General features: G+C 41.3%; 6 protein-coding genes and 3 pseudogenes across 7 annotated transcripts; 8 read left to right on the top strand and 1 right to left on the bottom strand.

The window, feature by feature from the left end:
- Nucleotides 1-27,960: 27,960 nt before the first annotated feature.
- On the top strand, nt 27,961-35,147 carry LOC138609947 (protein NLRC3-like). Of its 2 annotated transcripts, XM_069682634.1 has the most exons (6): nt 27,961-28,032; nt 28,927-29,060; nt 31,352-31,584; nt 31,710-33,489; nt 34,215-34,388; nt 34,836-35,147. In XM_069682634.1, exons 2-6 carry the CDS (start codon nt 28,930-28,932, stop codon nt 35,038-35,040), a joined length of 2,523 nt encoding a protein of 840 aa, XP_069538735.1. In that variant the 5' UTR covers nt 27,961-28,032; nt 28,927-28,929; the 3' UTR covers nt 35,041-35,147. The 2 variants fall into 2 exon arrangements, with proteins under 2 accessions (XP_069538735.1, XP_069538736.1); XM_069682635.1 differs by lacking the exons at nt 34,215-34,388; nt 34,836-35,147 and having other exon boundaries at nt 31,710-33,493.
- Nucleotides 35,148-36,479: 1,332 nt separating this feature from the next.
- Nucleotides 36,480-39,310, top strand: LOC138610031 (ribonuclease inhibitor-like; the record flags this gene model as incomplete). Its single annotated transcript, XM_069682728.1, has 3 exons — nt 36,480-36,649; nt 38,219-38,392; nt 39,124-39,310. Coding segments are annotated over 3 exons (531 nt in total), but the record flags the coding sequence as incomplete, so codon positions are not given.
- Nucleotides 39,311-40,989: 1,679 nt separating this feature from the next.
- Nucleotides 40,990-47,270, top strand: LOC138610029 (ribonuclease inhibitor-like). Its single transcript, XM_069682727.1, has 5 exons — nt 40,990-40,996; nt 42,445-42,592; nt 43,334-43,507; nt 43,931-44,104; nt 46,321-47,270. The coding sequence occupies exons 1-5, from the start codon at nt 40,990-40,992 to the stop codon at nt 46,331-46,333; spliced, it is 516 nt and encodes a 171-aa protein (XP_069538828.1). The 3' UTR covers nt 46,334-47,270.
- Nucleotides 47,271-53,859: 6,589 nt separating this feature from the next.
- Nucleotides 53,860-59,079, top strand: LOC138609949 (protein NLRC3-like; annotated as a pseudogene).
- Nucleotides 59,080-64,217: 5,138 nt separating this feature from the next.
- LOC138610028 (ribonuclease inhibitor-like) lies at nt 64,218-79,243 on the top strand (annotated as a pseudogene).
- Nucleotides 79,244-86,680: 7,437 nt separating this feature from the next.
- Nucleotides 86,681-91,709, top strand: LOC138609953 (NLR family CARD domain-containing protein 3-like). Its single transcript, XM_069682639.1, has 4 exons — nt 86,681-86,734; nt 87,624-87,757; nt 89,568-89,800; nt 89,926-91,709. Exons 2-4 carry the CDS (start codon nt 87,627-87,629, stop codon nt 91,707-91,709), a joined length of 2,148 nt encoding a protein of 715 aa, XP_069538740.1. The 5' UTR covers nt 86,681-86,734; nt 87,624-87,626.
- Nucleotides 91,710-96,407: 4,698 nt separating this feature from the next.
- LOC138610027 (ribonuclease inhibitor-like) lies at nt 96,408-107,659 on the top strand (the record flags this gene model as incomplete). The annotated part of the gene is made up of 8 exons (XM_069682726.1): nt 96,408-96,583; nt 97,032-97,205; nt 98,775-98,948; nt 99,680-99,853; nt 102,975-103,148; nt 103,872-104,045; nt 104,469-104,642; nt 106,839-107,659. Coding segments are annotated over 8 exons (1,233 nt in total), but the record flags the coding sequence as incomplete, so codon positions are not given.
- Nucleotides 107,660-111,351: 3,692 nt separating this feature from the next.
- On the bottom strand, nt 111,352-112,636 carry LOC138610026 (putative nuclease HARBI1; annotated as a pseudogene).
- A 1,743-nt stretch (nt 112,637-114,379) lies between these two features.
- Nucleotides 114,380-121,105, top strand: LOC138609951 (protein NLRC3-like). The gene is made up of 4 exons (XM_069682637.1): nt 114,380-114,442; nt 115,364-115,497; nt 118,964-119,196; nt 119,322-121,105. Exons 2-4 carry the CDS (start codon nt 115,367-115,369, stop codon nt 121,103-121,105), a joined length of 2,148 nt encoding a protein of 715 aa, XP_069538738.1. The 5' UTR covers nt 114,380-114,442; nt 115,364-115,366.
- Nucleotides 121,106-135,433: the final 14,328 nt, after the last annotated feature.

Genomic DNA, 135,433 nt, shown 5'->3' with positions numbered 1-135,433 from the left:
GCTAATGACTTCCCAGCACTAGCTAGAGAGCTACTAAAGGTACCTTTTTTTTTATTTAAACATTTGTGTTGGTGAATATGTGCCAGATACTGTTATCATCTACATATCACAAGCTTTTACTTTTACCATGAGTTGCTTCTTTTTATCTTTATTATTCTCAAAAAGAGAGAAAATAGGGCAAATATGAGCCATAAAAAAATAGTTCCCGAAGCTTTAATTTTATCAGATTAAGAAAAACAAGTAGAAAATCATGATTTTGATCTGTAGTTTATAAAGGTTTAATGCTTGGATGATATTCAATTTGTTTTGAAGATAATAAAGATAATAATATGAAGCTGTTCTAAATTAAAATTGAAAATTGAAATGCTGTGGAGTCAAAAACTAACTTAGATAAATATTTACTGACATTTACATTTTAGGTCCACAACAATAAATTCTCAGAGGCCGAACAAAGCAACAGCTTGTGACAGATTAAGACACAGTGTGCTTGATGATACTGGCATAGAATAAATTATTCATTCAAACAGTAGAACAGATGTACCTGCGGAAGAGGAAATCGTGAGGGGTGAAGGAGTGAAAACTGAGCTTAGTTTGCACCCGAGCAGCTTCCTGAAAATAGTCCCGCTTTGGGCACCTCATCAGCTCTATCTGCTGTCAAACGGACAAAACTTCGTGAAGACTTGGAAACCCACGCTGCTCTCCTGGCTTGGATCACAGCTTCTAACTAGACTCTCGGTATTGACAGCTAACGGCGAGATCAAACACCTCGCAGAGCAGTTTATCTCCGTTTCTCTTTGCCTTTCTCTTTGGGTGCATGGTACAATTTCCTAATCAACAATAATAGCTTGACGCTGTCAATACTGCGAAAGGGGGCGATGGAGATTTCAGACGGTTATGATGTACAAGCTGATGGGATGAGAGAGTGAAGAGAGCGGGTACGTGCTGAACAGCTTGTGGATCTTATAATGAGATCTCCAGAGAAGAGCCGCACTGTAGCTGCAAGACACAATTAGGCCCAGCGTTGGTCTGCCTCCGAGATAGACCCATATAGGCCGCGCAGAGGTGGTATGTCTGCATGGGGAGGTACCTGTGTGTGTATGTGTGTGTGTGTGTGCATATACTAGTATGTTTGAGATTTAAGTAATGCAATAAATAATAGACCATTTTTGAGGGCTACCTACAGCATATGATAAAGATTTTTCTCGTCTGAATGGACCGTATGAGACTTCATTCCCATTTTTCACACCTGATCTATGTTTGGTTATGGCTTCCAAAGCCATGTGACTTCATGGATGTGACTTTATATATTTATATATTGATTGCATTCTGTATGTGAGATCACTCTCTCGCTGCAGACGAAACTCCAGGCGGGTTTGGAAACCAGAAGAGGAACCAGACGCTCAACAAGGTGTTTGGGTCGGTCCCTGATGGCCGTATAAACCCAACCGAGGATGAAAACTGCTCCAGGGTTCAAAATAACGGCTGTACACCACTAAAGTCTGCATTTGCCTTCAGGCCTTTATTTGGCAAATGAATAGAGAAACAGGTTTGATCCGTGTGGTGGGCTTAGACTTAATAAGTTGGAGTACAAGAAGTGGCCTGCAGGGACAGTTATTGAACAAAGTGGAGGCCTCCCTAGCTTGTACAATGAATGTTATTAAAATATGAAGTTACTGCAGCCTTTAATAGGACTTGATATACAGAAAAGGTTAAATTCAGGGGCAACCATCTCCTTGACCTTTACAGGACCAGAAGAAGTTACATCATCATCAATAGAACTTGTCTTCTCCCTTCTGGTCTGATGTGTGGGTAGTTTTTATTCCTAAAACTTGATGCTGAAAAGTTAATGCCGAATTAATGAGTCTCTGTAATGATCAGCAACTCTTCCCTGATGCAAGCATCAACACCAACATACTCACAGCCTCAAATATTTACATTATTCTCACTGTGTGAAACAGCAAAACAAATCACGAGAAAACTCACAGAGCTGAAGTTTCAAACTTACGGCTTTGAGCTTGTAAAATGTGAACTTTAACTGAAGTATGAATCAGCCCAGAGCCTGACGGCAAAGTTAAAGTGAAAGAATTTCAAAGCTGCACTCCTAAATAACTTAACACTGAATAAATTGATAAATTGTCAAGTGTTGGTCATAGAGACAAACGCACAGAGAACTGTCCACTCATTTAGCATCGCTCAGTTCTACAGATGTTTTAGTGTCTTTTACCTCATTGTGTTGGTTTACAGGCCCAAAACTTCACCTCTATTAACTGTTTCCATCTGCAACAGACTGTTGCTGTTGTATCAAAAAAAAGGTGGTAATAAACCACTTTTGCACATATTGCATCAATGTTCACATTTCTACTAGTTCAATATATTTTTCTGGTGCAACACACATAATTTGCTGTGCAATATAAATTATTTACTGGGCAATCAATGTTATTTTATTGGCAATACACATTATGTACCATACAATACATAATATTTACTGTGCGATATACATTATTTACCATGAAATTTACTTATTTACCATGCAATACACATCATTTACTGTGCAATATGCATTGTTTTATCTGAATGCATTATCCATCCACAGCAAAACAAAGTATCAACAAGCTATTTAACATAGAGGAGCATTTAGCTGCTGCAGAGCCACCAAAACTTGGTGGAGCCAAAAAACAAAAAACAAAAATAAAAGTAACTACTGGACTTAAATTTATTGGCTGGACAAAAACATGACTTTAATTTAATGCTAATATGTTTTTTTTCTGCTGGATGTGTGAATAATAATAGGTCATTGATTTACAAGTTGCCCAAAAAAAATCAATAAATGCTGCTTTACATATCAAAATCAGCAGCGTGTTCTCATTAATGCTGGATTACTTTGCCTACAGGTATCCACAGAATATGCAGAGTTACTCCAACAGACATGAAAGCTGACTTTCAATTAATTAGATTGATCTCATTTTATGATAAAAGCGTCCAATGATATTTACATTTAACACTCATTTGTTGTCACGACAATACTTTTATATACGGTATGATGTGTTACTCTGCATTTCAGCAGTAGGTACAGTAAGCAGTGAACTGGAGAATAATACCATCCTCTCTATTCTTTAGTTTTTTATTACACAAGGTTATGGGAGCAGCTTGCAGAACTGACTACATTTCCACACACACACGCTCACACACGCACCAGCACCACCATGCAGAGCCCAAAGGGCTGCTTTATGCTAATGAGCTCCATCAAGGTCAGCCAGTCTTTCTGCAGCTCCCACAGCCCTGTGTTCTTTCCACATGGTAGACAGTGATGACTTTAATGGCACTATTTCCCAAAACAGCACAATGACTTGAGGGGGGTTGAATTACCCACTGCAACATTTGAGGTTATTTGCCACAGCGAGGTTCCCTCCGCCCCTGAACTCTTTCTGCAGCTTAATACCACCAGAGAACTCTCCCTGTGTGTCTCATACAGCACACACTCACACATTAACACAGCGGCCTTGCAAAAAAGACCGACTGTGTAAGGTAATCAGTGTGTCTGTAAACATCAATGAGGTTTCTTGTGGTTGCACCTTGAGAAAGGTAGCTTGTAAATGAGGATAAATTAAGCCGCTCTAAATCTGAAGTTACTTTCAAAGCTCTGAGTAGTTTGAAATCGAGTGCGATATGATATATTCTCGTCGAGTGCAGGGTTTTTGCTGTGAACTCCGCGCTGATGTGGGAGGACAAGCACAGCAGGAGGCAGCGATGATCAAGGAACGGAGTGAGAAATTGGGTGTCAAGGATTATTGGGCCCGGTGTTAATGTCACTTGCCTAAAACCCCGTCAGAGGCACATGGTAGGGAGCAGAGAGGTGCTGCCTGCTAGTTCTGTGGTTGTACCGAGTAATGTGCACATGGTCCCGTTCAAAGCCCCTCCTTCTGGATGTTGACCAATTTGACTTTGAGATAATCCCTCAAGCAGAAAACATTGAAAGCCAACATGTCATTCTAAGAGCACACACATGTGACTGATCCAAAATAGACCCATGGTAGACTTCATGCAGGCAGCGACGTCCTCTGTAGATGTCAAACACGGGCTGGTAGACCGACGACCCCCCCTCAGCCAAACTGTCCCTGCTGCTCACTGTTGACTTGTTTGGCTCTGTGCCTCATGGCTCCTACAGGGGTATCTACTCCCAAGCCCATTTATGCCTGCCATATTCATTTATGTTATTCCTACACCTCCAGGGAATCTACTTGGGCTTTTTTGTAAAATCATCGTCCATTTTTAGAGATCTGTAGGAAATATGCTCCTAATCTATTCCTCTCAGTCTAAACCTCTTTGCAGCTGCACCTGTGGGGATGAGATGTTAAATTCTCTGGGTACTTAAACTCAGTAAAAACTTTCTTAAAGTGAGAAAATAGGGAAACATGCAACCACCTGCAAACTCCTACGGGCAGGGGCGTGTCCCGGCTGTTTACAGTGGGGTGGCCCATACAGGTGTGGCATGAAGTACGTGTGCACACGCACATGTCCAAATGTATTTATTTATTTATTTCTGTCTCCACTAGTATCTCTAAGGCATCATACATTCTGGTTGTTTGTTTGTTTGTTTAAAAAATAGCACAACAGAGTGGCAACATATAAACCTTCAATGCTCTATTATTTAAGGACTCAGTAGCCTCTTTGACACTGCCAGTTCAAGGTAGATTATTACGCCTCTGTGACGCCTCATCTTCTATGTAAAACGCTTGGAGGTGGAATGGTGGAGCGGCGTCGTTCAGCTAAAAAAAAGGGCTAAAAAGAAGATGTATGTGCAAAATCACAGTTTAAAGTACAATAAAAGAAACTGTGTTACATTAAAATGCCGCAGAAGATACCAGCAGCCTGTTGCAGCACTGCCCAGAAAGCTGGTTTGAACATACAGTAAGTCCTGCCTCTGATCGGGCAACGAACTAATCATAGTTCAGGTGGCACCTGCGGTGTCCAATCAGATTTCAGAGGGGGGAGGGGAACAAGGCATTACCCCTGGACAACTCAGTTTAAGAAGTTTACGTGTTTGGTTACTTTTCTTTGAAAGGGTTTTCTTAAATTTTGTGTTAATTCATAATTTTTAGTTGGAATAACTTCAAAGTTTTAAGTTCACTTAAAACAAGTTGAACTAACCACTATAACGTTATATTGTAGAGTGTACGTTACAGAGTATAAAGATGCACTAATTATTACAGTTTCTGCTGTGCTGCTAACACACATAACCAAAGGTAGATTAATCAATCGCAGCTTGTACTCTCGTGAAACATTTGGGGAGCGGTTCAGTTACACGTCTTCATCAGGGCTCTGTTTTAATATAACAGGAGTAGAAACTAGAGTGACTCAGCTCACATACAGTATCATCTGTTTTCATTAAGAAGAAGGCGTCCTGGAGATCGTCCGCCTTAGTTTGATGAATTAAATTAAAAAGCAACTGGACGTTTAGACAACTTGTGCATTGTTTGCCTCCTGAAACGCTTCTGTGTAAGATTAAAGTGGTAATTAAAGTTTGCAAAGGGAAGATGTTAGCTTGGTTTATTTGGACAGCTGAAATGTTGACAGTTTAAGTGTGTTAGTGCAGCCATCTTCTAATCCTGCTTCATGTCAAAGAATACATATTTACAGTGTTTAAAATAGCAGTAATTAAAGTTTGCATCCGTGTTACTCTGTCAGAAATATAAGAGCATGCAGTTGACTATAACTATGAAGCAATAAACAACAACAACCTAACCTCAATACATTTTATTATCAAGTCTTTTTATACAGTTTTTTTTTGGGGTCAATAAGGGATTCAACCAGTTCACAAATAATCACCAGTACATCCTCGGCAGTCACAGGGAGCTAAAAACATTCAACATTTCCAGGCTGAACTTGTTTTTCTATAAATACAGAGAGTGAGAGTAAAAGTAGGTGAGTGTAAACACACACAGCGGAGCCGAGGTCAGTGAGCCACCTGAAAACAGCACACAGCCAGCAGGTTCACAGTGTTCAGCAGAAATGAGCCACCAGCTAATCTGGTTACACACAAACGGAGAAATAAAATTACAGGTTATGAGTGAAGCAGTGCAGCTGTGGACACATGATTACATTCATTGATGGCACACTGGTCGCATTCTGAGAGAAAAGGGGCGAGAGCGGGAATCTAAACAGGCTTTTGTGTATTCAGAACAAAAAAAACACTCTGCGGCAAACATGCTGAAACCAATCTGTGAGCTGGAAATAGCCGGAGAAGCCCCCTACACGCGTCCAATTAACCTGCACTCCTCTCAGCCAATCAGCAAGCAACATGCGTTCAAGGCGCAACCCAAGGATGCCATCACTTTCCTCGGGTTGATCGTCAGCAGAAACTACTGATGCAGGTCGTGTGGTGGTGGCGCAAAGATGGAGGCAGCTAATTGAATTGTCAGCAGCGCCCCTGCTCGGCCATACTGTACTCTCCTCATTGGCCACCCTCCAGGCCTCTAATAACACGGATGAATGGAGACAATCTCCCCGTATGGTGAAGTGGTTAATGGGACATTCAGGCATTCATGCGTCGCCGTGTGCAGAGGCCTGAGAGGAGTTAAACGGCGGCCAATGAAGTGGAAGCAACTGACCATGTGATTTTTGCACTCATGCTCTGTCTTATGAATGAAGAAGTTCTGCTTTTTCCAACCCGACATCTTCACCCCGAGTTTACTGTTTTCTCTGTCGGTCCGTGGCGAAGAAGTCAGAACATCATCCCACACAGGAGAAGATGATGCCAACACATGCAGTATTGCACCTGTCCACGGGGCTTCCATCTATCTACAGAGGCTGTGAAACATGGTGAAAAACATGTTTCCTCACAAAATAAAAGCCCCGTCTCTCAGCAAAAGGTCTCAAAGTATTGCTCTCTGCCTGATTTAACTCGGGGTCATACCTCCTCCACAAGCTCTCTGAGGATTCTCCTGCTGAGGGAGGCATGGTGAGTAGAAAGACGAGTGCAGGAGTTTGATGCAGAACTTTGTGAGTGAAATTTTGCTTCAGCAATAAAAGGTTTTTTACTTTGCACACAGAAATGTCTTCGGTCTTTCTCCAACCTCAACAGGATTTGAATTAACCTCATTTAGGCTTCTACTTTTGCAAATTAGCTCTTTAGCATCTTGCGTCATTACTCTTTAAGCTGCATTTTAAAGCTGCACCAAAGAAAAAGAACACTTAAAGAGAATAAAAGCAGGCAGTCTTCTGGCTAAAAGTAAAAAGTCTTTATTCGGGAGGGCTGAGTTAAAACACATGCAGCACCAAAAACAGCCTTCATCTGTGTGAAGATGCCTTTTTACTTTTTACCAGAGGAGTACCGTAGCTTCTTCGCTCTCTTCTTGAACTTGTGTGTTCCCACCAAAGAGCACCTTCATCACACTTTGTTTGAAGTTCACACTCTACATTCTTTTTCAACAAAAATATGACTTCTTTTTTTTTTTAGTTGAAATGCCTCCCTTATTGTGATGAAACCACAGAGGTGATCACAGAGTCTGTTCAACAGAGATGTTACGTTTCTATCAGCTCATTTTGGTTTTTACTTGACTTTAACTGTGTTCATTAAACTCTCATTAGCACAGATTACAGATGCATTGATTATCCCAGTGCCCAGCACATAACTTCAGACAGATGTAAACAGTGACCAGGTCTGGAGCACAGCGGAGCATTTCGCAGCTAAAGAGTGAACTCATGTTCTGGTGTATAAACCAAGACGATAAAACAACTTTACTAGGTGATAATATGTGGATGCTCAAAGCGGGCTGCACAGCGGTGCAGGGATAGTGCTGTCGCCTCACAGCTAGAAGGTTCCTTTCTGTGTGGAGTTTGCATGTTCTCCACGTGCATGCGTGGGTGCCCTCCGGGTACTCCGGTTTCCTCCCACAGTCCAAAGACATGCTCGTTAGGTTTGTTGGTGACCCTAAATTGCCCGTAGGTGCGAATGTGAGCGTAAATAGTTGTATTTCTCTCCGTGTCAGACCTGTGACTGACTGGCGATCAGTCCAGGGTGTACCACGCCTCTCGCCCAGTGACAGCTGGGATCGGCTCCAGCCCCCCGCGACCTTGAACAGGATAAGCTGTATAGAGAGTGGATGGATGTGATCAAAACTTGTTGCACTGCCTCCTACTGGCTAATCAATGCATGCAGGATTTCCACATTTTTTCTTACCAACTCAGTTCTTTTTATTCCTATTTATAGGCATCTCAATTTTAAATTCTCAACAAAAACTTTTGCAAAGAAATTTGCTTTTCTTTCAGCTCAGCATTTTGTGCAGGATCTAGTCAGATTTCAGAATTAGGTTTTGCTGATCACTCATGAAAACAGTGAATGATTCACCCTGTCATTGACCTCTTTTGTTCCTATACCCACTTCAAACATTAGGTCCTGTCAACAAAATTAGTTCTCATCTGATGTAACCATGCAGGTGTTGTGAGAGGACTTCACTCAGCCTGAGTCGTGCATGTCGGTAGAACTTCACAATTTTCATTTTCACATGCAAGCTAACGGGCGTGAGCCTTACCACTGCCCGGGCGAGCAGCACGACTCAGGCGCTGCTGCAAATTCTAGAGAATAGGAGGGTCGGCTATTTCTATTGCAAGGTGCATGTGGTTCAATGTCTTCATCTGCAGAGTAGGAATTCTACAGACATAGTGAGATGAGCCAAAAACAGACTAAAGAACACAGAGCAAAACACAAGGCAGAACACAAGGCTCACCGAGTCCATGGGGAGCAGGTGAGAAATCAAAAGTCCAAAAATAAGACGGTAATGGCCAGAAAACACGGGAAAAAAACAGGTGATAACCATACACTGTACAAATAATGGACGTAGCCACATTGACGTCACCCATCGATTCCTTGACTGCGTTAATGAAACCTTGAGTTCGAGTTATGGCCGCTGCCATGTTGGTTTTCTGGAGCCAGAAGAGGGTGGTAACATGGCAAACATCAAGTCATCAGTCCACACACGTAGCTGATTTATTAGCTGGTAAATGAGCTAGTTTAAAGTTATAATCTTGAAGATCTCAGTTTTGTTCTCTTTGGCGGCACCTGTGGCGATAAACAGTAATTGAGGGAGCACACTTCCCAGATATCCAGACAGTGTTGCATGTGTGACGTCCACGGTTGGCTCTGGTTGTGACTCTTGATTTTCCTGGCTGACGGTCGCTTTCCTTTTTAGACTGTTTGCCTTCATCTGAGCGTCGAATTTGTTTCTTTTTCTTTGGATTTTCACTTATTTTTTAAGTTGTATCTGTAGTCATCGATCTTGTCTTTGTTTGTTCATTAATATAATCAACATTAGTAGTACCAGTAGTTTGCTGGCATGTTTCTGCAGCAATCGAACCCTGCTGTAAACACAGTAAATAAAACATAGATGATACTAAATAATCCACCAGCTGAGACTCACATTGACACAGCAGGCCGAGCACGTGTCTATAAGAGCATCTATTGTGTCAAATTATTTAAAGAATCAATAGAACAGAAGTCCTATACAGACATTGAAATGTGTTTTCTTACAGGTCTGTTTTCTGTTTTACGGACGGCTGTCACGGTTACGAGTTAAACAAAAAGGTGAGGACCCAGATGCAGACTGAAATAATGGATTTAATAAACAAAAGGCAAAAATGCAAAAACAAAATCTAAAATCCAACAAAAGACAAAAAGGAAAATCAAAAGACAGAGCAAAAAACTTACAACAAAACCAGGAACAGGTAATCCAAGAGACACGAGGGGTCAGGGGAAGCACAAAGAATATCCAGGGAAAGGTCATGGACATAGACTAACACACGTTGGATGACATAGACTCACGTATGATGGATGACAATGAACAGGCAACGAGACAAGGGAGCACAAAGACTAAATAAACTTAGGAGGTGAGGCTAATCAGACACAGGTGAGACAATCAAGGGAGCAGGTGAAAACAATAAGGGCAGGGCACATAATCCAACAGGCGGGAAAACACACAAAGGCAGGAAGTAAAACAAGACAAAACATACATAGGGCAAGAACTACAAAATAAAACAGGAAACACTAAAAACCAAACTCAGGACTGTGATAGTAGAACTCATGCAGAAAATCTCTAGACAATAAAACACAAATGAATTACATAACTAAACAAGACTAAATCAAGACAAGAACACAATATATTAAATACAAAATTGAACAATGAAAACTCATGACAGGGAGACAAAATGACATGGTTAAACAAGAAATAATAACTGAACACCAAAATACAAGAAAACCGGAACTAAACTAGAAACTCATGACAACTACACGCTGTGGAGGTGGTGAGTTCATGGACCACAGGAATGGCGTGTTATTCCAAATTGCGGAGGAGGGAGGAAAAAAAAAATAACAACGCAAATGTCAATCCTCTCCGGGATTCTTCAGCTTTGTTTAAATGCCATTTAGAGATTGGCTGAGGAGAAAATGGAAATGAAAAGCTTAGAGAACAACTTTTAACAGATGTGACACATCTCGGCTTTGGATTCAGAATATCTGTTTAAATATTCAGGCTCCCTTTTGCATTGCTTTGCCTTTAAAACCCACAGAGGAGAATTAGGTAGATAAGTGGCTGTGTTGTGTTTGTGCGCTCTGCAGTTTGGTCATCTGTTGCATTGTTGAGGTAAATGTTATTAAAGATATGAATGGCCTTGGTTTGCCACTTACAGTATTGCCACAGAGACCGTGATTGATTTGACCTGTGGGTTACTTTCATTTGCAAGTAACGGTCAAGCCCGGGCGTGATGCACTAACTTCTCCCTCTTTACTCACCTCTGAATACAAATGAGCCTCTTTTATCTGTCTAAATAATCCGCCGTGTCTCCTCGAACGTGGGCCGCCGCTGATGCCCTTGATGTAGTTCTTAAAGGGGACATTTGCACAACAAACGCAGGTGACAACACCAGTCCTTACCTCTGCAGAGAAGGACACTCAGCCCTCACAAACACTACCTCAGCTGCAGACTTTGCAGGGGGGTTTTAATTGGTAGTATCACAGATTTAGAAGGAGTCTGTCCAAGGTTGTTTCCAGAAGCAAGAAGAGCTTTTATCTGACTCCCAGATAACCTTTGCAATCAGTCAGTGAATCGCTGTAATCTGGAACGGTGGGGTAAAACACATCACTCGCTACCTCTCTGATAGACAATCACCAATTAATCGCTGCTGCTGTGCTCTGCTGCAGATGATTATCATCAATGGGAAGTGTATCGCCATCCAAGCACAGCCGAGGACCGAAACACAACGATTTATTACCTGTGCTCTCTGGAGGAAAATAATCCAAGGACACATTGTACCAGGAAACACACACAGCTCCTCAGCGGGCAGTCGGCTGGCTTCTGAAAAATGAACGCTGTCAAAGCCTATCATTTTGGTGTTTTGGCATCTTTAAATTTCCAACAAATAAATCTATGTGAGACAGTTGTAGCCAGTTTTAACCACAGCTGTGAACCTGTGTGGGTACTGTCTTTTAATTAGGATTTAGAGCTTTGTTAGTCTGTGTTATAAATCAATCATTAACGAGTCTTACAGCAGTCATGGATGATTAACAGGAGTTACAATTACTGACTAATTCATTAAAGCTCCTGAGAGGAGTTTTTAGTTGGTTATCAAACAGACTAAAATTAATACTGATGCTATAAAGCTGCTTATTCCAGACAAAAAAATCCAAACCAGGTGATAATTAATTTAATAGGCATGTAATAGGATTTTCTTGGTGCACTGCAGTGCAAGGCCAGAGATGCAACAACAGACATGGCGACACTCGAGGAGGTTACTGTTGTGTTAATTCTGAGATCACGGCAGAAAAAGCAGCAGCTTTTTGTGTTCGGTGGACAGAATCTCTGTTTCAACATAATTTCCCTCTGTGCGGGGACGTAACGGTCCCTGACTTGTTTCCATAGTTTTGCAGGTTTCCACATCGACTTCTAAAATGGAACTTATCTGTCGCCAGCTATTCTGACAGGGTTGTTTGTCACTGTGCAGTTGTAATGACATCATACAGATATTTCGGACTTGGTTTATCAGCTTGTCTTCAGAGCTTTCTGCCATTGTTGTCCCTGCTGCTGTGTTGACCCCTCCACATCCCTTCTGCCTCTACACTGCCCCTGCTGTTCGTATGCACACTGCATCTCACGTACGCGTAGTGTTAATTTTTGCAGACGCTCCAAACAGTAGCAGAGAGCGTGAAGCACGTTTATCTCCGGCTTAAGGCTAGTACTATGAATGATACAGAATCATAAGATGAACTCTTTCTTGAATACATTTTTCAGACATTATGATTTAACTTTTTACAATATTAAAAGGCTTTGTGTAATATCTTCATTAAAGATGGCTGGTAAATAACGACAGAAGCGCTAACATTAGCCTAACCTCCTCCAGCATTCAGGGCCGTCTTTTACTCATAATAGACCTTTTGGATCCTCCAATATAATCACTTAATGTGTGAACGTAATAAATCAGCTTCACTCTTGACATTTACATTCCAAAGCTATATTTACTTTTAGATTTACCTCACTAATGGAAGTCTTGGTTTCCTTGTAGCGCCTGTGGTGAACCCAGTGCCGTCCACACTGTCCAATCAGCAGTGATTTATGGTTTGTTTGTTGCATGAGACAGAAAAGGGTAGCCTTTGATACCCACAAACAATTGCGGTGCCGGGTGCTCTTGCTTCAAATTGATTCTCTTCTGTATCTGCTTTGGAAAATGCAGTTGCTCAACCTCAAAGATCAATTGCTTTTCAGCCGTACGGTCTACAGACAAAAATGGAGGGCGAAAAGCCTGTGGATAAAAAAACAATTACAGCAGCAGCAGAGTGTCTATTGAATCATATTTCCAGTGTATTTGTCTTTTTTCTTATGTGTGAAAAACTATTTAAGGCATGGCTAACTTTGAGAACAAAAACATCATGACAAGACATGCTGACGTGTGTGTATAGAACTAGAATACCAACACAGAGAGTTCAAACAAACAGCAGAATGGTCACTATATGAATGCAGTGTATGGGCAGGTAATAGCAGGCCGACTACAGTGATGACCCGTGCTGAAGAAAGAAAAGCGTACAGAGCGTACTCACACTAACACATTAACACAGCAACATGGCAGCAAGGCATCGATGCATCAACACTGTCTGACTCACAAAGGTGAAACATCTGTCAGAAGTCAGGGATCACTGACAGGGGACATGCACGCTGACCGCCGATTTAACCATTGTCACAAATCTATATCAAGACTTTATGGAAACCATCCCGACGTGGCAGCACTGACATTTAGAAATGGCTTCAGTCAAGGGTGATTGAACAGAGTCACATCACAATTTAAAGTTCTGAAAGGAGCTGATGTGGTCTGATCAACCAGACAGTTTACTTTAGGGGGAAAGCAACGGATAATGTCAGCATGCAAAGGTTTTCCTCAACTATTAAACATGGGGCTGGATTACTAGTGATATGTGGAGCCATAAGTTGTAGTTGCAACTTGGTGCAAGTCCCCAGGTCGTGTTGCCGACCTCTCCAATTCTAATTTACTGTTCCCACCACCCTTGCCACATGTACACTGAATAATCCTCCATTATTAACATTTTAAACAGAGGAGATAACAATTAAGGGCTGCACAGTGGTGCAGTGGTTAGAAGGTCACTGGTTCAAACCCCGGTTTGGGCAAGGTGGGCCTTTCTGTGTGGAGTTTGCATGTTCTCCTCGTGCATGCGTGGGTTCCCTCTGGGGTCTCCCGCTTCCTCCCACAGTCCAAAGACATGCTCGTTAGGTTAATTGGTGACTCTAAATTGCCCATAGGTGTGGGTGTGAGTGTGAAAGGTTGTCTGTCTCTATGTGTCGGCCCTGTGATTGACTGGCGACCAGTGCAGGGTGTACCCCGCCCTTCGCCCAATGACAGCTGGGATAGGCTCCAGCCCCCGCAACCCTGAACTGGATAAGCGGTATAGATAATGGATGGATGGATGGAGATAACAATTAAGGTTTCACTGCCATTTCTAGAAGAAAGTTTGTAACACACCTTTTAGGGAAGCAAAAATAATATGTTCACTAAAGTGCTTTGAGGGCCACCAGTAGACTCCCACCTTGTTACTCCTGATTCTCTGCCATCATCTGTCACTACTGTCTATTAGTATTGCTACTGTTATAATAATGTCTATCACTGCTGTTATTGTTATTGTTAGTGTTTTATTACCTTATACTATTTCTCCTCTATTCTGTGTCTGTTTCCTTCTTTGCTGTTTTCCTCTGTGTATGCTGTAAAGCACTTTGGAACAATTGTTTTGTGTAAAGTGCTATAGAAATATAAAGTTGATTTGATTTGAAAATTGCTGCTATTTTGAAATATCTTAACAAATAATGGATGTATCATCATGTAAGTCTAGTGCAATCATGAGGTGAAACTTGCTTGTTTATTGACTTAATACCTTCAAAACTAAGCAGCCTCAGCTTTAATGAAAGGCCAACAAGGAGGTCATAAGGAGGTCAAATGCTCTCCTGAAAACTGTGAATCATCTCAAAGACTTTCTCTAATGGTACTTCATACTATACGAAGAACCACAGTTAATATGAAGTTGTTTAAAAGGACAACAATTTATGTTGTTTTTCTGAAGATTTGGCTTTTTAGGTCTTTTATTTCATTCTGAAGCTTTAAATCAACCTCTCCTGAAAGCAGGAAGTTTTTAAAACTCTATTTTTATTTTGGCACACAAGGAGAATCCTAGCTCCTCCAATACAGGCACTGTCCAATCCTCTCTGCTGGCAGCCCTACTTTTTCCTCTTGGATGTTATCGTGGCTGTATTTTTATAAGAAACACTGCCAAGTAGTGAAACAAGATTTAGGATGACGTCAAGCAGCAGGAATCTAACTATGCCTTGATGTCGGCCTACTTTTTGGCTACGTTCCTGCATATGCCTCCCCGTCCCGTTCACCAAAGACCTCTCAATGTTATTCGCCTTCCTGTATCGACAGTCTTTAGATTGCTTTCCATGCTTGATTGATGAGGAGGTGAAACGAGCGCACTCTACCCACTCTCTTAGAAAGCTCTATCTCCTGCGTGAGACACTCTATAATTTATTCAGGTTGCTCTAAAGATACTGCGCGGTTCCATAAGTCCCCGTGACTTAAGCAGCTGCAGTGCTGTCCTTGTTGTTTCTCCCTGTAGGTGCTGTTCTCACTCTTTAAAATGGGATCAGGAGTTCCTGTTTTCTTATGTTCTAGTTTCAGCAGCGAGTAACTGAGGCAGCAGTTCTGTTGATGCTCTCCTGACCTGCTGGCGACCCACCAATGAAGACCTCTGTTTGAAAAGAAGTGGATTTCATTAATGGAAGTCAAGATTTTTTTATGCATGTACAGTAATCACAATGTTTCTGAAACAATAGCGCATGGGCTGGTAATTAATTATCCCCTGTCAGGATGATACGTAAGACGATGCTATTTTAATTTGGGGTCCTCTGGAACGCTCATTAATCTTTCCGAGATGCTGCTCGGCGCCTGAGGCCGTGTTGTTTTCTGTTTGTTCTTCCCTGTATCACTATACGTTGTTTTTGTGCTTGGTTGTTTATACGCTCCACATTTTCATGTTTCTGCTCTTTGATTTCAAGAAGACATATGCAGGACAAGCACTGTGGGCATGTAGGGACGTGGAATATGTTTTCTCTAACAAGCCTCCCGAAGCACTCTATAGCGTTCATGTATGGTCAGTAAGTAGGACACATTTGCTGAGACGCAAGGAAGACACGAGAAACTGCTGAGTGTACATAATGGTCTTTAAAGTAAAGTGCTTTTTGTGTCTTTCTTACCATATCACAGCCTCTCAGTCTGTTCTCCCCTCCATGACGAGATGGATTTTGACAGTCCTGTGCCGAGTGTTTGATCCGCGGGCTCCGAGAGAAGCAGCGAGGGCCCCCGGGTTTGACAGCGGTGGTGCTGCAGAGCCCGAGGGACCGAGCGTCAGCCACCACTCTCAGATGTGAGCCGAGCATTTTCTCCTTCCAACGTCAGCCATTCCCCAGACCTCGGCACGCCGACAAACACAATGCGCAGGGCTGTATGCATGTCAGAGATGAACAAGAGCGTTTCCCCGCTCGTCCCGTGTGGCCCCAATTTACTCTAAACGCTCCAGACAAGGCCACGGAGCTCAGGCTGTGTTGTTTTGCTTCTTCTGCGGTTGTTTCGGTGAAATGTAGAGTTGATTTCAATACTGTGTTTGTGCTTGTTTGTCAGTGGTAGCTGGGGAGGATAATTTACATAAAACAACATCCTGTAAGCATGAAATGTTTTATTGATGCTGACCAAAAGGCTTTTGTTTGGCAGTTAAAAGTTTTAGGATAGCAATATGATCAAGGCTTTTTTAAAGGATCATCCCACCATGATTAGCTTTAATCATCACTTGTGCAAAGTTTGAACAGTAACTATTTGTTTGTCTTTTAAGCTATGAATCAATTGCTAATTTTTAGCTGTAGTGGCAATGTTGTTCTGTTGGTCAACCAGCCGGTCAGCCACTGAAAGCTTAATTTGACCTTAAAATGGATAACCATGAAATATTGCAGACACCAACATTTTAATTCATCCAATATGTAAGTTAACCAAACGCTGACGTCATTCCCATCAGCCTCAGCAGTTGTTTGTTTGGGAGGAAAATTAACAAATGTTATGTATAGAATGTAGAACAACATGCTTCATTATACCTGCTCAACATTAGTGTGTTAGCATAATAATTGTGAGCATGCTGCCATGCTAGCATTAGCATTTAGCTCAAATACCCACTTTGCTAAGTATAGCCCCACAGAGCTGTTAGTATGGAACTAGACCAAAAGTCCTGCTATAAAAAAATGCCCTCTGGCAAAAATATAATACATCTAAATCTAGTGTTGTTAAAGATTGTTAAAGATACTCACTTTGATTAATAATGTATTTTTATAGGGTTAAATTATCATGTTATGTTCTTAAACCTCCAGGTATTTATTTTCCCTTGTTGAAAAAGTCCTGATGTTATAAATATGTTGTTAGTTGTGTGAGGACTCCAATATACTTGTGACCTGACTTACTTGTAGTCAGCAATCTGGGTATTAAAGTAGCAGCATTAAATATACGGAACATACTGTTTGTGTGTACGAGGGCCACATTAAAGACAGAAATATCAGATTACAAGAATAAAGTTGTAATAATATTATTTTATGAGAAAAAGTTGTAATTTTAGGCTATTGTTAGCCTATATGTTATGGGATCAGAAGAGTAGCAGAAGTTATACTTCTAAATGACAGCACAGGAGGCTCAACTTTAGCTGGAGCTGTATTTATCGAACACCACCTGGTAGCATGGAAGCAAAGCATACATGTACTTCTTGAGAACATGGGAAATCTCCTAGGTTTCCCTGCAGACTGTGTTTTAGAGTTTTAGTTTTAGTTTTAGTTTTAGAGTGATGACTCTAAAACGTGACATTGTTTAAAAATGACTCCTGATTTTAGTCATTTAAGCGCAGGCAGCAGGCTGCTCTTCTGAGCTTTCCCTTCAAAATAACATATTGGCTAAAATTAAAATTTCTTGTAAAATTAAAACTTTATCCTCATAATCTCTGATGTTCTTTCCTTTTAATGTGATCCTAATACTGAGAGAGAGGCTGACTCACCCTGCAGATAATAATAGGACAACTTGACATGTATAAATAAGGATGTTAAGAGTAAATAGCTGTGTGGCTGGAAAGAAATGCCACAAGTGACCTGTTGATTGTGTTGCTTATGGTCACCATGGTTACTGGCATTGGCAGTCATTAAAAGGCACCGTGCAGTTTGTCCTTCTTCACCTCAGTGTCAAAGGTCAAATGCAGGTGGCATAAAAAAAAACAAATAATTGCTAAAGAACGACGAGAGAAGACGGCTTCTTCAAATGAGTTATAGACTGATTGAGTTTGCTTTGTTATGTGGAGCAGAGATACATATAAGTCTGCAGATACATGTTATAGGTGATTACATGTTTCATCATTTTGAATCTAAAAATAGTTTCTTCTAATTTCTATCTTTCCCATAATATTTGTATTATTTTAAAGATAAATCTGTCACAGATTTTCTGATGTGATATATTTTTTATCACGTGTCCCCTTCAATGTTGCACCTCCACGCAGCGCGTTATCAGTGTTGATTGTTGACAATTATTCGGAGATGACAAGTGTTGATTGGAGAACTGTTTGATTTGTTTGTGTGGCAGCTGCTCGGGGCTCATTAAAGTGTTAGAATAATGCCAAGGATGTGAATGAAACACGGGCACAGTGCTGATTGGGAAAAAATCAGCGGTAATTGGAAGACCTGCCTTAATGACACTTACCACTTTAAAATCAGCCAACAGAGCAACACTTCATATGTAACAATATGTTTGGTCATGTTCTTTTTTTTCCTTTCTTGTCTCGTGAAATTCTAGAAATGATGGTGAAGCTACAATGAAGACTGATTGCCCCAAATGTTCGTGACAAATGTTTCCCAGAAGTCTTTAACGACCAACATGCAGTGAAGAACGAGATAAATTTGTTTGCAATGTACCATAAAGAAGGACAAAATCTTATCTTCCATACAATGATATTTCAGTGCAGCATCCGGACATGCTATGTGGGACACGACTTTCTAGAACCTACTGAAAGTAACAACCACGGGGTGGTGCAGAGGAAAATAACCAAGAGAATATTTCCTCTGTAGTGGTGACCTTCATTGTGTAGTGTGGTAAAATATCGTCTATTTTCAGTCTGAATGCATCAGGAATGTAATGAACCACATGTGGAATGGCTGCAGCTCCACATGTTATACAGGCTGAAATATGTAAATCACATGTTGACCTCTGTTGTCATTTAGTGTCCAAAAGCTCCTTACAGCGGAGAGGACTTCTGCATAAAGGCGGGGTCTTACTGGCAACAATATTCGGCCCTTGTTAATGTCATCACTGCTGCAGGTAGCAGGATTTAACTTGGCAATGGCACCAATGACCTTTTGCGCTCCACTTTTTTGCATCTCCAGTCCTTATTCATGCATTTTATCTGTACTTCCATTCAACTCCGCTCTCTCTTTCTCTTGATTTGATAAATTCACGCTTGACCTCTCTGGCTTGACCTCTGCTCGGACATTACATGGACTGATCCAGTTAAAGGGAAGGGAGGGGGGTTGACACAGTGGGAAGCATTGCACCTGCCTCACAGTATTGTTTGCCTGTTGGCAATTTGGGACTGTGTTACCCCAAGTCAGACTGGTCATTTCAACATAAAGGGCCATGGCAGGGAGGGCAATTGTTTTTCCTATATCTTTTCCCCCAGCATTGCTGGTGGTGGCCTTGTGACCCAGTAAGCTTGAATGTGCCAGGATGGCCAGATTACCTCATGGAGGTGTGTCTAGTTCAGGCAGGAAGACTATAATTCTTTCAGGGTCATAGTCTACTTCTAATTCATCTCTCTCGTGCATGCTCACTCACATTTCCTGCTTTCGTTGTTTGGGGCTGTCATTCGGAAATCAGCTGTCTCATCAGCTGATCTCATCTATCCAACAGCCCAGTGTCTCACCCTCATCTTTCTGCTCTCCTTTTAAATATGATCTTTATCTGCCTCTAGTTCTTTCATGCTGATGATACGTGCGTCGCTGCACCTCCCCATCACCGTCCCATCTTCGCAGAATCATCAGCCATCGATTCATCATCCATCCAGCCTTTACAAAGTCATCAGCCACCATCACCAGTGTCGGGACTCCATGGGGGTTTATCCTGCTGCCGCTCAGATCAAACATCCTACGATCACAATATCTCCCCATAGAGTCCAAGCGCCAAAGAACTTCTCAATTCACAACATTCGTTGTCATTTGTTGTAACAGATAATCTTTCTTCATGTACTTGTCTCCTGATTGAACTAACACCTCATTGGGATTTCATGCTCAAACCTGGTTCTGTCAGAGTCAGGCTCAGTGCGACCACTACTGCTGTGTTCAGCTCTCTCAAATCTGGTGTAGTCAATGAACTTTAAAATGTAATAACAGAGGTGTCTAATGTTTCAAAGACATTTCTTTTTCTTACTTCACTACTGAAGAAGTTTCTTCCTCAAACAGTAGAAGTCTACGGGCTCAAAGAAGAGACCAGACAGCCTGGACTGCCTGAGAATGTCCTGTTGGCAAGCTGAAAGTCCTGAGAAATATTTCTAAAATACTCAAATATCGTGATTTGTTCTGTATGTTATATATTTCATTCAATTTAGCGTTTAGTTATAATTTTCTGTTTTACATTATCACTTACCCTTCTCTTGTGTATGTACCTTTACTTCCTGCCTTTGTGTCTTTTCCAAATTGGCCCTGGTTTTCAACACATTAAAATAATGATGAAATTATTCTTGTTTTCAGCAAACAGTATACATTTAACATGTTCTGTCTCACTCATAAACCCAGTATAAAACCTAAAGAAAGCACCATGCTTCTGAATTCGTTACCTTTTCAGCGTATCGCAATGAGTGTCACGCTGACAGTTAACTATCACGCCAAGAAGAAAGTCTGTCCTTTCTTTAGATATCCAGGAGGCATACTACTTCCTCCATTAAGTAACAGGTACCAAATACTGTGCAATCATGGCATCCTAACACACCCCATCAAGTTCCATAAGGTTATGTTTTTGTCTCAGTATATTTTTCATTTTGTCACTTTTTTTGAAACGTACCTCCTGTGCTCTGTCTTTCAGACTTCCTGCTCCCCGTGTTGTCAGCTCTGCTCTAACTGGCCTCACCTGTGTCTCGTCTTCCCCTGATCGTCTTTATACCTTGTCTGTCTTCCCTCTGGTTGCCAGTTCGTTGTGAGTTCCTTTGTGTCACCTCGTCCCGGTCTTTTTCCTTAGTGCTTGTGAGTTTTTCTGTGAATTGACCTTTGCCTGCTCCTCTGGATAAGTTTGCTTGTGGATCTGATTTACTGTGTACTGAACCTTGGATTGAATTTAACACTCTGCTTGTAGTGTGTACCCTGCTTAAGGGTCCCAGAGGTTTGTAAAATGTTCTCACCCTTAGACTAATGTGTGTATGTGTGTGTGTGTGTGTGTGTGTGTGTGTGTGTGTGTGTTAGTGTGTTAATTTGTGGCTGAGACTGGCTTGAGTTGATGGAGAGGTCATACATCATGTAAAGCTTAGATTTGTCTTAGTGAGATCTGTGATTTCCTCTGAATTCAGATGAACCAGTTTTTAATCAGGACGCGATCACAGACAAATTTGACAGATAACACTGCAGACGATCATGCGTGTTTTTTCACCCCGCCTGTGTCTGTATGTCTGCCATGGTTGTTGCTATGGTAACGGACCCACAAGCGGGGAAACAGAGCAAAGCCTTTTCACAAGCAGCTCTGTTTTTCTCGTTGAAGTTTCAAGCTTGTAGGTCTGTACAGCTTTTACACAAAATGGATGTTAAAACATAAAATGTGACATTTCTTTCATCTCAGAAGCTTCTTTGTGGATTGATTGGGCTAAATTACTAAGCATGTGGGTTAGATCTGTTTAAAATATGTTTTAGAGTCCAAATGCAGTCTCTGGTATATTCAAGTATAGTTCCAATGCCTCTCTGATTGTTTTGTCTATTGTATTCAGCTGCACATATACTCCATGTGCATAGGCGTAGCCCCGGCACCGGCGCTAGCTGAATTCAAGTTGCTACAGGGTCTTAACTAGCTGCCATCACAAATGGCTTTAACATCACTAGCTACATCAGCTGAACATACTTGGACTGAATTTGCTTATTTGATGCATTTAGCCAGTGAATGTTTATGGTAAATACCATAATTAGTCACACAAACACACCTTTACTTACTATTCTTGGTTATCATCTGTTTTCTTCCTTCTTTTCTTTGCTTTTGAAGGATATGTCCATTTTTGTGACATTACTTTTTTTGCTGCTTTTTCCATGGAAGCAGAGGGGAGGACTAACATGCGCATGAACGTGGCTGTGCACCAGCTCCGACAGAGATAGCAGGGATTGATTAAACTAGTAAAATTATATTGGCCAGCTGCCAGTTCGTTAACATATTATTGCTTTTTATGTATTATTACCAGTAACATAATAACATAATATATCACTAAAAATACATTTCAAGCACTCTTGGGGGGCCCCCTGGTGGCGACAGGGACCCTAAGCAGACGCTTAGTTCGCTTTTGCCTCGGCCAATTCTGTGTCTAATATTGTGAAATTGTAATTCCCTGCACGTGGAACTCCAGGGGTTGGCATAGTCATCATGCTAAAGAGTATAGCTTGTATAGTATAGTAGTATATTTGAGGTGCCTTCAAATGAAATGGCAGTGTAAAATCTGTGGATTCAGAGCAACAAGGGGTGATCTTCTGCAACACAACAGACTACAGTCAAAAAATTGTCACTTTACATTAGGCTATTTAGCAGAACTATGGCCATGGTTTCTTAAAACTGCACTTTTATGTCCATTTAATGGTTTAGTTTAACATACAATACGAACACTGCATGTGTATTTGTTTGAGTTGTTGTAGCTGTACATAAATTTTAAGATCATGTTAGCAACATAAACAATAAAGTGAAGAGTTCTTAATTGACCAGTCACGTATCAGCAGGCTGCTGGGTAAGCAGGAAAAACAGCAGGTGAAGAGCGAAAGCAGGCGAAACGTCAGCGGCTATCTGACGATGATTTAGCTTCTTATTAATCTCTTTAAACAGACATCTGTATGTTAACAGCAAACAATCCGTTCTAGATCGAACATTCAACCGGAAATAAATTCCCTGAAGCGGTGTCACGAAAACCGTTTAGCATTCAGATTTCCCGACTTCCTTAAATGCATCAGAAATGATCGATCCGACCTCCGTTCAACAAACAAGCGTTTTAAAAGTACTGTACTTCTCCTCTAGAGGACAGACCTTACCTTAACTAATCTGCATCATGATGTTGAAATTTCGGCAAAGGTAAGACCCGTTAATTAATGTAAATCACGAGAGAAGCGGTTTGTTTTTCTGTAAATAATGCACCACGCGGAAAAGGAAGTCGTTTATCGTTAACCACCGGCTACATGCTGCGGCATGTTCACTGTTGTGCCCAGAGGCGATATCGTCGTCAGTGTAGTCGATAGGATCCGAGATTGCCCAGTCCCCAACGCTCTTGAACCCCTCACCATACACAGCCTGTGGCAAGCGCGTGCGCCTTTCATCTTCATCTACTCGGTCTGGCAGCTTGTGTGGGAACGACATAAAAAGCGGAAGAATAATGACTCAGCAACTTCACATTTTAAGTTTTCCCGTGAAATAGAGGAAGGAAAAACATGTGAGTAAGCAGGTATTTTATTACAATAATATTTAGTAACTTTTGAGTCATAAGATACAAATGAAGGACTGATTTTATGATAAGCTAGCTCACAGAATGAGGCAAAGCTAATGTTAGCATTAACCGTTTAACCATTAACGGCTGCTGACAAGATGACCGTTTGTGCTTACAGTTTTTCTGCTGTGACAGTTAGCAGGTCTTCTCAGTTGTTAACTGAATAAATTGAAGCTCTAATCAGTTGGTTTAAAATTTTGATGGTTAGATATTAATCAGTTTTCTGACTTTTAGTTGAAAAAATCCATCACCTTAAGTGTAATAAGATAAGATATGACTTTATTAATCCTGAAGGAAATTATAGTGCCAGATAGCTCCAAAAAATACAGTACAATAAGAGAAATACAAAAAACAACGAAAGTATCAGTGAAAATATAAAATCTAAAGTGTATTGGTTAATGCAAAATATACCAAATGAATTTAATGCAACAAATTAAAAATTAATGCAATAAAAATTACATTTATGTTTATGTTCAATTAAAATTTTAATATATCCATCACTGAATGTGGTAATGTGCCATCTTTAGAAACAGTTTTTTGTCACTGATATGAACTTCTATCAATCATCTTATTCTATTGTTTCCTTTTTTATTTTTGTAATGCCTATTCTTTAATCAGACTCTTTACTTTTTCTATTCCTGTCTCTAACACTGTTATTTTTGTTATTACTATTTAACATGCATATTGAAAAAATGCATACTTATGGCATAGCCTAGTATTGTAAAACAAAATAATTAGGGACGTAAGATATTATCGGCACGTAATCGGTATCTGCAAATTATGGCTTTAAAATGACATATCGGCATCGGCAGATATGTCATATTTCTGCCGATAAAACAATGCTTTAATTATACCTATATGCTCGATGATTCCCTAAAAAAGCTTGACGAAATGCGACAACATAAACTCGGCATGAGTGTGCACATGCACTGCCTGCACAACGCCTCTTCCATCAAGGATGAAGAAGGGTGCAAGATATCTGAGGTATGGCAGTTTTCCATAGTCTCTAAAACGGAAAGCAAGGTTGATTTCATATTATGTATTTGTTCCGTGCAAGAGGTAAAATTTGCCCTAGTTGTGGCTATTGTCAGGATTGTCTTAGGGAGAGCATCCTCCAAGCCTGTCTAAGTTGTATGAATATTAATTTTTATCTGAAAGAAAATGTTACATACAAATAAATATGGCATTGTGTACATAACCTAAGTACTCGTAGTGTTTAAGTCTTTTATTGCCCAGTGAATGTGTACATTTTAAAAAGCACTGTATTACTGTATTATGTTATTTCTGCATTTCTGCGAGTAGGCATGATATCAATTCCACTACAGGGGAGACTTGATGTTCTCTGCAATTAGGTGGAAAAAAACATGTGCCTAATATATTGGTATCAGCAAAAATAGTTGGAAAATATCAGCATATCGGCAAAAAATCTATATCGTGCATCCCTAAAAATGATGCATTGGTTGTCAACCATCAGCAGCAGACACCATGAGGCTTTGACTGTGTTGTGATGGCGCAGGAGGACTGTTTTCATGTATGAGTGTGTTTCTTTATTGTAGGTTGTCCGTGAGGTTGACACAGTTTAATGTCAGCTGACTCGTCTGACTGTTGATCATAACCAGATGGGTCTCAGTGCTTTTTGGATGGAGGTGAGTAGAAAACTAAACAAATTTAAAATACACCAGGCCTGCGTGTTATGAGGACAATTTGCAGTGTGTGTTAACAGTATTGCAATAAAGCAGCTGGGGGACAAGTCAGCAGATTAATAAGGACTTCATGATATAATTTGTTACTCATTAGTTGATCTTGAAAGTTCTTCTGGTGTTACAAAGACAATTGCCATAGCAACATGTATTTGAAGACGCTTTTCCAGGACCATGCTGGCAGTGAAAACGTGTGAATGTTTTAACAGACCTACAACCACAGTTGCTAAAGGTAGGGCCACCCAGCTAACTATGTTGAGTTTGCTGACTGGTTTATTTGATGTATTTTCATTTGAGTTGAGTATAGGGAGATGATCATGAAGAGACATGTAACATAAGAAAGGTACACACCTGTGATTTCTAGTTAGCCTAACCCCTAAAACCCTAGCCCATTTTTGGGGTCGCCTGACTCTCCTGTATTTATTTTGTTTTTCTAACCTATTGAAGCACTCAGCATCATGTATCATTTGATTCAGGAGACCCTTAACTTTTACTCTGGCTCATTTAAAGTCGCAGTTTTACATTAGTTTTGTCTGATAATGGATATATACCAGATTCTTTTTTTACTGTGACTAAACATCAGGCATCAATTTTTTTTACTTAAGAAATTTTTACTTACATGTTTTAGACTTCCAAATAATTTTTTGTTCACATCAAACCTTTCCTAAGCCAGTTTCAGCAATTTATTACAGTATTATTTTAGGCATTTTTCAGTGAAAAAACAGGTGTATTCCTAAGTATCATTTACTGACCATGTAGATGTGTCCAAAAAAGGTTCTAAGAGTAAATAGAAATGTTATTATTATCAGAACAAAGGATACTGAAGCTTAAGTGACTTTTTATCAGAGAAATATATTATCAACTGAAAATGAACAAATGCAAACATTGTAACACATGGTGAAACTGTCTTGATGTGGCCCTCTTCCTGTGCTGGCAGCCCGGACCCTCCTGTATACAGGCTGCAGCATCAGTGTCTGCAGGAGGCATGCTGACAGGGACAGTTGCCTGTCCATCCTCTCTCTCATTCTCTGGACTAAAATAAAAAGAGAAGATGTGCATGTATAAATCTCTACAAATGTCTTTTCGTTTATGCTTTTATTTTTTGTCATCCTACCTCATATTCACACACAGACTTCAAAACTTTTGATTTGAAACACACTGTATACCCCTGCTAACATTTCTAGCTAACTTGAAAGCATCAGCAACTGAATTGTGATGCAATGCATCTAAAATAAACAACCTTCTTCTGACAAACTATAAAAAGGGCACATCTGATGACGCAATACATGAAACACTTTGCTGGTCATGTCTTTTACTGAAAACAAATAGTAATGTTACATTGTTGACTCTTGAGGTTTGTTTGTGTGTGAATGGCAATCTATTAAAATGAAACCGAACAATAAATAAGGTTACGTTACTAAATAATTGTCTTTCAAAGGATCGATGCGGCGGCTGGACTCCTCGCTGCACCAGGTGTCGGCATCTCCAATGCTTCATCAGTTGTGTACCGTTGTGTTGACATGTTTAATGTTGTGTTCTTTTGTGCTGTGTAGTGTAAATGTCTTGCAAATCTGTTGTATTTATGTTTGTTTATACCATTTTTTGTTTGCAGATACTCGTCTTGTTTTTCGCTCCGTCTATTCAAATTTCCCAGCAAACACCTTGATTAGTGGAGTAGATGATGGTCATGGGCAAACATTAGCCTGCTCGACTTGCTTTGGTTTAAATGAAGCCGTTATTGACTGAAAAAAGCTTTGACAACCCCCCACAAGGAAGTGATGAGACATTTGTCTTATTCATCATTATTCACTAAACTTCATGAAGTGCCAGACAGACACCAAACAATTTTATCGAAGTACTGCCATTCACAATTGAATGCTTGACACATTCCTCATGAATGCTGTCTTAATAAACATATCTGCAATGGCGTTTATATCGAAATAACTATCAAACCTGCTGAATAAAATACAATGAGAACTTAATTTTAAATCCAACAATTATAATAATAATAATAACAAATTAAGACTTTATTCACATCAATTTACAGTTAGGCGTTAGTATTATAGATACTTGACTAGGCCAGTAGCAAACTTGTCAACAAAGAAGTGTCCGACTTTATGACTCCTCCCCCGACTGCAATCGGCTACTCTCGCCTGTTGTCGAGGCGAGCCGGTGTACCAGATTAACTGGTGCTTGAATTAACTGGTGTCGGTCAACAATGTGACAGTTTATTGTAGCACTGAACAGGTATCGACACAGTCATTTACATTAGACATCGTTTCAAACTGATTTACAGGTTGAAGTTCCCTGGGACTGTGCAGCAAGATACGCAAGCAACGTAGAAACTAAATTCGAGAGTTATTGACAGTTACTTGTGGATAACTTTCATCTTTCATCTGTCATCTGTGCACGTCAGTGCTCTGGCATCATAAAAACGAGCGCTGAGATCGCCTTTGCAACCACAGCCGCACACAGCGAAACGTCACAAGTTAATTCAAACTTCAGCTGACCAGTTAATGTGTTCTTTTACACCACAGATGACTCCTGCTTTAGATGTATTGAGTTTGAGTTATTGTGACCTGCTCACCGATTTGACGATCCTCTCTAGTTACTCGATGTTTCCGTGGCATTACTTTATTTTAAGAAAACAGAAACAGAGACGACACGTTTGTAGCGATCAGCGGTGGCGAGTGTATGGTCCACTATTGTCATGTAATGTTGTCCACAGAAAAATGAGTGTTTCAGCAAACTGTGTGTCTTACAATGTCTCAAAAGACACCGATTAATTAATGAAATACAGCAGCGAAAAAGTAGTAGTGTATTTCCTCGTTTGTGTACAACGGACTCATAAGCCACGCCCACACACATCCTGTGACCGCCACCAGTTAATTCAACACCAGTTAAACTGTGACACCGGCAGTCATCTCAAACGCACCTACAAAAAAACAGAAAGTGAAACAAAGTCAGTTAGCGATCATCCATTTTGAGACGACTGAGCACAAGGAATAAAAGGTGAGACTGAGGCAGGGTGAGAGTAAATTCAATGTTATTATTGTTAAATTGTCAAAGTCTGTGATTAATATGTGAAGGAAGATTGAAAGAACAATACACATTATTAATTTGATGATTTTAGAGACAAATTTCATATCAGTCTCAGAAACGGGAAATGGTCAAGTACAACGCAGATAGTGAGATTATGTCAACAGATCAGACTAGGGGCAAAATCACAGTAAATTAGCGGACAAACAGGCAGAACCAGGCAGATATTCAGGTTAGTAAAATACACTAGACAATCTGGCAAAAACAGTGAACATGGTTTTGACATACTTTAATAGGGACTCGACAACATCGGGACCAGTTTACTCCTCAGGGCCCGACATCGGACGCTCTCTGTCAACACCCAATCAGTTCTGTTACGTAATGTAAACAATCCTATTGTATATCTCCGTATGTCCCTACTGTAAATGCATAGATTGTCGCTGTTTATAAAGCTTTTTTGTTTTGATCGCTACATCATTAATAACGTCCCTCGTGCACACGTGGCTCACGTGCTTAATTAAACTTAATTAAACAGACTGCTGATGCAGACAGGCAACAAAGCAGACACAGACAGAACAAGGGCGGCGGGGCAAGCAGCTGGGCAGAGAGCAGAGGTGAAGTTGTGTTGGGGGGACTGAAGCAAAGCAAAGTGATCAGATTAAAGTAGATTGTGAATTAGAACTTACTAAGGTGAAGAAGAGAGTGCAATTAAAGTGTGAAAGTAAGAAATAACCCTCTAGAAACAGGGTAACCCAGACTGAGTAAGTCTACATGTGATGTGCTTCTCACAGAAATCATTGATATATGTGATTAATTAATGACAAAGCCTGTAATTAATGAGATGATTTTTTTAATCCCCCCCCCCAGAAGATGAGTGATTGTGTGGAGAAAGAGGAGGACAGAGCAAAGTCTCCTATGCCCAGCTGTCTATCTATGAAGAGTGAGCGGTCTAAAGGTATTGGTGCGGACTTCAGTAAGGAACCAGGACCCTCAGAAACAAAGTAAGGGAACTTTTTAACCACGAAACTCTCTAGCAACAGCATTTTGAGTACAGAAAACCAGGGTTGTCATGTTACCTGAATTGCAATCTCAGATCCCATCGGCTATAGTCTGAGATGATATAGCCTCTGGGGACACCAGTGAACATGCAGGGTGGTAAGCAATAAACGACTTCCTTTTCTGCATACTGCATTGTTGCAAATAGAAAAAACGTTTTCTTGTGATTTATTTAAATTAATGGGTCTTACCTTTGCCGAAATTTCAACAGATTTGCAAATTTGTTAGAAGTAAAAATTCAAGCGTTGTCAGGTCTGTCCTCAAGAGGAGAAGAAAACTTTTAAAATGCTTTCGTGACACCGCGTCAAGGGAATTCATCTCAAGTTAAATTTCAGATCTAGAACAGATTGTTAGCTGAACTTGTTGCAGATGTCTGTTTTTAGAGATTAACAAGAAGCTAAATCATCGTCAGATCACGCTGATGGGAGCAGGGATGGCATCACAGCGCATTACGTTCCGCCTGCTTTAGCTCTCCTCGCGGACTGTTTTTTTGTGCATACGCTGCAGCCTGCTGATACGTGATTGGTCAATATTACTCACACTACAAGCGTAGTACACTTGCCTTCCTGGAAATCCACGTCCCTGTCTACAGAGTCTTCTGTGTAGACTGTTCTACTAAGTAGAATCTGTAAATAGAGATTACCTGAATTGTAAATTTCAATATGATATCGATAAAGAACTCCATTCTCGATACCTCTTTTGAAACAATGGCATGACGCTTAAAAAGTCTGCACCTTCATGCAGGATTGTGTGTAGTTGTGTGCATCAGGGTTTCTGTTTAAGAAAATCTGTGGCGGTCCACGTGTCCTGGAAGCTTTAATGTTACGGACAAATGGGTAAAACTACAGCCAAATATTATCTGCATTTATTGAGATGAAAAACAATAGGCAGGCTATATCAAGGGCGTAGAAGAGTGTATGGAAATTACTGAATTGTCCCTACTAATAATTTTGTCCAAAAATGTATATATGATACGTGTAACTGTTGCACTTCGTGTGGTGTATGTGAGACAGCGATCACTTTGTCAACAAACAAGGACTCCCGTCTACAGTTCAGTTCATACACTTCAATAAACTGAAATGTGTGCAGTGGAACAACGTGTCTCATGCTCAAATGACCACCTTTTTGCGCCGCGCCTGCGTTGTCTATATGCATGCGCACTCTCTCTCTCCCTCTCTTTACACGAGTGCATTATACATGGTAATATTAATTAATGTCACTGCCCGAATGTCTTTGGTTACAGTTGGACATTTGAAATGAAAACACCTCATCAAAAAGATGTGCGGTATCAAAAGTTACGTTTATCTGTTATAATTAATGGATAAAATGCTGCTGGCACACTGGAGACGGGGATCAAGCAGGTTACCTTGCCCTTCTTGGCCCCCTCGGGATACATTTCACTGAAATCTCTGATGAGGACTTTACAGGCTGTGGAGAAATTAACGGCTCCATAGCCACGGAGCGCTGTCATCACAGCGCTGGCATCTCTTGCACTTGTGGCATCGATAGAGGGGCTGTGGCTTGTGCTGCTGACGCGTCCTCTCCGGTAATTCCTTTGCCGAAATGACCAATAATGGTTCGGAACCAAGAATAACCTTAAATATGGATAACCTGGGAAAATGGTAAAAATCTGCCAGAAAAAAAAATCATTGTGCCCTCTGCCACTACCCAGCTAGCAGGGAACGTTCCCATAACTTTGTAACATGACCTACAAGTTCTAATTACATTTGAAAAAAAACAACGTTTCTAAACGTTTATATTTTCAGGATGTTATTGAGGCCTGGGATGTCAGAACGCCTTTTAGAAAACATTTGCTTGTTACGTAAAAACAAGGTAGAACATGCTCACTGCAACATTCTGAGGATCTTTTCAGGATGTAAGTATGACTTGAACTGTCAGAACGTGATTTATAAAACGTTCCTGAAATGTGATTTGAACATTCTCACTGCAACTTTCTGAAAATGTTTTCAGAGAACGTTCTCCTGCTATTAAAAGCAACATTCTGGGAACCAAATAAAAACTTCCCGCTCAAAACATTACCAGGACATCGCACATAACATTCTCAGAACAAAAGCTGGGTAGCCTCAATAAAGCATCATGAGAATAACAGTTTGATTTCTTCGGTAACTGCATTTTCAGGCTGCAGATATTTATGATTTTGTAAAAGCCCCACACAGTGTTTTGCATTTAATTTAAGAATGATTCATAATTTAAGGGATTTTCCTTGTTTCCCCAGAAAGCACAAGAGGAGTGTTTGTGAGGAGGGGCTGCTGTCCAGCTGTGTTTTATGTCAGAACGTCCTGAGAGATCCAGTTTCTACCAGCTGTGGACACTGGTTCTGCAGACAGTGCATCACCTCATACAAGGACCAGTCTGGTTCGTCTGGAGATTCCTCCTGTCCCCAGTGTGGAGAAAGATCTATAACAAGACCAGGACTGCAGATAGCCGGACAGACCAGCACTGTACAAAGTAAGATTTTCCATCTGCTGATGTCATTGTGTCTGAAAACAGGACTTTCTAATGTATTACAGGGAAATATGTGAGTATGCAGTGCCTTTAATATATATTAAACACATATTTTTCTTCTCTCTCAGCAGATAGTGGTCTTCAGGAGGTTTTAGATGAGCATAAGATCAGTCTGAGGGCGAGATGTGAACATGTGACTGAAGGAACTGATGAAGCAGGAAGTGGAACCCTCCTCAACAGGATCTACACTGAGCTCTACATTACAGAGGGACAAAGTGAAGAGGTAAATACCCAACATGAGGTGAGGCAGCTCGAGAGAGCTTCCAAGATGGAGACCCTCCATGAGACTTCAATCAAGTGCCATGACATCTTTAAAGCCTTACCTGATGAACAGAGGCACATCAGAGTCGTGCTGACCAACGGTGTTGCTGGTGTTGGAAAAACCTTCTCAGTGCAGAAGTTCACTCTGGACTGGGCAGAGGGCTCGGAAAACCAAGACATCAGTCTGGTTTTTCTGCTTTCATTCAGGGAGCTGAACTTGATCAGAGACGAGCAGTACAGTCTTCTCCAGCTGCTCCATGCTTTCCATCCAACATTACAGAAGCTCACAGCCGAGATGCTCGCTGTCTGTAAACTTTTGTTCATCTTTGACGGCCTGGATGAAAGCAGACTTTTATTAGATTTCCACAACAATCAGGTTGTGTCTGACGTCTCACAGAAGTCATCAGTCCATGTGCTGTTGACAAACCTCATCAAGGGGAATCTGCTTTCCTCAGCTCTCATCTGGATAACTTCGCGGCCTGCAGCAGCCAATCAGATCCCTGGAACATGTGTGGACAGGGTGACAGAAGTACGAGGCTTCACTGAGGACCAGAAGGAGGAGTACTTCAGGAGGAGGTTCAGTGATGAAGAGCTGTCCAACAGAATCATCTCACACATCAAAACAGCCAGGAGCCTCCACATCATGTGTCTAATCCCAGTCTTCTGCTGGATCACTGCTACAGTTCTGGAGCACATGTTGACCACAGACCAGAGAGGAGAGCTGCCCAGGACCCTGACTGACATGTTCTCACACTTCCTGCTGGTTCAGACAAAGAGGAAGAAGCAGAAGTATGATGAGGGACAAGAGACGAGTCCACAGGAGTTGACACAGGCTGACAGGGAAGTCCTTCTGAAGCTGGGGAGGCTGGCGTTCGAACATCTGGAGAAAGGAAACATCATGTTCTACCAAGAAGACCTGGAGCAGTGTGGTCTGGATGTCACAGAGGCCTCGGTGTACTCAGGAGTTTGTACAGAGATCTTCGAAAGAGAGTGTGTGATCTTCCAGAAAAAAGTCTACTGCTTTGTTCATCTGAGTGTTCAGGAGTTTCTGGCTGCAGTCTTCGTTTTCCACTGTTACACAGACAGGAACAGAGATGTAGTGGCGGCTCTCATTGGAAAGACATCCCTGGATGCCTTTCTGAAGAGTGCCATGGAGAAATCCCTTCAGAGTAAGAATGGCCACCTGGACCTGTTTGTTCGCTTCCTTCATGGCCTCTCCCTGAAGTCCAACCGAAGACTCTTAGGAGGCCTGCTGGGTCAGACAGTGGAAAGCCCAGAAAGGATCCAGAGAGTCATCAATAACCTGAAAGAGATGAACCGTGATAAGATCTCTCCTGACAGAAGCATCAACATCTTCCACTGTCTGATGGAGATGAAGGACGACTCGGTACATCAGGAGATCCAAGAGTTCCTGAAATCAGAGAACAGATCAGGAAAGAGATTCTCTGAGATCCACTGCTCTGCTCTGGCCTACATGCTGCAGATGTCAGAGGAGGTTCTGGATGAGTTGGACCTGAAGAAGTACAACACAACTGATCAGGGACGACTGAGACTGATTCCAGCTGTCAGGAACTGCAGAAAGGCTCTGTAAGTCATGATTTAAATAATAATACAGACACGTGTAGATACGTGTTGTAGGTCTTTGGTCTTTTTCTGATTTCCCCCCCGAGGATAAATAAAGTATTCCTGAATCTGATTAAAATCTACACATTATAACATAAAATTCAAAAAAATAGTAATTTATTGGGGGAAAAAAGGTATAATGTTACAGATCCTCTTAAGCCGATTTAAATTCTGAGAACAAACTGTCGATTTTTAGTAGATCTATAGTTGTGTTTATGGCTGTCAATTTAATCAACACAGATTTTATGTTTATTTCTAAAAATCATTACATCTAGTCTTCTATGAACCTTCCCTTGAGTGACAGGGGCGTCATGTTGACCTGGTAATAGAAGATAACAACTGTAGAGGTTGTGGTTTATCACTACATAAGCGTTTGAAAGTTATTATTACCTGAGTTGTCTCTACAAGGTGCTGTATAAAGCCAGACACACATTGTAAGACTCATTTTTTCTGCACTGAAAGCATTTTGTTTTTGAATTGTCTCTCTAGCCTCTAACTTTGTGGAGACATACTGTATATTGAAACAGATTACACTGAGATGTCTGTGCACATTATGTGAACCTGAGTGTTACTTATTTTCAATCTTCAAAAAAAGAAACTGTTTATTTTTCAAATGCATCGATTAAGTAATTTTTTATATTTCCTATTAATTCCTAATAATATATTTCGCAATGTTTACGTCATAACAGATTTTCCAATTGTGGAATATCGAAGACTCACTGTGAAGTTGTGGCCTCAGCTCTGAAGTCCAACCCCTCCCATCTGAGAGAGCTGGACCTGAGTGTCAATGGGCTGCAGGATGCTGGAGTGAAGCTGTTGTGTGTTGGTCTGCAGAGTCCAAACTGCAGACTGGAGACTCTGGAGTGAGTTCACTGACTCTCTGTTTCTATTGTAGTCCTCATGTTTTTAATTAAGAACTGAACCTAACTCATGTTTAGGAATTACTTACATCTATGACCATATATAGATTCTGTGTTGTTCATATTTTCATGTTTCTTTAAACTTAATTTATTCTGCAGTCACTAAAGACTTCTGTTTGTTAAAGAAACCAGAGAAAACGTCCTCTGTCAGTTTTTAGAGTAAATGAATGTTTATGATTTTCAGTAAATGGTCACAACTGTATCCAGAATAACCTCTTAACTAATGTTTGTTTAAATGATAAAGTTTACTGGCTGAAGTAGAAATGTTTCTTTAGTTTCAGTTGGTTACAAAAATCAGGACACACTGATGTTTATTTACACATTTAAAACTTGAACACAACAAAATGATTTTTAATGAATTTTGTCTCCATATCTTTTTTCTTTTTTCAGATTGAGTCGCTGCAGTTTGTCAGAGATCAGCTGTGCTTCTCTGGCCTCAGCTCTGAAGTCCAACCCCTCCCATCTGAGAGAGCTGGACCTGGAAGGAAACAAGCTGCAGGATTCAGGAGTGAAGCTGCTCTCGGATTTTCTGCAGAGTCCAAACTGCAGACTGGAGACTCTGAAGTCAGATAACGTTCTTTTTCTTCTATTCTGAGTTTAATATGATGTGAAAATGATGGTGAAACTAAACTTTAGACATTAGGCTGATATTATCCTGATCCACACCTGACTTTCATTAGTTTTTCTTTCTCATGTTTTTCAGATGTTAAGAAACAAATCTAAATGAAAATGACTAAATAAATGTTATCAATGTCAGCCATCAGATAATGATAGATATATTCAGTATTTGTTTTATCAACATTGTGATGAAGCTGTAAGTCATGATGCTGATACTGACTGAATAGTTCTAATTGTAGATGCTTTGATTTCAGGACTTCTCTATTAGTAACAGAATTAATACAGATTTATTCTGTTCACATTTATCCACCATTTGTCCTGATATATTTGGCATCTCTGGAAGCTTCTGGATCATGAAGTGAAATGTAAATCAGTTTCTCAGAGTTTGTATGTGTTTGGCTGCTCAACATGAGTTTGTATAGTCTGATCCACTGGTGGAGCTGGCAGAGTTGAAGAGGTGAAGTCACTAAAACTTCGTAGAAGTAGCAGCAGGTTGTAGTTAATCTAAATAAGAGCTATTTCTGTTTTTGTAATTTCCAGTATTTAACCTGCATCCTGTTGGGTTCAGGTGTTTGGAGGATCCATTTTAACTTCTTCATTCTAAACCCTCTTCAGCTGTCAACAGATTGTTAGACATTAACTGATGTAATGATGTTACATAATTATTCTTTATTCAGATTATTTCTTCAAAAATCAGGACACATTGATGTTTATTTCCACATTTAAAACTTGAACACAACAAATTGGATTTTTAATGAATTTTATCTCCATATCTTTTTTCTTTATTCAGATTGAGTCGCTGCAGTTTGTCAGTGATCAGCTGTGCTTCTCTGGCCTCAGCTTTGAAGTCCAACCCCTCCCATCTGAGAGAGCTGGACCTGAGTGACAACAAGCTGCAGAATTCTGGAGTGAAGCTGCTCTCTGATTTTCTGCAGAGTCCAAACTGCAGACTGGAGACTCTGAGGTCAGTTCACTGACTCTCTGTTACTATTGTAGACCTCATGTGTTTAATAAACTACTGAACCTAACTCATGTTTAGAAATAACCTACATCTATGACCATATATTGTTTCTGTGTTGTTCATATTTTCATGTTTCTTTAAACTAAATTTACTCTGCAGTCACTAAAGACTTCTGTTTGTTAAAGAAACCAGAGAAAACGTCCTCTGTCTGTTTTTAGAGTAAATGAATGTTTATGATTTTCAGTAAATGGTCACAACTGTATCCAGAATAACCTCTTAACTAATGTTTGTTTAAATGATAAAGTTTGCTGGCTGAAGTAGAAATGTTTCTTTAGTTTCAGTTGGTTACAATAATCAGGATACATTGATGTTTATTTACACATTTAAAACTTGAACACAACAAATTGGATTTTTAATGAATTTTATCTCCATATCTTTTTTCTTTATTCAGATTGAGGAGCTGCAGTTTGTCAGATATCAGCTGTGCTTCTCTGGCCTCAGCTCTGAAGTCCAACCCCTCCCATCTGAGAGAGCTGGACCTGAGTGTCAACAACCTGCAGGATTCAGGATTGAAGCTGCTCTCTGATTTTCTGCAGAGTCCAAACTGCAGACTGGAGACTCTGACGTCAGTTCACTGACTCTCTGTTACTATTGCAGACCTCATGTGTTTAGTTCTGTTTAGGACTAGGGGATACAATCTCTTGCTTGCTTCACGTACTTGATATGATGAGAGTGGGGAAGATAATATGGGGGTTTCCAAACAGGAGCCATGGTGGTGTGTGTGTGTGTGTATGGGGGGTGATAGGCCCACAACACCTCCAGAGGGCTCCAAGAGGTGTCTTTCCTCTCAATCCAGAGCCACCGACTTGCCTGTTCGGCTGCTTTGATGGCTTGGTGTTGGGCTTGGCCTCGGTTTCCCATGTCCTTAAGCAACGTTGTAGCTGACTTGCCCACGAAGCCTCTGCAGCCGACTTTGACCGGGCAGACCTTGGCTTTCCAACCGCGTTGTTCAGCGTCAGCTGCTAGCTCAGCATATTTAAGGCTCTTGCGTTCGTAGGCCTCCTCAACAGCATCCTCCCAGGGCACCGTAAGCTCAATGATGTAAAAGGTGTGGGAGGACCAAAGCATGAGGTCTGGTTTGAGGTTAGTAGTGGCGATCTCAGATGGAAAGCAGAGCCTTTGATTCAGATCCACCAATAATCTCCAGTCTCGTGCCGCTCCCAGCTGGTCAGTGTCGGATTTTGCTGTATAGACCGTGGTTTGCTTCTCTCCCTCGCGGACAAACTCTCCAGATCCAGATGGTCTCCAGAGCAGCTGCTAGGCACTTCAGCACCTGGTTGTGCTGCCAGGTGTTAACGGCCTTGTGTCAGGCTTGTCTTGCAGCCAACCAGAATGTGTTTCAGGTTTGCTGGAGATGGACACACGGGGCATGTAGGGTCTTCTACCACTGATTGAGGTTCCTTGGAGATGGCAGGACATCATAGGTGGCTCGTAGAATGAAGCTGGTTTGAAATGCTTCCATGCCCCACATCTCACTCAAAGAGAACTTTCTCTTCTCAACTCCCTCCCAATTTCATCCATTGTCCTTGCTTTGCCTGAGAGACGGCCTTTGTGCACCTCATTGCTTGTTCTTACCGACGCACCTCCTCGACCGCAAGACATCAGCACTGAGATGGAGTTGCCTTGCGCCAGGTCTGCTCTCTCCAAGGCCAAGGCCTCCTCTCCCTTGTTGTACATGGCCAACGATGTCCTGGTGCTTAAGGGCTGACTTAGCGTATCGTATGGCTGCAGATGGGGTCCACTTCCTTCCAGTTGCAAGGGTGGGAGCTGTTTGGGCTACACATGGGTCACGGGATTCCGTCAGTGTCATTTCCAACCTCACTCTGGAGCACTTGTACTCCTCTGCAAGACTGGACACAGGAAGTTCCAGAATGCTTCTTCCGTACAGCCCTATGTTGCTCAAGCATCTATTCTGTCAGATTTTAGAGTAAATGGTCACAACTGTATCCAGAATAACCTCTTAACTAATGTTTGTTTAAATGATAAAGTTTACTGGCTGAAGTAGAACTGTTTCTTTAGCTTCAGTTGGTTTCAAAAATCAGGACACACTGATGTTTATTTACACATTTAAAACTTGAACACAACAAATTGATTTTTAATGAATTTTATCTCCATATCTTTTTTCTTTATTCAGATTGAGTCGCTGCAGTTTGTCAGATATCAGCTGTGCTTCTCTGGCCTCAGCTCTGAAGTCCAACCCCTCCCATCTGAGAGAGCTGGACCTGAGTTTCAACAACCTGCAGGATTCAGGAGTGAAGCTGCTCTCTGATTTTCTGCAGAGTCCAAACTGCAGACTGGAGACTCTGAAGTCAGATAACGTTCTTTTTCTTCTATTCTGAGTTTAATATGATGTGAAAATGATGGTGAAACTAAACTTTAGACATTAGGCTGATATTATCCTGATCCACACCTGACTTTCATTAGTTTTTCTTTCTCATGTTTTTCAGATGTTAAGAAACAAATCTAAATGAAAATGACTAAATAAATGTTATCAATGTCAGCCATCAGATAATGATAGATATATTCAGTATTTGTTTTATCAACATTGTGATGAAGCTGTAAGTCATGATGCTGATACTGACTGAATAGTTCTAATTGTAGATGCTTTGATTTCAGGACTTCTCTATTAGTAACAGAATTAATACAGATTTATTCTGTTCACATTTATCCACCATTTGTCCTGATATATTTGGCATCTCTGGAAGCTTCTGGATCATGAAGTGGATCTTAAATCAGTTTCTCAGAGTTTTTATGTGTTTGGCTGCTCAACATGAGTTTGTATAGTCTGATCCACTGGTGGAGCTGGCAGAGTTGAAGAAGTGAAGTCACTAAAACTTTATTGAAGTAGCAGCAGGTTGTAGTTAATATAAATAAGAGCTATTTCTGTTTTTGTAATTTCCAGTATTTAACCTGCATCCTGTTGGGTTCAGGTGTTTGGAGGATCCATTTTAACTTCTTCATTCTAAACCCTCTTCAGCTGTCAACAGATTATTAGACATTAACTGATGTAACGATGTAACATTATCATTCTTTATTCAGATTGTGGAGCTGCAGTTTGTCAGCGATCGGCTGTGCTTCTCTGGACTCAGCTCTGGAGTCCAACCCCTCCCACCTGCGCGAGCTGAACCTGAGTCAAAACAAGCTGCAGAATTCAGATGTGAAGCTGCTCTCTGATTTTCTGCAGAGTCCAAACTGCAGACTGGAGACTCTGAGGTCAGTTCACTGACTCTGTTACTATTGTAGACCTCATCTTTGCCACTTATCCCCCTTTGCGGCTTCTCAGCCTAACTTACTCAAATTTGTGTTACTGAATGTGAGATCCCTATCAAACAAGACCTTCATCTGTCAGGATATTGTTAATACCAAAAAGCTTGACTTATTCTTCATCACTGAAACTTAGTTAAATCACGGTGACTCCATCCCACTAATAGAAACAGCACCTCACTTCTTTAACCAGCCTCGGCCTTCTGGTCGAGGTGGTGGCTTAGCAGTGCTCTTCAGGAACATGTCCTGCTCTCTGGTCTCAGTGGGCCAATTTACATCATTTGAATCTCTATCCTTCAAAATTAATGGTAAACCCCCCGTGCTCTGAGTCCTGATTTACAGACACCCAAAACACCTTCATCAGTGAATTCTCTGAACTCATATTTTGCCAAATTATGACAGTGTTTTAATACTCTGTGACTTTAACATTCATGTTTGTTGTCCCTCTCACCCTCTGGTCAAAAATGTTCCACTTCTTATTGAATCATTTCATCTTGGTCAGTCTATATCTGGTCCAACACATGTCAAAAACCGCACCCTGGGCCTAGTTTTATCCTCTGGTCTCTCCCCTAATAACTTTGATATGATTGATGTAAGTGTCTCAGATCATAAATCAATTGTATTCAATTGACTACCGTCTCCTTCTGCCCCTATACAAATTGCTCCTGGTTGCTCTCGTGTCCTCACCAGTACCACAGCTAGCCAGTTATTCACTGTTTTTAGAGCAGCACCATCCACTTGCCAAATTCAAAAAAATTCTTCCTAGACAAAATTGATATCAAACAGAACATCACTCCCTCTGATCGGCTTTTGGTAAATCCACTTAGGAGTCCACCAACATTTGATACCTTTCTGCCCATCTCACTCCCACAGCTTGACAAAGTCATTTCTGGCTCAAAGCCCACCAATTGCTGCCTTGATATCATTCCTACTAAGCTGCTGAAGGAGGTTCTTGGGGAAATTGGTCCGAGTATAGTGAATATTATTAACAGCTCTTTACTATCTGGAAATGTCCCACAAACGCCATAGTTCAACTCTTATTAAAAAAACCATGTCTGGATCCACGAATACCAAACAATTTCAGACCAGTTTCAAAATGTCCTTTTCTGATTAAAGTCCTGGAGAAAGTAGTCCTCCAACAGATAATACCTTTCCTCAACAGCAATAGCATCTTTGAAAAATTTCAGTCAGGTTTTCGTGCACACCACAGCACAGAATGTGCCTTGTTGAGGGTCACTACTGACCTCCTTGTAACAGCTGATAGTGGCCTTTCCTCAGTCTTAGTCCTGTTAGATCTCAGCGGTGGACCACACAATAATAATTGACCGTCTGCATCACTGGTTGGGGTCTCTGGACCAGCCCTCGACTGGCCTCAATCCTACTTAACAGACAGGACTTCTAGGTTGCAGTTAACAACTCCTTCTCCACCCCTGCTAGCTTCTCATGTGGGGTTCCCCAAGGCTTGGTCCTTGGTCCCCTCCTGTTTCCCCTCTATATGCTCCCATTAGGTGAAATTGTTGAGAAACTGAAATCTCATTTCACTGTTATGTAGATGACACCCAGCTTTACCTTCCCATTCAACACATTGACCAAACTGTACCCACCGCTCTTGCCAAATGTCCGGAGGATATTAAGGGATGGATGGCTAGTAACTTTTTACAACTCAATGAAAACAAAACAGAGATGATCGTGTTCAACCCACCAAACTCCACAAGCACCTTTGCCCAATCCCTCGATCATCTATACAATTACATAAAACCCTGCAAAAAAAACCTTGGAATAACATTCAACAATAACCTGAAATATGATAAACAGATTAACACAGTCATCAAATCTAGCTTCTTTCAGCTCAAGATCATGTCCAAAATCAAGACATTCTTATCACGCAAAGATCTAGAAAAAGTCATCCATGCCTTAATTTCCTCCAGACTCGACTACTGCAACTTTCTATATATTGTTATCAGCCAGGCCTCTATTCACCATTAACAACTTGTTCAGAATGCCGCAGCCAGACTCCTTTGCAGATGCAAAAAAAGGGAACACATCACACCCATAGCAGCGTCCCTGCACTGGCTCCCCATTCAGTACAGAATGCTGTACAAGATTCTCCTGTTCGTATTGAAAGCCCTTCATGGCCTCACTCCGAGCTATAATACAGAACTCATATCCCCATACAGTTCAGCTAGGCCCCTCAGATCATCTGATCAAGGGCTATTAACCATCCCGCAATCATGCCGAAAACCTTTTGGGGACAGGGCCTTCTCTGCAGCCGCACCGACTCTAGAATAGCCTCCCATCACGCATAAGAACAGCAGAATCTCTCGACGGCTTTAAAAAATGCCTCAAGACTCATTTTTACTCCTTGGCCTTCCCTAGCTTTTGATTATGAACATGAGTTTGCATTTTACCTTGTTTAACAAAAGCTTCAAGTTGTGTGTGCTTGCATGTGCGTGTGCGTGTGCGAGTGCGTGTTTTGTGTACTTGTGTGCATGTCTGTAAGCATGCTCATGTTTGGGTGTGCTCTCTATGTGTTTGTCCATGTATTTCAAATATTCATGTCATGTAATAATCTTTTTATGGCTCTTTTTCATTTGTTCTATTCTAAAGTTTGTTGTTAAGCTTGCTGTAAAGCACTTTGGTACAAACCCTGTGTGTTTTAAAGCGCTCTATAAATACATTTCACTTTGACCTCATATTTAACTACTGAACCTAACTCATGTTTATAAATAAGTTACAACCATGACTGTATAGATTCTGTGTTGTTCATATTTTCATGTTTCTTTAAACTAAATTTAAATTAAAAATCCAGAGAAAACGTCCTCTGTCAGTTTTTAGAGTAAATGAATGTTTATGATTTTCAGTAAATGGTCACAACTGTATCCAGAATAACCTCTTAACTAATGTTTGTTTAAATGATAAAGTTTACTGGCTGAAGTAGAAATGTTTCTTTAGTTTCAGTTGGTTACAACAATCAGGACACACTGATGTTTATTTACACATTGAAAACTTTAAAATGCATCAAATTGTATTTTTAATGACTTTTATCTCCATATCTTTTTTCTTTATTCAGATTGTGGAGCTGCAGTTTGTCAGAGATCAGCTGTGCTTCTCTGGCCTCAGCTCTGAAGTCCAACCCCTCCCATCTGAGAGAGCTGGACCTGAGTCTCAACAAGCTGCAGGATTCAGGAGTGAAGCTGCTCTCTGATTTTCTGCAGAGTCCAAACTGCAGACTGGAGACTCTGAAGTCAGATAACGTTCTTTTTCTTCTATTCTGAGTTTAATATGATGTGAAAATGACGGTGAAACTAAACTTTAGACATTAGGCTGATATTATCCTGATCCACACCTGACTTTCATTAGTTTTTCTTTCTCATGTTTTTCAGATGTTAAGAAACAAATCTAAATGAAAATGACTAAATAAATGTTATCAATGTCAGCCATCAGATAATGATAGATATATTCAGTATTTGTTTTTCCAACATTGTGATGAAGCTGTAAGTCATGATGCTGATACTGACTGAATAGTTCTAATTGTAGATGCTTTGATTTCAGGACTTCTCTATTAGTAACAGAATTAATACAGATTTATTCTGTTCACATTTATCCACCATTTGTCCTGATATATTTGGCATCTCTGGAAGCTTCTGGATCATGAAGTGGATCTTAAATCAGTTTCTCAGAGTTTTTATGTGTTTGGCTGCTCAACATGAGTTTGTATAGTCTGATCCACTGGTGGAGCTGGCAGAGTTGAAGAGGTGAAGTCACTAAAACTTTATTGAAGTAGCAGCTTGAAGTAGCAGGTTGTAGTTAATCTAAATAAGAGCTATTTCTGTTTTTGTAATTTCCAGTATTTAACCTGCATCCTGTTGGGTTCAGGTGTTTGGAGGATCCATTTTAACTTCTTCATTCTAAACCCTCTTCAGCTGTCAACAGATTCTTAGACATTAACTGATGTAACGATGTAACATTATCATTCTTTATTCAGATTACATGGCTGCAGTTTGTCAGAGATCAGCTGTGCTTCTCTGGACTCAGCCCTGAAGTCCAACCCCTCCCATCTGAGAGAGCTGAACCTGAGTGACAACAAGCTGCAGGATTCAGGAGTGAAGCTGCTCTCTGATATTCTGCAGAGTCCAAACTGCAGACTGGAGACTCTGAGGTCAGTTCATTGACTCCCTGTTACTATTGTAGACCTCACTAACTACTGAACCTAACTCATGTTTATAAAAAACTTACATCTATGACCGTATAGATTCTGTGTTGTTCATATGTTCACGTTTCTTTAAACTAAATTTATTCTGCAGTCACTAAAGACTTCTGTTTGTTAAAGAAACCAGAGAAAACGTCCTCTGTCAGTTTTTAGAGTAAATGAATGTTTATGATTTTCAGTAAATGGTCACAACTGTATCCAGAATAACCTCTTAACTAATGTCTGTTTAAATGATAAAGTTCACTGGCTGAAGTAGAAATGTTTCTTTAGTTTCAGTTGGTTACAAAAATGTTTATTTACACATTTAAAGCTTGAACACAACAAATTGGATTTTAAATTAATTTTATCTCCATATCTTTTTTCTTTATTCAGATTGAGGAGCTGCAGTTTGTCAGAGATCAGCTGTGCTTCTCTGGCCTCAGCTCTGAAGTCCAACCCCTCCCATCTGAGAGAGCTGGAGCTGAGAGGAAACAAGCTGCAGGATTCAGACGTGAAGCTGCTCTCTGATCTTGTGAAGAGTCCAAACTGCAGACTGGCGACTCTAAGGTCAGTAGACAGTTGGAGTCAGTCCATGGTGGTTTGGGCACCATAAAACTAAACAGTATCAAAGCAAAGTTTAAGTGTTTCTGGTAAACCTCCTCAACCCTCCCTCCCAGTGTCTGCATCCCTTAATGAAGCTGTCAGAGAAGAACGGTGATGGGCTTCAGGATTGAGCAGAAAGATAATGAAAGTACTATTGATGAGTACAGAAAATAAAGTTGGATTAGAGCTGACCGCATTACAAGATGTAGTAAAACAGACTGTCAGATCTTACCTATTTTTACCCCCATCTGAACACTAAAGAATTGATCAGATGGTCCACTTTAGTATCAGTCTGACTGAAGCCTGGAAATCAATCACTTTAATGATTTTATGGCCATGTTTCCTGAAAGATCCGTACAAACACAGAAGTTGTATTTTTTTCTTTGTTTTTTTTGCTGACCTTGTTTGATTGATCAGTACACTGGGACATCACTGGTGGGTGTGGTTAAAAGTTCAAGAGAAGTAAAATAGTGAAAAAGACGTGAGAAAGTATTTAAGACACTGCTGCTCAGCCTGGTGAGAAGTTACTCTCAAACACCTGTTAGCTTTGTGCTAATATTCCCAATAGAAGATCAGAAAAGATAAATAAATAAGAAACTACTGCTTTCTAATGTAAAAGCTGTTAAGTCAAAAAAAGTCAAGTTAAAGTTTATTATAGCCCAATATCACAAAGTTTGCCTCAAAGGGCTGTACATATCATAAAAACAAGTCAAAGAGTGAGAAAATATATGTGAGAACAATGGTTATATATTTAGGGTAGAATAAGTGAAGTTATAGGCTGATGCAAAAAGATGTGTATAGTTTACTCTTAGAGGAGTCTACTGAGCTAGCCTCTTGAATTTTGGTAGGAAGGACTACTTGGTATGAGAAGACCCTACCGCCTACTGATTTATTTATTTTTGGAATTTTCAGGAGGCCAGCATTTTCAGCTCGTAGAGCCCTAGCTGGTATAGAAGAAGTGACTAGGGGTGATCATTAGAATGGTTCAGGTCCTTGATATATTTTAGAAGTTAAAAGTAGAATCTTAAAGTCAGATCTTGTATGTACAGGGAGCCAATGAAATGATATAAGAACAGAGGTAACATATCCTGGCAGCAATGTTTTGTACAAGTTGTAGTTTTCCAAGAGTGGAATTAGGTAGGCCAGAGAAAAGTGAATTGCAATAGTCAAGCCTAGATGAGACAAATGCATGAACAAGTGTTTCAGCATCAGCCATTGAGAGGAAGTGGCGAATGTTGGCGAATGTTTCGTAGGTGGAAATATGCATTCTTTGTAATATGGTTGATATGTTCTTCAAATGAAGTTGGGATCAAATAAGACACCAAGATTTGTAACGCAGGAGCTTCGTGAAATTGTGGAACCAGCTATGTTCATGGTGAGATTACAGAATGTGTTTCTTATGTGCTTTGGACTAAGAATTAGCATCTCAGTTTTGTCAGTATTTAAAAGAAGGAAGTTATTGTTTAATGTCCAGTATACAGTCCTTAGATTTCACCAGCTGATGACAGGCGTCAGGCTTAATGGAAATGTCTAGCTGAGTATCGTCAGCATACAAATGAGAACCTAGTTTGTATTCATTGATCAGTGAACTAAGGGGCAACATGTAAATGGAGAAGAGAATAGGACCAAGCACAGATCCCTGAGGTATGCCATATCTGACATTCTCGTGGTCTGATAAATCATTGTTATGTATAACAAAGTGAGATCTGTCGTAAGTATGACCTAAACCAAGAGAGCGCAGTGTCAATGATAGCTACGTAGCTTTCTAGGCTATGTAATAGAATGTGGTGATCAACCGTATCGTCTAAGAGTGACAGTATTGAAGCTGAGTCAGAATCTGAAGCAAGAAGTAAGTCATTTACTCTGTTATTGTTTGCACAGTTTCTGTGCTGTGACATTTTTTGAAGCCAGATTGATGATGATCTTATAGGATGTTGGTCTATGAGTTGCTGAGCCACTGCTTTTTAACATTACAACAGTAAATGCATGACTGAACTGTTTCTGACATAATGATGCTTTCAGGGACTCTCCCTTTTCCTCCAAGCTGCAATTCTCCAGTGTGTTAACATAAACATGCTAGGCTACAAAATCACTCCACTTCTGTCTTCATACTGGATGCTCTACATTACTGGCTAACAGCTGATAGTCTGAGTATAAACACTGTCTTTTCCTCTCATCAGGTGGAAGGAGTGATATCTGTCACTGGTTCTGTCGAGAGAGGATCAGCTGATGATCCAGGGCGGTTTAAGCAGCAGCTTGTGTGTGGAGACTCTGACTGGGCCGTGTTACTGAGAGGAAGAGTGGAGAGGAGAGCTTCATCCTTTTATTTTTATTGTTTTATTACCACTAATTTCTAAATAACAGTAGAGGTTGATATATGTTGAACTATAACTCTCCGATGTTCTGGTTATATTCCCAGTTATTTAGATAAGTAGTCGACTCAAACTGAACAAAGTCTTGATTTAATCAAGGCTTTGCTGAGTTTCTCGATTGACTACAAACAGATTATGATGTCTGGATGTTGCCGGCAAGTCAGCAACTCAATATTTTCTATTTCATGATGAAAAATTAATCACTAGCTTTTAAATGTGTTAGTCATGATCAAAACAATTATTAATAGTCTTAATTTATGCTGACAAACAAATTTAAAAAGTATTAGATTTAGTTTGATCCTGCTAGTTTTCACATTATTATATATATTGTACGTATTATATATTTTTATTTTTATTCTTATTGCCTATTTTCTTTATCTTATTCTATTTTCTTGTTTTTATTCTAGTTCTGTGTTAATTGTTCTAGACCAAAATCACCAAAACAAATTCCTTGTATGTGCAAATCTACTTGGCAATAAACCCCGATTCTGATTCAGTTGGTTCATAAGTCTCAAGCATATCCAAAATGTAATTGGCCGCTTATACCCAAGCAGTGAGACTTTGAAATCAACTCTGAGTAACGGGTAGCCAGTGTAAGGATGTTAAAACTGGAGTCATGTGCTCGTATATCCAAGTGTTGATCGGGACTTTTGAAGCAGCATTTTGAATACGTTGAACAGCTTGTTTTGAAAGCCCTGTGAACAGACCGTCGCAGTAATCTAATCTGCTGGAAATAAAGGCATGTTTAAGTCTCTCAAGGTCTTGTTTTTTCATTATTCCTTTGACTCTAGTTATGTTTTTTAAATGTTAAAAAGCAGAAGAAGTTATGGATTTAATGTGGCTGTGGAAATTTAAATTAGAGTCTGGGATAACACCCAGGTTTCTCGCTTGACTCTTGGATATAAGAGAGAGGGACTGAAGGTGAGAGCTGACGCAGTGTCTTTCTGTCTGTGGCCCGGACAGTTATGTCGGTCTTATCTCTGTTAAGTTGGAGAGAGTATTTCCACATTTACTCAACAACTTTGGTTACAGGTTACATTCAGATAAAAATCAACCCAGTGTGCTAACACAAGCTTGTTTTATATTATTGCACTTGGCGTATACCCACAAAGAATAATAAACTGTATCTGTGATGTTGTAAATGTGTGTTATTATAACTGACCAAAGCAATCAATCTATAATCTACATTTAAAGTGATTTACTTATATCAGGATATTTGTAAAGGAGTCGATATTTCATTTCCACCTGCAAACATGCTGTAAGCTACAAAAAGCGAATTTAATTTCACATGTTCTCGCTCCTAACATTAAAAAAGAAAAAACATTTCACAAAACGAAAAAACATTTCAGTCGCTGCGAACATAGACTGTAGAAGTAATGGACGTAGCCAAAATATGGCTGCTGCCATGCTGGTTTACTGGAGCCTGAAGAGACCAAATTTGGATGAGAGGGTGGAGCTGCAGAAAAGCAGGTGGTTGAAAAATGCCATGTTAGCAGAGCTGTCTGTACCTGTGGCTGACCAATTGGCTTGTGAATGAGCTAGTTTAACTTAGTGTTTCCCACAGAGGATGTTTTATTAGTTGTGGTGACTGACTGTAGTTGTTTAGTTATCAGACTAAAGAAGGAGCGGACTCGCCGCTAGCTTGCCCGGTGGGACAGCGGGAGGTAAACGACACATAATGGGAAACTCTAAACAGGTCTTATCATCACTACTAACAAACCAGGTATGGCAAGCACAGTATACCTGCTACTTAGTGCTAAAATATATCAATACAATATAGAATTTAAGTCACTGAAAAGCTGGAGCTCAGACTTCTTGCATGGCCAGAAAGTTCCATAAATCCCACAGAGAGAGACAGATTATTTGTCCAAACTTTGAATGAAAAAATCCCCAAAAGGCTCCAACAACACAAACAAGCTAAGCTAAGTTCAGTGACTGTGTGTCTGCGTTGATGTCTAGCAGCTCCCACCTGTCACTCAAGTGACTCAGTCCCTATGATTTAAGGCTTAATATAATTAAAACAGGTGTGTTACAAAACAAATTCACCCCCTTGTACAGTCTTCAACTGTAAAATAAGCTATTTATAACAAAACCGTTTTTTGGACCAGGCTGTAAACATGTAAACATTTTCCCATCTGCTGTAATTTTATCTCTTGGTTTCTGGAGCCAGCCTCAAGTGGCCACAAGAGAAACTGCAGTTTTTTTGCATTTCCGCACCGACTTCATTTCTCAATCGGTGGTTGCTGCTTGGCTGCAAAAACGTTTCAGAATACGGAAAGGTTAGGACTATACTACGTGTTTGTGATTGGACGGAACTTGTGTCAAGGCAAACAACGCAAAAGTGACATACTGTTTCTGGGGTCCGTTTCACAAAGCAGGTTCAACAAACTCTGAGTCTAACCCTGAACTCTGAGTTGATCTACTCTGAGATAGGAAACTCTGAGTCTTCGGTTCCAGAACAGCTGATCAGAGTTAGTTCAATCAACTCTGAGTAGGTTCAGCCGGAGTTAAGTGCGTGCACGCTGACTATAAAAAGTCAGCATTAATGGAGCCCTGATACCACGATTCACCATGGCAACGGTACACAATAAGAGGTCCTCCTACTTCACACCAAAGGAGCTCGAAATACTCATGCGGACGTATGGCGAACACAAACGTGTATTTCGCAAGAGAAGTAACACAACTGCAGCTGCAAGAGAGAGAGAAGCGGCGTGGGAAGAAATCGCTGCTCGAGTGAACGCGTAAGTTTGAATTGGTGTATTCATTAAATATTTAATCACGGAATAGAAGCTAAAATTTATATTCATTTAGGTGCAATCCAGCGGGACCAAAACGCACATGGAAGCAGCTAAAAATGAAGTATAAGAACATCATTCAAACAGGTAAGCCTAAGGAAAAATGGGCTCATGTCTGAACCTCACTTCAATCATATTTAAAATATTAAAGTAAATATCATTCAGTGGCAGTTTTTGTGCCGCTTTATCCCTAACATGATGCTGATTTCACATACATTTCATTGATTAGGCCTCAATACATTTAAATTCTGCTCAGCCAACAGAAAGAAGGCAGAGGCCCGCAAAACGGGTGGAGGACCAGCACCACCACCTCTGACTGAGGCAGAGGAGCTGGCCCTGAGCCAGAACACGGGGAGGCCAGTGGCAGAGGGAATCCCTGGGGGGAGCTCATCTGAGCCTCTCACCCCCCAGGACACAAGTGTCTTCATAAGATGTAAGAAATAAAGAGTACGGTCTAAACCTGCAGTGTATGTAAAGTGTTATGACATTATTTTTGTTGTGATTTGTCACTATAGGAATAAAAATTAATTGATTGATGTAATAGCCATGGCCATTTGTCCTAACAGATTCTGATGGGGTTCTCTGCCTTGTTGAGCCCCATCCAACGACAGAACACCTTGCAGCTGTAAGTAGGCTACTCAATACTCCAGAGATGACCAAATAGTGTAAAGTGTTCTAAAACCTAATGCTCATCTAAACAGGAAGAACCTCAGGAAGACGATGAAGAGACCCTCTCTGCTGACACACAGAGGCCTACAGAGGTAACATGTTAAAATGATATGTCACTGATATCTGGCGTTATCTTCCCATTCACTGCTCTTTAAGTTCTTGTGTGGAATATTGTGGCATGTAGCCTACATTAAAGTATGAACATACATTCTTATCCTTTTTAACAGAGCATGGCTGGGCAGCAGGAGGAGGGTCCATCAACAGCACAGTTTAACACAGTGAGTCACCAAATGCCAGAGGTGAATTCTGCATGAACAGCAGGATTTAATGTCATCCTTATGTATTCCCAGTTACCTGTAAAGGAACTGTACAGGAGACGTCTTTAAAAAAAATAATAGAAAAAACCAACAAAGAAATGGTGTTCCTGGACCTCCAGATTAAAAAGTCAGCGCTGGAGATCAAATATTGCAACACAAGTTAGAGGTGGGTGCATAGTCACAGGTGAATTGTGTTATTTTATTTTTTAAATATTGTTCCAGTAATTAACGTCTGCTTTTGTATTTTTAGGAAATAAAGAGGACCAAATAAAATGTGACTCATTTGTCTTATTTGAGTGCTCTCGGCAGTGGTGGTGGAAAATCTACAAAACATGACTTTGACACAGATTTATCTTTTGATTATTTTATTATAACTATAAAAGACTTTTGCAAAGGGTCAGAGCAGAACAGAGAGGCAACCAAAGAGAGCCCAATGATAAAGAAATGAGTGAATACACAGGCATTTTATAGAGATAGGAGTACTCCTTGTCCTCGGGCTTCAGAAAGTAGAAAAATACCCAGGCCTCATCTGAGAAGCACTGTGTAAATGGGTCAAAGGTCAAACATATGAACAATGGCTAAGCCGTTGGACGTTAAGAAGTATAAGAGAGACTTTAAAGTATGTATGATCTAAATAAGGTAAGACATGTTAAAGAACTCAAAGAAAAAAATAAATAAACGTGTCTTAGACAGCGAAATGATTGTGGCAGAGGACATCTCTGACCGCCCTTCCATCCTGCATGTCAGCTGCAGGGATGGGGTCTTCATCAGCCTCTATTTGTAGGGCAGGGTGTTGCTCTTCTCTAATTGTGGCAATATTATGGAGAACAACACATGCCACAATAATGTCGCAGGCCCTCTCAGGGGTTACCCTGAGGTGACGTAGGCACTGGAAATGGGCTTTCAACAGGCCTATGGTCATCTCCACCCGAGCTCTCATCCTGCAGTGGGCCACATTGAAGCGCTGCTGGGGACCTGGCTCAGGGTCAGGGTTAGGGGTCAACAATGTAGGCCGGCATGGGTACCCCCTGTCACCCAGCAGATAGCCGTCAAAGTGTCCTGTAATGTATAGTGGATACTTTGAGTGTGTCAAAGGAGAGAGACAAGTGAATTATATTGAACAAAGCTCTAGGCTACTTACCACGTTCCATTCTGTGGCTTACAGTAGACTCACGGTATACCCGTGAGTCATGCACAAACCCGGGCCACTTGGCCTCCACATTTGTTATGAGGTGTGAAGCATCACATATGATCTTGACAGTGCAGAGAATGACAGATGTTAGTTGCAGGATTGCGATGCAGTCTTTCACATTTTGACACAGTGGTCATATCTACCTGCACATTAATGCTGTGGATGGACTTTCTATTTACATATACCTCATTTTCAGAGGGAGCCCTGATGGGAATATGGGTTCCATCAACACACCCAATCACATTGGGAAATCCTAGAATAAACTGAAATTAGCAATCCTAGTCTGAGGTCACAGCAACATGTCATTAACAGTACACTATACATTATCATTCTTTAAAACAGATTTCTACATCGTTTACCTGCAATCCTGTGGAATTCCTCCTTCATAGCTCTCAGAGGTTTGTGGCCGGGGAGTTTAACAAAAGAGCCAGACGCACTTTCCTCACTGCCCTGCAGACAGTGGCTTTGCTGAGGTGCTCTGCATCCCCAATATTATAAAGTAAACTTCCATTCGCAAAAAAACGTAAGGCAACACAAAGAATTGATCAGATGTGAGTGCTTGTCCACGGTGGGAGATTTTTGTGATGTGCGGCTGCAGAAGAGTGTGCATATAATGCAGTGACTGTAAAGAAAAACGGTAATGCTCAAATAAAAAGTGGTTCGGAAATGAAAAGACATCTAATCGGGGTCTTATCATCCTGTCCCGACGAGGGTTGAACTCCCTGCGGAGAAGTGCAGCCCCCTCGTCAACTATGTTGTCGACAAATGGACATGCCATGGTGGCAAATAATTATCTTCTTTGTCACACAGACGAAGGTTTTTTTTTAATTTTTCGGTAATCACTCTAAGACGCACGTGATACGGGCTGAATGAATGAGGAAGTCGAATGAGGGTTTTACAGCCTAGAGGGAGGAGACAGAGCGAAACTCTGAGTTTCCTGAAGAAAACCTGCTCGCGACCAGGTTAGGTTCACAGACTCAGTTACCATAGTAACCAACTCAGAGTTAAAGTTACCTCTCTTTCTGAATCGGCAAACCCGAGGTTTCCCTCATTTCAGGGTTAACAAACTCGGGGTTTTCACTAAACCCGCTTTCTGAAACGGACCCCTGTTGTGTTTATGTTTGTTTATACCGTTTTTTGTTTGCAGATACTCGTCTTGTTTTCTGCTCCGTCTATTCAAATTTCCCAGCAAACACCTTGATTAGTGGAGTAGATGATGGTCATGGGCAAACATTAGCCTGGTCGACTTGCTTTGGTTTAAATGAAGCCGTTATGAATGCTGTCTTAATGAACATATCTGCAATGGCGTTTATATCGAAATAACTATCAAACCCCCTGAATAAAATATAATGAGAACTTAATTTTAAATCCAACAATTATAATAATAATAATAATAACAAATTAAGACTTTATTCACATCAATTTACAGTTAGGCGTTAGTATTATAGATACGTGACTAGGCGAGTAGCAAACTTGTCAACAAAGAAGTGTCCGACTTTATGACTCCTCCCCCGACTGCAATCGGCTACTCTCGCCTGTTGTCGAGGCGAGCCGGTGTACCAGATTAACTGGTGCTTGAATTAACTGGTGGCGGTCAACAATGTGACAGTTTATTGTAGCACTGAACAGGTATCGACACAGTCATTTACATTGGACATCGTTTCAAACTGATTTATAGGTTGAAGTTCCCTGGGACTGTGCAGCAAGATACGCAAGCAACGTAGAAACTAAATTCAAGAGTTATTGAAAGTTACTTGTGGATAACTTTTTGTCATCTGTGCACGTCAGTGCTCTGGCATGATAAAAACGAGCTCTGAGATCGCCTTTGCAACCACAGCCGCACACAGCGGAACATCACAAGTTAATTCAAACTTCAGCTGACCAGTTAATGTGTTCTTTTACACCACAGATGACTCCTGCTTTAGATGTATTGAGTTTGACTTATTGTGACCCGCTCACCGATTTGACTATCCTCTCTAGTTACTCGATGTTTCCGTGGCATTACTTTATTTTAAGAAAACAAACAGAGACGACACGTTTGTAGCGATCAGCGGTGGCGAGTGTACAGTCCACTATTATCATGTAATGTTGTCCACAGAAAAATGAGTGTTCCAGCAAACTGTATGTCTTACAATGTCTCAAAAGACACCGATTATTAATGAAATACATCAGCGAAAGAGTAGTCATTTATTTCCTCGTTTGTGTACAACGGACTCATAAGCCACGCCCACAAACATCATGTGACCGCCACCAGTTAATTCAACACCAGTTAAACTGTGACACCGGCAGTCATCTCAAACGCACCTACAAAAAAACAGAAAGTGAAGCAAAGTCAGTCAGCACTCATCCATTTTTAGTCGACCGAGCACAAGAAATAAAAGGTGAGACTGAGGCAGGGTGAGAGTAAATTCAATGTTATTATTGTTAAACTGTCAAAGTATCTGATTAATATGTGAAGGAAGATTGAAAGAACAATACACATTATTAATTTGATGATTTTAGAGACAAATTTCATATCAGTATCAGAAACGGGCAATGGTCAAATACAACGCAGATAGTGAGATTATGTCAACAGATCAGACTAGGGGCAAAATCACAGTTAATTAGCGGATAAACAGGCAGAACCAGGCAGATATTAAGGTTAGTAAAATACACTAGACAATCTGGCAAAAACAGAGTGAAAATGGTTTTGACATACTTTAATAGGGACTCGACAACAGCGGGACCAGTTTACTCCTCAGGGCCCGACAACAATCCTATTGTATATCTCCGTACGTCCCTATTGAAAATGCATTGATTGTCGCTGTTAATAAAGCTTTTTGTTTTGATCGCTACACGTGGCTCACGTGCTTAATTAAACTTAATTAAACAGACCGCTGATGCAGACAGTCAACAAAGCAGACAGACACAGACAGAACAAGGGCGGCGGGGCAAGCAGCTGTGCAGAGAGCAGAGGTGAAGTTGTGTTGGGAGGACTGAAGCAAAGCAAAGTGATCAGATTAAAGTAGATTGTGAATTAAAACTTACTAAGGTGAAGAAGAGAGTGCAATTAAAGTGTGAAAGTAAGAAATAACCCTCTAGAAACAGGGTAACCCAGACTGAGTAAGTCTACATGTGATGTGCTTCTCACAGAAATCATTGATATATGTGAGTAATTAATGACAAAGCCTGTAATTAATGAGATGATTTTTTTTAATCCCCCCCCAGAAGATGAGTGATTGTGTGGAGAAAGAGGAGGACAGAGCAAAGTCTCCTACGCCCAGCTGTCTGTCTATGAAGAGTGAGCGGTCTAAAGATGTTGATGTGAACTTCAGTAAGGAACCAGGACCCTCAGAAACACGGTAAGGGAACTTTTTAACCACTAAACTCTCAAGCAACAGCATTTTGAGTACAGAAAACCAGGGTTGTCATGTTACCTGAATTGCAATCTCAGATCCCATCTGCGCTGTCCATATGCATGCGCACTCTCTCTCTCCCTCTCCTCACACGAGTGCATTATACATGGTTATATTAATTAATGTCACTGCCCGAATGTCTTTGGTTACAGTGGGACATTTGAAATGAAAACACCTCATCAAAAAGATGTGCGGTATCAAAAGTTACGTTTATCTATTATAATTAATGGATAAAATGCTGCTGGCACACTGGAGACGGGGATCAAGCAGGTTACCTTGCCCTTCTTGGCCCCCTCGGGATACATTTCACTGAAATCTCTGATGAGGACTTTGCAGGCTGTGGAGAAACGCCTCCATAGCCACGGAGCGCTGTCATCACAGCGCTGGCATCTCTTGAACTTGTGGCATCGATAGAGGGGCTGTGGCTGGTGCTGCTGACGCGTCCTCCCCGGTAATTCCTTTGCCGAAATGACCAGTAATGGTTCGGAACCAAGAATAACCTTAAATATGGATAATCTGGGAAAATTTTGAAAAACTGCAAAATTATTGTGCCCTCTGCCACTACCCAGCTAGCAGGGAACGTTCCCATAACATTGTAACATGTCCTACAAGTTCTAATTATATTTGAAAATAAAACGTTTTAATCAAATATTCAAAGAAGGTTTGAAGGATGTTTATCATTTCAAATAAAGTTCTTTTAACGTTAAAACTTAAACTAAGACAAAACATTTTAACTGAAACATTGTGAAGATATTTTCAGGATGTTATTGAGGCCTGGGATGTCAGAACGCCTTTTAGAAAACATTTGCTCAATGTTACATAAAAACAAGGTAGAACATGCTCACTGCAACATTCTGAGGATCTTTTCAGGATGTAAGTATGACTTGAACTGTCAGAACGTGATTTAAAAAACGTTCCTGAAATGTGATTTGAACATTGTCACACTCTGACCTAGAGTGAGGGTAGTAGGTCGAAAGGCTGACTGAAAAAAGTGTAATTTAACCTCAAAATGTTGAAAAAGGGGAAGCAAGACAAATTCCAATTGATGCAAAAATGAAGTGTTTTATTGCTCTTCAAAGACAGTCCAGGGACATCTGAGCAAATGAAGCAAAATGCAGAAGAAAAATATTTACATACACTGGCCAGACCCTCCATACAGCACCACAGTCCTTCTCTGACTGCTGAGGCAGTGTAGGTTCCCTCCATTTAAAGGCTAAGCCCCTCCCACTGGACCATACCATCTTTAATTGAACTCAATTAAGTAATCAGTTTAACCATACATGTTATTTTCAATATCAGAACCCATTACAATTATTACATTTATTTACCACAAATTAAAGGAGTCATCAAAGCTTTCACATAATATCCAAGCTAAGAATTCAATTACAACTCCATAAAACACTCCCATCAGTTGGTATGGTGCAGTAAGATGGACTGAGCATGCTCCCTACTTTTACTCAGGCACTATAAAAGACAGCCTGAAACAATGCTCAGGTTCTTAGTCACTGCCCAGTACCAGGAAGCACTGTGGTAAGAAAAGAAAAACATAATTAGATACAAACTCATGATATACCAACTTTGAACAATAAAGATTTAACTCAAAACCACCACAATGTGTTTAAATGTGTTTCTGTGAAACTTTATGGGGGGAATAGCACAGGAAACTTACTGAGATGTTAAATGTAGTTCAGTGTGTGCACCCACTGAACTATCAGTAGCATGCTACCTGGCTAACATGTGGCAGGGGAAACTGCCACAAACATTCTCACTGCAACTTTCTGAAAATGTTTTCAGAGAACGTTCTCCTGCTATTAAAAGCAACATTCTGGGAACCAAATAGAAACTTCCCGCTCAAAACATTACCAGAACATCGCACATAACATTCTCAGAACAAAAGCTGGGTAGCCTCAATAAAGCATCATGAGAATAACAGTTTGATTTCTTCGCACTGCATTTTCAGGCTGCAGATATTTATGATTTTGTAAAAGCCCCACACAGTTTTTTTAATTTAATTTAAGAATGATTCATAATTTAAGGGATTTTCCTTGTTTCCCCAGAAAGCGCAAGAGGAGTGATTGTGAGGAGGGGCTGCTGTCCAGCTGTGTTTTATGTCAGAACGTCCTGAGAGATCCAGTTTCTACCAGCTGTGGACACTGGTTCTGCAGACAGTGCATCACCTCATACGAGGACCAGTCTGGTTTGTCTGGAGATTCCTCCTGTCCCCAGTGTGGAGAAAGATCTATAACAAGACCTGGACTGCAGATAGCCGGACAGACCAGCACTGTACAAAGTAAGATTTTCCATCTGCTGATGTCATTGTGTCTGAAAACAGGACTTTCTAATGTATTACAGGGAAATATGTGAGTATGCAGTGCCTTTAATATATATTAGACACATATTTTTCTTCTCTCTCAGCAGATAGTGGTCTTCAGGAGGTTTTAGATGAGCATAAGATCAGTCTGAGGGCGAGATGTGAACATGTGACTGAAGGAACTGATGAAGCAGGAAGTGGAACCCTCCTCAACAGGATCTACACTGAGCTCTACATCACAGAGGGACAAAGTGAAGAGGTAAATACCCAACATGAGGTGAGGCAGCTTGAGAGAGCTTCCAAGATGGAGACCCTCCATGAGACTTCAATCAAGTGCCATGACATCTTTAAAGCCTTGCCTGACGAACAGAGGCACATCAGAGTCGTGCTGACCAACGGTGTTGCTGGTGTTGGAAAAACCTTCTCAGTGCAGAAGTTCACTCTGGACTGGGCAGAGGGCTCGGAAAACCAAGACATCAGTCTGGTTTTTCTGCTTTCATTCAGGGAGCTGAACTTGATCAGAGACGAGCAGTACAGTCTTCTCCAGCTGCTCCATGCTTTCCATCCCACATTACAGAAGCTCACAGCAGAGACGCTCGCTGTCTGTAAACTTTTGTTCATCTTTGACGGCCTGGATGAAAGCAGACTTTTATTAGATTTCCACAACAATCAGGTTGTGTCTGACGTCTCACAGAAGTCATCAGTCCATGTGCTGTTGACAAACCTCATCAAGGGGAATCTGCTTTCCTCAGCTCTCATCTGGATAACTTCTCGGCCTGCAGCAGCCAATCAGATCCCTCGAACATGTGTGGACAGGGTGACGGAAGTATGAGGCTTCACTGACGCCCAGAAGGATGAGTACTTCAGGAAGAGGTTCAGTGATGAAGAGCTGTCCAACAGAATCATCTCACACATCAAAACATCCAGGAGCCTCGACATCATGTGTCAAATCCCAGTCTTCTGCTGGATCACTGCGACAGTTCTGGAGCACATGTTGACCACAGACCAGAGAGGGGAGCTGCCCAGGACCCTGACTGACATGTTCTCACACTTCCTGCTGGTTCAGACAAAGAGGAAGAAGCAGAAGTATGATGAGGGACAAGAGACGAGTCCACAGGAGCTGACAGAGGCTGACAGGGAAGTCCTTCTGAAGCTGGGGAGGCTGGCGTTCGAACATCTGGAGAAAGGAAACATCATGTTCTACCAAGAAGACCTGGAGCAGTGTGGTCTGGATGTCACAGAGGCCTCGGTGTACTCAGGACTTTGTACAGAGATCTTCAAAAGAGAGTGTGTGATCTTCCAGAAAACAGTCTACTGCTTTGTTCATCTTAGTGTTCAGGAGTTTCTGGCTGCAGTCTTCGTTTTCCACTGTTACACCGACAGGAACAGAGATGTAGTTGAGGCTTTCATTGGAAAGACATCCCTGGATGCCTTTCTGAAGAGTGCCATGGAGAAATCCCTTCAAAGTAAGAATGGCCACCTGGACCTGTTTGTTCGCTTCCTTCATGGCCTCTCCCTGAAGTCCAACCAAAGACTCTTAGGAGGCCTGCTGGGTCAGACAGACAAAAGCCCAGAAATTATCCAGAGAGTCATCACTAACCTGAAAGAGATGAACAGTGATAAGATCTCTCCTGACAGAAGCATCAACATCTTGCATTGTCTGATGGAGATGAAGGACCACTCGGTACATCAGGAGATCCAAGAGTTCCTGAAATCAGAGAACATATCAGGAAAGAGATTCTCTGAGATCCACTGCTCTGCTCTGGCCTACATGCTGCAGATGTTAGGGGAGGTTCTGGATGAGTTGGACCTGAAAAAGTACAACACAACTGATCAGGGACGACTGAGACTGATTCCAGCTGTCAGGAACTGCAGAAAGGCTCTGTAAGTCCTGATTTAACTAACATAATATAGACACATGTAGATACGTGTTGTAGGTCTTAGGTCTTTCCCAAATCCTCCCCCAGGGAGTAAGTATTATTTGTAAACATTATAACATTTTAAAATTTCTTAAAATTGTTGTAATTTATTGGAAAAAATACGTCGGTTATAATAAGGGATGCACCGATCGATTGGAGACCAATCAAAATAGAGATATGGGCTCTAATTAGGTGATCGGTGATCGGCCGATCGACATGGGCAACACCGTTTTTTTGCAATAGTTATCCTTATTGTTAGGCTAAGTTTTTCAGAGCTGTCTCTTGTGGACACAGTTGATATAGAGAGTCCCATTTACTTGTTTAATATGATCCTTATTGTCTTCTTCTATGAACCTTCTTCCCTTGAGTGACAGAGGCGTCATGTTGACCTGGTAATAGAAGATAATAACTGTAGAGGTTGTTGTTCTTTTTCCAAGTTCCTTTGGTATTTCACTATGGGAATTGCCTCTGTGTGACCATCTAGGGAAGCTCCAATGACACACCGTCTGTCAGTGATGTACAGGTCGAACTGTGCTCAGGGCCCGCCCCTTCATATCATCACAGTCAACCTCTTCCTCTCAAATCATTCTAGACTGGTTTCTTTCCGTGTCTATGCAGGGAGGGACGTGTTGGTGAAACACCTCACTCTGTTATCAAAGAACTGAGGTTACGTTATGTTTCCACCATTCCACCAATCCACCATCTTAGGTACAAAGGCTGGGTTCGGCCGCAGGCAGACCTTAGTGAGCCCTGGAGCAAACTGTAAGCAAGAAAGGCAGATGGATAAAGCCTGTAAGTCACTCACACACTTCGCTGTGGTCAAGGCTAAGAGTAATACTGTCTTCAGAGAAACAAACTTCATCTCCACTGCTTCTATAGGTTCAAAAGGATGGTTAGGGAGGGTATCCAACACAACCGATAGATCCCAAAGAGGGACCAGGGGCCTGGACACAGTTAGCTTGTGGAAGTGCAACCTTCATAAAATGACAGACTAACCGATGTTGCCCCACAGGCTTATCTCCAAAACCCACATAACAAGTTGAGATGGCTGCTAAGTACACCTTTATGGTGGGAAAAGCTTCCCCTTATCAAATCATTCTTGTCGGAAACGCAGCAGATCCACCACAGAAAAGGGATGGCTCCACTCCTCAAAAATCCGCCACTTACCACTGCACAGAGAGCTGGTGGAGTAGGATCTTGAATTCTGAATGGTGTCAATAACTTGCGCTGGCAGACTCGCAGCATTCAGATTCCACCTCTCATGGGCCAACCCCAGAGCGATATCCGGTCTGGATGAGGGTGGTAGAGGACAGAAGATCTCTGCGTATGGGAAGAGGTCATGGCTTGCCTGTCGGGAGCTGTGTTATTTCCACTACCCAGTGCTTGGATGGTCACCGCGGTGCAATCAGGATTAGTGACAAGCCTTGCTCTCTCAACCTGTCTCATGTGTGGGAGATCAGGCTGAGAGGGAGAAATGCGCAGAGCAGCACGTTTGGCCATGGATGCACCAGAGCATCCACACCCAGAGAATTTTTGTCTGACAGAGAGAAGTGGACAGCGAGCGTTTTCCCGCAAGGCGAAGAGATCTACGACGGCCCAGCCGTATCTTTGCCAAATTTGCTCCACCACCTGTGGGTGGAGGGTCCACTCCCCATACAGCGGGTCTCCCAGGGACAGTAGATCTGCACTCCTGTTCATGACGCCCAGCACGTGTCGCTCGGAGGGACAGGAGTCTAGTGCTGCTCCACAAGATTATCTCCCAAGCGAACTTGTGCAACTGCAGTGAGTGAGTGAGTGAGCAAGTCCTGCCTTGGCGATTGCGCTAACGCTACTACAGTGGAGTTGTCTGTTTTGACCAGGACATGGCGATCTTGAATAAAGTTCAGGAAATGTCTGAGTGCAATAAACACTGTCCAGAGCTCCAAAACGTTTATGTGGGCTTGAGCCAGCTTCGGACTCCAGTTGCCATTCACAGCTCTGCCCAACATGGTCGGCCCCCCACCCTGACAGGGACGCCGTTGTCATGGTAACTCTGGAAGAGACCGACCCCAGCAGGACTCCTTATGCGAGAACTGTCCGGTCCCTCCACTGGCGGAGAGCCGCCACGCACGCCAGTGTTATCTTTACCCTGCGGTTGAGGTGACAGCGTGAGCATAGCCACAAAGCTGCGACCCAGCGTTGAAAATCCCTAATTTTTAGAAGCCCCAGATACACTACAGCTATCACTGACACCATCAGGCCAAGCAGGCTCAGGCGTAGTCGGAACAATACGACTTTTCCCTGCTGGAAAAGGGAGAGACACAATAGGAGAGGGAGTTTATGTTGAGACCCAGGTATTCTGTACATTGAGCTGGTTCCACTCGGCTCATTGCCCAGTTTACGTTGAACCCCAGATCCCTGAGATGATGTATCACTGCAGTGGAATCCCTGACTGCCTGTTCCCGTGAATGGGAGCATATCAGATAATAGTCTATGTAAGAGAATATTCTGATGCCGCTGTTCCTTAAAGGAGTCAGCGCTGCTTCCACACACTTACTGAAGACACTCTGGGCTAATGACAGCCCGAAAGGGATGGCTTGGAACTTGTAGGCTGTGCCCTGATAGGCAAACCTGAGAAACTTCCTGTGTTCAGGATAAATGACGATGTGAAAATAAGCGTCCAAGAGATCGATCATTGTAAACCACTCGTTTGGGCGGATTGTTTGTTAACATCCTGAATGTGTATTTTCTGAGGTGTCTGTTTAATACACGTAGATCTAGAATGGGATGAAGGGATAAGCTCCCTTTCTTCGGAATAAGGACATAACAGGAGTAAGAACCCTGTTGAGCTTCCTCGTTCGGGACAGCTCTGATCGCTTGTTTGATTAATAGGGATTTTATTTAGTCTTCTAGGACTCCTGCTGAATCCCCCCCGGCTACTGACACTAACACACCGTTGAATCTGGGTGGTTTCATAGCGATCTGTAGTCTGTAACTGTGAGGAATAGAGGCAAAATCCACGGGTGACCTGCAAGCATGAAGTAGGCCCATGTCGCACTGCAGCGACGTCACCGCTGCAACGTGAGGAGAGTGCTCTTCCCTTGGAGCGGCGTGAGCTCCCCCTGCTGGGATTAAGGGTGCATGATACTGTTTTGTTTTTTTGTCAAACATTTTGCCCTTGGTCCTTGACCTGTCTGCGAGAATGCAAACTTTATTTTCGTTTCTGAACATGATGTGAGTGCTTGGTGACACTGTGTTCCCTGTGTTTCCTCCTCCTGAATATGAGGGGTTTGAAACTGGAAATAGAGCCCGACCGATTGTGGATTTTTGGGGCCAATTCCGATATTAGGAAGTAAAAATAAATAACATTACAGCAGATGGGAAAATGCCAATTTTTACAGCAAAAATAAACAGGTTTACAGCCTGGTACAAAAAACGGTTTTGTTATAAATAGCTAATTTTATCGTTCAAGATAACTGTACGGTGGGTAAATTTTTTTATAACACACCTGTTTTAATTATATTAAGCCTTAAATTATAGGGGCCGGCTCACTTGATTGACAGGTGGATCCTGCTGGCTGTCTGCTAGATGTCAAAGCAGACACACAGTCACTGAGCTTAACTTCACCTGCTCAACTGGGCTGGGAAAGCAGTGGTTCTGGTGAAGAAAGTTGCAGTTGTTGTGTTGGTGTCCAGTTGGAGGGGTCCTTCCTTGCTCCTTTGTCCTTACTTGAAAAGTTAGCTGGCAGGTTCTTTCAGCTGCTGCTAAACTTCGGTTACTAGATTGTGCTAAGTAAATCGCTAATCTTTTCAGCAGGATCTTGCATCGCTGCTGAGGCCTTGCTCATTTAGCAAGCCATGACAGCTGTTGAATTGAAGGGAACTGCGGCAGCAGCTCCAACCTTCTTGGAGGGCAGTGGAGAGCATCTGAGCTTCAGAACAAAAGAACCTCTGAGCAATGGAGGTCTTCCGGTTTTACAGACCTGGAATGGGGGAGGGGTTTTCACATGAAGGTATGAAAACCTAGAGGCTGCTGGGAGTTTGAGTTTTAAGTTCAGCTGCCATTTTGAAGAGTCAGTTTAAAGTCCATAAATGAACACATTCCAATATTGGAGATGCAGTGAATCCCAACAGTTGTTTTCTGATCAAGGTGGCCTCATTCTAACTTTTTGGAGACAAACAGTGTATTGAAACAGATTACACTGAAATGTCTGTGGACATTATGTGAACTTTAGTGTTACTCATTTTCAATCCCTTTATCTGCAAAATTAAAGCAAAACAAAGGTTGAAAGTCTGCAGATAAATGAGAAGTTAATAGGAATCATTGTTTCATGTCAAACATAGTGAGATACGATTAGCTGAACCACTGATGTGAAAAGCAGATCTTCAAAAAAAAAAGAAACCGTTTATTCCTCAAATGCATCAATTAAATAATGTTTCATATTTCCTATTCATTCCAAATAATATATTTCACAATGTTTACGTCATAACAGATTTTCCAATTGTGGAATATCGAAGACTCACTGTGAAGTTGTGGCCTCAGCTCTGAAGTCCAACCCCTCCCATCTGAGAGAGCTGGACCTCAGTCTCAACCAGCTGCAGGATGCTGGAGTGAAGCGGTTGTGTGATGGTCTGCAGAGTCCAAACTGCAGACTTGAGTCTCTGAGGTCAGTTCACTGACTCTCTGTTACTATTGTAAATCTTGTATGTTTATTTGTTGATTCAACCTCATTTATGTTCATACATAACTTGTAGCTGTACATTTCATTTTATTCATATTTTTGCTCACCCACATTTAGTCTACAGTCCTACAATAGCCTTCTACTTTTTAAAAAACATGTAGAACATGTCCTGTTAGTTGTTAAAATAAATTGTTTATGATTTTTAGTAAATGGTTACAACTGTATCCAGAATAACCTCTTAACTAATGTTTGTTTTAAAATGACAAAGTTTACTGGCTGAAGTAGAAATGTTTCTTTAGTTTCAATTGGTTACAAAGGTCAGGACACATTATTTTTTACGCATTTAAAACTTGAACACATCAAATTGGATTTTTAATTAATTTAATCTCCATATCTTTTTTCTTTATTCAGATTGAGGAGCTGCAGTTTGTCAGAGATCAGCTGTGCTTCTCTGGCCTCAGCTCTGAAGTCCAACCCCTCCCATCTGAGAGAGCTGGACCTGAGTCTCAACAAGCTGCAGGATTCGGGAGTGAAGCTGCTCTCTGATTTTCTGCAGAGTCCAAACTGCAGACTGGAGACTCTGAGGTTTTCTTCTCTTCTGAGATAAATTTTCTTTGTTATGTTTTTTAGATGCATGTTCAGAAAAAAATCTAAATTAAAGTATGTAATGTAGCCTTCCGTTCTTTATCGTGTCAAGACTATCCAGGGCTTAAAGTACTCTGGCGTGGTGCTGGAATTTCAGCGATTTTATAAAAAAAAAAGTCCACATGTGATTTGTATTTGACGTGGTTTAACTAATCATCAACTTTCATCTTATCCACTTGCCTTTGTCCGTTGTTGTATTTCACCGGGAAACCAAAGTGTTCCCAAATGGGAGACCTTAACGATAGGGGAGGGTCTTCAAGCTCTTGCTTCTCATTTACATTGGCCATGACGTTAGCTGGCCAGAGGCTCAGCTGGGCTAAGCGTGCTCTGTGTGTGGTGCACTCACAGTGCGAGGCGGAGGCTACACAAACTCCCGGTCTGCCACTTAATATGTCAGTATGAGAGCTCGGATTTGAAATATGTTCAGCACGCAAAACAAGCCCACTGTTGAAGATTGCATTCGGTACACATCTGCACCGTGCCGCAACTCCTGTCCCTTCAGGGGCCTAGAGGCCTGCCTGCCTTTCTATATGCCTGCTGGATTTTATCCACAACCTAATGAGATAGAAGAGAGCAACCCATCTGGGTACTCTGCCCAAAAGTTGTGGCCCCGCCCCTTTCTGGGTGAAAACATTCCCTCTAATATGAATGGCGGTAAATAGGAATCCTGGGGTCTTTGATGATTAAATAACTTAAAATAAGAATACCGTACAGTTTTAATGCTATTAAGTGCCCAAATCCAAGAGCCAGTCAGGCAAACTTTTCTGATCAACGATCGGCGTTGCAACATTAAAATAATCAAGGTTATAAGGGGACATTTAGTGTCCTTTCATGTCTGCCTTCATCATAAATGATGAATGTCCCCATCTTGTGAGTGGAGGTGTCATAAACTAGCATCACATACTAGAGCCCTACCGATATTGGATTTTTGAGGCCGATGCCGATTCCGATATTAGTGAGTAAAAAAATTCCGATATCGATATATCGGCCGATATATTCACATATGCTCAGAATGTATCTTAAATTAAAATATAAAAATTCCAAGTCGGAAAAGTTATTGTCACATTTGCATGAAATACAAAATTCAAATAAAATAGTGTTTCTGTAGCAACTTAAATAGCACAACAATAAAATAGAAGTGAGTATAACACAAAAACACAAAAAAAAAATGATTTTCTTGTTTTTCCCACCTTCACACAGTGCTGCTGAAGATAAGTCACTAAACACAGACCAACTCATTTGACATACAGATACTGTTAATAATAGTAATAAAAGGTTTAATGAGCAGGATTTTCCATATTAAATATTCCCTATTAATCAACATCATAATCATGGAGAAGTGTGAGATGGTGTTTGTATCTGCAGAGGATCTGCCCTTCGTCTGTGTTTCTATTCTTATTATTCTGCTCTGTTTGGGGCATTTTGGACTATCTATGGACTGTCTATCGCAGGTCGGGACTCAATCAAAACGTAGCATCATGGTGACATGGCTGTCTCTCTGCTCTGCTCTCTGTCTGTCTGTAACACCGTAACATCGTAACTTTAACATCTTTATGAGACGTGAAAGGAACTTCACAAAACGTCTTCATTTGCTGTTCTATGAATGAGAACAGTCTGTGAGTGTGTCTCACTACTGTAAGGAGCTGCAGGTTGACGGAGGGCGGAGTAGACAGACGCACACACCTGGCAGCAGCGCGATGATGGCTTATTAAAACAAACCCTGTATCTTCCTGTGGGGTTGTATGGAGGTGTAGACATGTAAGCTTGTTGTTTAGAGCGTAACCGCTGTGAAACTAGCAGACAATAAAGCTTAAAGCCCCTGTACCTTCGTAACTATCGAACTCCCAAATGTTTCGTTCTTTTTCGGTAATACTTTGGCCAAATTTGACGCTCAAGAGCGTCTGTATCATTTTGTCCTCGTTAATGGGTTCACTTTACATCTCTATAGGTGCATGCAAGGACAGGTTGCACCTGGGATGCTATAAGCAGTGTAAAATGTGTTATTTTCACTTGCTAATGTCTAAGAAATAATCAAAAAAGATGGCGGAAATAATCACGTTTGTCTAACAAAAGAACAACACTAAGCACTGCCCCTGCGGTCTTCTTTGTGCACAGAGCCTAGTCTCTTCATCCCCCAGCATCAATTTCAGAATTTGTATTTGGATAAATAAAATAAGAAATGAAAGCGAAAATAATCCCGTTTTTGTTGGACTATAAAGTTGTGTAATAAGTAAAGTTCATTGTCCCTCGTGGGCGCTCTCTCTCTTTCGCTCTCTCTCTCACACACGCTCATTCTCTCAGTCTCTCTGTCTTTCTCTATCTCTGTGGAGGATCAGATGCAATAAGCAATATCCAAACCAATGACAATAATTACTTTGAGATTGTTTGCTATGCTTATTTACCATGTATAGCTTTTACTAAATAAATAGGCTGCTTACCGCTGTTTTAAGTCTCAGTGAGAACCATGTCAGCATACCTGCACTGTGCACGCTGTGTGCACTGTTGGCACGGTGCCATCTCGCACCCTCCCGTTACCTGTTCTCTTCAAAAGAGAAAAGGGATCTGTGCGTCTTGGTGTTTGTTCAGTCGGCTCAATTCGGGACCTTTTGCGGTGAGGAGCTCGAGGTGTCCCAGCAGGCGCACTGGGTCACACTCAGGCTGAGGTTCTAGCTCCAGTTCTGGCTCAGAATCAGACTCATCATGTCACTTTGTCCGAAGTGTCGACTTGCCATTTTCTCACAGAATAATCTCCATGTCACCTGAGTTGATTCTATAAAGCAATTTTAGCCTTTCCTAAATAAAAGGACTGCCTACAATTATTTACTTCTATTGTGCTAAATCCACGCGAGTAATTGTAAGTGCTTGTGTGCATAATTAGTTTCGATGTCCGAGTCGTTGTCTCGGTGTGCTTATCAGGCCATTATGCAAGCATCTATTCAACTCCCGCGGATGAAAGTATCAACACTCAACAACGTCACTCGGCGGCTATAGGGGGTCATTGAGGGTGAAAAACAACAACAAAAGGCATCTATCTATTTTTCTAAATGTAATTACATCATTGTGACAATGCAGGCATGTGCAGGATTCTTATTTAGGAAAAGTCAGCACAGAAACGTATCACACAATGACAGAACAATTCAAATCTTTCTACCACTGCGCCATATGACGTCGCTGGCGGTTCCAGTGTTAAGGCCCTGACAGGGCACAACTGTGACTGCCCGCTCAACCCTGCTTCACCCTCCTGAGAAGGGTGGAAAGGGTGCAGCTCACTAGACTGGCTGGCGTGGGACTCGGACCAGACCTTGTGGTGGAATGCAGGGTTCGTGCGCAGTACCACCCCAGCATCCACTGACAAGAGGCATCAGCTTTCCTCATGCAGGGAAAGGGCATGGAGCTCTCCAACTCTTTTAGCCAACACCATTGCTAACAGGAACGCCATCTTGAGAGCAAACCATTTTAGCTTGGCTGTTTCCAGGGGCTCGAATGGCTCATGATGCAAGGCTGACAGCACCTCCACCACCTCCAAATCCCATGGAGGGGAACAGCTGGCTCCTGTGGTAGGAAACAACCCTACAAGCACCTTTTAAGGTACTGAGCGACAAGGTCGCAACAACCCTCTGCCAGTTTCTGAGGCCCCACATGGACTGCCTTTATGGCTGCCACCATGCCCCCCAAAGTTGAAGGAGACTTACCCACCTCCAATATTTCCTGAAAGAACTGGAGAAAGTGTCGTGGGCCATGCAGGAGAGGGGATCCACCAGTCTCGAGTTGCACCGTGTTTGAAACTCCCCAAATATAGGAATATAGTGCTTGTGTTGATGGAGCCCAGTCACCTTGTAGAGTGCTCATCACAAACTGGGGCAACCTCATGGCTAGAAATTCAGCCCTCTCAGGGGCCAGGCTCTCGAAGGAGGGGTTCAATTGCCATACCAGATCCTCTGGGGCCAATTGGGGGCCATCAGGATGAGGCTCACCTCTTCCACCTTGGCTCTTTGTAGGAGTGGGTGCATGAGGATTAATGATGGGAGGCATTCAGGAGGCCCTGTGGCCACTGATGTGCCATGCATCTGTGCAATCCAAGGGAGGATTGTCTCTCCCTATGGAGAAGAGGAGGGTTAGTGAGCTGTCTCTCTGAGATTGGCAACGGCTGTGCCAAAGCGGACCCGTGGAGGTGTCCCCCCATGGAGAGCTAATCCGCTGCTAGGTTCACCTGACCCTGCACGTGCACTGGGGCCGGCAGGCTGCTCCCACAACATAGAGCTATTTGTCACCAACACCTTGGCTTGCAGATTTCTCTGTAGGCAAAGTCCAGGGCTCAGGAGGCAGTGCTTCACTGGGCACATGTTCAGGAGAGCCAGGGGCACTGTGGCTGCCATCAACCCCAAGAGGCAGAGGCCCAGTCTCCAGGTTACCCTGGCCCCCAAACAGAACTTGGACAAGCAAGCCCTGATGGCGGCATGTCTTCCCAGAGTTAAGGAAAGACCCCCTGCTCTGGCATCCAAAACCATGCCCAGGAACTCCATGGACTGTGAGGGCTGGAGCCTGCTCTTCCTTGTGTTAAGGCACAGGTCTAGGTCACGGGTCACATTGCTGCGACACAGGTAGTTGAGGAACGGAAGACCTTCCTGATTCAAAGGCCCCAGGACTGCGTCCATGCACCTTATGAATGTCCATGCACCTTGTGGGGACATAGAACTCGAAGGTTCTGCCGTCGAACGCGAACCAGAGGTAGCATCTGTGTCCTTCCCATATTGGGATCTGAAAATATGCATCCTGTAGGTCGATCGTGGCAAACCAGTTGCCTTGAAGAATGGCCTGTGGAATCCTGGGCGAAGTCAACATCCTGCATCGTAGGGGTCTCAAATACTTGTTGAGCCCTCTCACAACCAAAATTGGCCTGTGTTTCTGATCTTTTTTGGGAATGAGGCGGTAGCATGAATAAAACATAGCCTGCTGATCTTTCTGCTTGAGCTCCCCTATGGCCTTCTTTGCCTGGAGAGTGAGGATCTTTGCAGCCTGCAACCCCCTGTGCTGAGAGTCTGCCAACACTGAAAAGGTGGCTGACCTTGTCAGCGGGGCAGGCGCAGAAACTGCAAACCATAACCCTGAGTCATGGTGGAAACCATCCAGGGGTCCTCCCCAAGGATTCCCTGAACTGTCAGGACTGAGGGGCGGGCTTGGAGGGGCCCTGGCCCCGCCCACTCGGCTGACCCTGATTAGCTCTACCACGCCTGTTGGCCTCTAAACAGACCCTTAGGACCAGAAACCAGCTGGGGTGGCATTCCGATCTCCAATGTCTGAGCAGCCTGAGTAATGAGCTGGTGATAGAGGGGAGGTCGCTGCTCCTGCTCCTCTTCTCCCAGCTTTTCTTCCCCATACATCTGACCGAGGGGGAGGTCTGAGCCCTCTGAGACAACCCCCATGATATCAGTTCCCCTTCATCCGATTCATCCGACAGGGGGCAATGTCTAACACACACGCTACTACCAGCAAACTCAGTTGTCAAGAACTGCTTGACTGTGGAAATCAAGGAATCGGAGAAGACACACACGTGGTGCTTATATAACCACGGTTGCCAATCAGTGCGTGGCCACCACAGGTGAAAAGTATCTATGTCAACTGCCCCCTGAGTGGTCAGTCTCCATACAAATGGGATATGTAGGGTGGGGAGATAGTCTTGACTCCGTAGAGAACAATATATTCAGTGTATGTTTTTTCAACATTTTGATGAAGCTGTAAGTCATGATGCTGATACTGACTGATTAGTTCTAATTGTAGATGCTTTGATTTCAGGACTTCTCTATTAGTAACAGAATTAATTCAGATTTATTTTGTTCATATTTATCCACAATTTATCCTGATATATTTGGCATCTTTGGATGCTTCTGGATCATGAAGTGAATCTTAAATCAGTTTCTAATATTTTTTTATTGTGTTTGGCTGCTCACCATGAGTTTGTAATTAATTAAATATAAATAAGAGCTATTTTTCTTTCTGTATTATAACCTTTGTATTTTGAACCTGCATCCTGTTGGGTTCAGGTGTTTGGAGGATACACTTAAACTTCTTAATTCTAAAACCTCTTCAGCTCTCAGATTCAGAACAAATTATTAGAAATGTACTGAAGTAATAATGTTGCATAATTATTCTTCTTTCAGATTGTGGGACTGCAGTTTGTCAGATATCAGCTGTGCTTCTCTGGCCTCAGCTCTGAAGTCTAACCTCTCCCATCTAAGAGAGCTGGACCTGAGTGACAACAAGCTGCAGGATTCAGGAGTGAAGCTGCTCTCTGATTTTCTGCAGAGTCCAAACTGCAGACTGGAGACTCTGAGGTCAGATTACTGACTCTCCGTTACTTTTGTTTACCTCATGTGTTTAATTTAAAACGGAACCTAACTCATGTTCATAAATAACTTGCATCCATGACCGTATAGATTCTGTGTTGTTCATATTTTCATGGTTCTTATACTAAATTTATTCTGCAGTCACTAAAGACTTCTGTTTGTTAAAGAAACCAGAGAAAACGTCCTCTGTCAGTTTTAAGAGTAAATGAATGTTTATGATTTTCAGTAAATGGTCACAACTGTATCCAGAATAACCTCTTAACTAATGTTTGTTTTAAATGATAAAGTTTACTGGCTGAAGTAGAACTTTTTCTATAGTGTCAATTGGTTACAAAAATCAGGACACACTGATGTTTATTTATACATTCAAAACCTGAAAACATAAAATTGTATTTTTAATGAGTTTTATCTCCATTATTTTGCTCTTTCAGATTGTGGAGCTGCAGTTTGTCAGCGATAGGCTGTGCTTCTCTGGCCTCAGCTCTGAAGTCCAACCCCTCCCATCTGAGAGAGCTGGAGCTGAGTCTCAACAAGCTGCAGGATTCAGGAGTGAAGCTGCTCGCTGATTTTCTGCAGAGTCCAAACTGCAGACTGGAGACTCTGAAGTCGGTTAACTTTTTTTCCCTTCTATTCTGAGACAAATAAGATGATATGGTGACACAAAATTTTAGGCATTAGGCTGATATTATCCTGATCCACACCTGATTTCATTAGTTTTTAGATGGATGTTAAGAAAAAAAAAATCTAAATGAAAATGACTAAATAAATGTTATCAATGTCAGCCATCAGATAATGATAGATATATTCAGTATGTTTATCAACATTTTGATGAAGCTGTAAGTCATGATGCTGATACTGACTGAATAGTTCTAATTGTAGATGCTTTGATTTCAGGGCTTCTCTTTTAGTAAAAGAGGGGAACTTTAGTGAAGTAGCAGCAGATTGTAGTTAAAGGTGCTATATGTAACTTTCAGAAAATCCTCATTCCTACCAACACTGTCGGCTGTTGAGGGAACTGCAGTCAACCTTCTTGTACGCGCTCGCGCGGACACTCGCATGCATGAACGAGCATCCAGGGTTTTTGCCGAAGACACACGAAACTGAGCATGCTCAGTCTCGGAACTCATCAGCTCTGTTTACTTTTGTCCACAATCAACACTGTCGTAATACCTAAGTTAATATCATGTTAAGTGGCGAAGTTATTTGTCAAGCTAGACTGACAACACTGACATACACACTTGGATAGTATTTTGGTTGTCATAACGTTAGCAAGCATGCTAAGGTTAGCTAACTAACTCTAACATAACTACACTGCATGGATCAGATCTGGCGTTGTGTTTCATAACCAAACAGCAAATTACTCAATTACCAGCCTGAGCAGCTCCCAGGAGTCTGCGTGAGTTAGCTGATGTTATCTACTCAACGGTGTTGCCTAACTGGCAAATCGTCTGTGATAGCAGACAAGCTAACTGTAGCTTGTTGCCAGCAGCTTACAGCTGGCTGGCTAACCTTAGCAGAGGCAGATAATGCAAGGATACTGGCTAATAGAAAACAATCGGTAGTTGTACAGATTTGCTTTGTTCTGCTACATAATTTACAAAATTAACACAGTTTGTTATGTTAGCTGGCGAAGTTACGTGTCAAGCTAGATAACTGACATACACACTCAGATAGTATTTTGGTAGTCATAACATTAGTGAGCATGCTAAGGTTAGCCAACTAGCTCTAACATAAATACACTGGATGACTCCGGCATTGTGCTTCATAACCAAACGGCAAATTACGCTGGTGAACCAGCAAATCATCACAAGCATTAGCGAACATTAGCCAGGCAGGGCAGAGTGGCTGGAGAGAGCTGGGATGAAGAAAAAAACGGTGCACCCGGTGAGAGAACAACGTGTGGGTCTGTTTTGATCCCCAAAAGCAATCGAAGGTCTCCATGATTCGCATGCCCTGCCGATGTTGACTCTATTTTCCCCCCGCGAAGAATGAAACTCTCGGCAGAGGTACTCACAAACGAGCGGATACGTCACATCCTCTTGTTTCGCGGAAAAACCGACCCGAGTGCTTGACATAAGAGAGGCAATGGAGGAAGTTGGGGAAGGTCTCAATTTATCAGTTCCTCTCACTATCCCTTTACACATTGGCAATAAAAAATGATATTTGATTGATGAATACATGTAAAATCTTACATATAGCCCCTTTAATGTAAATAAGAGCTATTTTTATTTTAGTATTTTACAGTATTTAACCTGCATCCTGTTTGGTTCAGGTGGGTTAACTTATTTATTCTAAACCCTCTTCATCTCTCAGATTCAGAACAGATTATAAGACATTCATTGATGTTATGATATGATGTAATACATTTTTCTAAGCCTAATCCAAAGGCAACTGGACTGGGTTGAAGTTCTTGAAGACGTTTCACCTCTCATCGGAAAAGGCTTCTTCAGTTCTTAACTGAATGGTGGATGGAGCTAGAAATACTAGCCTCTGTAGGTCATTAGTATGCTAACTAGGGATGTAACGATACAATCATCTCACAATTCAATACAAATGCAGATTCTGGGTTCAAGATACGTTTTACTCAAGATAAAATTTTCTCATATTTATAAAGAAATATACATTTAAATAATAATTTTAATTTTGAGTTTGTGTAGTGTATTTATTGTAATGTAAAATAACAGGAAATTATAGCCTATATGATAAATGCAATGTGCCATAATGCTTATATATACAATTAACAAGAAAAGATATGTTCTGTTAGGCTATTTGGGACTTTTATGTCTGTTATCTTCAAACAAAATAAAACCCCCTTTCCTACTTTTACCACTCTTGGGCCACCAACTCAGACACCTGCATAAAAGTAGAGAGAGTTCAGGTGGAGTGACATGTTTCTTTATAAATACAAACAGACCTGTGGGCTGCAGTCGTGTTATTTATACGGCATTTCATCTACTGTTTCTAACGGCATTTAAATGTATGTTTAATCAGTGTGAGGAGCCTGGTGACGGTAACTTTTGGAAAAGAGGGCTCAAGTCTCCAACTTCCGTCAACACACACAGCCTCACGTTGTGTCTTTCTTTAAAATAAGTACCACCCTCTTTACTTTGTATTGTTAGGTTGCTTAGGTGATCAAAGAAATGTGCGTCACTCAAGGAAATTTACTTCGCTAAGCTCAATACGAGAAATGAAAATTTAATTACAACAAAAATAACTCTCTAAATCAGTCCCATATGTATTCAAAACCAACTAAAAGTCCAAATCTCAATTTATCATCTACGTCTGTCTGTCTGTCTGTCTGTCTGTCTGTCTGTCTGACTCACATAAAAGCATGAACGTGCACAATCTTATTGTCGACATTTTTGGAGAAGCTACTTCAGGGTCTTTTTACTCTTACTACTGTATGGAACAATCAGGAGAGACTGTTTATTTCGGCAATGACATGATCGCTGCGGCATCTCTCCTGTCCTCCTGCTGTAACTTGTGTCAGTGTTTAACCTCTCATTTTCTGTTCATTTAAAACCGTATGTTCAGTTAAAAATACACACTCATTAGACCAACAAATGTCTCCCAATTGACGAAGTAACGAGTGACGAAGATGTGTACTTTTACTCCGATAGATTTCCCCGAACAAAGTACACATTTTACTCAGGAAATGTAGTGGAGTAAAATTAGAAGTTGTCAGAAATGTAAAAACTCAAGTAAAGTACAGATACTCGTTACAGTACACCACTGCAAATGACTCAGCAGTAGACCCGGGTAATTATCGCCTGGGCTCCGATCAGCATTGATAGGAACACAAAACTTCTGCGACTCCAAGCAGCGCTTGAACATCATTCCAAATTTGTCAGTGCTGAGTTTGATAAATAGACTGAATGAGTAATTGACACAATAAAGTCCTAACCACGTAACATCTTCACGGTTTACTAACCCTGTCTATTTACTAACCCGTTTGTGAAGTCAGACAGTGACGCAGCCGAAAAGAGGGCTAAAGGAGTATACTTCACTGGCAATGGGAAAACAGACAATTGGCATCTATAAGCGGGTCTTCCCGGGTCTGAATAACCCACGTCAACGTGCTAATTTTGTTGGGAAAGGCGTATCAGTGATACTAGGTCAACAGCTCAGGTTAACGACTCACCTTTGATTACACATTAGCATACAAATGACCTACAGAGGCTTATATTTCTAGCTCCGTTCACCCGTCAGTTTAGAACTGAAGAAGCCGTTCGGATGAGTGGTGAAACATCTTCAAGAACTTCAACCAAGTCCAGTTGGCTTTTGGATTATGCTTAGAATTACCATGACCTGGAAGACTGAGAACCTTCACAGAGATGTTACATTATGATTCTTTTTTCTTTATTCAGATTGAATGGCTGCAGTTTGTCAGAGATCAGCTGTGCTTCTCTGGCCTCAGCTCTGAAGTCCAACCCCTCCCATCTGAGAGAGCTGGACCTGAGTCTCAACAACCTGCAGGATCCAGGAGTGAAGCTGCTCTCTGATTTTATGCAGAGTTCAAACTGCAGACTAAAGACTCTGAGGTCAGTTCACTGACTCTCCATTATTTTTGTTTACCTCATGTGTTAAATTAAAAACTGAACTTAACTCATGTTTAACAAGACTAGGTCAAAACCTAGTATGTGGCTGACGGCTTCAGGTCATTGTGCGCTTTTGTGGGCAACACTGGAAGCGTGGCGCGTGTGTGACGGCTGGGGGACGTGTTCATTTTCATTTTAAATGCATGAAAACAGATGAGTCTTTACAATGCTGGCATTGCATGCGTGCTGAAAATGTAGAGAATATGTAGAATATATATGTAGAATAATAATAATGTAATGTAATATGTAGAATAGGAGGCTCGCCTATTTTTACTGTGAGCCGTGCGTGGTTCTTGGTCAAAATACACGGTCAAAATAAATTTTGATGAGTCTAACATCTCTTCCTGTAGTAAAAGTCACAGGCATGGAGAGTGAAGTAGATCAACCCTTCCGATAAGCTTTTTCATAGTAAAAGCCCGATCTGGACTCCTCTCGTTTGGACACAATGATAAACGCAAATAACTTGCATCCATGACCGTATAGATTCTGTGTTGTTCATATTTTCATGGTTCTTATACTAAATTTACTCTGCAGTCACTAAAGACTTCTGTTTGTTAAAGAAACCATAGAAAACGTCCTCTGTCAGTTTTTAGAGTAAATTCATGTTTATGTTTATTGTGTTTATTGTGTTTATTTTTAGTAAATGGTCACAAGTGTATCAAGAATGACCTCTCAACTAATGTTTGTTTTAAATGATAAAGTTTACTGGCTGAAGTAGAATTTTTTCTTTAGTGTCAATTGGTTACTAAAACATTCATCTTTATTTACACGTTTAAAACTTGAACACATCAAATTGGATTGTTAATTAATTTTATCTCCATATCTTTTTTCCTTATTCAGATTGAGTAACTGCAGTTTGTCAGAGATCAGCTGTGCTTCTCTGGCCTCAGCTTTGAAGTCCAACCCCTCCCATCTAAGAGATCTGGACCTGGGAAGAAACAAGCTGCAGGATCCAGGAGTGAAGCTGCTCTCTGATTTTCTGCAGAGTCCAAACTGCAGACTGGAGACTCTGAGGTCAGATTACTGACTCTCCGTTACTACTTTTTTTCCCCAATTCTGAGTTTAATATGAAAATTATGGTGACACTAAACTTAAGACATTAGGCTGATATTATGTGTTTAGTGTTTTTTAGATGGATGTTAAAAAAAAAAATCTAGTCAAGTAAAATGACTAAATTAATGTTGTATTTCATCCGTCCTGGCCACCAGAGGCGGTGCTTTAAGCCCTGAATGACACCATATTGCGCATGCACAGGTCGAGTAGCTATACCAACAAAGTCACTTCAATCAGGAGAGACTTCATTAAGAATGAACAATTATTTATTTACAAGTTTGGACAGAGTGAAATGTGCAAACTTTGGCGATTAGACTCCATCATGATGTCTTCATGTACTTGAAGATGTCGAGAGACCGAGAGCAGGATAGGATAGCCCCCGATGGAGTCTAGACACTGGTGGTGATGATGGTGGAGACAGGATGAGCTGAGGAGCTGGACTTGGACACTGATGAGATGGACTGGAGGTGAACGGGGTGGAGGAGGGTCGCAATGATCAAGCCGAAACGACAAACTGTCTGCGGAAGAGAGAACAGCTTTAAAATTTGACAGCAGCGAGATGATTGGTCGACAGACGTCGAAGCTGAATCTGGTTGATTTAGTACTTAAATAGTATACGCCCATAATCAGCTGATCACCAGACAGACAATGATGCTCATGAATGAATGAGTATGAACAGTCTTCCTGGTTGAACTTACGCTCAGCTACATGCTTGACCCCTGATGACCCGGAGTAGTCTATATCTTCTGGTGTCATAGGAGGAGGATCTGTTCCTTTTCATCTTCTCGCTTCGCAGGTGTTGGACTTTCATAGTAGCATCTACTTGTAAGCTTGTTGCTGGTAGCCTTGTGACCATTTCGGTCGGACCTGCGTTTGTATAATCGCCCTCCAAGGGCTGTGACGAGCATCACTATCCTTATGGTTGGTTAGTGCCGAACTGTGAGTATTCAGTTTGGGTTTATTTTTGAAAGCTAAGGCAGCATGTTCATCTACCCCTGCATAGCTATCTTTGTTTATCTCGCATTGCAGTTAGCGAAAGTATGTCCGCTTGAGCTAACTTGGTAACACAAGTGTTTTGCTTCAGCTATATATTCATATTGACGAACCTTTGTCGGTGAAGGCAGCGTGTCCGCCCCCACTCCCGACACAGGTGTATCCTGTACTACATTCGCTGTCTGGCAAGACGTTTTTCGCTTAGCCATCTTTATTTTTGCTGTGATAGGGACGTCCTCATTTCCCATCATGCCTGCCGCAAACTGCTGACTGAGTAGTTTAAGTTGTTACGTTTGCTAATTTATGTTCCAAAATGCAAATAAAAATTGTTGTTAGTGTTTGTAATGTGTCTGTTCAGAACATATGTTCTGCATATGTTGTTAATTGTCATCTTTGTGCAGGTTTATAGTTGTAACCACGAGTGAGGAGGCTATTACATTTCTTGACTTCAGCTGTATTTTAGTGGTAAGACAGAGCCTGGCTGTCATCTTGTTAAAGTTGAGTTGAAACGGCATTTCGAGAGTATCTAGCTTCAGTATCATGACGTATTTCCGAGTGAAACAGGACGTGCAGGTGGGACATATCATTAGAGGGATTTAATTTGATCGTTGAGAAGCAGGCGTAGACAGACATTCTCCACAGCGCAGTAGCTAGCTCACTGAACGAGCGTTCTTGGTGCGCTGCGGCTAAATGTTGCAGATTGATTGGTTGAAATTAATTGGTGCTAACTTACGTAAGCATGTGTGAAATGTAGTTTTACCGGAAGAAAAAAATATCGGATTTTGATATAAGAATACGAAGAAATTGATTTTCTGTATTTTTTTGGCCTATATTGTCAAATAGATGCACAATATTATCGAGGATGTGATCTAAAAGGATTAAAATGACATTTTACATTTCACCTCGACTTTAAAATGATCACTGTGCCCTCTGTGGATCACTTGATTTTTGAACTGTGATAAACTGCTCCTGGATCACATCTCTGATCTGTGCTGCCCCCCCCCCCCCCTTACTCTATATGGTATACAGTATTTAACCTGCATCCTGTTGGGTTCAGGTGTTTGGAGGATCCATTTTGACTTCTTCATTCTAAACCCTCTTCAGCTCTCAACAGATTATTAGACATTAACTGATGTAATGATGTTACATTATTATTCTTTATTCAGATTGAGGAGCTGCAGTTTGTCAGAGATCAGCTGTGCTTCTCTGGCCTCAGCTCTGAAGTCCAACCCCTCCCATCTGAGAGAGCTGAACCTGAGTCTCAATAACCTGCAGGATTCAGGAGTAAAGCTGCTCTCTGATCTTGTGAAGAGTCCACACTGCAGACTGGAGACTCTAAGGTCAGTAGACCTGTAAGTGTTTTTGTGATCATGTGTTTGAATGAATGTTGGAGTGACAGTATTAAAGCTGAGTCAGAATCTGAAGCAAGAAGTAAGTTGTACCACTTCTGTCTTCATACTGGATGCTGTTCATTAGCATGCTGTTCATTAGCAGTCTTGTAGTCATGTATGATTTTATGCTTCCTGTTTTACATTAAGTTTTATTGGAGGAGTGTATTTTGTATCCTGTATTGTTTTCTCTGTCTTATTGCTGTTGAGTCTGTTTTGTATTGTCTCTTGTGTATTTGTTGTTGATTTAATGTATTTTAAAGGCCCATCTAGGGACGGGCATTTCAAATTAGCCAAGGCTATAAATGCTGTAGTGTGTGGCATCGGTTTACTTACTTCATACTTGTCCCTATACAAATAAACATTAAAATAAAAATAAATAACAGCTGATGAAGACAGTTTGAGTGTGAACTGAATTTCTGTCTTTTCTTCTCATCAGGTGGAATGAGTGATATCTGTCACTGGTTCTGTCGAGAGGATCAGCTGAGGATCCAGGGCGGTTTAAGCAGCAGCTTGTGTGTGGAGACTCTGACTGGGCCGGAGAAGAGAGCTTCATCCTTTTATTTTTATTGTTTTATTACCACTAATTTCTAAATAACAGTAGAAGTTGAAACATGTTGAACTATTACTCTCTGAAGTTCTGGTTATATTTCCAGTTATTTAGATATGTAGTCGACTCAAACTGAACAAAGTCTTGATTTAATCAAGGCTTTACTGAGTTTCTCGATTGACTACAAACAGATTATGAGGTCTGGATGTTGCTGGCAAGTCAGCAATTCAATATTTTGTATTTCATGATGTTTTATTACAAAAAAAAAAATTAATAAAGTTTTTAAATGTGTTAGTCATCATCAAAACAATCAAAAGTACACATAAGAAAATAATACTGTATTAATTTATGCTGAAAAACAAATTTTAAAAAAGTATTAGATTTTGTTTGATCCTGCTAGTTTTCACATTATTATACATATTGCTTTTTATATTTTTATTCTTATTGCCTATTTTCTTTATCTTATTCTATTTCCTTGTTTTAATTCTAGTTCTGTGTTAGTTGTTGATTGATTGATTGATTGATTCTGATTCTGATAGATGGTTCATAAGTCTCAAGCATATCCGAAATGTAATTGGCCGCTTATACCCAAGCAATAAGACTTTGAAATCAACTCAGAGTAACGGGTAGCCAGGGAAAGGATGTTAAAACTGGAGTCGTGTGCTCATATATCCAAGTGTTGATCGGGACTCTTGAAGCAGCATTTTGAATACGTTGAACAGCTTGTTTTGAAAGCCCTGTGAACAGACCGTCGCAGTAGTCTAATCTGCTGGAAATAAAGGCATGTTTAAGTCTCTCAAGGTCTTGTTTTGTCATTATTCCTCTGACTCTAGTAATGTTTTTTAAATGTTAAAAAGCAGAAGAAGTTATGGATTTAATGTGGCTGTGGAAATTTAAATCAGAGTCTGGGATAACACCCAGGTTTCTCGCTTGACTCTTGGATATAAGAGAGAGGGACTGAAGGTGAGAGCTGACGCAGTGTCTTTCTGTCAGTGGCCCGGACAGTTATGTCGGTCTTATCTCTGTTAAGTTGGAGAGAGTATTTCCACATTTACTCAACAACTTTGGTTACAGGTTACATTCAGATAAAAATCAACCCAGTGTGCTAACACAAGCTTGTTTTATATTATTGCACTTGGCGTATACCCACACAGAATAATAAACTGTATCTGTGATGTTGTAAATGTGTTTTATTATAACTGACCAAAACAATCAATCTATAATCTACATTTAAAGTGATTTACTTATATCAGGATATTTGTACAGGAGTCGATATTTCATTTCCACCTGCAAACATGCTGTAAGCTATAAACAGCAAATTTAATTTCACATGTTCTCGCTCCTAACATTAAAAAAGAAAAAACATTTCACAAAATGAAAAAACATTTCACTCGCTGCGAACATAGACAGTAGAAGTAATGGACGTAGCCGAAATATGGCTGCTGCCATGCTGGTTTACTTGAGCCTGAAGAGACCAAATTTGGATGAGAGGGTGGAGCTGCAGAAAAGCAAGTGGTTGAAAAATGCCATGTTAGCAGAGCTGTCTGTACCTGTGGCTGACCAATTGGCTTGTGAATGAGCTAGTTTAACTTAGTGTTTCCCACAGAGGATGTTTTATTAGTTGTGGTGACTGACTGTAGTTGTTTAGTTATCAGACTAAAGAAGGAGCGGACTCGCCGCTAGCTTGCCCGGTGGGACAGCGGGAGGTAAACGACACATAATGGGAAACTCTAAACAGGTCTTATCATCACTACTAACAAACCAGGTATGGCAAGCACAGTATACCTGCTACTTAGTGCTAAAAATATATCAATACAATATAGAATTTAAGTCACTGAAAAGCTGGAGCTCAGACTTCTTGCATGGCCAGAAAGTTCCATAAATCCCACAGAGAGAGACAGATTATTTGTCCAAACTTTGAATGAAAAAATCCCCAAAAGGCTCCAACAACACAAACAAGCTAAGCTAAGTTCAGTGACTGTGTGTCTGCGTTGATGTCTAGCAGCTCCCACCTGTCACTCAAGTGACTCAGTCCCTATGATTTAAGGCTTAATATAATTAAAACAGGTGTGTTACAAAATAAATTCACCCCCTTGTACAGTCTTGAACTGTAAAATTAGCTATTTATAACAAAACCGTTTTTTGGACCAGGCTGTAAACATGTAAACATTTTCCCATCTGCTGTAATGTTATCTCTTGGTTTCTGGAGCCAGCCTCAAGTGGCCACAAGAGAAACTGCAGTTTTTTTGCATTTCCACACTGACTTCATTTCTCAATCGGTGGTTGCCGCTTGGCTGCAAAAACGTTTCAGAATACGGAAAGGTTAGGACTATACTACGTGTTTGTGATTGGACGGAACTTGTGTCAAGGCAAACGACGCAAAAGTGACATACTGTTTCTGGGGTCCGTTTCACAAAGCAGGTTCAACAAACTCTGAGTCTAACCCTGAACTCTGAGTTGATCTACTCTGAGATAGGAAACTCTGAGTCTTCGGTTCCAGAACAGCTGATCAGAGTTAGTTCAATCAACTCTGAGTAGGTTCAGCCGGAGTTAAGTGCGTGCACGCTGACTATAAAAAGTCAGCATTAATGGAGCCCTGATACCACGATTCACCATGGCAACGGTACACAATAAGAGGTCCTCCTACTTCACACCAAAGGAGCTCGAAATACTCATGCGGACGTATGGCGAACACAAACGTGTATTTCGCAAGAGAAGTAACACGACTACAGCTGCAAGAGAGAGAGAAGCGGCGTGGGAAGAAATCGCTGCTCGAGTGAACGCGTAAGTTTGAATTGGTGTATTCATTAAATATTTAATCACGGAATAGAAGCTAAAATTTATATTCATTTAGGTGCAATCCAGCGGGACCAAAACCCACATGGAAGCAGCTAAAAATGAAGTATAAGAACATCATTCAATCAGGTAAGCCTAAGGAAAAATGGGCTCATGTCTGAACCTCACTTCAATCATATTTAAAATATTAAAGTAAATATCATTCAGTGGCAGTTTTTGTGCCGCTTTATCCCTAACATGATGCTGATTTCACATACATTTCATTGATTAGGCCTCAATACATTTAAATTCTGCTCAGCCAACAGAAAGAAGGCAGAGGCCCGCAAAACGGGTGGAGGACCAGCACCACCACCTCTGACTGAGGCAGAGGAGCTGGCCCTGAGCCAGAACACGGGGAGGCCAGTGGCAGAGGGAATCCCTGGGGGGAGCTCATCTGAGCCTCTCACCCCCCAGGACACAAGTGCCTTCATAAGATGTAAGAAATAAAGAGTACGGTCTAAACCTGCAGTGTATGTAAAGTGTTATGACATTATTTTTGTTGTGATTTGTCACTATAGGAATAAAAATTAATTGATTGATGTAATAGCCATGGCCATTTGTCCTAACAGATTCTGATGGGGTTCTCTGCCTTGTTGAGCCCCATCCAACGACAGAACACCTTGCAGCTGTAAGTAGGCTACTCAATACTCCAGAGATGATCAAATAGTGTAAAGTGTTCTAAAACCTAATGCTCATCTAAACAGGAAGAACCTCAGGAAGATGATGAACAGACCCTCTCTGCTGACACAGAGAGGCCTACAGAGGTAACATGTTAAAATGATATGTCACTGATATCTGGCGTTATCTTCCCTTTCACTGCTCTTTAAGTTATTGTGTGGAATATTGTGGCATGTAGCCTACATTAAAGTATGAACAGACATTCTTATCCTTTTTAACAGAGCATGGCTGGGCAGCAGGAGGAGGGTCCATCAACAGCACAGTTGAACACAGTGAGTCACTAAATGCCAGAGGTGAATTCTGCATGAACTGCAGGATTCAATGTCATCCTTATGTATTCCCAGTTACCTGTAAAGGAACTGTACAGGAGACGTCTTTAAAAACAAACAGAAAAAAACAACAAAGAAATGGTGTTCCTGGACCTCCAGATTAAAAAGTCAGCGCTGGAGATCAAATATTGCAACACAAGTTAGAGGTGGGTGCATAGTCACAGGTGAATTGTGTTATTTTATTTTTTAAATATTGTTCCAGTAATTAACGTCTGCTTTTGTATTTTTAGGAAATAAAGCGGACCAAATAAAATGTGACTCATTTGTCTTATTTGAGTGCTCTCGGCAGTGGTGGTGGAAAATCTACAAAACATGACTTTGACAGAGATTTATCTTTTGATTATTTTATTATAACTATAAAAGACTTTTGCAAAGGGTCAGAGCAGAACAGAGAGGCAACCAAAGAGAGCCCAATGATAAAGAAATGAGTGAATACACAGGCATTTTATAGAGATAGGAGTACTCCTTGTCCTTGGGCTTCAGAAAGTAGAAAACTACCCAGGCCTCATCTGAGAAGCACTGTGTAAATGGGTCAAAGGTCAAACATATGAACAATGGCTAAGCCGTTGGAAGTTAAGAAGTATAAGAGAGACTTTAAAGTATGTATGATCTAAATAAGGTAAGACATGTTAAAGAACTAAAAGAAAAAAATAAATAAACGTGTCTTAGACAGCGAAATGATTGTGGCAGATGACATCTCTGACTGCCCTTCCATCCTGCATGTCAGCTGCAGGGATGGGGTCTTCATCAGCCTCTATTTGTAGGGCAGGGTGTTGCTCTTCTCTAATTGTGGCAATATTATGGAGAACAACACATGCCACAATAATGTCGCAGGCCCTCTCAGGGGTTACCCTGAGGTGACGTAGGCACTGGAAACGAGCTTTCAACAGGCCTATGGTCATCTCCACCCGAGCTCTCATCCTGCAGTGGGCCACAATGAAGCGCTGCTGGGGACCTGGCTCAGGGTCAGGGTAAGGGGTCAACAATGTTGGCCGGCATGGGTACCCCCTGTCACCCAGCAGATAGCCGTCAAAGTGTCCTGTAATGTATAGTGGATACTTTGAGTGTGTCAAAGGAGGGAGACAAGTGAATTATATTGAACAAAGCTCTAGGCTACTTACCACGTTCCATTCTGTGGCTTACAGTAGACTCACGGTATACCCGTGAGTCATGCACAGACCCGGGCCACTTGGCCTCCACATTTGTTATGAGGTGTGAAGCATCACATATGATCTTGACAGTGCAGAGAATGACAGATGTTAGTGGCAGGATTGTGATGCAGTCTTTCACATTTTGACACAGTGGTCATATCTACCTGCACATTAATGCTGTGGATGGACTTTCTATTTACATATACCTCATTTTCAGAGGGAGCCCTGATGGGAATATGGGTTCCATCAACTCACCCAATCACATTGGGAAATCCTAGAATAAACTGAAATTAGTAATCCTAGTCTGAGGTCACAGCAACATGTCATTAACAGTACACTATACATTATCATTCTTTAAAACAGATTTCTACATCGTTTACCTGCAATCCTGTGGAATTCCTCCTTCATAGCTCTCAGAGGTTTGTGGCCAGGGAGTTCAACAAAAGAGCCAGACACACTTTCCTCACTGCCCTGCAGACAGTGGTTTTGCTGAGGTGCTCTGCATCCCCAATATTATAAAGAAAACTTCCATTCGCAAAAAAACGTAAGGCAACACAAAGAATTGATCAGATGTGAGTGCTTGTCCACGGTGGGTGATATTTGTGATGTGCGGCTGCAGAAGAGTGTGCATATAACGCAGTGACTGTAAAGAAAAACGCTCAAATAAAAAGTGGTTCGGAAATGAAAAGACATCTAATCGGGGTCTTATCATCCTGTCCCGACGAGGGTTGAACTCCCTGCGGAGAAGTGCAGCCCCCTCGTCAACTATGTGGTCGACAAATGGACATGCCATGGTGGCAAATAATTATCTTCTTTGTCACACAGACGAACGTTTTTTTTAATTTTTCGGTAATCAGTCTAAGACGCACGTGATACGGGCTGAATGAATGAGGAAGTCGAATGAGGGTTTTACAGCCTAGAGGGAGGAGACAGAGCGAAACTCTGAGTTTCCTGAAGAAAACCTGCTCGCGACCAGGTTAGGTTCACAGACTCAGTTACCATAGTAACCAACTCAGAGATAAAGTTACCTCTCTTTCTGAATCGGCAAAACCGAGGTTTCCCTCATTTCAGGGTTAACAAACTCGGGGTTTTCACTAAACCCGCTTTCTGAAACGGACCCCTGTTGTGTTTATGTTTGTTTATACCGTTTTTTGTTTGCAGATACTCGTCTTGTTTTCTGCTCCGTCTATTCAAATTTCCCAGCAAACACCTTGATTAGTGGAGTAGATGATGGTCATGGGCAAACATTAGCCTGGTCCACTTGCTTTGGTTTAAATGAAGCCGTTATGAATGCTGTCTTAATGAACATATCTGCAATGGCGTTTATATCGAAATAACTATCAAACCCCCTGAATAAAATATAATGACAACTTAATTTTAAATCCAACAATTATAATAATAATAATAATAATAATAACAAATGAAGACTTTATTCACATCAATTTACAGTTAGGCGTTAGTATTATAGATACTTGACTAGGCGAGTAGCAAACTTGTCAACAAAGAAGTGTCCGACTTTATGACTCCTCCCCGACTGCAATCGGCTACTCTCGCCTGTTGTCGAGGCGAGCCGGTGTACCAGATTAACTGGTGCTTGAATTAATTGGTGGCGGTCAACAATGTGACAGTTTATTGTGGCACTGAACAGGTATCGACACAGTCATTTACATTGGACATCGTTTCAAACTGATTTACAGGTTGAAGTTCCCTGGGACTGTGCAGCAAGATACGCAAGCAACGTAGAAACTAAATTCAAGAGTTATTGAAAGTTACTTGTGGATAACTTCTTATCATCTGTGCACGTCAGTGCTCTAGCATCATAAAAACGAGCTCTGAGATCGCCTTTGCAACCACAGCCGCACACAGCGGAACATCACAAGTTAATTCAAACTTCAGCTGACCAGTTAATGTGTTCTTTTACACCACAGATGACTCCCGCTAAAGATGTATTGAGTTTGACTTACTGTGACCCGCTCACCGATTTGACTATCCTCTCTAGTTACTCGAGGTTTCCGTGGCATTACTTTATTTTAAGAAAACAAACAGAGACGACACGTTTGTAGCGATCAGCGGTGGCGAGTGTATGGTCCACTATTGTCATGTAATGTTGTCCACAGAAAAATGATTGTTCCAGCAAACTGTGTGTCTTACAATGTCTCAAAAGACACCGATTATTAATGAAATACATCAGCGAAAGAGTAGTCATTTATTTCCTCGTTTGTGTACAACGGACTCATAAGCCACGCCCACAAACATCCTGTGACCGCCACCAGTTAATTCAACACCAGTTAAACTGTGACACCGGCAGTCATCTCAAACGCACCTACAAAAAACCAGAAAGTGAAACAAAGTCAGTCAGCACTCATCCATTTTGAGACGACCGAGCACAAGGAATAAAAGGTGAGACTGAGGCAGGGTGAGAGTAAATTCAGTGTTATTATTGTTAAACTGTCAAAGTATCTGATTAATATGTGAAGGAAGATTGAAAGAACAATACACATTATTAATTTGATGATTTTAGAGACAAATTTCATATCAGTATCAGAAACGGGAAATGGTCAAATACAACGCAGATAGTGAGATTATGTCAACAGATGAGACTAGGGGCAAAACCACAGTAAATTAGCGGATAAACAGGCAGAACCAGGCAGATATTAAGGTTAGTAAAATACACTAGACAATCTGGCAAAAACAGAGTGAAAATGGTTTTGACATACTTTAATAGGGACTCGACAACAGCGGGACCAGTTTACTCCTCAGGGCCCGACATCGGACGCTCTCTGTCAACACCCAATCAGTTCTGTTACGTAATGTAAACAATCCTATTGTATATCTCCGTATGTCCCTATTGAAAATGCATTGATTGTCGCTGTTTATAAAGCTTTTTGTTTTGATCGCTACGTCATTAATAACGTCCCTCGTGCACACGTGGCTCACGTGCTTAATTAAACTTAATTAAACAGACTGCTGATGCAGACAGTCAACAAAGCAGACAGAACAAGGGCGGCGGGGCAAGCAGCTGTGCAGAGAGCAGAGGTGAAGTTGTGTTGGGGGGACTGAAGCAAAGCAAAGTGATCAGATTAAAGTAGATTGTGAATTAAAACTTACTAAGGTGAAGAAGAGAGTGCAATTAAAGTGTGAAAGTAAGAAATAACCCTCTAGAAACAGGGTAACCCAGACTGAGTAAGTCTACATGTGATGTGCTTCTCACAGAAATCATTGATATATGTGATTAATTAATGACAAAGCCTGTAATTAATGAGATGATTTTTTTTAATCCCCCCCCCAGAAGATGAGTGATTGTGTGGAGAAAGAGGAGGACAGAGCAAAGTCTCCTACGCCCAGCTGTCTGTCTATGAAGAGTGAGCGGTCTAAAACTATTGGTGTGAACTTCAGTAAGGAACCAGGACCCTCAGAAACACAGTAAGGGAACTTTTTAACCACAAAACTCTCAAGTAACAGCATTTTGAGTACAGAAAACCAGGGTTGTCATGTTACCTGAATTGCAATCTCAGATCCCATCGGCTATAGTCTGAGATGCTGAACGGCTTTCATAACACCACATCAAGGGAATTCATCTCAAGTTAAATTTCAGATCTAGAACAGATTGTTAGCTGAACTTGTTGCAGATGTCTGTTTATAGAGATTAATAAGAAGCTTAATCATCGTCAGATCACGCTGATGGGAGCAGGGATGGCATCACAGCGCATTACGTTCCGCCTGTTTTTGCTCTCCTCACGGACTGTTTTTTCGTGCATACGCCGCAGCCTGCTGATACGTGATTGGTCAATATTACTCACACTACAAGCGTAGTACACTTGCCTTCCTGGAAATCCAGGTCCCTATCTATAGAGTCTTCTGTGTAAAATATTCTACTAAGTAGAATCTGTAACGCTGACGCGTCAAAAGTCTGCACCTTCATGCAGGATTGTGTGTAGTTGTGTGCAGCAGGGTTTCTGTTTAAGAAAATCTGTGGCGGTCCACGTGTCCTGGAAGCTTAAATGTTACGGACAAATTGGTAAAATTACAGCCAAATATTATGTCTGCTCTGTCCATATGCATGCGCACTCTCTCTCTCCCTCTCCTTACACGAGTGCATTATACATGGTAATATTAATTAATGTCACTGCCCGAATGTCTTTGGTTACAGTGGGACATTTGAAATGAAAACACCTCATCAAAAAGATGTGCGGTATCAAAAGTTACGTTTATCTATTATAATTAATGGATAAAATGCTGCTGGCACACTGGAGACGGGGATCAAGCAGGTTACCTTGCCCTTCTTGGCCCCCTCGGGATACATTTCACTGAAATCTCTGATGAGGACTTTGCAGGCTGTGGAGAAACGCCTCCATAGCCACGGAGCGCTGTCATCACAGCGCTGGCATCTCTTGCACTTGTGGCATCGATGAGAGGGGCTGTGGCTGGTGCTGCTGACGCGTCCTCCCCGATAAATCCTTTGCCGAAATGACCAATAATTGTTCGGAACCAAGAATAACCTTAAATATGGATAATCTGGGAAAATTTTGAAAAACTGCAAAATCATTGTGCCCTCTGCCACTACCCAGCTAGCAGGGAACGTTCCCATAACTTTGTAACATGACCTACAAGTTCTAATTATATTTGAAAAAAAAAACGTTTTAATCAAATATTCAAAGAAGGTTTGAAGGATGTTTATCATTTCAAATAAAGTTCTTGTAACGTTAAAACTTAAACTAAGACAAAACATTCTAACTGAAACATTGTGAAGATATTTTCAGGATGTTATTGAGGCCTGGGATGTCAGAACGCCTTTTAGAAAACATTTGCTCAATGTTACATAAAAACAAGGTAGAACATGCTCACTGCAACATTCTGAGGATCTTTTCAGGATGTAAGTATGACTTGAACTGTCAGAACGTGATTTATAAAACGTTCCTGAAATGTGATTTGAACATTCTCACTGCAACTTTCTGAAAATGTTTTCAGAGAACGTTCTCCTGCTATTAAAAGCAACATTCTGGGAACCAAATAAAAACTTCCCGCTCAAAACATTACCAGGACATCGCACATAACATTCTCAGAACAAAAGCTGGGTAGCCTCAATAAAGCATCATGAGAATAACAGTTTGATTTCTTCGGTAACTGCATTTTCAGGCTGCAGATATTTATGATTTTGTAAAAGCCCCACACAGTTTTTTGCATTTAATTTAAGAATGATTCATAATTTAAGGGATTTTCCTTGTTTCCCCAGAAAGCACAAGAGGAGTGTTTGTGAGGAGGGGCTGCTGTCCAGCTGTGTTTTATGTCAGAACGTCCTGAGAGATCCAGTTTCTACCAGCTGTGGACACTGGTTCTGCAGACAGTGCATCACCTCATACGAGGACCAGTCTGGTTCGTCTGGAGATTCCTCCTGTCCCCAGTGTGGAGAAAGATCTATAACAAGACCAGGACTGCAGATAGCCGGACAGACCAGCACTGTACAAAGTAAGATTTTCCATCTGCTGATGTCATTGTGTCTGAAAACAGGACTTTCTAATGTATTACAGGGAAATATGTGAGTATGCAGTGCCTTTAATATATATTAAACACATATTTTTCTTCTCTCTCAGCAGATAGTGGTCTTCAGGAGGTTTTAGATGAGCATAAGATCAGTCTGAGGGCGAGATGTGAACATGTGACTGAAGGAACTGATGAAGCAGGAAGTGGAACCCTCCTCAACAGGATCTACACTGAGCTCTACATCACAGAGGGACAAAGTGAAGAGGTAAATACCCAACATGAGGTGAGGCAGCTCGAGAGAGCTTCCAAGATGGAGACCCTCCATGAGACTTCAATCAAGTGCCATGACATCTTTAAAGCCTTACCTGATGAACAGAGGCACATCAGAGTCGTGCTGACCAACGGTGTTGCTGGTGTTGGAAAAACCTTCTCAGTGCAGAAGTTCACTCTGGACTGGGCAGAGGGCTCGGAAAACCAAGACATCAGTCTGGTTTTTCTGCTTTCATTCAGGGAGCTGAACTTGATCAGAGACGAGCAGTACAGTCTTCTCAAGCTGCTCCATGCTTTCCATCCAACATTACAGAAGCTCACAGCAGAGACGCTCGCTGTCTGTAAACTTTTGTTCATCTTTGACGGCCTGGATGAAAGCAGAGTTTTATTAGATTTCCACAACAATCAGGTTGTGTCTGACGTCTCACAGAAGTCATCAGTCCATGTGCTGTTGACAAACCTCATCAAGGGGAATCTGCTTTCCTCAGCTCTCATCTGGATAACTTCGCGGCCTGCAGCAGCCAATCAGATCCCTGGAACATGTGTGGACAGGGTGACAGAAGTACGAGGCTTCACTGAGGACCAGAAGGAGGAGTACTTCAGGAGGAGGTTCAGTGATGAAGAGCTGTCCAACAGAATCATCTCACACATCAAGACATCCAGGAGCCTCCACATCATGTGTCAAATCCCAGTCTTCTGCTGGATCACTGCTACAGTTCTGGAGCACATGTTGACCAGAGACCAGAGAGGAGAGCTGCCCAGGACCCTGACTGACATGTTCTCACACTTCCTGCTGGTTCAGACAAAGGGGAAGAAGCAGAAGTATGATGAGGGACAAGAGACGAGTCCACAGGAGCTGTCAGAGGCTGACAGGGAAGTCCTTCTGAAGCTGGGGAGGCTGGCGTGCGAACATCTGGAGAAAGGAAACATCATATTCTACCAAGAAGACCTGGAGCAGTGTGGTCTGGATGTCACAGAGGCCTCGGTGTACTCAGGACTTTGTACAGAGATCTTCAAAAGAGAGTGTGTGATCTTCCAGAAAACAGTCTACTGCTTTGTTCATCTGAGTGTTCAGGAGTTTCTGGCTGCAGTCTTCGTTTTCCACTGTTACACAGACAGGAACAGAAATGTAGTGGCGGCTCTCATCGGAAAGACATCCCTGGATGCCTTTCTGAAGAGTGCCATGGGGAAATCCCTTCAAAGTAAGAATGGCCACCTGGACCTGTTTATTCGCTTCCTTCATGGCCTCTCCCTGAAGTCCAACCAAAGACTCTTAGGAGGCCTGCTGGGTCAGACAGACAAAAGCCCAGAAATTATCCAGAGAGTCATCACTAACCTGAAAGAGATGAACAGTGATAAGATCTCTCCTGACAGAAGCATCAACATCTTCCACTGTCTGACGGAGATGAAGGACCACTCGGTACATCAGGAGATCCAAGAGTTCCTGAAATCAGAGAACAGATCAGGAAAGAGAGTCTCTGAGATCCACTGCTCTGCTCTGGCCTACATGCTGCAGATGTCAGAGGAGGTTCTGGATGAGTTGGACCTGAAAAAGTACAACACAACTGATCAGGGACGACTGAGACTGATTCCAGCTGTCAGGAACTGCAGAAAGGCTCTGTAAGTCATGATTTAAATAATAATACAGACACGTGTAGATACGTGTTGTAGGTCTTTGGTCTTTTTCTGAATTTCCCCCCGAGGATAAATAAAGTATTCCTGAATCTGATTAAAATCTACACATTATAACATAAAATTCAAAAAATTGTGATTTATTGGGGGAAAAAAGGTATAATGTTACAGATCCTCTTAAGCCAATTTAAATTCTGAGAACAAAATGTTGATTTTTAGTAGATCTATAGTTGTGTTTATGGCTGTCAATTTAATAAACACAGATATTATGTTTATTTCCAAAAATCATTACATCTAGTCTTCTATGAACCTTCCCTTGAGTGACAGGGGCGTCATGTTGACCTGGTAATAGAAGATAACAACTCTAGAGGTTGTGGTTTATCACAACATAAGCGTTTGAAAGTTATTACCTGAGTTGTCTCTACAAGGTGCTGTATAAAGCCAGACACACATTGTAAGACTCATTTTTTCTGCACTGAAAGCATTTTGTTTTTGAATTGTCTCTCTAGCCCCTTTTACACTGCCAGTTCAAGGTGGGACGCCTGTGTTACGCTTCGTCTTCTATTTAAAACACACGGAGGCGCAATGGTGGGGCAAAGTCCACACACTGGGGTGGCTTTACGCCAGCGTTGCTTGGTCCAACGTAAAATGCCAAATGACGGCAGAGCTTCTTATGGCGCTGAGATGGAACCGCAGTGCAGGGCCTTTTGTCCGTTTTCCCATTCTTGTGAATAAGAGCTCTCTGGAACACCATTAAAACAAAAAAGGGCATCAAAAGTCAACTCAGTCTCAAAGTTGGGAATGACATGCACCAAAGGGCCACGAGTTGGGAGTTGAATTTGCAGCGATGTGCGAGGACTTTGCCTCTCTGCATGGGGGGCCTGCTCTACCAACTGAAACCAATTAAACCAGCCTCCCATGGGATGAACTGATTAGATTTTTGTGGTGAAATATTACTGAGCTCTCTCAAAAAACATTTTTGGCTCAAACTCAAGAACTAATAGAAGAATTATTAAAACTTCACGCTAACATCTTACAGGAAAAAATTGTGAAGTAGATGCGATATCTGAGCAACAATGAGGCTGTTCAGACCTGGTATCAACATGTGGTTTTCGTGATCTGATCACAAGTGCACAGCCTTAACTACTGGTCTGAACACACCCACACGGATTGAAGACGCATTCAGATCCGATCACTCAGGCTAAATACGGAGGTGGTCAGGGATGCATTTATCCACATACTTCTCGTAGTGTGAAAGCACATGTGTCCTGGGCCACATTAAGCACCACCCACTCTCTCTGTATCCGCTCTGCTGCTGGCTTATTGGCAGTCATGATCTGTCCCGTATTTTCTCGCACAGTTACCATAAAGCAGGGCTTGACATAAGCACTGGCCCGGTGGCCCGACCGTATGTTTTTCAACCTGTGAATCTCAGGAGGGCTACTATATTGTTTACACTGCGGGCTTGTGGATCTTACTGGCACACTGGGCCAGTTAAATGCTTAATCTACTGGCCCGGTGTGCCAGTAAGATCCACAAGCCCGCAGTGTAAACAATATAGTAGCCCTCCTGAGATTCACAGTCCCGATGGACGGGACTAATTACTTTCTACACAGAATGGCTACTGCTGTCAACAACACGTTACACGCTACTCGCTGCACTCGAGACAGAGCAGCTGTCATTCTAGAAAACGCTAACTGTAGTTAGCAAGCTACCGCGGACTAGTATAAGTACACACGTTTTCGTTTTTCAGATGGGCCGTTATGTGAGGTTGCAAGTGTGTGTATTCCCGTTATCAGCTGCAGCTTGTCCCGGTGCACATTAGCGATGTGGCTGCATAAACAGACCGTTCACCGAGCGGACGTGGTGCGGACTGTTAAAAAACTTTCTTTCATATGATGTTTTATATTATTATATGATAAGTCTAATAAAGGAGATTGAGCCTCCCTGTTTATTTGCATACAGAGCGGGAAAGTCAGATCCGATCATAAGTGGTCACTGAAGACGCATTCTGGGGGCTAGATCTTTTTTTTTTTTTGCGTTTAGCACAGATGGCTATGCCAGTTTTAAACTATAACTAATTCAATTTTGTAATTCTTATTTCAAAGGATGGTGTCATGAGTGATATAATCTCCATCATTAGTTTGCAGTGTACCACACTAAGATCTTATTGTCAAATTTAAATAATTTATTAACAATATCAATGTATCAATAACTTGTTTCACAAAAAACAGTCCGTAGCAGTTGTAACAGCTTTAAAGTCCCCTCTCCCATTAGTGCTAGCTTAACGGCGGAGCGTTCAGCTTCAGTGAAAACGATGCAGCGTTGGCCACAAGGGGGGCTCATTCTAACTTTGTGGAGACATACTGTATATTGAAACAGATTACACTGAGATGTCTGTGCACATTATGTGAACCTGAGTGTTACTAATTTTCAATCTTCAAATAAAGAAACTGTTTATTTCTCAAATACATCAGTTAAGTAATTTCCTATTAATTCCTAATAATATATTTCGCAATGTTTACGTCATAACAGATTTTCCAATTGTGGAATATCGAAGACTCACTGTGAAGTTGTGGCCTCAGCTCTGAAGTCCAACCCCTCCCATCTGAGAGAGCTGGACCTGAGTGTCAATAGGCTGCCGGATGCTGGATTGAAGCTGTTGTGTGTTGGTCTGCAGAGTCCAAACTGCAGACTGGAGACTCTGGAGTGAGTTCACTGACTCTCTGTTACTATTGTACTCCTCATGTTTTTAATTAAGAACTGAACCTAACTCTTGTTTAGAAATAACTTACATCTATGACCATAAATAGATTCTGTGTTGTTCATATTTTCATGTTTCTTTAAACTTAATTTATTCTGCAGTCACTAAAGACTTCTGTTTGTTAAAGAAACCAGAGAAAACGTCCTCTGTCAGTTTTTAAAGTAAATGAATGTTTATGATTTTCAGTAAATGGTCACAACTGTATCCAGAATAACCTCTTAACTAATGTTTGTTTAAATGATAAAATTTACTGGCTGAAGTAGAACTTTTTCTTTCTTCAAAAATCAGGACACATTGATGTTTATTTACACATTTAAAACTTGAACACAACAAATTGATTTTTAATTAATTTTATCTCCATATCTTTTTTCTTTATTCAGATTGAATCGCTGCAATTTGTCAGAGATCAGCTGTGCTTCTCTGGCCTCAGCTCTGAAGTCCAACCCCTCCCATCTGAGAGAGCTGGACCTGGGAGGAAACAACCTGCAGGATTCAGGAGTGAAGCTGCTCTCTGATTTTCTGCAGAGTCCAAACTGCAGACTGGAGACTCTGAAGTCAGATAACGTTCTTTTTCTTCTATTCTTAGTTTAATATGATGTGAAAATGATGGTGAAACTAAACTTTAGACATTAGGCTGATATTATCCTGATCCACACCTGACTTTCATTAGTTTTTCTTTCTCATGTTTTTCAGATGGATGTTAAGAAACAACTCTAAATGAAAATGACTAAATAAATGTTATCAATGTCAGCCATCAGATAATGATAGATATATTCAGTATTTGTTTTATCAACATTGTGATGAAGCTGTAAGTCATGATGCTGATACTGACTGAATAGTTCTAATTGTAGATGCTTTGATTTCAGGACTTCTCTATTAGACTCAGACTTAGACTTAGACTCAACTTTATTGATCCCTTTGGGATGACTCCCTCTGCGAAATTCAGTCTCCAGCAGCTTATACAGTACAATACAATAGGAAAGAATCAGCACACAGAGCGTAAAAAATAAAGATCAAAATATATATATCTATCGATATATATATATATATATATATATATATATATATAAAAAGTACAAAATTAGATAACAAAATATATAAAATATACACTCTTAGAAAATATACAAGTAAACAGTGGGTAATTGACCTGGTATTTAGTTCGATTAAACTAAATTAGGTTATTGCACTGTGGTATTAGGTTATTGCACTGTGGTGAGAGATTATTGCACATTGACAGATTTTTATTGCACATATGACCCTTTGAGAAATAAATAAATATTACTATTGAATAAAAGAAGATAACTACTATTAACTTTGTGAGGTGAATAAGTGGCTACCGCTTGTGAGAGAGTCTGTCCCTGTTACCTCCTCCCCCTAAGTGAGGAGTTGTACAGCCTGATGGCATGAGGGATATTGGTAACAGAATTAATACAGATATATTCTGTTCACATTCATCCACCACCTGATATATTTGGCATCTCTGGAAGCTTCTGGATCATGAAGTGGATCTTAAATCAGTTTCTCAGAGTTTGTATGGGTTTTTGGCTGCTCAACATGAGTTTTTACAGTCTGATCCACTGGTGGAGCTGGCAGAGTTGAAGAGGTGAAGTCTCTAAAACTTCGTAGAAGTAGCAGCAGGTTGTAGTTAATATAAATAAGAGCTATTTTTTTTTGTATTTTCCAGTATTTAACCTGCATCCTGTTGGGTTCAGGTGTTTGGAGGATCCATTTTAACTTCTTCATTCTAAACCCTCTTCAGCTGTCAACAGATTGTTAGACATTAACTAATGTAATGATGTTACATAATTATTCTTTATTCATATTATTTCTTCAAAAATCAGGATACATTGATGTTTATTTACACATTTAAAACTTGAACACAACAAATTGGATTTTTAATGAATTTTATCTCCATATCTTTTTTCTTTATCCAGATTGAGTCGCTGCAGGTTGTCAGAGATCAGCTCTCTGGCCTCAGCTCTGAAGTCCAACCCCTCCCATCTGAGAGAGCTGGACCTGAGTGACAACAAGCTGCAGAATTCTGGAGTGAAGCTGCTCTCTGATTTTCTGCAGAGTCCAAACTGCAGACTGGAGACTCTGAGGTCAGTTCACTGACTCTCTGTTACTATTGTAGACCTCATGTGTTTAATAAACTACTGAACCTAACTCATGTTTAGAAATAACTTACATCTATGACCATATATTGTTTCTGTGTTGTTCATATTTTCATGTTTCTTTAAACTAAATTTACTCTGCAGTCACTAAAGACTTCTGTTTGTTAAAGAAACCAGAGAAAACGTCCTCTGTCTGTTTTTAGAGTAAATGAATGTTTATGATTTTCAGTAAATGGTCACAACTGTATCCAGAATAACCTCTTAACTAATGTTTGTTTAAATGATAAAGTTTGCTGGCTGAAGTAGAAATGTTTCTTTAGTTTCAGTTGGTTACAATAATCAGGATACATTGATGTTTATTTACACATTTAAAACTTGAACACAACAAATTGGATTTTTAATGAATTTTATCTCCATATCTTTTTTCTTTATTCAGATTGAGGAGCTGCAGTTTGTCAGATATCAGCTGTGCTTCTCTGGCCTCAGCTCTGAAGTCCAACCCCTCCCATCTGAGAGAGCTGGACCTGAGTGTCAACAAGCTGCAGGATTCAGGATTGAAGCTGCTCTCTGATTTTCTGCAGAGTCCAAACTGCAGACTGGAGACTCTGACGTCAGTTCACTGACTCTCTGTTACTATTGCAGACCTCATGTGTTTAGTTCTGTTTAGGACTAGGGGATACAATCTCTTGCTTGCTTCACGGACTTGATATGATGAGAGTGGGGAAGATAATATGGGGGTTTCCAAACAGGAGCCATGGTGGTGTGTGTGTGTGTGTATGGGGGGTGATAGGCCCACAACACCTCCAGAGGGCTCCAAGAGGTGTCTTTCCTCTCAATCCAGAGCCACCGACTTGCCTGTTCGGCTGCTTTGATGGCTTGGTGTTGGGCTTGGCCTCGGTTTCCCATGTCCTTAAGCAACGTTGTAGCTGACTTGCCCACGAAGCCTCTGCAGCCGACTTTGACCGGGCAGACCTTGGCTTTCCAACCGCGTTGTTCAGCGTCAGCTGCTAGCTCAGCATATTTAAGGCTCTTGCGTTCGTAGGCCTCCTCAACAGCATCCTCCCAGGGCACCGTAAGCTCAATGATGTAAAAGGTGTGGGAGGACCAAAGCATGAGGTCTGGTTTGAGGTTAGTAGTGGCGATCTCAGATGGAAAGCAGAGCCTTTGATTCAGATCCACCAATAATCTCCAGTCTCGTGCCGCTCCCAGCTGGTCAGTGTCGGATTTTGCTGTATAGACCGTGGTTTGCTTCTCTCCCTCGCGGACAAACTCTCCAGATCCAGATGGTCTCCAGAGCAGCTGCTAGGCACTTCAGCACCTGGTTGTGCTGCCAGGTGTTAACGGCCTTGTGTCAGGCTTGTCTTGCAGCCAACCAGAATGTGTTTCAGGTTTGCTGGAGATGGACACACGGGGCATGTAGGGTCTTCTACCACTGATTGAGGTTCCTTGGAGATGGCAGGACATCATAGGTGGCTCGTAGAATGAAGCTGGTTTGAAATGCTTCCATGCCCCACATCTCACTCAAAGAGAACTTTCTCTTCTCAACTCCCTCCCAATTTCATCCATTGTCCTTGCTTTGCCTGAGAGACGGCCTTTGTGCACCTCATTGCTTGTTCTTACCGACGCACCTCCTCGACCGCAAGACATCAGCACTGAGATGGAGTTGCCTTGCGCCAGGTCTGCTCTCTCCAAGGCCAAGGCCTCCTCTCCCTTGTTGTACATGGCCAACGATGTCCTGGTGCTTAAGGGCTGACTTAGCGTATCGTATGGCTGCAGATGGGGTCCACTTCCTTCCAGTTGCAAGGGTGGGAGCTGTTTGGGCTACACATGGGTCACGGGATTCCGTCAGTGTCATTTCCAACCTCACTCTGGAGCACTTGTACTCCTCTGCAAGACTGGACACAGGAAGTTCCAGAATGCTTCTTCCGTACAGCCCTATGTTGCTCAAGCATCTATTCTGTCAGATTTTAGAGTAAATGGTCACAACTGTATCCAGAATAACCTCTTAACTAATGTTTGTTTAAATGATAAAGTTTACTGGCTGAAGTAGAACTGTTTCTTTAGCTTCAGTTGGTTTCAAAAATCAGGACACACTGATGTTTATTTACACATTTAAAACTTGAACACAACAAATTGATTTTTAATGAATTTTATCTCCATATCTTTTTTCTTTATTCAGATTGAGTCGCTGCAGTTTGTCAGATATCAGCTGTGCTTCTCTGGCCTCAGCTCTGAAGTCCAACCCCTCCCATCTGAGAGAGCTGGACCTGAGTTTCAACAACCTGCAGGATTCAGGAGTGAAGCTGCTCTCTGATTTTCTGCAGAGTCCAAACTGCAGACTGGAGACTCTGAAGTCAGATAACGTTCTTTTTCTTCTATTCTGAGTTTAATATGATGTGAAAATGATGGTGAAACTAAACTTTAGACATTAGGCTGATATTATCCTGATCCACACCTGACTTTCATTAGTTTTTCTTTCTCATGTTTTTCAGATGTTAAGAAACAAATCTAAATGAAAATGACTAAATAAATGTTATCAATGTCAGCCATCAGATAATGATAGATATATTCAGTATTTGTTTTATCAACATTGTGATGAAGCTGTAAGTCATGATGCTGATACTGACTGAATAGTTCTAATTGTAGATGCTTTGATTTCAGGACTTCTCTATTAGTAACAGAATTAATACAGATTTATTCTGTTCACATTTATCCACCATTTGTCCTGATATATTTGGCATCTCTGGAAGCTTCTGGATCATGAAGTGGATCTTAAATCAGTTTCTCAGAGTTTTTATGTGTTTGGCTGCTCAACATGAGTTTGTATAGTCTGATCCACTGGTGGAGCTGGCAGAGTTGAAGAAGTGAAGTCACTAAAACTTTATTGAAGTAGCAGCAGGTTGTAGTTAATATAAATAAGAGCTATTTCTGTTTTTGTAATTTCCAGTATTTAACCTGCATCCTGTTGGGTTCAGGTGTTTGGAGGATCCATTTTAACTTCTTCATTCTAAACCCTCTTCAGCTGTCAACAGATTCTTAGACATTAACTGATGTAACGATGTAACATTATCATTCTTTATTCAGATTGTGGAGCTGCAGTTTGTCAGCGATCGGCTGTGCTTCTCTGGACTCAGCTCTGGAGTCCAACCCCTCCCACCTGCGCGAGCTGAACCTGAGTCAAAACAAGCTGCAGAATTCAGATGTGAAGCTGCTCTCTGATTTTCTGCAGAGTCCAAACTGCAGACTGGAGACTCTGAGGTCAGTTCACTGACTCTGTTACTATTGTAGACCTCATCTTTGCCACTTATCCCCCTTTGCGGCTTCTCAGCCTAACTTACTCAAATTTGTGTTACTGAATGTGAGATCCCTATCAAACAAGACCTTCATCTGTCAGGATATTGTTAATACCAAAAAGCTTGACTTATTCTTCATCACTGAAACTTAGTTAAATCACGGTGACTCCATCCCACTAATAGAAACAGCACCTCACTTCTTTAACCAGCCTCGGCCTTCTGGTCGAGGTGGTGGCTTAGCAGTGCTCTTCAGGAACATGTCCTGCTCTCTGGTCTCAGTGGGCCAATTTACATCATTTGAATCTCTATCCTTCAAAATTAATGGTAAACCCCCCGTGCTCTGAGTCCTGATTTACAGACACCCAAAACACCTTCATCAGTGAATTCTCTGAACTCATATTTTGCCAAATTATGACAGGGTTTTAATACTCTGTGACTTTAACATTCATGTTTGTTGTCCCTCTCACCCTCTGGTCAAAAATGTTCCACTTCTTATTGAATCATTTCATCTTGGTCAGTCTATATCTGGTCCAACACATGTCAAAAACCGCACCCTGGGCCTAGTTTTATCCTCTGGTCTCTCCCCTAATAACTTTGATATGATTGATGTAAGTGTCTCAGATCATAAATCAATTGTATTCAATTGACTACCGTCTCCTTCTGCCCCTATACAAATTGCTCCTGGTTGCTCTCGTGTCCTCACCAGTACCACAGCTAGCCAGTTATTCACTGTTTTTAGAGCAGCACCATCCACTTGCCAAATTCAAAAAAATTCTTCCTAGACAAAATTGATATCAAACAGAACATCACTCCCTCTGATCGGCTTTTGGTAAATCCACTTAGGAGTCCACCAACATTTGATACCTTTCTGCCCATCTCACTCCCACAGCTTGACAAAGTCATTTCTGGCTCAAAGCCCACCAATTGCTGCCTTGATATCATTCCTACTAAGCTGCTGAAGGAGGTTCTTGGGGAAATTGGTCCGAGTATAGTGAATATTATTAACAGCTCTTTACTATCTGGAAATGTCCCACAAACGCCATAGTTCAACTCTTATTAAAAAAACCATGTCTGGATCCACGAATACCAAACAATTTCAGACCAGTTTCAAAATGTCCTTTTCTGATTAAAGTCCTGGAGAAAGTAGTCCTCCAACAGATAATACCTTTCCTCAACAGCAATAGCATCTTTGAAAAATTTCAGTCAGGTTTTCGTGCACACCACAGCACAGAATGTGCCTTGTTGAGGGTCACTACTGACCTCCTTGTAACAGCTGATAGTGGCCTTTCCTCAGTCTTAGTCCTGTTAGATCTCAGCGGTGGACCACACAATAATAATTGACCGTCTGCATCACTGGTTGGGGTCTCTGGACCAGCCCTCGACTGGCCTCAATCCTACTTAACAGACAGGACTTCTAGGTTGCAGTTAACAACTCCTTCTCCACCCCTGCTAGCTTCTCATGTGGGGTTCCCCAAGGCTTGGTCCTTGGTCCCCTCCTGTTTTCCCTCTATATGCTCCCATTAGGTGAAATTGTTGAGAAACTGAAATCTCATTTCACTGTTATGTAGATGACACCCAGCTTTACCTTCCCATTCAACACATTGACCAAACTGTACCCACCGCTCTTGCCAAATGTCCGGAGGATATTAAGGGATGGATGGCTAGTAACTTTTTACAACTCAATGAAAACAAAACAGAGATGATCGTGTTCAACCCACCAAACTCCACAAGCACCATTGCCCAATCCCTCGATCATCTATACAATTACATAAAACCCTGCAAAAAAAACCTTGGAATAACATTCAACAATAACCTGAAATTTGATAAACAGATTAACACAGTCATCAAATCTAGCTTCTTTCAGCTCAAGATCATGTCCAAAATCAAGACATTCTTATCACGCAAAGATCTAGAAAAAGTCATCCATGCCTTAATTTCCTCCAGACTCGACTACTGCAACTTTCTATATATTGTTATCAGCCAGGCCTCTATTCACCATTAACAACTTGTTCAGAATGCCGCAGCCAGACTCCTTTGCAGATGCAAAAAAAGGGAACACATCACACCCATAGCAGCGTCCCTGCACTGGCTCCCCATTCAGTACAGAATGCTGTACAAGATTCTCCTGTTCGTATTGAAAGCCCTTCATGGCCTCACTCCGAGCTATAATACAGAACTCATATCCCCATACAGTTCAGCTAGGCCCCTCAGATCATCTGATCAAGGGCTATTAACCATCCCGCAATCATGCCGAAAACCTTTTGGGGACAGGGCCTTCTCTGCAGCCGCACCGACTCTAGAATAGCCTCCCATCACGCATAAGAACAGCCGAATCTCTCGACGGCTTTAAAAAATGCCTCAAGACTCATTTTTACTCCTTGGCCTTCCCTAGCTTTTGATTATGAACATGAGTTTGCATTTTACCTTGTTTAACAAAAGCTTCAAGTTGTGTGTGCTTGCATGTGCGTGTGCGTGTGCGAGTGCGTGTTTTGTGTACTTGTGTGCATGTCTGTAAGCATGCTCATGTTTGGGTGTGCTCTCTATGTATTTGTCCATGTATTTCAAATATTCATGTCATGTAATAATCTTTTTATGGCTCTTTTTCATTTGTTCTGTTCTAAAGTTTGTTGTTAAGCTTGCTGTAAAGCACTTTGGTACAAACCCTGTGTGTTTTAAAGCGCTCTATAAATACATTTCACATTGACCTCATATTTAACTACTGAACCTAACTCATGTTTATAAATAAGTTACAACCATGACTGTATAGATTCTGTGTTGTTCATATTTTCATGTTTCTTTAAACTAAATTTAAATTAAAAATCCAGAGAAAACGTCCTCTGTCAGTTTTTAGAGTAAATGAATGTTTATGATTTTCAGTAAATGGTCACAACTGTATCCAGAATAACCTCTTAACTAATGTTTGTTTAAATGATAAAGTTTACTGGCTGAAGTAGAAATGTTTCTTTAGTTTCAGTTGGTTACAACAATCAGGACACACTGATGTTTATTTACACATTGAAAACTTTAAAATGCATCAAATTGTATTTTTAATGACTTTTATCTCCATATCTTTTTTCTTTATTCAGATTGTGGAAATGCAGTTTGTCAGAGATCAGCTGTGCTTCTCTGGCCTCAGCTCTGAAGTCCAACCCCTCCCATCTGAGAGAGCTGGACCTGAGTCTCAACAACCTGCAGGATTCAGGAGTGAAGCTGCTCTCTGATTTTCTGCAGAGTCCAAACTGCAGACTGGAGACTCTGAAGTCAGATAACGTTCTTTTTCTTCTATTCTGAGTTTAATATGATGTGAAAATGATGGTGAAACTAAACTTTAGACATTAGGCTGATATTATCCTGATCCACACCTGACTTTCATTAGTTTTTCTTTCTCATGTTTTTCAGATGTTAAGAAACAAATCTAAATGAAAATGACTAAATAAATGTTATCAATGTCAGCCATCAGATAATGATAGATATATTCAGTATTTGTTTTATCAACATTGTGATGAAGCTGTAAGTCATGATGCTGATACTGACTGAATAGTTCTAATTGTAGATGCTTTGATTTCAGGACTTCTCTATTAGTAACAGAATTAATACAGATTTATTCTGTTCACATTTATCCACCATTTGTCCTGATATATTTGGCATCTCTGGAAGCTTCTGGATCATGAAGTGGATCTTAAATCAGTTTCTCAGAGTTTGTATGTGTTTGGCTGCTCAACATGAGTTTGTATAGTCTGATCCACTGGTGGAGCTGGCAGAGTTGAAGAGGTGAAGTCACTAAAACTTTATTGAAGTAGCAGCAGGTTGTAGTTAATATAAATAACAGCTATTTCTGTTTTTGTAATTTCCAGTATTTAACCTGCATCCTGTTGGGTTCAGGTGTTTGGAGGATCCATTTTAACTTCTTCATTCTAAACCCTCTTCAGCTGTCAACAGATTCTTAGACATTAACTGATGTAACATTATCATTCTTTATTCAGATTACATGGCTGCAGTTTGTCAGAGATCAGCTGTGCTTCTCTGGCCTCAGCCCTGAAGTCCAACCCCTCCCACCTGAGAGAGCTGAACCTGAGTGACAACAAGCTGCAGGATTCAGGAGTGAAGCTGCTCTCTGATATTCTGCAGAGTCCAAACTGCAGACTGGAGACTCTGAGGTCAGTTCATTGACTCCCTGTTACTATTGTAGACCTCACTAACTACTGAACCTAACTCATGTTTATAAAAAACTTACATCAATGACTGTATAGATTCTGTGTTGTTCATATGTTCACGTTTCTTTAAACTAAATTTATTCTGCAGTCACTAAAGACTTCAGTTTGTTAAAGAAACCAGAGAAAACGTCCTCTGCCAGTTTTTAGAGTAAATGAATGTTTATGATTTTCAGTAAATGGTCACAACTGTATCCAGAATAACCTCTTAACTAATGTTTGTTTAAATGATAAAGTTTACTGGCTGAAGTAGAAATGTTTCTTTAGTTTCAGTTGGTTACAAAAATGTTTATTTACACATTTAAAGCTTGAACACAACAGATTGGATTTTAAATGAATTTTATCTCCATATCTTTTTTCTTTATTCAGATTGAGGAGCTGCAGTTTGTCAGAGATCAGCTGTGCTTCTCTGGACTCAGCCCTGAAGTCCAACCCCTCCCATCTGAGAGAGCTGGACCTGAGTGACAACAAGCTGCAGGATTCAGGAGTGAAGCTGCTCTCTGATTTTCTGCAGAGTCCAAACTGCAGACTGGCGACTCTAAGGTCAGTAGACAGTTGGAGTCAGTCCATGGTGGTTTGGGCACCATAAAACTAAACAGTATCAAAGCAAAGTTTAAGTGTTTCTGGTAAACCTCCTCAACCCTCCCTCCCAGTGTCTGCATCCCTTAATGAAGCTGTCAGAGAAGAACGGTGATGGGCTTCAGGATTGAGCAGAAAGATAATGAAAGTACTATTGATGAGTACAGAAAATAAAGTTGGATTAGAGCTGACCGCATTACAAGATGTAGTAAAACAGACTGTCAGATCTTACCTATTTTTACCCCCATCTGAACACCAAAGAATTGATCAGATGGTCCACTTTAGTATCAGTCTGACTGAAGCCTGGAAATCAATCACTTTAATAATTTTATGGCCATGTTTCCTGAAAGATCCGTACAAACACAGAAGTTGTATATTTTATTTTTTTTTTTTGCTGACCTTGTTTGATTGATCAGTACACTGGGACATCACTGGTGGGTGTGGTTAAGAGTTAATAGTGAAAAAGACGTGAGAAAGTATTTAAGACACTGCTGCTCAGCCTGGTGAGAAGTTACTCTCAAACATCTGTTAGCTTTGTGCTAATATTCCCAATAGAAGATCAGAAAAGATAAATAAATAAGAAACTACTGCTTTCTAATGTAAAAGCTGTTAAGTCAAAAAAAGTCAAGTTAAAGTTTATTATAGCCCAATATCACAAAGTTTGCCTCAAAGGGCTGTACATATCATAAAAACAAGTCAAAGAGTGAGAAAATATATGTGAGAACAATGGTTATATATTTAGGGTAGAATAAGTGAGGTTATAGGCTGATGCAAAAAGATGTGTATAGTTTACTCTTAGAGGAGTCTACTGAGCTAGCCTCTTGAATTTTGGTATGAAGGAATGCTTGGTATGAGAAGACCCTACCGCCTACTGATTTATTTATTTTTGGAATTTTCAGGAGGCCAGCATTTTCAGCTCGTAGAGCCCTAGCTGGTATAGAAGAAGTGACTAGGGGTGATCGTTAGAATGGTTCAGGTCCTTGATATATTTTAGAAGTTAAAAGTAGAATCTTAAAGTCAGATCTTGTATATAAAGGGAGCCAATGAAATGATATAAGAACAGGGGTAACATATCCTGGCAGCAATGTTTTGTACAAGTTGTAGTTTTCCAATAGTGGAATTAGGTAGGCCAGAGAAAAGTGAATTGCAATAGTCAAGCCTAGATGAGACAAATGCATGAACAAGTGTTTCAGCATCAGCCATTGAGAGGAAGTGGCGAATGTTGGCAGTGTTTGGTAGGTGGAAATATGCATTCTTTGTAATATGGTTGATATGTTCTTCAAATGAAGTTGGGATCAAATAAGACACCAAGATTTGTAACGCAGGAGCTTCGTGAAATTGTGGAACCAGCTATGTTCATGGTGAGATTACAGAATGTGTTTCTTATGTGCTTTGGACTAAGAATTAGCATCTCAGTTTTGTCAGTATTTAAAAGAAGGAAGTTATTGTTTAATGTCCAGTATACAGTCCTTAGATTTCACCAGCTGATGACAGGCGTCAGGCTTAATGGAAATGTCTAGCTGAGTATCGTCAGCATACAAATGAGAACCTAGTTTGTATTCATTGATCAGTGAACTAAGGGGCAACATATAAATGGAGAAGAGAATAGGACCAAGCACAGATCCCTGAGGTACGCCATATTCTCGTGGTCTGATAAATGATTGTTATGTATAACAAAGTGAGATCTGTCGTAAGTATGACCTAAACCAAGAGAGCGCAGTTTCAATGATACCTACGTAGCTTTCTAGGCTATGTAATAGAATGTGGTGATTAACCGTATCGTCTAAGAGTGACAGTATTGAAGCTGAGTCAGAATCTGAAGCAAGAAGTAAGTCGTTTACTCCGTTATTGTTTGCGCAGTTTCTGTGCTGTGAAATGTTTTGAAGCCAGATTGATGATGATCTTATAGGATGTTGGTCTATGAGTTGCTGAGCCACTGCTTTTACAACGTTACAACAGTAAATGCATGACTGAACTGTTTCTGACATAATGATGCTTTCAGGGACTCTCCCTTTTCCTTCTTGCTGCAATTCTCCAGTGTGTTAACATAAACATGCTAGGCTACAAAATCACTCCACTTCTGTCTTCATACTGGATGCTCTACATTACTGGCTAACGGCTGATAGTCTGAGTATAAACACCGTCTTTTCCTCTCATCAGGTGGAAGGAGTGATATCTGTCACTGGTTCTGTCGAGAGAGGATCAGCTGATGATCCAGGGCGGTTTAAGCAGCAGCTTGTGTGTGGAGACTCTGACTGGGCCGTGTTACTGAGAGGAAGAGTGGAGAGGAGAGCTTCATCCTTTTATTTTTATTGTTTTATTACCACTTATTTCTAAATAACAGTAGAGGTTGATATATGTTGAACTATAACTCTCTGAAGTTCTGGTTAGTAGTAGTAGTAGTAAGTAGTCGACACTAGTAATCACTAGCTTTTAAATGTGTTAGTCATGATCAAAACAATTATTAATAGTCTTAATTTATGCTGACAAACAAATTTAAAAAGTATTAGATTTAGTTTGATCCTGCTAGTTTTCACATTATTATATGTATTGTACGTATTATATATTTTTATTTTTATTCTTATTGCCTATTTTCTTTATCTTATTCTATTTTCTTGTTTTTATTCTAGTTCTGTGTTAATTGTTCTGCACCAAAATCACCAAAACAAATTCCTTGTATGTGCAAATCTACTTGGCAATAAACCCAGATTCTGATTCAGTTGGTTCATAAGTCTCAAGCATATCCGAAATGTAATTGGCCGCTTATACACAAGCGGTGAGACTTTGAAATCAACTCTGAGTAACGGGTAGCCAGGGAAAGGATGTTAAAACTGGAGTCATGTGTTCGTATATCCAAGTGTTGATCGGGACTCTTGAAGCAGCATTTTGAATACGTTGAACAGCTTGTTTTGAAAGCCCTGTGAACAGACCGTCGCAGTAATCTAATCTGCTGGAAATAAAGGCATGTTTAAGTCTCTCAAGGTCTTGTTTTGTCATTATTCCTCTGACTCTAGTAATGTTTTTTAAATGTTAAAAAGCAGAAGAAGTTATGGATTTAATGTGGCTGTGGAAATTTAAATCAGAGTCTGGGATAACACCCAGGTTTCTCGCTTGACTCTTGGATATAAGAGAGAGGGACTGAAGGTGAGAGCTGACGCAGTGTCTTTCTGTCTGTGGCCCGGACAGTTATGTCGGTCTTATCTCTGTTAAGTTGGCGAGAGTATTTCCACATTTACTCAACAACTTTGGTTACAGGTTACATTCAGATAAAAATCAACCCAGTGTGCTAACACAAACTTGTTTTATATTATTGCACTTGGCGTATACCCACAAAGAATAATAAACTGTATCTGTGATGTTGTAAATGTGTGTTATTATAACTGACCAAAACAATCAATCTATAATCTACATTTAAAGTGATTTACTTATATCAGGATATTTGTAAAGGAGTCGATATTTCATTTCCACCTGCAAACATGCTGTAAGCTACAAACAGCAAATTTAATTTCACATGTTCTCGCTCCCTGACATTAAAAAAGAGAAAACATTTCACAAAACGAAAAAACATTTCACTCGCTGCAAACAGACTGTAGAAGTAATGGACGCAGCCGAAATATGGCTGCTGCCATGCTGGTTTACTGGAGCCTGAAGAGACCAAATTTGGATGAGAGGGTGGAGCTGCAGAAAAGCAAGTGGTTGAAAAATGCCATGTTAGCAGAGCTGTCTGTACCTGTGGCTGACCAATTGGCTTGTGAATGAGCTAGTTTAACTTAGTGTTTCCCACAGAGGATGTTTTATTAGTTGTGGTGACTGACTGTAGTTGTTTAGTTATCAGACTAAAGAAGGAGCGGACTCGCCGCTAGCTTGCCCGGTGGGACAGCGGGAGGTAAACGACACATAATGGGAAACTCTGAACAGGTCTTATCATCACTACTAACAAACCAGGTATGGCAAGCACAGTATACCTGCTACTTAGTGCTCAAAATAATTCAATACAATATAGAATTTAAGTCACTGAAAAGCTGGAGCTCAGATTTCTTGCATGGCCAGAAAGTTCCATAAGAGACAGATTATTTGTCCAAACTTTGAATGAAAAAATCCCCAAAAGGCTCCAACAACACAAACAAGCTAAGCTAAGTTCAGTGACTGTGTGTCTGCGTTGATGTCTAGCAGCTCCCACCTGTCACTCAAGTGACTCAGTCCCTATGATTTAAGGCTTAATATAATTAAAACAGGTGTGTTACAAAACAAATTCACCCCCTTGTACAGTCTTGAACTGTAAAATTAGCTATTTATAACAAAACCGTTTTTTGGACCAGGCTGTAAACATGTAAACATTTTCCCATCTGCTGTAATGTTATGTCTTGGTTTCTGGAGCCAGCCTCAAGTGGCCACAAGAGAAACTGCAGTTTTTTTGCATTTCCGCACTGACTTCATTTCTCAATCGGTGGTTGCCGCTTGGCTGCAAAAACGTTTCAGAATACGGAAAGGGCAGGACTATACTACGTGTTCGTGATTGGACGGAACTTGTGTCAAGGCAAACGAGGCAAAAGTGACATATTGTTTCTGGGTTCCGTTTCACAAAGCAGGTTCAACAAACTCTGAGTCTAACCCTGAACTCTGAGTTGATCTACTCTGAGATAGGAAACTCTGAGTCTTCGGTTCCAGAACAGCTGATCAGAGTTAGTTCAATCAACTCTGAATAGGATTAGCCGGAGTTAAGTGCGTGCACGCTGACTATAAAAAGCCAGCATTAATGGAGCCCCGATACCACGATTCACCATGGCAACGGTACACAATAAGAGGTCCTCCTACTTCACACCAATGGAGCTCGAAATACTCATGCGGACGTATGGCGTACACGAACATGTATTTCGCAAGAGAAGTAACACGACTGCAGCTGCAAGAGAGAGAGAAGCGGCGTGGGAAGAAATCGCTGCTCGAGTGAACGCATAAGTTTGAATTGGTGTATTAATTAAATATTTAATCACGGAATAGAAGCTAAAATTTATATTCATTTAGGTGCAATCCAGTGGGACCAAAACGCACATGGAAGCAGCTAAAAATGAAGTATAAGAACATCATTCAATCAGGTAAGCCTAAGGAAAAATGGGCTCATGTCTGAACCTCACTTCAATCATATTTAAAATATTAAAGTAAATATCATTCAGTGGCAGTTTTTGTGCCGCTTTATCCCTAACATGATGCTGATTTCACATACATTTCATTGATTAGGCCTCAATACATTTAAGTTCTGCTCAGCCAACAGAAAGAAGGCAGAGGCCCGCAAAACGGGTGGAGGACCAGCACCACCACCTCTGATGGCAGAGGAGCTGGCCCTGAGCCAGAACACGGGGAGGCCAGTGGCAGAGGGAATCCCTGGGGGGAGCTCATCTGAGCCTGTCACCCCCCAGGACACAAGTGCCTTCATAAGATGTAAGAAATAAAGAGTACGGTCTAAACCTGCAGTGTATGTAAAGTGTTATGACATTATTTTTGTTGTGATTTGTCACTATAGGAATACAAATTAATTGATTGATGTAATAGCCATGGCCATTTGTCCTAACAGATTCTGATGGGGTTCTCTGCCTTGTCGAGCCCCATCCAACGACAGAACACCTTGCAGCTGTAAGTAGGCTACTCAATACTCCAGAGATGACCAAATAGTGTAAAGTGTTCTACAACCTAATGCTCATCTAAACAGGAAGAACCTCAGGAAGACGATGAACAGAACCTCTCTGCTGACACACAGAGGCCTACAGAGGTAACATGTTAAAATGATATGTCACTGATATCTGGCGTTATCTTCCCATTCACTGCTCTTTAAGTTATTGTGTGGAATATTGTGGCATGTAGCCTACATTAAAGTATGAACATACATTCTTATCCTTTTTAACAGAGCATGGCTGGGCAGCAGGAGGAGGGTCCATCAACAGCACAGTTGAACACAGTGAGTCACTAAATGCCAGAGGTGAATTCTGCATGAACTGCAGGATTCAATGTCATCCTTATGTATTCCCAGTTACCTGTAAAGGAACTGTACAGGAGACATCTTTAAAAACAAACAGAAAAAACCAACAAAGAATTGGTGTTCCTGGACCTCCAGATTAAAAAGTCAGCGCTGGAGATCTAAATATTGCAACACAAGTTAGAGGTGGGTGCATAGTCACAGGTGAATTGTGTTATTTTATTTTTTAAATATTGTTCCAGTAATTAACGTCTGCTTTTGTATTTTTAGGAAATAAAGAGGACCAAATAAAATGTGACTCATTTGTCTTATTTGAGTGCTCTCGGCAGTGGTGGTGGAAAATCTACAAAACATGACTTTGACACAGATTTATCTTTTGATTATTTTATTATAACTATAAAAGACTTTTGCAAAGGGTCAGAGCAGAACAGAGAGGCAACCAAAGAGAGCCCAATGATAAAGAAATGAGTGAATACACAGGCATTTTATAGAGATAGGAGTACTCCTTGTCCTTGGGCTTCAGAAAGTAGAAAACTACCCAGGCCTCATCTGAGAAGCACTGTGTAAATGGGTCAAAGGTCAAACATATGAACAATGGCTAAGCCGTTGGAAGTTAAGAAGTATAAGAAAGACTTTAAAGTATGTATGATCTAAATAAGGTAAGACATGTTAAAGAACTAAAAGAAAAAAATAAATAAACGTGTCTTAGACAGCGAAATGATTGTGGCAGAGGACATCTCTGACCGCCCTTCCATCCTGCATGTCAGCTGCAGGGATGGGGTCTTCATCAGCCTCTATTTGTAGGGCAGGGTGTTGCTCTTCTCTAATTGTGGCAATATTATGGAGAACAACACATGCCACAATAATGTCGCAGGCCCTCTCAGGGGTTACCCTGAGGTGACGTAGGCACTGGAAACGGGCTTTCAACAGGCCTATGGTCATCTGCACCCGAGCTCTCATCCTGCAGTGGGCCACATTGAAGCGCTGCTGGGGGCCTGGTTCAGGGTCAGGGTTAGGGGTCAACAATGTAGGCCGGCATGGGTACCCCCTGTCACCCAGCAGATAGCCATCAAAGTGTCCTGTAATGTATAGTGGATACTTTGAGTGTGTCAAAGGAGAGAGACAAGTGAATGATATTGAACAAAGCTCTAGGCTACTTACCACGTTCCATTCTGTGGCTTACAGTAGACTCACGGTATACCCGTGAGTCATGCACAGACCCGGGCCACTTGGCCTCCACATTTGTTATGAGGTGTGAAGCATCACATATGATCTTGACAGTGCAGAGAATGACAGATGTTAGTTGCAGGATTGTGATGCAGTCTTTCACATTTTGACACAGTGGTCATATCTACCTGCACATTAATGCTGTGGATGGACTTTCTATTTACATATACCTCATTTTCAGAGGGAGCCCTGATGGGAATATGGGTTCCATCAACACACCCAATCACATTGGGAAATCCTAGAATAAACTGAAGTTAGCAATCCTAGTCTGAGGTCACAGCAACATGTCATTAACAGTACACTATACATTATCATTCTTTAAAACAGATTTCTACATCGTTTACCTGCAATCCTGTGGAATTCCTCCTTCATAGCTCTCAGAGGTTTGTGGCCAGGGAGTTTAACAAAAGAGCCAGACACACTTTCCTCACTGCCCTGCAGACAGTGGCTTTGCTGAGGTGCTCTGCATCCCCAATATTATAAAGAAAACTTCCATTCACAAAAAAACGTAAGGCAACACAAAGAATTGATCAGATGTGAGTGCTTGTCCACGGTGGGTGATATTTGTGATGTGCGGCTGCAGAAGAGTGTGCATATAACGCAGTGAATGTAAAGAAAAACGGTAACGCTCAAATAAAAAGTAGTTCGGAAATGAAAAGACATCTAATCGTGGTCTTATCATCCTGTCCCGACGAGGGTTGAACTCCCTGCGGAGAAGTGCAGCCCCCTCGTCAACTATGTTGTCGACAAATGGACATGCCATGGTGGCAAATAATTATCTTCTTTGTCACACAGACGAACGTTTTTTTTTTATTTTTCGGTAATCACTCTAAGACGCACGTGATACGGGCTGAATGAATGAGGAAGTCGAATGAGGGTTTTACAGCCTAGAGGGAGGAGACAGAGTGAAACTCTGAGTTTCCTGAAGAAAACCTGCTCACGACCAGGTTAGGTTCACAGACTCAGTTACCATAGTAACCAACTCAGAGTTAAAGTTACCGCTCTTTCTGAATCGGCAAACCTGAGGTTTCCCTCATTTCAGGGTTAACAAACTCAGGGTTTTCACTAAACCGGCTTTCTGAAACGGACCCCTGTTGTGTTTATGTTTGTTTATACCGTTTTTTGTTTGCAGATACTCGTCTTGTTTTCTGCTCCGTCTATTCAAATTTCCCAACAAACACCTTGATTAGTGGAGTAGATGATGGTCATGGGCAAACATTAGCCTGGTCGACTTGCTTTGGTTTAAATGAAGCCGTTATTGACTGAAAAAAGCTTTGACAACCCCCCACAAGGAAGTGATGAGACTTCTGTCTTATTCATCATTATTCACTAAACTTCATGAAGTGCCAGACAGACACCAAACAATTTTATCGAAGTACTGCCATTCACAATTGAATGCTTTACACATTCCTCATGAATGCTGTCTTAATAAACATATCTGCAATGTTGTTTATATCGAAATAACTATCAAAACCCCTGAATAAAATATAATGAGAACTTCATTTTAAATCCAACAATTATAATAATAATAATAATAACAAATTAAGACTTTATTCACATCAATTTACAGTTAGGCGTTAGTATTATAGATACTTGACTAGGCGAGTAGCAAACTTGTCAACAAAGTGTCCGACTTTGTGACTCCTCCCCCGACTGCAATCGGCTACTCTCGCCTGTTGTCGAGGCGAGCCGGTGTTCCAGATTAACTGGTGCTTGAATTAACTGGTGGCGGTCAACAATGTGACAGTTTATTGTAGCACTGAACAGGTATCGACACAGTCATTCACATTAGACATCGTTTCAAACTGATTTACAGGTTGAAGTTCCCTGGGACTGTGCAGCAAGATACGCAAGCAACGTAGAAACTAAATTCAAGAGTAATTGAAAGTCACTTGTGGATAACTTCTTATCATCTGTGCACGTCAGTGCTTTGGCATGATAAAAACGAGCTCTGAGATCAACGGACTCATAAGCCACGCCCACACACATCTTGTGACCGCCACCAGTTAATTCAACACCAGTTAAACTGTGACCTGTCACAACTGGTTAACTGATTGAATAAACATCGAGTAACTAGTCAAATCGGTGAGCGGGTCACAATAACTCAAACTCAATACATCTAAAGCAGGAGTCATCTGTGGTGTAAAAGAACACATTAACTGGTCAGCTGAAGTTTGAATTAACTTGTGATGTTCCGCTGTGCACGGCTGTGTTTGCAAAGCGATCTCAGATGACAAAAAGTTATCCACAAGTAACTGTCAATAACTCTTGAATTTAGTTTCTACGTTGCTTGCGTATCTTGCTGCACAGTCCCAGGGACCTTCAAGCTATACATCAGTTTGAAACGATGTCTAGTGTAAATGACTGTGTCGATACCTGTTCAGTGCTACAATTAACTGTCACATAGTTGACCGACACCAGTTAATTCAAGCACCAGTTAATCTGGTACACCGGCAGTCATCTCAAACGCACCTACAAAAACAGAAAGTGAAACAGAAGGGCCGTTCAGCAATCGGACACCATTCTGAGTCGACAGAGCAGAAGGAGAGGAAGATAAGTCTGAGGCAGGGTGAGAATAAATTCAATGTTATTATTGTTAAACTGTCAAAGTCTCCGATTAATATGTGAAGGAAGATTGAAAGAACAATACACATTATTAATTTGATTATTTTAGAGACATACAGGTCAGACAAATTTCATTTCAGTCTCAGAAACGGGCAATGGTCAAATACAACGCAGATAGTGAGATTATATCGACAGATCAGACTAGGGGCAAAACCACAGTAAATTAGCGGATAAACAGGCAGAACCAGGCAGATATTAAGGTTAGTAAAATACACTAGACAATCTGGCAAAAACAGAGTGAAAATGGTTTTGACATACTTTAATAGGGACTCGACAACAGCGGGACCAGTTTACTCCTCACACAGTGTTTTTAACTGCGACAGAGGGCCCGACATCGGACGCTCTCTGTCAACACCCAATCAGTTCTGTTACGTAATGTAAACAATCCTATTGTATATCACCGTATGTCCCTACTGTAAATGCATAGATTGTCGCTGTTTATAAAGCTTTTTGTTTTGATCGCTACGTCATTAATAACGCCCCTCGTGCACACGTGGCTCACGTGCTTAATTAAACTTAGTTAAACAGACTGCTGATGCAGACAGTCAACAAAGCAGACAGAGACACAGACAGAACAAGGGCGGCGGGGCAAGCAGCTGTGCAGAGAGCAGAGGTGAAGATGTGTTGGGAGGACTGAAGCAAAGCAAAGTGATCAGATTAAAGTAGATTGTGAATTAAAACTTACTAAGGTGAAGAAGAGAGTGCAAATAAAGTGTGAAAGTAAGAAATAACCCTCTAGAAACAGGGTAACCCAGACTGAGTAAGTCTACATGTGATGTGCTTCTCACAGAAATCATTGATATATGTGAGTAATTAATGACAAAGCCTGTAATTAATGAGATGATTTTTTTATCCCCCCCCCCAGAAGATGATTGATTGTTTGGAGAAAGAGGAGGACAGAGCAAAGTCTCCTACGCCCAGCTGTCTGTCTATGAAGAGTGAGTGGTCTAAAAGAATTGGTGCGAACTTCAGTAAGGAACCAGGACCCTCAGAAACACGGTAAGGGAACTTTTTAACCACTAAACTCTCAAGCAACAGCATTTTGAGTACAGAAAACCAGGGTTGTCTTGTTACCTGAATTGCAATCTCAGATCCCATCGGCTATAGTCTGAGATGCTGAACGGCTTTCATGACACCACGTCAAGGGAATTCATCTCAAGTTAAATTTTAGATCTAGAACAGATTGTTAGCTGAACTTGTTGCAGATGTCTGTTTATAGAGATTAACAAGAAGCTAAATCATCGTCAGATCACGCTGATGGGAGCAGGGATGGCATCACAGCGCATTACGTTCTGCCTGTTTTTGCTCTCCTCACGGACTGTTTTTTCGTGCATACGCCGCAGCCTGCTGATACGTGATTGGTCAATATTACTCACGCTACAAGCGTAGTACACTTGCCTTCCTGGAAATTCAGAGTCTTCTGTGTAAAATATTCTACTAAGTAGCATCTGTAACGCTGACGCTTCAAAAGTCTGCACCTTCATGCAGGATTGTGTGTAGTTGTGTGCATCAGGGTTTCTGTTTAAGAAAATCTGTGGCGGTCCACGTGTCCTGGAAGCTTTAATGTTACGGACAAATTGGTAAAATTACAGCCAAATATTATCTGCATTTATTGAGATGAAAAACAATTGATAGGCAGGCTATATCAAGGGCGTAGAAGAGTGTATGGAAATTACTGAATTGTCCCTACTAATAATTTTGTCCAAAAATTAATATATGATACGTGTAACTGTTGCACTTCGTGTGGTGTATGTGAGACAGCGATCACTTTGTCAACAAACAAGGACTCCCGTCTACAGTTCAGTTCATACACTTCAATAAACTGAAATGTGTGCAGCGGAACAACGTGTCTCATGCTCAAATGACCACTTTTTGCGCCGCGTCTGCGCTGTCCATATGCATGCGCACTCTCTCTCTCCCTCTCCTCACAGGAGTGCATTATACATGGTTATATTAATTAATGTCACTGCCCGAATGTCTTTGGTTACAGTGGGACATTTGAAATGAAAACACCTCATCAAAAAGATGTGCGCTATCAAAAGTTATGTTTATCTATTATAATTAATGGATAAAATGCTGCTGGCACACTGGAGACGGGGATCAAGCAGGTTACCTTGCCCTTCTTGGCCCCCTCGGGATACATTTCACTGAAATCTCTGATGAGGACTTTGCAGGCTGTGGAGAAACGCCTCCATAGCCACGGAGCGCTGTCATCATAGCGCTGGTATCTCTTGCACTTGTGGCATCGATAGAGGGGCTGTGGCTGGTGCTGCTGACGCATCCTCCCCGGTAATTCCTTTGCCGAAATGACCAATAATGGTTCGGAACCAAGAATAACCTTAAATATGGATAACCTGGAAAAATGTTGAAAAACTGCCAGAAAAAAAATCATTGTGCCCTCTGCCACTACCCAGCTAGCAGGGAACGTTCCCATAACATTGTAACATGTCCTACAAGTTCTAATTACATTTGAAAAAAAACGACGTTTTAATCAAATATTCAAAGAAGGTTTGAAGGATGTTTATCATTTCAAATAAAGTTCTTGTAACGTTAAAACTTAAACTAAGACAAAACATTCTAACTGAAACATTGTGAAGATATTTTCAGGATGTTATTGAGGCCTGGGATGTCAGAACGCCTTTTAGAAAACATTTGCTCAATGTTACATAAAAACAAGGTAGAACATGCTCACTGCAACATTCTGAGGATCTTTTCAGGATGTAAGTTTGACTTGAACTGTCAGAACGTGATTTATAAAACGTTCCTGAAATGTGATTTGAACATTGTCACACTCTGACCTAGAGTGAGGGTAGTAGGTCGAAAGGCTGACTGAAAAAAGTGTAATTTAACCTCAAAATGTTGAAAAAGGGGAAGCAAGACAAAGTCCAATTGATGCAAAAATGAAGTGTTTTATTGCTCTTCAAAGACAGTCAAGGGACATCTGAGCAAATGAAGCAAAATGCAGCAGAAAAATATTTACATACACTGGCCAGAACCTCCATACAGCACCACAGTCCTTCTCTGACTGCTGAGTAGAGATGTTTCGGTCCTGAACGATTCGTTCAAAAAGAACGAATCTTTTCAGTGAACGGAATGATCCGTTCACTTTCATGCATCAAAGTCGTTCCTTTCGTTCACTTGGCTCCGCTCGCGGCTCCCCACTTCTTGTTTTAGGAAACCAGACTGATTGATGTTAGCACGAGCCAATTGCGTTTCAGAGGAGGGCTGTTTGTATCACATCTAATGTATCAAATCACCATCATTGGTTAGGAGAACGACTGAACGTATCGCTTGACCGATCGTCTCTCTCTCTCTCTCTCTGTCTCTCCCTCGCTCTCGTTCACTGAACGAAGCGAGCGACCCGATTAGGTGCATCTGTGTATACAGGTCAATTCACAGATGTGTAAACCACTGACAGATGAACACAAACTAAACTTATTTTTCGTGAACGAGTGAGAGTGAGTGAGTTACGGGTAAACCGGAAATGTCACTGAACGACCTGGTGAACGAATGTAATGAACGAATCGTTCAGCTGAACGAGATCCGAAGATCCGGGTCACTCAAGTGAACGAGAGTTGACATCTCTACTGCTGAGGCAGTGTAGGTTCCCTCCATTTAAAGGCTAAGCCCCTCCCACTGGACCATACCATCTTTAATTGAACTCAATTAAGTAATCAATTTAACCATACATGTTATTTTCAATATCAGAACCCATTACAAAGTCTATTTACATTTATTTACCACAAATTAAAGGAGTCATCAAAGCTTTCACATAATTGAAGAATTCAATTACAACTCCATTAAACACTCCCATCAGTTGGTATGGTGCAGTAAGATGGACTGAGCATGCTCCCTACTTTTACTCAGGCACTATAAAAGACAGCCTGAAACAATGCTCAGGTCCTTAGTCACTGCCCAGCACCAGGAAGCACTGTGGTAAGAAAAGAAAAACATAATTAGATACAAACTCATGATATACCAACTTTGAACAATAAAGATTTAACTCAAAACCACAACAATGTGTTTAAATGTGTTTCTGTGAAACTTTATGGGGGGAATAGCACAGGAAACTTACTGAGATGTTAAATGTAGTTCAGTGTGTGCACCCACTGAACTATCAGTAGCATGCTACCTGGCTAACATGTGGCAGGGGAAACTGCCACAAACATTCTCACTGCAACTTTCTGAAAATGTTTTCAGAGAACGTTCTCCTGTTATTAAAAGCAACATTCTGGGAACCAAATAAAAACTTCCCGCTCAAAACATTACCAGAACATCGCACATAACATTCTCAGAACAAAAGCTGGGTAGCCTCAATAAAGCATCATGAGAATAACAGTTTGATTTCTTCGCACTGCATTTTCAGGCTGCAGATATTTATGATTTTGTAAAAGCCCCACACAGTTTTTTTGCATTTAATTTAAGAATGATTCATAATTTAAGGGATTTTTCCTTGTTTCCCCAGAAAGCACAAGAGGAGTGTTTGTGAGGAGGGGCTGCTGTCCAGCTGTGTTTTATGTCAGAACGTCCTGAGAGATCCAGTTTCTACCAGCTGTGGACACTGGTTCTGCAGACAGTGCATCACCTCATACGAGGACCAGTCTGGTTCGTCTGGAGATTCCTCCTGTCCCCAGTGTGGAGAAAGATCTATAACAAGACCAGGACTGCAGATAGCCGGACAGACCAGCACTGTACAAAGTAAGATTTTCCATCTGCTGATGTCATTGTGTCTGAAAACAGGACTTTCTAATGTATTACAGGGAAATATGTTAGTATGCAGTGCCTTTAATATATATTAAACACATATTTTTCTTCTCTCTCAGCAGATAGTGGTCTTCAGGAGGTTTTAGATGAGCATAAGATCAGTCTGAGGGCGAGATGTGAACATGTGACTGAAGGAACTGATGAAGCAGCAAGTGGAACCCTCCTCAACAGGATCTACACTGAGCTCTACATCACAGAGGGACAAAGTGAAGAGGTAAATACCCAACATGAGGTGAGGCAGCTTGAGAGAGCTTCCAAGATGGAGACCCTCCATGAGACTTCAATCAAGTGCCATGACATCTTTAAAGCCTTACCTGATGAACAGAGGCACATCAGAGTCGTTCTGACCAACGGTGTTGCTGGTGTTGGAAAAACCTTCTCAGTGCAGAAGTTCACTCTGGACTGGGCAGAGGGCTCGGAAAACCAAGACATCAGTCTGGTTTTTCTGCTTTCATTCAGGGAGCTGAACTTGATCAGAGACGAGCAGTACAGTCTTCTCAAGCTGCTCCATGCTTTCCATCCAACATTACAGAAGCTCACAGCAGAGATGCTCGCTGTCTGTAAACTTTTGTTCATCTTTGACGGCCTGGATGAAAGCAGACTTTTATTAGATTTCCACAACAATCAGGTTGTGTCTGACGTCTCACAGAAGTCATCAGTCCATGTGCTGTTGACAAACCTCATCAAGGGGAATCTGCTTTCCTCAGCTCTCATCTGGATAACTTCGCGGCCTGCAGCAGCCAATCAGATCCCTCGAACATGTGTGGACAGGGTGACAGAAGTACGAGGCTTCACTGAGGACCAGAAGGAGGAGTACTTCAGGAGGAGGTTCAGTGATGAAGAGCTGTCCAACAGAATCATCTCACACATCAAAACAGCCAGGAGCCTCCACATCATGTGTCAAATCCCAGTCTTCTGCTGGATCACTGCTACAGTTCTGGAGCACATGTTGACCAGAGACCAGAGAGGAGAGCTGCCCAGGACCCTGACTGACATGTTCTCACACTTCCTGCTGGTTCAGACAAAGGGGAAGAAGCAGAAGTATGATGAGGGACAAGAGACGAGTCCACAGGAGCTGACACAGGCTGACAGGGAAGTCCTTCTGAAGCTGGGGAGGCTGGCGTTCGAACATCTGGAGAAAGGAAACATCATGTTCTACCAAGAAGACCTGGAGCAGTGTGGTCTGGATGTCACAGAGGCCTCGGTGTACTCAGGACTTTGTACAGAGATCTTCAAAAGAGAGTGTGTGATCTTCCAGAAAACAGTCTACTGCTTTGTTCATCTGAGTGTTCAGGAGTTTCTGGCTGCAGTCTTCATTTTCCACTGTTACACCGACAGGAACAGAGATGTAGTGGCGGCTCTCATTGGAAAGACATCCCTGGATGCCTTTCTGAAGAGTGCCATGGAGAAATCCCTTCAAAGTAAGAATGGCCACCTGGACCTGTTTGTTCGCTTCCTTCATGGCCTCTCCCTGAAGTCCAACCAAAGACTCTTAGGAGGCCTGCTGGGTCAGACAGACGAAAGCCCAGAAAGGATCCAGAGAGTCATCAATAACCTGAAAGAGATGAACAGTGATAAGATCTCTCCTGACAGAAGCATCAACATCTTCCACTGTCTGATGGAGATGAAGGACCACTCGGTACATCAGGAGATCCAAGAGTTCCTGAAATCAGAGAACAGATCAGGAAAGAGAGTCTCTGAGATCCACTGCTCTGCTCTGGCCTACATGCTGCAGATGTCAGAGGAGGTTCTGGATGAGTTGGACCTGAAGAAGTACAACACAACTGATCAGGGACGACTGAGACTGATTCCAGCTGTCAGGAACTGCAGAAAGGCTCTGTGAGTCATGATTTAAATAATAATACAGACACGTGTAGATACGTGTTGTAGGTCTTTGGTCTTTTTCTGATTTCCCCCCGAGGATAAATAAAGTATTCTTGAATCTGATTAAAATCTACACATTATAACATAAAATTCAAAAAAATGTAATCTATTGGAAAAAAATAAGTTGTAATGTTACAGATCCTCTTAAGCCGATTTAAATTCTGAGAACAAAATGTCGATTTTTAGTAGATCTATAGTTGTGTTTATGGCTGTCAATTTAATCAACACAGATATTATGTTTATTTCTAAAAATCATTACATCTAGTCTTCTATGAACCTTCCCTTGAGTGACAGGGGCGTCATGTTGACCTGGTAATAGAAGATAACAACTCTAGAGGTTGTGGTTTATCACAACATAAGCGTTTGAAAGTTATTACCTGAGTTGTCTCTACAAGGTGCTGTATAAAGCCAGACACACATTGTAAGACTCATTTTTTCTCCACTGAAAGCATTTTGTTTTTGAATTGTCTCTCTAGCCCCTTTTACACTGCCAGTTCAAGGTGGGACGCCTGTGTTACGCTCCGTCTTCTTTTTAAAACACACGGAGGCACAATGGTGGGGCAAAGTCCACACACTGGGGTGGCTTTACGCCAGCGTTGCTTGGTCCAACGTAAAATGCCAAATGACGGCAGAGCTTCTTATGGCGCTGAGATGGAACCGCAGTGTAAAAAGGCCTTTTGTCCGTTTTCCCATTCTTGTGAATAAGAGCTCTCTGGAACACCATTAAAACAAAAAAGGGCATCAAAAGTCAACTCAGTCTCAAAGTTGGGAATGACATGCACCAAAGGGCCACGAGTTGGGAGTTGAATTTGCAGCGATGTGCGAGGACTTTGCCTCTCTGCATGGGGGGCCTGCTCTACCAACTGAAACCAATTAAACCAGCCTCCCATGGGATGAACTGATTTGATTTTTGTGGTGAAATATTACTGAGCTCTCTCAAAAAACATTTTTGGCTCAAACTCAAGAACTAATAGAAGAATTATGAAACTTCACGCTAACATCTTACAGGAAAAAATTGTGAAGTAAATGCGATATCTGAGCAACAATGAGGCTGTTCAGACCTGGTATCAACATGTGGTTTTCGTGATCTGATCACAAGTGCACAGCCTTAACTACTGGTCTGAACACACCCACACGGATTGAAGACGCATTCAGATCCGATCACTCAGGCTAAATACGGAGGTGGTCAGGGATGCATTTATCCACATACGTCTCGTAGTGTGAAAGCACTTGTGTCCTGGGCCACATTAAGCACCACCCACGCTCTCTGTATCCGCTCTGCTCCTGGCTTATTAGCAGTCACGATCTGTCCCGTATTTTCTCGCACAGTTACCGTAAAGCAGGGCTTGACATAAGCACTGACCCGGTGGCCCGACCGTATGTTTTTCAACCTGTGAATCTCAGGAGGGCTACTATATTGTTTACACTGCGGGCTTGTGGATCTTACTGGCACACTGGGCCAGTTAAATGCTTAATCTACTGGCCCGGTGTGCCAGTAAGATCCACAAGCCCGCAGTGTAAACAATATAGTAGCCCTCCTGAGATTCACAGTCCCGATGGACGGGACTAATTACTTTCTACACAGAATGGCTACTGCTGTCAACAACACGTTACACGCTACTCGCTGCACTCGAGACAGAGCAGCTGTCATTCTAGAAAACGCTAACTGTAGTTAGCAAGCTACCGCAGACTAGTATAAGTACACACGTTTTCGTTTTTCAGATGGGCCGTTATGTGAGGTTGCAAGTGTGTGTATTCCTGTTACCAGCTGCAGCTTGTCCCGGTGCACATTAGCGATGTGGCTGCATAAACAGACCGTTCACCGAGCGGACGTGGTGCGGACTGTTAAAAAACTTTCTTTCATATGATGTTTTATATTATTATATGATAAGTCTAATAAAGGAGACTGAGCCTCCCTGTTTATTTGCATACAGAGCAGGAAAGTGAGATCTGATCACAAGTGGTCACTGAAGACGCATTCTGGGGGCTCGTTAATGCTAGGCTTGAACTGCAGGCTTAGAGCTGTCCACTTGTGTTCGGATCACCCAGGAAAGATGCGCAACACCAAATGTGAACAGGGCCAATGACTGCAGAGAAAATGATGCTATTAGGGGTGTCACTATTCTCCAAATGCCCGATTCGATTCTAGATCTTTTTTTTTTTTTTTTTTGCGTTAAGCACAGCTGGCTATGCCAGTTTTAGACTATAACTCATTTAATTTTGTAATTCTTATTTCAAAGGATGGTGTCATCAGTGATATAATCTCCATCATTAGTTTGCAGTGTACCACACTAAGGTCTCATTGTCAAATTTAAATAATTTATTATCAATATCAATGTATCAATAACTTGTTTCACAAAAAACAGTCCGTAGCAGTTGTAACAGCTTAAAACTTTTCATCAGAAATAAAACGACTTTTATTTTATGAGACATCACAAGAAGTCCCCTCTCCCATTAGCGCTAGCTTAACGGCGGAGCGTTCAGCTTCAGTGAAAACAATGCAGCGTCATTCTAACTTTGTGGAGACATACTGTATATTGAAACAGATTACACTGAGATGTCTGTGCACATTATGTGAACCTGAGTGTTACTAATTTTAAATCTTCAAAAAAAGAAACTGTTTATTCCTCAAATACATCAGTTAATTAATTTTTTATATTTCCTATTAATTCCTAATAATATATTTCGCAATGTTTACGTCACAACAGATTTTCCAATTGTGGAATATCGAAGACTCACTGTGAAGTTGTGGCCTCAGCTCTGAAGTCCAACCCCTCCCATCTGAGAGAGCTGGACCTGAGTGTCAACCAGCTGCCGGATTCTGGAGTGAAGCTGTTGTGTGTTGGTCTGCAGAGTCCAAACTGCAGACTGGAGACTCTGGAGTGAGTTCACTGACTCTCTGTTTCTATTGTAGTCCTCATGTGTTTAATTAAGAACTGAACCTAACTCATGTTTATAAATAAGTTACATCTATGACCATATATAGATTCTGTGTTGTTCATATTTTCATGTTTCTTTAAACTTAATTTACTCTGCAGTCACTAAAGACTTCTGTTTGTTAAAGAAACCAGAGAAAACGTCCTCTGTCAGTTTTTAGAGTAAATGAATGTTTATGATTTTCAGTAAATGGTCACAACTGTATCCAGAATAACCTCTTAACTAATGTTTGTTTAAATGATAAAGTTTACTGGCTGAAGTAGAAATGTTTCTTTAGTTTCAGTTGGTTACAAAAATCAGGACACACTGATGTTTATTTACACATTTAAAACTTGAACACAACAAATTGATTCTTAATGACTTTTATCTCCATATCTTTTTTCTTTATTCAGATTGAGTCGCTGCAGTTTGTCAGAGATCAGCTGTGCTTCTCTGGCCTCAGCTCTGACGTCCAACCCCTCCCATCTGAGAGAGCTGGACCTGAGTGACAACAAGCTGCAGGATTCAGGAGTGAAGCTGCTCTCTGATTTTCTGCAGAGTCCAAACTGCAGACTGGAGACTCTGAAGTCAGATAACGTTCTTTTTCTTCTATTCTGAGTTTAATATGATGTGAAAATGACGGTGAAACTAAACTTAGACATTAGGCTGATATTATCCTGATCCACACCTGACTTTCATTAGTTTTTCTTTCTCATGTTTTTCAGATGTTAAGAAACAAATCTAAATGAAAATGACTAAATAAATGTTATCAATGTCAGCCATCAGATAATGATAGATATATTCAGTATTTGTTTTATCAACATTGTGATGAAGCTGTAAGTCATGATGCTGATACTGACTGAATAGTTCTAATTGTAGATGCTTTGATTTCAGGACTTCTCTATTAGTAACAGAATTAATACAGATTTATTCTGTTCACATTTATCCACCATTTGTCCTGATATATTTGGCATCTCTGGAAGCTTCTGGATCATGAAGTGAAATGTAAATCAGTTTCTCAGAGTTTGTATGTGTTTGGCTGCTCAACATGAGTTTGTATAGTCTGATCCACTGGTGGAGCTGGCAGAGTTGAAGAAGTGAAGTCACTAAAACTTTATTGAAGTAGCAGCAGGTTGTAGTTAATCTAAATAAGAGCTATTTCTGTTTTTGTATTTTCCAGTATTTAACCTGCATCCTGTTGGGTTCAGGTGTTTGGAGGATCCATTTTAACTTCTTCATTCTAAACCCTCTTCAGCTGTCAACAGATTCTTAGACATTAACTGATGTAATGATGTAACATTATCATTCTTTATTCAGATTGAGTGGCTGCAGTTTGTCAGAGATCAGCTCTCTGGCCTCAGCTCTGAAGTCCAACCCCTCCCACCTGATAAAGCTGGACCTGAGTGACAACAAGCTGCAGGATTCAGGAGTGAAGCTGCTCTCTGATTTTCTGCAGAGTCCAAACTGCAGACTGGAGACTCTGAGGTCAGTTCACTGACTCTGTTACTATTGTAGACCTTGTGTTTAATTAACTACTGAACCTGACTCATGTTTATAAATAACTTGCATCATTGACCATATATAGATTCTGTGTTGTTCATATTTTCATGTTTCTTTAAACTAAATTTACTCTGCAGTCACTAAAGACTTCAGTTTGTTAAAGAAACCAGAGAAAACGTCCTCTGTCAGTTTTTAGAGTAAATAAATGTTTATGATTTTCAGTAAATGGTCACAACTGTATCCAGAATAACCTCTTAACTAATGTTTGTTTAAATGATAAAGTTTACTGGCTGAAGTAGAACTTTTTCTTTCTTCAAAAATCAGGACACATTGATGTTTATTTATACATTTAAAACTGGAACACAATACATTAGGTTTTTAATTAATTTTATCTCCATATCTTTTTTCTTTATTCAGATTGAGTCACTGCAATTTGTCAGAGATCAGCTGTGCTTCTCTGGCCTCAGCTCTGAAGTCCAACCCCTCCCATCTGAGAGAGCTGGACCTGAGTGACAACAAGCTGCAGGATCCAGGAGTGAAGCTGCTCTCTGATCTTGTGAAGAGTCCAAACTGCAGACTGGAGACTCTGAGGTCAGTTCACTGACTCTCTGTTACTATTGCAGACCTCATGTGTTTAGTTCTGTTTAGGACTAGGGGATACAATCTCTTGCTTGCTTCACGTACTTGATATGATGAGAGTGGGGACGATAATATGGGGGTTTCCAAACAGGAGCCATGGTGGTGTGTGTGTGTGTGTATGGGGGGTGATAGGCCCACAACACCTCCAGACGGCTCCAAGAGGTGTCTTTCCTCTCAATCCAGAGCCACCGACTTGCCTGTTCGGCTGCTTTGATGGCTTGGTGTTGGGCTTGGCCTCGGATTCCCATGTCCTTAAGCAGCCTTGTAGCTGACTTGCCCACGAAGCCTCTGCAGCCGACTTTGACTGGGCAGACCTTGGCTTTCCAGCTCAATGTTCAGCGTCAGCTGCTAGCTCAGCATATTTAAGGCTCTTGCGTTCGTAGGCCTCCTCAACAGCATCCTCCCAGGGCACCGTAAGCTCAATGATGTAAAAGGTGTGGGAGGACCAAAGCACAAGGTCTGGTTTGAGGTTAGTAGTGGCGATCTCAGATGGAAAGCAGAGCCTTTGATTCAGATCCACCAATAATCTCCAGTCTCGTGCCGCTCCCAGCTGGTCAGTGTCGGATTTTGCTGTATAGACCGTGGTTTGCTTCTCTCCCTCGCGGACAAACTCTCCAGATCCAGATGGTCTCCAGAGCAGCTGCTCGGCACTTCAGCACCTGGTTGTGCTGCCAGGTGTTAACGGCCTTGTGTCAGGCTTGTCTTGCAGCCAACCAGAATGTGTTTCAGGTTTGCTGGAGATGGACAAACGGGGCATGTAGGGTCTTCTACCACTGATTGAGGTTCCTTGGAGATGGCAGGACATCATAGGTGGCTCGTAGAATGAAGCTGGTTTGAAATGCTTCCATGCCCCACATCTCACTCAAAGAGAACTTTCTCTTCTCAACTCCCTCCCAATTTCATCCATTGTCCTTGCTTTGCCTGAGAGACGGCCTTTGCGCACCTCATTGCTTGTTCTTGCAGACGCACCTCCTCGACCACAAGACATCAGCACTGAGATGGAGTTGCCTTGCGCCAGGTCTGCTCTCTCCAAGGCCAAGGCCTCCTCTCCCTTGGTGTACATGGCCAACGATGTCCCGGTGCTTAAGGGCTGACTTAGCGTATCGTATGGCTGCAGATGGGGTCCACTTCCTTCCAGTTGCAAGGGTGGGAGCTGTTTGGGCTACACATGGGTCACGGGATTCCGTCAGTGTCATTTCCAACCTTACTTTGGAGCACTTGTACTCCTCTGCAAGACTGGACACAGGAAGTTCCAGAATGCTTCTTCCGTACAGCCCTATGTTGCTCAAGCATCTACTCTGTCAGTTTTTAGAGTAAATGAATGTTTATGATTTTCAGTAAATGGTCACAACTGTATCCAGAATAACCTCTTAACTAATGTTTGTTTAAATGATAAAGTTTACTGACTGAAGTAGAAATGTTTCTTTAGCTTCAGTTGGTTTCAAAAATCAGGACACACTGATGTTTATTTACACATTTAAAAATTGGACACAACAAATTCGATTTTTAGTGAATTTTATCTCCATATCTTTTTTCTTTATTCAGATTGAGTCGCTGCAATTTGTCAGAGATCAGCTGTGCTTCTCTGGCCTCAGCTCTGAAGTCCAACCCCTCCCATCTGAGAGAGCTGGACCTGAGTGACAACAACCTGCAGGATTCAGGAGTGAAGCTGCTCTCGGATTTTCTGCAGAGTCCAAACTGCAGACTGGAGACTCTGAAGTCAGATAACGTTCTTTTTCTTCTATTCTGAGTTTAATATGATGTGAAAATGATGGTGAAACTAAACTTTAGACATTAGGCTGATATTATCCTGATCCACACCTGACTTTCATTAGTTTTTCTTTCTCATGTTTTTCAGATGTTAAGAAACAAATCTAAATGAAAATGACTAAATAAATGTTATCAATGTCAGCCATCAGATAATGATAGATATATTCAGTATTTGTTTTTCCAACATTGTGATGAAGCTGTAAGTCATGATGCTGATACTGACTGAATAGTTCTAATTGTAGATGCTTTGATTTCAGGACTTCTCTATTAGTAACAGAATTAATACAGATTGATTCTGTTCACATTTATCCACCATTTGTCCTGATATATTTGGCATCTCTGGAAGCTTCTGGATCATGAAGTGGATCTTAAATCAGTTTCTCAGAGTTTGTATGTGTTTGGCTGCTCAACATGAGTTTGTATAGTCTGATCCACTGGTGGAGCTGGCAGAGTTGAAGAGGTGAAGTCACTAAAACTTCGTAGAAGTAGCAGCAGGTTGTAGTTAATATAAATAAGAGCTATTTCTGTTTTTGTATTTTCCAGTATTTAACCTGCATCCTGTTGGGTTCAGGTGTTTGGAGGATCCATTTTAACTTCTTCATTCTAAACCCTCTTCAGCTGTCAACAGATTGTTAGACATTAACTGATGTAATGATGTTACATAATTATTCTTTATTCAGATTGTGGAGCTGCAGTTTGTCAGCGATCGGCTGTGCTTCTCTGGACTCAGCTCTGAAGTCCAACCCCTCCCACCTGCGCGAGCTGAACCTGAGTCTAAACAAGCTGCAGAATTCAGATGTGAAGCTGCTCTCTGATTTTCTGCAGAGTCCAAACTGCAGACTGGAGACTCTGAGGTCAGTTCACTGACTCTGTTACTATTGTAGACCTCATCTTTGCCACTTATCCCCCTCTGCAGCTACTCAGCCTAACTTACTCAAATTTGTGTTACTGAATGTGAGATCCCTATCAAACAAGACCTTCATCTGTCAGGATATTGTTAATACCAAAAAGCTTGACTTATTCTTCATCACTGAAACTTAGTTAAATCACGGTGACTCCATCCCACTGATAGAAACAGCAGCTCACTTCTTTAACCAGCCTCGGCCTTCTGGTCGAGGTGGTGGCTTAGCAGTGCTCTTCAGGAACATGTCCTGCTCTCTGGTCTCAGTGGGCCAATTTACATCATTTGAATCTCTATCCTTCAAAATGAATGGTAAACCCCCCGTGCTCTGAGTCCTGATTTACAGATACCCAAAACACCTTCATCAGTGAATTCTCTGAACTCATATTTTGCCAAATTATGACAGGGTTTTAATACTCTGTGACTTTAACATTCATGTTTGTTGTCCCTCTCACCCTCTGGTCAAAAATGTTTCACTTCTTATTGAATCATTTCATCTTGGTCAGTCTATATCTGGTCCAACACATGTCAAAAACCATACCCTGGGCCTAGTTTTATCCTCTGGTCTCTCCCCTAATAACTTTGATATGATCGATGTTAGTGTCTCAGATCATAAATCAATTGTATTCAATTGACTACCGTCTCCTTCTGCCCCTATACAAATTGCTCCTGGTTGCTCTCGTGTCCTCACCAGTACCACAGCTAGCCAGTTCTCCACTGCATTTAGAGCAGCACCATCCACTTTCCAAATTCAAAAAAATTCTTCCTAGACAAAATTGATATCAAACAGAACATCACTCCCTCTGATCGGCTTTTGGTAAATCCACTTAGGAGTCCACCAACATTTGATACCTTTCTGCCCATCTCACTCCCACAGCTTGACAAAGTCATTTCTGGCTCAAAGCCCACCAATTGCTGCCTTGATGTCATTCCTACTAAGCTGCTGAAGGAGGTTCTTGGGGAAATTGGTCCGAGTACAGTGAATATTATTAACAGCTCTTTACTATCTGGCAATGTCCCACAAACGCCATAGTTCAACTCTTATTAAAAAACCATGTCTGGATCCACGAATACCAAACAATTTCAGTCCAGTTTCAAAATGTCCTTTTCTGATTAAAGTCCTGGAGAAAGTAGTTTTCCAACAGATAATACCTTTCCTCAACAGCAATAGCATCTTTGAAAAATTTCAGTCAGGTTTTCGTGCACACCACAGCACAGAATGTGCCTTGTTGAGGGGTCACTAATGACCTCCTTGTAACAGCTGATAGTGGCCTTTCCTCAGTCTTAGTCCTGTTAGATCTCAGCGGTGGACCACACAATACTAATTGACCGTCTGCATCACTGGTTGGGGTTTCTGGACCAGCCCTCGGCTGGCCTCAATCCTACTTAACAGACAGGACTTCTAGGTTTCAGTTAACAACTCCTTCTCCACCCCTGCTAGCTTCTCATGTGGGGTTCCCCAAGGCTTGGTCCTTGGTCCCCTCCTGTTTTCCCTCTATATGCTCCCATTAGGTGAAAATGTTGAGAAACGGAAATCTCATTTCACTGTTATGTAGATGACACCCAGCTTTACCTTCCCTTTCAACACACTGACCAAACTGGACCCACCACTCTTGTCAAATGTCTGGAGGATATTAAGGGATGGATGGCTAGTAACTTTTTACAACTCAATGAAAACAAAACAGAGATGATAGTGTTCAACCCACCAAACTCCACAAGCACCTTTGCCCAATCCCTCGATCATCTATACGATTACATAAAACCCTGCAAAAAAAGAACTTGGAATAACATTCAACAATAACCTGAAATTTGATAAACAAATTAACACAGTCATCAAATCTAGCTTCTTTCAGCTCAAGATCATATCCAAAATCAAGACATTCTTATCACACAGAGATCTAGAAAAAGTCATCCATGCCTTTATTTCCTCCAGACTCGACTACTGCAACTTTCTATATATTGTTATCAACCAGGCCTCTATTCACCATTAACAACTTGTTCAGAATGCTGCAGCCAGACTCCTTTGCAGATGCAAAAAAAGGGAACACATCACACCCATAGCAGCGTCCCTGCACTGGCTCCCCATTCAGTACAGAATGCTGTACAAGATTCTCCTGTTCGTATTGAAAGCCCTTCATGGCCTCATTCCGAGCTATAATACAGAACTCATATCCCCATACAGTACACAGGGTTCCCACGCGTCCTGGAAAACCTGGAAAATCTGGAAATTTAGAGACTAGTTTTCCAGTCCTGGAAACACCTGGAAATTGATTAAAATTACCAAATATCCTGGAAATAATTTATGTTGTCCTTGAAAATTTAAATTTAATTTAGCCCCACGCTCAGCACAAGTTTGCCGCCTCAACTCCGGTCAGGGATCCCAGAGCTTTCACATTCACAATCGAGTCCTGCGAGGGGTGTAAGATCGCCGCCTTTAGACGCTTTCTAACCAATTGAAAGACGATAGAAAAGTATGACACTTGAATTTTATAATCTTTTTTTTTTTCAATACTTTGCTATGTCATCTCAGGCGTAACTTGGATAGATGTAGGCTTAATGAACGACTTTGCTCCATCATTGCGCCTCTGTGCGTTTTACACAGAAGACAGAACATGACAGGTGTAATAATCCCGCCTTGAACTGGCAGTGTAAAAGGGACTTGAGACACTTCATCATGAACCCTGCATCATCCAAGTAAGGAGGAATAAAACTGGGGTTAAAAGTGTCAGTACTAGGCCTACCGGTAAATGATATGACCGTTTGAGAGCAAGTGCTGTCCCGAAAACTCCTGGAAAGGTCCTGGAAGATTATTTCTTGAAAAGAGTGGGAACCCTGAGTACAGCTGGGCCCCTCAGATCATCTGATCAAGGGCTATTAACCATCCCACGGTCACGCAGAAAACCTTTTGGGGACAGGGCCTTCTCTGCAGCCGCACCGACTCTAGAATAGCCTCCCATCACACATAAGAACAGCAGAATCTCTCGACGGCTTTAAAAAATGCCTCAAGACTCATTTTTACTCCTTGGCCTTCCCTAGCTTTTGATTATGAACATGAGTTTGCATTTTACCTTGTTTAACAAAAGCTTCAAGTTGTGTGTGCTTGCATGTGCGTGTGCGTGTTTTGTGTACTTGTGTGCATGTCTGTGAGCATGCTCATGTTTGGGTGTGCTCTCTATGTGTTTGTCCATGTATTTCAAATATTCATGTCATGTAATAATCTTTTTATGGCTCTTTTTCATTTGTTCTGTTGTTAAGTTTGTTGTTAAGCTTGCTGTAAAGCACTTTGGTACAAACCCTGTGTGTTTTAAAGTGCTCTATAAATACATTTCACTTTGACCTCATATTTAACTACTGAACCTAACTCATGTTTATAAATAAGTTACAACCATGACTGTATAGATTCTGTGTTGTTCATATTTTCATGTTTCTTTAAACTTAATTTAAATTAAAAATCCAGAGAAAACGTCCTCTGTCAGTTTTTAGAGTAAATGAATGTTTATGATTTTCAGTAAATGGTCACAACTGTATCCAGAATAACCTCTTAACTAATGTTTGTTTAAATGATAAAGTTTACTGGCTGAAGCCTTTAGTTTAAATTGGTTACAAAAATCAGGACATATTGATGTTTATTTACACATTGAAAACTTTAAAATGCATCAAATTGTATTTTTTAATTAATTTTATCTCCATATCTTTTTTCTTTATTCAGATTGTGGAGCTGCAGTTTGTCAGAGATCAGCTGTGCTTCTCTGGCCTCAGCTCTGAAGTCCAACCCCTCCCATCTGAGAGAGCTGGACCTGAGTGACAACAACCTGCAGGATTCAGGAGTGAAGCTGCTCTCTGATTTTCTGCAGAGTCCAAACTGCAGACTGGAGACTCTGAAGTCAGATAACGTTCTTTTTCTTCTATTCTGAGTTTAATATGATGTGAAAATGATGGTGAAACTAAACTTTAGACATTAGGCTGATATTATCCTGATCCACACCTGACTTTCATTAGTTTTTCTTTCTCATGTTTTTCAGATGGATGTTAAGAAACAAATCTAAATGAAAATGACTAAATAAATGTTATCAATGTCAGCCATCAGATAATGATAGATATATTCAGTATTTGTTTTTCCAACATTGTGATGAAGCTGTAAGTCATGATGCTGATACTGACTGAATAGTTCTAATTGTAGATGCTTTGATTTCAGGACTTCTCTATTAGTAACAGAATTAATACAGATTTATTCTGTTCACATTTATCCACCATTTGTCCTGATATATTTGGCATCTCTGGAAGCTTCTGGATCATGAAGTGAAATGTAAATCAGTTTCTCAGAGTTTTTATGTGTTTGGCTGCTCAACATGAGTTTGTATAGTCTGATCCACTGGTGGAGCTGGCAGAGTTGAAGAGGTGAAGTCACTAAAACTTTATTGAAGTAGCAGCAGGTTGTAGTTAATATAAATAAGAGCTATTTCTGTTTTTGTATGTTCCAGTATTTAACCTGCATCCTGTTGGGTTCAGGTGTTTGGAGGATCCATTTTAACTTCTTCATTCTAAACCCTCTTCAGCTGTCAACAGATTCTTAGACATTAACTGATGTAACGATGTAACATTATCATTCTTTATTCAGATTGTGGAGCTGCAGTTTGTCAGCGATCAGCTGTGCTTCTCTGGCCTCAGCTCTGAAGTCCAACCCCTCCCACCTGATAAAGCTGGACCTGAGTCTAAACAAGCTGCAGAATTCAGATGTGAAGCTGCTCTCTGATTTCCTGCAGAGTCCAAACTGCAGACTGGAGACTCTGAGGTCAGTTCACTGACTCTGTTACTATTGTAGACCTCATCTTTGCCACTTATCCCCCTTTGCAGCTACTCAGCCTAACTTACTCAAATTTGTGTTACTGAATGTGAGATCCCTATCAAACAAGACCATCATCAGGATATTGTTAATACCAAAAAGCTTGACTTATTCTTCATCACTGAAACTTAGTTAAATCACGGTGACTCCATCCCACTGATAGAAACAGCACCTCACTTCTTTAACCAGCCTCGGCCTTCTGGTCGAGGTGGTGGCTTAGCAGTGCTCTTCAGGAACATGTCCTGCTCTCTGGTCTCAGTGGGCCAATTTACATCATTTGAATCTCTATCCTTCAAAATGAATGGTAAACCCCCCGTGCTCTGAGTCCTGATTTACAGACACCCAAAACACCTTCATCAGTGAATTCTCTGAACTCATATTTTGCCAAATTATGACAGGGTTTTAATACTCTGTGACTTTAACATTCATGTTTGTTGTCCCTCTCACCCTCTGGTCAAAAATGCTCGACTTCTTATTGAATCATTTCATCTTGGTCAGTCTATATCTGGTCCAACACATGTCAAAAACCACACCCTGGGCCTAGTTTTATCCTCTGGTCTCTCCCCTAATAACTTTGATATGATTGATGTTAGTGTCTCAGATCATAAAGCAATTGTATTCGATTGACTACCGTCTCCTTCTGCCCCTATACAAATTGCTCCTGGTTGCTCTCGTGTCCTCACCAGTACCACAGCTAGCCAGTTATTCACTGTTTTTAGAGCAGCACCATCCACTTGCCAAATTCAAACAAATTCTTCCTAGACAAAATTGATATCAAACAGAACATCACTCCCTCTGATCGGCTTTTGGTAAATCCACTTAGGAGTCCACCAACATTTGATACCTTTCTGCCCATCTCACTCCCACAGCTTGACAAAGTCATTTCTGGCTCAAAGCCCACCAATTGCTGCCTTGATATCATTCCTACTAAGCTGCTGAAGGAGGTTCTTGGGGAAATTGGTCCGAGTATAGTGAATATTATTAACAGCTCTTTACTATCTGGCAATGTCCCACAAACGCCATAGTTCAACTCTTATTAAAAAACCATGTCTGGATCCACGAATACCAAACAATTTCAGACCAGTTTCAAAATGTCCTTTTCTGATTAAAGTCCTGGAGAAAGTAGTTTTCCAACAGATAATACCTTTCCTCAACAGCAATAGCATCTTTGAAAAATTTCAGTCAGGTTTTCGTGCACACCACAGCACAGAATGTGCCTTGTTGAGGGTCACTACTGACCTCCTTGTAACAGCTGATAGTGGCCTTTCCTCAGTCTTAGTCCTGTTAGATCTCAGCGGTGGACCACACAATACTAATTGACCGTCTGCATCACTGGTTGGGGTCTCTGGACCAGCCCTCGACTGGCCTCAATCCTACTTAACAGACAGGACTTCTAGGTTGCAGTTAACAACTCCTTCTCCACCCCTGCTAGCTTCTCATGTGGGGTTCCCCAAGGCTTGGTCCTTGGTCCCCTCCTGTTTCCCCTCTATATGCTCCCATTAGGTGAAATTGTTGAGAAACTGAAATCTCATTTCACTGTTATGTAGATGACACCCAGCTTTACCTTCCCATTCAACACATTGACCAAACTGTACCCACCGCTCTTGCCAAATGTCCGGAGGATATTAAGGGATGGATGGCTAGTAACTTTTTACAACTCAATGAAAACAAAACAGAGATGATCGTGTTCAACCCACCAAACTCCACAAGCACCTTTG

This window comes from Semicossyphus pulcher, unplaced genomic scaffold (genome assembly GCF_022749685.1).
Source record: "Semicossyphus pulcher isolate SPU_LCO1_2020_fin unplaced genomic scaffold, fSemPul1.0.p SCAF_6, whole genome shotgun sequence".
NCBI lineage: Eukaryota > Metazoa > Chordata > Actinopteri > Labriformes > Labridae > Semicossyphus > Semicossyphus pulcher.
The sequence above is the reverse complement of the archived record's forward strand: the minus strand, read 5'-3'. Positions and strand labels throughout refer to the sequence as shown.

Coding starts and splice junctions, on each gene's coding strand:
- LOC138609951 (XM_069682637.1), top strand. CDS start 115,367: ATGATTGATTGTTTGGAGAAAGAGGAGGACAGAGCAAAGTCTCCTACG. Junction 115,498..118,963: donor CCAGGACCCTCAGAAACACG/GTAAGGGAACTT, acceptor TTGTTTCCCCAG/AAAGCACAAGAGGAGTGTTT. Junction 119,197..119,321: donor ACAGACCAGCACTGTACAAA/GTAAGATTTTCC, acceptor CTTCTCTCTCAG/CAGATAGTGGTCTTCAGGAG.
- LOC138610029 (XM_069682727.1), top strand. Junction 42,593..43,333: donor TGCAGACTGGAGACTCTGAA/GTCAGATAACGT, acceptor TTCTTTATTCAG/ATTACATGGCTGCAGTTTGT. Junction 43,508..43,930: donor TGCAGACTGGAGACTCTGAG/GTCAGTTCATTG, acceptor TTCTTTATTCAG/ATTGAGGAGCTGCAGTTTGT.
- LOC138609947 (XM_069682634.1), top strand. CDS start 28,930: ATGAGTGATTGTGTGGAGAAAGAGGAGGACAGAGCAAAGTCTCCTATG. Junction 29,061..31,351: donor CCAGGACCCTCAGAAACAAA/GTAAGGGAACTT, acceptor TTGTTTCCCCAG/AAAGCACAAGAGGAGTGTTT. Junction 31,585..31,709: donor ACAGACCAGCACTGTACAAA/GTAAGATTTTCC, acceptor CTTCTCTCTCAG/CAGATAGTGGTCTTCAGGAG.
- LOC138609953 (XM_069682639.1), top strand. CDS start 87,627: ATGAGTGATTGTGTGGAGAAAGAGGAGGACAGAGCAAAGTCTCCTACG. Junction 87,758..89,567: donor CCAGGACCCTCAGAAACACA/GTAAGGGAACTT, acceptor TTGTTTCCCCAG/AAAGCACAAGAGGAGTGTTT. Junction 89,801..89,925: donor ACAGACCAGCACTGTACAAA/GTAAGATTTTCC, acceptor CTTCTCTCTCAG/CAGATAGTGGTCTTCAGGAG.